Consider the following 144,179-nt stretch of genomic DNA (forward strand, 5'->3'; position numbering starts at 1 on the left):
ATGTTGGGAGAAGCTCATTGGATTTGGATTTGATTTAAACCTTCATTTCCCTGTTCTGGCCTTGCTGCATTGCTTGGTCGACTAGGTGGTCGATTGGGCCAATCAACCAACCAATTGACCAACAGGGACAGAATCTGCCAAAGATCCCTTTTTAGGTCTGTTGGTGCTTTATATAATAGAAGTACGTGTTTCTTAGCCTCCTTTGTTTCTAAAACCCTCAAAGAACGTGGGAAGCCTCTCTCAAAGCCTCCCCTTGGTGTTTGTGAAGAACTCTTGCAAGATCTCAAGCTCCTCATCTCTTGTTCTTCAATCAAAGGTTAGAAATCTCTCTCGTATGGCATTGATCATCTTTGGCCAAACTCAAACACAATCAACTAGAAGATATAGAACAATCAAATTAATGAAATAAGCATGGTTCATCTACATTCCAAAGAAAATGAACTAGCTACTCATTATCACAAAGTTCATAAGAAAAATAAAGATGAAACATAGGGAGAGAGAGAGAGAGAGAGTTGTTGTCTTCTTCTTCAGCAATGAGAGATGAGAGCCGCGTTTGCCGTCTTCTTTTTCTCGGTGGCTGGCTTTTCTTTTATGTCTCCCTCTCACAATGAATCCCCTCTCTTTACCCATCGATTTGACCTTTATTCGTTCGGATTTTGGAAAAACTCAAAACTAGAGAGTTGTTGATATTTTCCATATCGTTCCATAGCATCTTGAATGACCACAATCTAAGCTAATACGAGAGAGATATGCCCAAAATACTGAAGGTATGTCTGTTTACCCGATTTTCAGATTTATTACCAATTTTGTTCCTTAGACCTCCACCTGTTTCCAATTTGACTAAGATCTTACTTTTCAACAATAAGCCTTGTCCCAACTAAATGGTGTCGGCTACATAGATTCTTGCCCTCCAATTAGTTCTGTTAGAGGTAATGCTAGATATAAGGCCTAAGCTATACATATCATTTCTCACCACTTCTCCTAAGGTTATCCAAAATCACCTTATTCTTGAAAAATACACAAAAATACTCAATTAGCTCTCTTCAATTAAATAAGTATGGGGAATTAAATCAAATAAATAATGGTAAATGCATGCTTATCAGGTGGTCGATTGGGCCAATCGACTAACCAATTGACCAACAGGGACATAATCTGCCAAAGATCCCTTTTTAGGTCTCATTGGTGCTCTATATGATAAAAGTACGTGTTTCTTAGCCTCCTTTGTTTCTAAAACCCTTAGAGAACGTGGGAAGCCTTTCTCAAAGCCTCCCCTTGGTGTTTGTGAAGAACTCTTGCAAGATCTCAAGTTCTTCATCTCTTGTTCTTCAATCAAAGGTTAGAAATCTCTCTCGTATGGTATTGATCTACTCTTACTATGATTTATTCTCTGTATCAAGATTATGAAGAAGATGCTACATCCTTGCAACCATCTCTTCTACAATCTCCATTCATTCTTATGGTACTATGATCTTCATATTGATCTTAACCATGATCCTTGTGATTTCTTCATGAAGCCATGATTATTCTTTCAATTTAATTTCTCAACCATGTTAGATCTGTTTTGCATGTTAGTTTCATGTATGATCTACTTATTATGTTCTACTAGAATGAGATCTTATCATCTCTAGTTTTTCTCTCGAGTTCATAGCTTGTTTTCGATAGCATGTTTTCATCGAAAACTATGAATTTTACTGAATTAGAAAGTCATGTTTCCAAATTAGTAAGTATTGTTTTTTTTTTTTTCATTGATAGTGTCTAATCTATGCTATTTTAGTGTTAGATTACTGTTTTAGAGGTTTCTTCCAAGTTTCGGATAAAAAATTAGATTTCTGCTGCGTCTTGGTTCGGTGGTCGATTGCTTGGTCGACTGGGCCAAGCTACCACCCAATCGACCAAGGCTAATAGTAGCTGTGTTCTTCGTTCGATTTGATCTCCGATCTTCTAGGCCTCTTTCCTAATGTTGTATCTATGCTTGTTTAGGTTTTATTTGCTAAGTTTGAAACCATTCTCTTTGATCTTTGGATATTTATCGAAGCTATTTAAGGTAAGAATAGTTATTTCCATATTAACATAGATTGCGTGAATCTTAATTTCTTTTTTGGGAATTTTATAGATTCACTGCCGTTCTTATACTTTTATAGTATGATGTTACTGTTGTAACTACTTCAAGTACAGTAGTACCTTACTCATGTATCTCAAGACCAGCAGCCATCCCGTGAGAGGACATAAATCATATTGTGGGGCTCATTTGTTGGTAGAGTTGCAAATAGTAGACTTGGGCTCATGGACGCTCAAGACCGGTAACCAACCCGTGAGAGGACATGAGAGTTTCATGTCTATTATTTGTGGATGACCAATAGGGTTGATGAGTCCGTAGTCTGAGACCATGCTGACTCTAGTGAAAAGGATACCGGAAAGGATCGTCCGGGGGGAGGAATGGATGCATTTGGACCTGAGTTGATATAACTAAGTAGATGACTTGCATTTGGCTAGGTTTAACCTTGACATGCGCCAGTACTTAGACCAATGGTGATGTGAGAGAGCAGTGACTTAAACCCAAACCATGGAATGTCTCGAGGGATGCTAGACCCAACTACCACCAGCAGAGCGCAAGATGCCTAGATGGCTGAGGGAGAGTTACTTGACCTACACCCAAAGAAGTATGGTGCTATGACTTAAAGCATGTCCGCTTATAGAGACCAAAGACACATAGAGTTAGATTCATACACGCATTGTCTGTTTCATATCATATTGCATCATACTATGTTTTGCTATCATGTTATTTATGTTGTTATGGAATAACTTGACTTGCTGAGTCCTTTTGAACTCACTCAGTTTTGTGCAAATATCTTTTGTTAGATTATTCTATAAGTGTTCATTACTATGACGGCCAAAGACGAGGAAGCGCAAGTCGAAGAAGCATACTTCACGCAAGGTGTTGGCAGTTACGAATGCTATTATGCAGTGAGCGTGAATCGAACACGCGACCTTCAAATCTTCGAACCCGAAGGATATGATGAAGAAAAAGAATAAATGCTATTATGCGGTGAGCCGAACGAGAAGGATATGATGAAGAAAAAAATAAATGCTATTATGCGATGAGCCGAACAGAAGGATATGATGAGAAAAAAAATAAATGCTATTATGCGGTGAGCGTGGATCGAACACGCGACCTTCAGATCTTCAGTCTGACGCTCTCCCAACTGAGCTATCCCCGCACATTCATATTGCACCAGCCGGGAATCGAACCCGGGTCTGTACCGTGGCAGGGTACTATTCTACCACTAGACCACTGGTGCCTGTTTGTTTCATTTGTATAAAAAATAGAAGTTTTTAAAACTTCTGATGGTGCTTTTCTTTATGGTTTTCATTTTATTGGAGAATTTTTACTCCATTTGAATTTGCATTTGCATTTGCAAATGGATGAAATAGAAAGAAAGCAGCGGAAAAAGCTTTAATAGGAAATCTTTCAGACTCTCTCCCCAACAGCAAGTCTTAGCCATCGTTTCTAATACTACGTTTTGGGATAGAGTATTGCTTACAGATAGAGGCCATTGGCCACTCCATTTAGTCCCGATTTTATTACTATTTTGACTAGCCTTTACTCTTTGTTGGGTAACTTAGTGTCTAGGGACTAGGGTACACGCAGAGTATACAGGTTTCCTATTAAGACTTTTACTTTTGAATCACTGTTATATAAAATGCTTTATCTTTCTCATAAATAAAAATTCGAAATCACTTTCAGAGTCAAATAGTTTTATGTATCTTTCTAATTTTGGATTAATTCATTATCAATACTTGTAGTGTAATAAAAACTGAAAATATTTGTGTCTCTAATTGCATGTTACATATATACTTCTATTCTATATATGGTTGTGGTGGTGGCAACAACAATGTTTCTTTCTAGCGGGTTTGCAGTGACACAAAATCTGCAAAAAGTAAAGGTCAGGGCATATGAAACTTGGACCCATGTCCTAGGATATAGAAGCTTTATAGGAGAGCAATTTTCTTTGCTAAGGAATCTGAACCAGGTTTAACCTCAAGATTGGTTCAGTTGGTGAAATATCAGCGCCTCATATTTTGAGGTCAAGAATGGAGAATCCAACAATAAGAATGTTGAAGAATAAAGAGTCAGCACCATGGGCCTTGTTAAGCATCTCACAGAGAAGATCCATAGCATCAAAATTCTACTAGCGTCAACTAAACCCTTCGTGAGATGATGGTAAGTCATAGGAGAAGGGCTGAAGGGTACATTAGCAAGATGTGATGATATTTCAATACCAGTATCAACGCGACCACATCACAATGGGTGTTGATAAGGACGTTGTAAGAGACAATACTGGGGACAATGTTCGACTACCTAAAGAAGAAGGTAAAATATAGATGGTGTCCTCATATCTACCATCTCGATACGTAGTAGCCATTATGGCATTGCAGGTGAAGAAGGTAGGGCGCGTGTTGGAAAACACTGCCTAGCGTGCGGTGGTAGAGGCACTCTTTAGGTCATCAGCTTGGATGAGGTATTGGACTCTATTGTGAACGTTTAGACAGGGCGAACGAATGCGGAGGTGGAATCAAGGAGACAAGAGTGTTGGGGTCAAGGTGAGGGCAAGGGATGGTCGGGTCGTGACGGAGGGCGTGGAGTGGGGGTTTGATGTAGAGGTGGTGCTTGTGGCAGCACTTGCGTGTGGCCTGGTGGAGCTCTGTTCACTTCAAGAACCAATAACATTGCCATTGTCGACAAAGAAGCAGGGAACAAGATAAATTTTTCGCTTAACTACTTCTTCTTCTTCTGTAACGTTCTAATTTTCTTTAATTTGCTAGGGTTTGATGGATCATAATATGAGATAGTTATTGATTTTATTCCTCTTTCATATAATTCAATTATCCCTCTTGTTTTCTACAAATGTGTTCTTAATGTCTGAATGTCTGACCAATATTCATGAATCTCATGTTGTGTTTTTGTTCATGTAACAATGAGGAATGCATACTAGATATAGGGTTGAAGAATGACGAATTACATCTAATGCGTAATAGGTTAGGTGGTTTGTTCAACATTTTTTATAAGTTTCTTGTATTTGATGCAATATATTAAATTGATCCTGTCACACTCCACTTGACAGTATCAGATCAGCCCTGACAACCCGTGGGTGTGATCCACAGCCACAAAATCGCAATTACACTATTAATAATAAATAAGACACACAAACCCATAATCAAAAGCAAATGAACAGTTCTATAATTAACTAAGGAAATTAAGGTTCCAAAATATAAAGAATGAATACTAAATGGATCAAATAGGAAAGTATCAACAAAAGCAAAATAGAAATGTCTCACTATGGTTTCCAATTGTCTTTCAGCTTCTTAGGGTATTCTTCTCAAATTTCTCAATGAAAGGAGTCGTAAGACCCTCCTTCATCCCCTTATCCAAATGGCAGACTACTAATGTAACAACCCCCGTATTTCTAACCCGAGATCCGTATTTTAGGTCCGAGAACCCGAAGGTCTAGTCGGGTAAAGTTGTGGAGTGTTCGGATAGAAGCCCATGATCCATACCCTGAACCCATGGATCTGGATCCTTTTTCTGAAGAGCCTGCCTTGCTTGGTGGTTGGTCTTCTGGAAGACAAGTGTTGTTCGGAGATGTCCAGAATGAAGGTAAGATCTCCCCCATCTCTTCTTTAGGGCTAGGTTGTACTTGGATATCAACCCCCTAGCAAAAGCATCTTTGTATGGCAAAATACATGGGGGCGGTTGCTAGTGGCGGTCGATCAAATCAAGCGACCGCCTGGAGCGACCACCCGGTTTGTTTTCGGAGTTTTTGCCCTATTTTTCCCCTTAACTTCTATAAAAGGTAACCCCCGTCCAAGTAACGAATACTTTATTCGTGGTTGCTAATTTTTTAGGTTAGACGGCGGCGGGGAAGTTCTGAAAGTGGATCTGAAGTGCTGGCAGTGATCTGGAGATCAGTCCTTCCCTTTTTCTGGTGTTCTGAAGTGAGGTAATGAATTCACCCTTCATTCTTTATCTTCTTTGTCTTTTAAATTAGTGTTAACCCATCCCCTCATCATGGTGGTTACCCTTTTTGATCATTGTGACTCTCTTTCCAATCTACTTGAGGTGATTCATCCAAAAACGAAACCCTGCTTTCGTGAAAAGGATAATCCAATCAAGGGGAGAGTTCTGGGTAACCCAATGATGGTAATTGTTAGGATTTCCTTTACCCTTTGGCTTTGGGAGTATTAGATTTGAGACTTAGACCATGATCACTCAAAATCCGGATTGAAAGCGGGTGATCAGAAGCCTCAGTTTCGGATTGAAACTCTCTGATTTTGGGGCGGTCACTAGTGGCGGTCGCTCAACTTAAGCGACCGGCTGGTAAACAGTGACCAAATGACTTTTGGTTCTGATTCACTTTGATTCAATTAACTCATATAATATTGTAACACTGTGTTTAGGTATACTCTGTTAACGGATCTCTTTTTACGGACAGTTTACTTATATGCAGGTAAGGACATTCAATCCTATCTTATGAATAGACTTGAACATGCTAGTCCAGTGTCTGTTAGCATTAGCCTTTCTTTATATATGTTGTTGTAGTCATGTCTTATATATTAATCTTGTTATATTACTACTGTTGTCTTGTTTACATATATACTTTGTCGGTTATGATTGTAATATACTGATGATACATAGTGTGAGGTTCTGATGGATGAGGTATTCCTTTGGGATATCTTAGCTTGGGATATCAGAAGGCTGTGGAATGGGACACATGCCTGCTGATGTCTCCAGCACTGTCATGACTGTTTGATGACATTCTTAGGTAGAGTCTAGAAGTGCATGGCTAGGTACCCCACATGCTACTACCCTTTCGGTAGGGGGATTGAAACCGAGTGACCCGTGATGACAGTGATGTGACGTTGGTCCACTATTAGTCATGTAAATGGTAGGGTTGCATATGTTAGGGTTGGGCTCATGGACGTCCAAGGAACGGACCGGGTGTCATGAGGAGTCATGAGAGCTTCCGCCCCAATAATATGTGGATGACCATAAGGTTAAGGAGTGGAGTCCAATAGTGGTAGCCAGTTCGTGAGGATTCTCATTCCTAGGTTGCGAAGGATACTGAACCGAGTTGGTTGGTGCCATAGGGGATGTATCTGGACTTCATGTAGACATGTTACCAGTATGACCTTGCATTGGATTAGAAACCCCGACATGCACTAGTACTCATTACCAATGGTCGTGGTGAGAGAGTGTTGACTTAACCCCAGCCATGGTTTGAGAGCCAGGTGTGGACTTTCCCTTTTTGCCCAGGATCCCTACAGAGGTAACCAGTCCTTGCTGGATCAGTGTGACTAGACTTCCCCAGAGGAGAGCTGGTGTATATCTTAAAGCATGTCAGCTGTTAGAGACTTGCATAGTTAGAAATCATAGTATCATTCATACCTTGCACTCATTCATATCATTTATGTATTTATGCTTTGTTGGATAATTGATGGGATTTGTGATTGTTTCTTACTGAGTTCTTTGGAACTCACTCCTTTATTTTGTACATGTTTATTAGCCTGCACAGAAGAAGGAATTGTACAGGAAGATGGACTGGTTTCCTATGAAGGAACCATCCCGTATGAAGAGAATGTGGCACCGTCAGTGGGAAATGGAGATAGCCTTTGCGGGAGCTCCTGTGGGTGCATGGAGTGCGCTTATCGCACCTATTGATGGTCAGAGATGGAAGGTGGTTAGAAAGTTCAATCAGCGAATGGAGAAGAACTGGAGGACTCCTCACCTTGATAAACTTGAGTTTAAGTTTATAGCCTTAGAAAAAGAAACCGGAAAGAAGATAATATAACTCTTTTGTTTACTTCCGCTGAACTAGTATTCATTTTTTATTCATTATTATTTCCTTTATTATTGTTATTGGAGTATTTGGACTCCTGTAATTCCTTTAATTCATTTATTGAACATTTATTGCTCTTGATTGTCTATATTTATATTTATTATTGTTGATAGACTAAAATCGTGGATCCTGTGATGGATCACTTCCAAGGGTTGTCGGGCGGGTAACCGAGACCGGCGGGTGGGGTGTGATAGAGTGGTATCAGAGCCGTGGTTTTACGAAGTGAATAATATTTGATACAAGTGTTAGATGAGCAATTTGAGTCATAGATCCAGAAGTGACTCAAAAAACTAGAGTGAATAATAGAACATCTTTCGTTAGAAACAAACTAAGAAAGTAAATGAATTCTCTTTTGCATAACTTACTATAAGTCAAATGAAATACATTTCACATTTTAATTATCAAGAAAGTGCATAAGAGACAATAATATAAATGCAACAAACATAATTGTACTTCATTAATGAGATAAAGCTTTACATAATATTGAGAGTACTCTACGCTTTACAAAATGATAGGAAATGAACATGTGTTGAATAAAAACTACAATAAACATATCTAAACCCTAAGTCAGTACTGAATCAAAATGGATCAAAGTCTAAGTCTATCTATTGCTGTGGTGGAGGTGGTGGTGCTAGTCTCATCTGGCGGAGCATATCAAGGCACTCTGCTATCTGGCCCCTCATCTCTACATGCCCCTGGTCGAACTGGTCCATCCGAGTGAACAGACCTCTAGCCCAAGGTGGTGCGACCTCCGAAGTATCCTGAGTCCCGGATGTGCCTTCTGTCTCGGACTGAGAAGGTGGTGGCAAGTCTACATGATCCTCATCATCAGCTTCTACATCCATGTCCTCAGGCTCAGCTAGCATCTCTGGTGAGTTTGGTCCGCCCAGTAAGTGCATCTGAGAGACCAATCTGTGAGCTATCGTGCAGCCATGCCCGACCGGAATAGCCTCCTCTCCCTCTAGGTCGACCCCGAAGTGCTCGAAGATCCGTGTCAGAAGTCGCCCTTATCCAAGGTTCGCTCCCCTTGGATATGCCACTTGATAGATCATGGCATTCTGGATTATGTAAGCCAAGTCTATCTGGTAGCGGGTGTACACATAGAAGGTCATCATAGCCTGCATGAGTGAAATCTCACTCTGATGAGCTGCCTTAGGCAGTAGGTTCCGTGCTATGATCCGTGAGATGATCCTGCATGAAGGAAGCAGCTCGGTCACTAACTCTACCCCGCTACACTCCCGCGGGCAAATGCTCTAGTAGACGAGAGCTCTCTCCTCCTAGTGGATGACATCGTCTGACTCATCCCCCGGCTCAAACCATCTCCTGTCGTTGTGGATGTATGGCACGTCTAGGATGTGAGCCAGCTCCTCTGTGGTGAAGCGAATGTCTGTAGTCTTAACCCGGCTCTCTATCACCAGCCTAGTGTCATGCTCTCCCACCCTCTCTCTGTGGAAGGTCAAGCGCTGTAGAATAAGCTGACTAGCTTTGGATAGGCATCCTCGTTCAAAAACAAGGTACCTCTCCAGCCCATTGCCACAAATCTACTCTCAATCTGGAACTGCCCGACCTCTGAAGTCACTACCGGTCGACCATACTATATCTAGCGCTGACTGAAGTGGCCAAAGTACAGCTCCTGTGCCTCTGGTGACCTGAAGTAGTCTGGATGGACTGGGTCATGTGCGTCACCTATACCTGGACCACGACCTCGGCCGCGAATCGGTACTCTCCTACCTCCGCGTGCAGCCATCTAGTGAGAAAATCTATTTTTAGGATGAAAAAGATGCAAAATGAGAAGCCATGAGATGTCCAGTAATTACCTGTTAGCGTAAAAATGCATAGTGAACAGTAGATCTATGCCTAGACATGTTATGGGAAGTAAAAAAAACATTTTGCACCAAAGAAAACCTAGAAATAGTTACACATTGTAGTTTCTTACATGCAAACCATGGAAATGAAGGGTTTTGTGAGAAGATTACATGTGTAGTGTGTAAGCGTCGCGTGGTACGGAGTCTCCAAAATGCTTTCCTAACCCTTAGCATGAAATCCTCAGAGCCCTAGTACTGTTTTGAGAAGTGTAGAAGTGCAAATGAGGCCCAAAACCGTATTTTAAGCGTCGTTGTAGCGCGTATTTTGGGGCGGTCGCTACTGGCGGTCGATTGATTTAAGCAACCGGCCCAGTTACTGTTGCATAGATTTTTGGATCTTGGCTCTGTTGTGATTCTTTTTGGACTTTGTGCTTGTTGTTGCTTCTGTTTGTGAATGTTGACCATGTTGTGGAGTTACTTTGACTTGAGGAATCTTTTTCCGAACTTGATCATTTAGTGTTGCTAATTTATGGAATTCTTTTCGCAGAATGGTTCAATTAAAGAATCGTGCTGTTAATGGTGAAGAAGGTGGAGAAGATTAGAACCATGTTAAGATACCTGTCGTAAACACTGGAACTGAGCCTCCCCGAGTTGAAATTCCTTCCACTGGCGAAAATCCTCCGCGTGCACCGCAAGTAGTCTCTATACAGGATGTGATGAACATTCTAGGAAACATGATGCATCAGCAGCAGAATCAATTTACTACTATGATGCAAGGTTTCACGACTACTCAGCAGAATGCCCAGGCATCTCTTAACCCTAATGGAGTTAGTACTTCTGCAGCTGGTACTTTTGTGGACGGTTTTGCCCCTGGTCCACGTGCAAGGTTGATGGAGCATTTCTTGAAGCTTCAGATCCCTGCTTTACTTGGTATTTCATCGAATACATTGTTTCCTAACAAGTGGATACGAGAGATGGAAAAAGCTTTTCGCAACCTCCGTTGCAGTGAAGCTCAGAAGATTCTATGTGCAGAACAGAGACTGCAGCATGAAGCTAATGCGTGGTGGAATGCTACCAGACCTATTTTGGAAGCTTCGCATCCGGTTCTTACTTGGGAAATCTTCAAGGATGCATTTTGTAAGAATTATTTTCTTGAGTCTGTGAGAGATGCTAAAGAATCTGAGTTTATGGCACTCACGCAAGGACCTAGTACTGGTCTGTTCTGTAGTACCAGAAGAAGTTTGAAGAATTGTTTTACTTTGCCCCTACTGCTTTCAAAGGTGATCGTGAGAAGGCAAAGAAGTTCTTCAAAGGTTTGAGGCCGTCACTGAAGACTTACCTGGCAATTCATCCGATTGTGGATTATACTGAGATGGTAAAGAATGCGAAGAAGGTAGAAGATGATGAGAGAGAGAATTATCTGCTCCAGAGTTCTGTTGCGAACAGGAATCATTTTGGCCTGCTCCTTATTTTGCCCCTTCGTTTCAGCCTAGAGGAGCTAGTTCCAATTTTAGCTCTGCCTCGAGCTATGGTTCTAGTAGTGCACCGGTGCATCTTGTTGCTGGTAGTCAGGGGAATGGACCGATCTATGCTAACTCTCGTCCAGTGGTTAATAACCAGAGACCTGCATATCCTTCTTCAGCAACTCCTGTGAGTGGTAGGATTTGAACTCCTTTAACTATGGGAAGTCGGGTCATTATTCTCGTAACTGCACTCAGAAGCCGAATTGTCACATCCCCCCAGCCGGTACCCTAACTGGCATACCCGGGAGTGTGATCCACAGCCCCGAAGATCAAGTGTTGAGGAAATCATCCTCCCACATATACAATAACATAATCATAAACAGGGAATAATCAAGGTTTAAATATTACAAACAAAAGATTAAAGTCAAGAAATGAATAATCAATATAATCAGAGTGCGGAAAACGATACCAGATGTAATCACATCAAAAGAAGTAGAGTGAGGTGGAAACTCACCCCACAAAATACAGCGAAACGTAGTATAAGTCTAAAAGGAATAACAACTGAAACAAAAGAAAATAAGAAAGATAATTAAACTAAGAGTCTTCTATCCTATAGATGACATCTTCAAAATAGTGGGCTTCGTCAATCCAACTGAGATGTTCCAATTCCACGTTGCCTCTAATCGTAGTACGAAATATGATCGCCTAAGGGATCATCAGAGTAATCTTGATTGTCGCCAACACCTTGCGTGTAGTACGCTTCATCGGCTTGTGCTTCAGTGTATTGTTCTTCATAGTAGTCAATACCTCTAGAATAATCTAACAAAAACAATGTACAAAAAGGAATGAGTTTCGAAGAAACTCAGTAAGGTAGTTAATCCATTAACAACATAAATAACATGTGGCAAAACATAACAAGATGCAATGCCGTATGAAACAGATAATGTATGTATGCACTTAACTCTATATATGCTGGTCTCTATTGGCAGACATGCTTTAAGTCATAGCACCATACTTCTTTGGGTAGGTCACGCGTACGGCTCCTGTTGGTAGTGGGTCCAGCATCCCTCTCGGACATTCCATGGCTGGGGATTAAGTCATCTCTCTCTCACATCACCATTTGGTCTAAGTACTGGCGCATGTCAAGGTAAAAGCCTAGCCCAATGCAAGTTACATCAACTCAGATCCAGATACTTCCACTCCTCCCCTCTTGGGATCCTTTCCAGTATCCTTCACACTAGAGTCAGCGTATCCGACTCTCTCAAATACGGACTCATCAACCCTATTGGTTATCCACATATGGTAAACGGGAAGCTGTCATGTCCTCTCACGGATATAACTCACCAGTCTCGAGTGCCCATGAGCCCAAGTCTAACCATATGCAACCCTCCAATAAATGGCCCCCGCAATATGATTCCCGTCCTCTCACGGGTTGGTTACCGGTCTTAAGCGCCCGTGAATCACATTGCTACCACGGGTCGTTCTGTCTCAATACCCTTCCGATTCGGGTCTGATATAACAGGGACATCCTAGCCAAACACTACTAGACAGCCCTAGGTATGATAACCAATGATTCGGGAAAGTGTCGATGGGCAACCCTGGAAACATCCATACTATTTCCGATAATGTCCAAGGACAGAAGTGTCAAAAGGGCACTTCCCAATCCCAAACCATACCTAGTCAAACACATTCTCAAATCAGTCATGACATACATAACCATCAATTCATTATATAAAAGAGAATGTAAAAGCATAAACTAATCGTTAACCAATATAGAATCAGCAATTCATATAAGCTTAAATAATAAAAGGAAAACATAAGTGAAGTGCTACTGTAGTTACAGTAGTACATCAGAGATATAAACTATAAGAACAGTAAACAATTCATAGTTTCATAAGGTAGAAACCAGAGGGTATGTGATCTATGTCGTTAAGGAAATAACTGTCCTTACCTTATAACTTGCAGAGGAAACTTAGGGAATTAAGTAAGACCTTGACTAAACTTGAGAAGAAAGTCTTAAACAAGTGTATACAATATGTTAGGAAAGATACCTAGAAGGAAAGATATCAAAATAATCAAAACAGACCAAGAATGAGGTTGATGTACTCATTGGTCGATTGGATTGGTCTACTGCCCCAGTCGAACAATGAGTCGACCAACCGAGACAGTAGCTTACAAGAATCCGAATTTTGGGAATATAGAACCGAATTTGGTGGTTCAAAAGGGTACAAAATAAGGGGGGAACTATAATGGCAGTATACTAGTGTACAAAGGACATCAAGACACTAATTGAATCAAGTTTTCAAGTTACAGATTAGGAACCAAAAAGTTACCCTAATTAGGTAAATCATGGATCATGGAGAAAACATTGGTATGATCAAGGATAAAGAATTAGAGGATGATAGGTTACAAATCCTGTACAAAAAACACATTGATTGGATATTAACATGATCAAAATATGGGTTCTTGATTTGACTCAAGAAACTAGGGTTTCAACCTTTATGGCTCCCATGAAAAGGTTGAGATCACAGGATGAAAGGGAATTAATGATTGGCCAATAACAACAAGAAAAACCATAAAAAGATCAAATTTAGATTAGCATAAATATTGCCCATGAGGTTTCCCTTGCATGGGAGGTTACAAAAGGTTTCCAGAAAGATCATACAAGGGTTAGGGTTTCAAGGGTTAATTCGGCTAGGTTTGAGATCATTACGATGATCATAAATCTCAAGGAATAGAATGAGATCATGGAATAGATGGTTGCAAGAATGCAGCATCTTCTTCCTGATCTCAATCAAGAACAATATTAAAGAAAAGAAATTCAGAGATAGAGAAGAGAAAGAGAGTATAGAAATACCTTTGATGCAGGAGGATGAAGATTACTTCAATTCTTGCGAGATATCAACCAAGGATGCAAGGGAATTGATTAGAATGTAGTTCTAACTCGTTCCAGAGGCTTAGGAGGCAGATGAGGCGGAGTAATCCCGAGATTAGATTTAAATAGAGCAGCCACGACCTAATTAGCAAAAACAGAACCAATTGGTCGATTGGATTGGTCGACTGGTCCAGTCGACCAATGAGTCGACCAATCAAGATAGAAAGACCAAAACAGGGAATTGAAGGCTCAGATCAAGTCCAAACATAACGGGGTTTTGCACACACCTAAAGTGACTTACCTAGTAGATAGAAATGCCTTCGAACCAATACAGAGAGCACTCCAAGTCCATCAACTAATCCGATCTTCAACAGGGTGCAGTTTCCATAAATGGAACACTAACATCAACACTCATGGAATTCAATCCAGCCACCAAGTCTTCTACAGAAATGGCCCAAAGCTGACTTCTTGCCTTACTACGGGTTGTCGGACCTACAGAAAACAGGGTTTCCGGGTCAAGGTTAGGGTTGGGTTTCACACGAATCCTCAGGTGTCAGATTTGAAGCCTGCTTCGAATGTTCCCACTGGAAAAGTGTTCAGTGTTGTTGGTTTAGAATCTGAGACAGATCATGATGTTGTGATAGGTATTATTTCAGTATCATCTACCTCTGCTTTCGTATTATTTGATACTGGTGCATCTCATTCATTCATAGCATCTTCTTTTGTGAGTCGTATTCTTGTTACACTTGTGAAGTTTGATAGAGGACTAGTCATTAGTACTCCTACCAGATCTATTGTTAGATTAGATAAAGTGGTTGAATCTTGTTCCATTGTTATTGCTGGTAGAACCCTAGAAGCCCGTTTGATCAAGTTGGATATGTCTGATTTTGATGTGATACTTGGAATGGATTGGTTATCTAAGTATGGAGCAGTTATCCTTTCCTCAGAAAGGAAGGTACTGTTTCATCCTAAGGATGATAGTCTGTTTGAGTATCAAGGTAGTCAAGGGAAGTTGAGCAAGCAGATAGTGGCTGCGACTGTGAAAGTCAGGCAGTGAACTAAGGATGTTGGACTTCTTTCCTCTTCTGTGGATGTCTCGAAAGGTGTGAAACAGTTGTCTGATATTGAAGTTGTCAGGGATTTTCCTGATGTTTTCCCTGATGATTTGTCGGGTTTGCCTCCAAAGAGGGAGTTAGAGTTTTCAATTGATCTAATTCCTGGAGCAGCTCCCGTGTCGAAAGCTCCGTATCGGATGGCTCCGACTAAGTTGAAAGAACTCCAGACTCAGTTAAATGATTTGTCAAGCAAAGGTATCCAACCCAGTGTTTCGCCTTTGGGAGCCCCGGTGTTGTTCGTGAAGAAGAAGGACGGTAGTATGCGAATGTGCATAGACTATCAGGAATTGAACAAGTTGACGATTAAAAATAAATATCCTCTTCCTAGGATCGACGACTTGTTTGATCAGTTGAAAGGTGCCTCTGTGTTCTCGAAGATCGATCTGGGATCTGGGTATCATCAGTTAAGAGTGAAGTCCAGTGATGTCTGCAGGACTGCATTTAGGACTAGATATGGGCATTATGAATTTTGAGTTATGCCTTTTGGTTTTACTAATGCTCCGGCAGCATTCATGGATCTGATGAACCGAGTATTTCAGGATGTCTTGGATAAGTTTATCATTGTATTTATTGATGACATTCTGATTTATTCAAAGAGCGAAGAAGAACATGTTGTGCATTTGAGTTTTGCTCTGCAACGTTTGAGAGAGAAGAAGTTGTTTGCCAAGTTCAGTAAATGTGACTTTTGGTTATCTAAAGTTATGTTCTTAGGTCACATTGTTTCTGATGATTGTATTAAGGTTGACCCTGCAAAGGTTCAAGCTGTTGCTGATTGGGACCGACCTAAGTCAGTCACTGAGATTCGAAGTTTTCTTGGTATGGCAGGATATTATAGGCGCTTCATTAAGAATTTCTCTAGACTCTCAGCACCTATGACTAAGCTTACTAGAAAAGGAATCAAGTTTGAGTGGAATGAAGCCTGTGAAAAGAGTTCCAAGAACTCAAGAAAAGGTTGACTAACGCTCCTGTGTTGACAATACCAGATGACTCTGGAGGTTTGACAGTGTATACTGATGCCTCTAAAGTTGGTTTGGGTTGCGTTTTGATGCGGCATGGGAACGTTATAGCTTATGCTTCTAGGCAATTGAAGAACTACGAGCATAACTATCCTACTCATGACTTGGAATTGGCAGCTGTGGTTTTTGCTATGAAGATCTGGCGTCACTATCTTTATGGTGAAAAGATATCGATTTTCACTGACCACAAGAGTCTCAACTATTTCTTTACTCAAAAGGAGTTGAATATGAGACAGAGAAGATGGCTAAAACTAGTGAAGGATTATGATTGTGATATTCAGTATCATCCAAGAAAAGCTAATGTTGTTGCTGATGCTTTGAGTAGAAAGAGTAATCGAGGAAGTGTGGTTCTGACATCTCTCAGTAAGCCCTTATTGTTCTCCATTGTTAGATTTGGACTTGAGATTTTGTCAGAAGATTCCGGTGCTATTTTGGCAACTGTGTCAGTTCGACCAAGTTTGAGAGACCGAATTGTTGCTCTGCAGTCGACAGATCCGGAATTGAAGAAGAAGATTGACCTGATCGCTTCGAAGACTAAGGACGTGGAAGATTTCTCCCTAGCCTTTGATGGTGCTCTTGTTTTTAGAGAAAGAGTTTGTGTTCCTGCTGTTGAAGACCTCAGAAATGAAATCTTGACTGATGCTCATCAGTCCATCTTTACTATTCATCCCGAAAGTGTGAAGATGTACCATGATATGAAAGGGTATTTTTGGTGGTCTAGCATGAAGAATGATGTGGAAGACTTCATTGCTAAGTGTGGAACTTGTCAACGTGTGAAAGCTGTCCGGCAGCCTTCGTCCGGCCTTCTGCAACCTCTTCCAATACCTAATTGGAAGTGGGAAGACATTGCTATGGACTTTTTTACAGGTCTACCCCGAACTAGCAAGGGGAATGACTCAATGTGGGTGGTAGTGGACCGATTAACCAAATCGGCACACTTCATTTCGATGAAGATCACCTATTCTATGGATAAGTTGGCCCGACTTTATGTTGATAATGTGGTGAGACTGCATGGTATTCCTGTTAGCATTGTGTCAGATAGAGACCTGAGGTTTACTTCGCGTTTCTGGAATAGTCTGCAGAAAGCTCTTGGTACTCAGCTGAATTTGAGTACTGCTCATCATCCTCAGACCGATGGCCAATCGGAAAGGACCATACAGATTTTGGAAGATATGCTTAGAGCGTGTGACATAGATATGAGTAGTAACTGGGATGACCACCTAGCCTTGGTGGAGTTTGCTTATAATAACAGTTATCAGTCTACTATTCGAATGGCCCCGTTTAAATCTCTGTATGGAAAGACTTGTAGAACTCCTCTGTATTGGGATGAAGTTGGGGAAAGGCGTGTTCTTGGCCCTGATCTAATCAAAACTACCTATACCATGGTGGATATGATTAGAGAAAGGATCAAAACTACTCAGTCTCGACAGAAGTCTTATGCGGATAAAAGAAGGTCTGACCTTGAGTTTCAAGTTGGAGAGCGTGCGTTTTTGAAAGTTTCGCCAATGAAGGGAGTCATGCGTTTTAATATCAAAGGAAAGCTCAGCCCTAGGTATATTGGTCCCTTTGACATTATTGAAAAAGTTGGACCAGTAGCTTATCGGTTGGCTCTGCCTCCGTCTCTTGCTGGTGTGCATGATGTTTTCCATGTGTCCATGCTAAGGCAATGCTTGGCAAGCGCAAAGCAATTGCTCCAGCATGAACCGGAAGGTTTGAGTGCGGATTTGACGTATGATGAAGAACCGGCTGTTGGATCGGAAGGACAAGCAATTGAGAAACCGGACTATACCTTTGGTGAAGATCAGATGAAAGAATCATTCATTTGAGGAAGCATCTTGGGAGAAAGAAGATGAGATGTGGTCCAAGTATCCTCACCTTTTTGGACCTTCAGGTACATTGTAATTTTGGGGACAAAATTTCTTTTAAGGAGGGAGGGATGTAACAACCCCTGTATTTCTAACCCGAGATTCGTATTTCAAGTCTGAGAACCCGAAGGTCTAGCCGGATAAAGTTGTGGAGTGTTCAAATAGAAGCCCATGATCCATACCCTGAACCCATGGATCTGGATCATTTGTCTGAAGAGCCTACCTTGGTTGGTGGTTGGTCTTCTGGAAGACAAGTGTTGTTCAGAGATGTCCAGAATGAAGGTAAGATCTCCCCCATCTCTTCTTTAGGGCTAGATTGTACTTGGATATCAACCCCCTAGCAAAAGCACCCATGTATGGAAAAATACATGGGGGCGGTTGCTAGTGGCGGTCGATCAAACCAAGCGACCGCCCGGTCTATTTTCATAGTTTTTGCCCTATTTTGCCCCCTGACTTCTATAAAAGGTAACCCTCATCCAAATAACGAATATTTTATTCGTGGTTGCTAATTTTGGAGGTTAGACGGCTGCGGGGAAGTTCCGAAAGTGGATCTGAAGTGCTGGCAGTGATCTGGAGATCAGTCCTTCCCTTTTTCTGGTGTTCCGAAGTGAGGTAATGAATTCACCCTTCATTCTTTATCTTCTTTGTCTTTTAAATTAGTGTTAACCCATCCCCTTATCATGGTGGTTACCCTTTTTGATTATTGTGACTCTCTTTCCAATCTACTTGAGGTGATTCATCCAAAAACGAAACCCTGCTTTCGTGAAAAGGATAATCCAATCAAGGGGAGAGTTCTGGGTAACCCAATGATGGTAATTGTTAGGATTTCCTTCACCCTTTGGCTTTGGGAGTATTAGATTTGAGACTTAGACCATGATCACTCGAAATCCGGATTGAAAACGGGTGATCAGAAGCCTGAGTTTCGGATTGAAACTCTCTAATTTTGGGGCGGTCACTAGTGGTGGTCACTCAACTTAAGCCTTAGAAAAAGAAACCAGAAAGAAGATAATATAACTCTTTTGTTTACTTCCGCTGAACTCGTATTCATTTTTTATTCATTATTCTTTCCTTTATTATTGTTATTGGAGTATTTGGACTCCTGTAATTCCTTTAATTCATTTATTGAACATTTATTGCTCTTGATTGTCTATATTTGTATTTATTATTGTTGATAGACTAAAACCGTGGATCCTGTGACGGATCACTCCCATGGGTTGTCGGGCGAATAACCGAGACCGGCGGGTGGGGTGTGACAACTAAGGCTCGTTCCCCATCAATAGGTTTCGTAAGAGCACTACATGCACCTGCAGGAAGTTTCGTGCTCAACATAAGTAGGTCCCACTAGCATATTCAGTATCTCTTCAGTGGAGTTTTCCTATGAATAGGGAATTTCTCTTGTTTCTGCAAAGGCATCTAAATAAAACAAAGAAAATCCATAAGGATAAGTTCTATTGAACTCAGTAAGGCAACAACCACATATATATACCAAGATCACATAACATCATGATAATGTATAAGGAAATGACATGATATGCAAATTGCATCTAACAGGTATAATCATGTCAGTCTTTATCTAGGCAAACGTGCTTTAAGATAAAACACCAGCCCTCCTCTGATCCCTCACAGACTGGCTACCTTTTTTGGGATCCCGAGTAAAGGGTACAATCCACATCATCAACCATGGCTGAAGTACAAGTCCACACTCTCTCACCGCAACCATTGGTCTAAACTGGCACATGTCAAGGATTATAAACCTAATGCAAAGTCATATGGTAACACACTACATGTGGTCCAGATACATTTCCCCATGCCTGGTACCTTTCTGGTCCAATGTCCTTCTCCACCTAGGAATGTAAATCCTCATGAACTGATTACCTCTTTTAGACCACATTCCTTAACCCTATTGTCATTGAAATATTGTTGGGGCAGATGCTTGTCATGTCTCCTCATGACACCTAAGTCGCCTTTTGGATGCTCATGAGCCCAACCCTAACATATGCAAACCTACCATTGTATGATAAATAGTGGGCCATTGTGTCTCCTTGTTTGTGAAATTAAAAGTATCCGCAAGCGCACAGTATCGTCTAGCTAACGGGTCAATCTCAAGGAGATATGTCACTTTAGAATAAACTTCTTAATGATAATGCAAGAGTGCAATGATAAGCATGCATTTACCATTATTTATTTGATTTAATTCCCCATACTTATTTAATTAAAGAGAGCTAATTGAGTATTTTTGTGTATTTTTCAGGAATAAGGTGATTTTGGATATTAGAGATAATATGGAGTAAAGTTGGCAAACATATTAGATATTGGTGGATTTTAAATCATGGCATTCAATCTTGCTGCCCAAGAAATCATGAAAAGTGAGATCTTAGTCAAATTGAAAACAGGTGGAGGTCTAAGGAACAAAATTGGTAATAAATCTGAAAATCGGGTAAACAAACCTACCTTTAGTATTTTGGGCATATCTCTCTCGTATGAGCTTGGATTTCGGTGATTCAAGATGCTATGGAACGATAATGAAAATATCTACAACTTTCCAGTTTTGATTTTTTCCAAAATCAGAAAGAATAAAGGTCAAATCGACGGGTAAAGAGGAGGAATTCATAGTGTGCAGGAGACATAAAAGAGAAGCCAACCACATAAAAGAAGAGGGCGAACGGCTCTCATCTCTCTCATTGCTGAAGAAGAAGACCACATCTCTCTCTCTCTCTCCCCCCCTATGTTTCATCTTTATTTTTCTTATGAACTTTGTGATAATGAGTAGCTAGTTCCTTTTCTTTGGGATGTAGATGAACCATGCTTATTTCATTAAGTTGATTGTTCTATATCTTATAGTTGATTGTGTTTGAGTTTGGCCAAAGATGTTCTATAACTCAGCGAACTAAGCGTGCCAAGTTTCCGCGAAGGCCGGTAGTCTTGCGAAGATAGGGCATACCTAGGAAGACCATCCCTAATTTGCTTTGAAGTGTAGAGTTATATCGGTTAGGGAAAAACATTGGGGATTCGAAATCCCAAAGATCTTCACATATTCATAGTTTAAGTTTTTGCATTAATTAATAGATTTAGTTTAAATTTAGTTTTGTTAAATTCAATCTTAGTAACTTAGCCTTTCAGTTCCCCATAGTTCGACCCCGTACTTTCTGCTTGCTAGATTAGTATAGGATTTTATTTTTGATTGGTTAGCGACACGATCAAATTTTGGCGCCGTTGCCGGGGAACCAAAGCACGGTTGCTAGGATTGATTTTTGTCAATTAGGCATAATTTTTAGAGTAATTTTAGTGTTTTTAATTTTTAATTTTTCTTTTCTTATTTAACTAATCTCTTTTTCTTTTGTTTTGTAGGTAACTGCAAGAGTAGCGATTCGATAATTAGTTTGGATTGTTATCTTTTCTTTCTTAGATATAATTGTATTTAGGACTTTTCAATTGTAATATTACATTAGATTGAGTTGTTTAGGTTAATTTTTAAAAAAATCCCCATCCCTCAGATCCCACATGTGTAACTTTTGTTCGAAAGATCACGTGGATTGCGCTTCAGGTACGTCCTAAACTTTCCCTTTTGCTATAGTTATTTTCTTTGAATTTTACTTATTTAGCTTCTTCTTCTTTTTTCTTCTTCTGTGTGTACGCATGGTCGTCCGTCCCTAAACCCTAAGTTGACTCCACTTGACTTAAAGTTAGAAGAGACTTTAGCCAACCTTAGCAGGCAAAGAACCATGGCAAACTATGAGCCTTCAATGAGGCCCTTGAGTGAGCATTTCATTCCTACAATATATACTCCGGTTTCTTGTATTAAGTTGCCTAACATAGAGGCGGCTCAATATGAGATCAAATTTAGTGTGATTCAAATGCTACCATCTTTTTATGGACTTGCCAATGAAGAGCCTTATAAGCACTTAGATGAGTTTTTAGAGGTGTCCTCCATGGTTAAAATTCAAAACCTCTCAATTGATGCTTTAAGGTTACTTCTTTTCCCATTCTCCCTTAAAGATAAAGCTCAGTGTTGGCTTCATTTTTTGGACAATGTTAAAATTTCCACTTGGGTAGAAATGCAACAGGAGTTCCTTAAAAAGTTCTTCCCCATTGGCCGTACCAATAGCATTAGGAGAGCGATAATGAGTTTCTCCCAACAAAAAGGAGAACAATTTCATGAGGCTTGGGAAAGACTAAAAGAATTACTTAGAAAGTGCCCCCACCATGCTATTCCTAAATGGCAATTGGTTCAATGCTTTTATGATGGCCTTAGAGACCGACATAGGCAAATGGTTGATTCTTCTTGTGGTGGGACTTTCATGCACAAGAATGAGAATGAGGCATGGGAACTTTTTGAGACCCTTAGTGAAAACTCCCAACACCATGCTTCAACAGCTAGGACTGAGATTCCATCCATTGGGCAACCAAAGAGGAGCGATCTCTATGAGATCAATCCTACCATTGAGATGAGCACTAAGGTTGACTTACTATCAAAGGAATTGGACCATCTCTTGTCATTAGGACAACAAACCCCATCTCCACTTCCTACAAGTTTCTCTCCACCTAATCAGATTGAAGCATGTGCTTTATGTTCTAGCCTATCCCATCATGTCACTGATTGCTATTTGGCTACACAATACCCTGAGTTTGTTAAGGAGCATACACATTTGGCCCAAGGAGTCTCTAAATTTGGCAATGATCCATATTCCAATACTTATAACCCAGGATGGCGAAACCACCCCATTTTTTCATGGCGAAACTCAATGCCCAATCCCTCTAATCAAATACCTTATAGGCCACCTCCATTTAATATGCACCAAAATGCCTATAGGAATGAGCAACCATCATCTTCACAACCCTCACATAATTCATCATTTGAGGATAAGGTACTAAAAGCACTTAGTGGATTAGAGCAAAACACTCAATTGTTGCATTCCCATTCTCAATCCATTAATAAATTGGAAATCCAACTTGGTCAACTAGCTGATGCCATCAATAGGAGGGAGGTTGGTTAGTTACCTAGTCAACCAATAGGTAACCCTAATCATTAAATTGGGTCTAGGAAAGAACAAGTCCAAGCAGTCTCTATTGTGACATGTAGTGGGAAGGAATATTATGCACCTTTGCCTACTCCCAAGCCATTGCCCATTGATCTTGAGAGTTGAGAGGAGGTTGATTTGACCCATGAGACTGGCGATGATGCACACAAGCCTAGTAAAGAAACACCACCTGTGAGTATTTCCCATCAATTTCCTTGTAAGGGGTTGCACATTCCGATTGTAGAAGGTCCTACTCCTGAATCTTACACTCCCAAAGCCCCCTTCCCTGAAGCTCTTGAGTCCTCAAATCCAGATTCTATAAAGAATGTATCTTTAAGCCCAAATAGAGATGAAGAGTGCTTTGCGATTAACTTTATTGATGAGGTAGTGGTTGATTATATTCTAAACATTTTTATTGATGATCCCCTACAACATTACTTGCCATTTGGGGAATCTAACCTAAATATTGAGGAAGTCGACACATTGTTGGACTCTTCCACTTCTTTGGAGCTGTGACCATTCACATTTAGATTTGAGCATCCACCTCCATTGGCTGCTTCTTACTGAGTCTGGCTGAAGACTCTAAACTTAGCGCTTTATGGGAGGCAACCCGTATGTTTAGATATTATTTCTTGTTTTTTTTCCTTTATTTTCTTTGTTTGTTGTTAGGTTTTACTGTTGCGTGTTCTATCATGAGTTCAAACATCAGGTACACTCTTTCCTCTATTTGCTTCTATTATTTTTTTGCATGCACTGAGGTCATTGCATAATTTAAGTGTGGGGGGGGTGTCAACTCGAGTAAGACTTGTTGATAGTTGGTAGAGCATTGTCACAAAAATAAAAAGTGCCCAATTTTTTCCAGCTTTGGTAAGATAAATGTTTTAATTCCTTGCTTAGATACAAAATGAGAGTTTAAGTGTTTTAGAAATCCCATCTGATGTAATGAACACCCTCTTGAGAGAATAGTAATGGGTTTTACATTTTGAGACCGAGGTTGAATCGGAAAATAGGAATTCCAGGTAGTCCAGAAATTTTGACCATCTAGTTATCTTGTATTGCCTTGTGCTTATGGTGACAAGTTGAGACCGATTTTAGACTATTTAAATGTGAAGTGAATTGAAGTAAAAGAAAAAGAATATATATATATATATATATATATATATATATATATATATATGCTAAAGTTTAAAGGTTAGACCTCCTTCTTAGTAACCGGGTCTCGGTGTCACCAACATCGTGCTTCACGTCAAACAGTTGGGGTGTCTTTGGTCCAGTCTTGGCCTGTAGCCTAGTTGGCTTGAGTAAGTAAGTTCAAGGGGTATTCTACACCTAGTCCCTTAAGGCCATCTGGCTTGAGAGCGACTGACCCAACACTCGTTACATAGGCCATCTAGAAAGCTTAAGAGGCAAGACATTGCACGGACTAGAACTGTGACCATTAAAGAAAGAAGTGAATTAATGTGCTTATAAAGGTGAAATGTCTAAGAAGGTCAATATTGCTTAGATCTTGAGTTCTTGGTATTATTTGGTATCTAGTTTAGTTTTATTTGAGGGTGAACTGGTAGACTGAAGATAAGAGGAGACTTCTCGATTGAATTGTTTGCCTAGAGCTAGACTCAAGAGAGGGTGTAAGAGCTTAAGTGTGGGGGTGCCTATATTCCCTTTAATCTTTAGTGCAGTGTCTTTGTCTTGGAATCTATCTTTCTACTCTTACTACTGCTAGAATAATTAGAAGAGCACTTAAGAATTTTGTGTGTATATTCTCTGCAAACACTCACGAGACACAACTCGTCCACTAGGGTAACCTAGGGATTTAAAGGCTTGTTGCACATGCTAAGTGCAACCGTGATTCCTACGAAAGTGAGTTACGTTTTTCTTTCTTTATTTTCTGTATTACTTTTATTGTTTTGTTTTGCTCGAGGACTAGCAAACACTCAAGTGTGGGGGTATTTGATAAGCATGCATTTACCATTATTTATTTGATTTAATTCCCCATACTTATTTAATTAAAGAGAGCTAATTGAGTATTTTTGTGTATTTTTCAGGAATAAGGTGATTTTGGATATTAGAGATAATATGGACTAAAGTTGGCAAATATGTTAGATATTGGTGGATTTTAAATCATGGCATTCAATCTTGCTGCCCAAGAAATCATGAAAAGTGAGATCTTAGTCAAATTGGAAACAGGTGGAGGTCTAAGGAACAAAATTGGAAATAAATCTGAAAATCGGGTAAACAGACCTACCTTCAGTATTTTGGGCATATCTCTCTCATATGAGCTTGGATTTCAGTGATTCAAGATGATATGGAACGATAATGAAAATATCTACAACTTTCCAGTTTTGAGTTTTTCCAAAATTCGAAAGAATAAAGGTCAAATGACGGGTAGAGAGGAGGGATTCATTGTGTGCGGGAGACATAAAAGAGAAGCCAATCACAAAAAAGAAGAGGGCGAACGGCTCTCATCTCTCTCATTGCTGAAGAAGAAGACCACATCTCTCTCTCTCTCCCCCCCCCCCCCTATGTTTCATCTTTATTTTTCTTATGAACTTTGTGATAATGAGTAACTAGTTCCTTTTCTTTGGGATGTAGATGAACCATGCTTATTTCATTAAGTTGATTGTTCTATATCTTATAGTTGATTGTGCTTGAGTTTGGCCAAAGATGTTCTATAACTCAGCGAACTAAGCGTGCCAAGTTTCCGCGAAGGACGGTAGTCTTGCGAAGATAGGGCATACCTAGGAAGACCATCCCTAATTTGCTTTGAAGTGTAGAGTTATATCGATTAGGGAAAAACATTGGGGATTCAAAATCCCAAAGATCTTCACATATTCATAGTTTAAGTTTTTGCATTAATTAATAGATTTAGTTTAAATTTAGTTTCGTTAAATTCAATCTTAGTAACTTAGCCTTTTAGTTCCCCATAGTTCGACCCGTACTTTCTGCTTGCTAGATTAGTATAGGATTTTATTTTTGGTTGGTTAGCGACACGATCAGTGCAATGATTAAAATTTGTTAATTACTTAATTAACTAAATGAATGGTCCTAATCCATACATTTCATGCTATAGAATTGAAACGAAAATTAAAGCAAACATAATCAACGCATAATTAATATAAGGCAAAAAAAAATGTGAATAATAAATAAATAAAAATAAAAGGGAAGTGATCCGAGTGTTAACTCTGGATCTAGGGAAGGGGAGTATAATTATAATGACTTTGACCGTGGACCCTTTGCTGTAACTTACAGTCCACTGATGGGGGAGGAGAGGATATTAGAGAAAAATAAATTACAGAAAAGAAATAATTAAATCAATAAAAGGAAAGGGAACCTTAACCAAAGAGATGCACTACTGTAGGCATCTCTGATTAAAGACCCAGGGGAAGGGAGAACAATAAATAAATGCTGTAAGTAAATGACAGATTAATAAAAGGAAAAGGAAACCTTAATCAAAGAGAGGCACGACTATAGGTATCTCTGATCAAGGACCTAGGGGAAGGGAGAGCAATAAATAAATGTTGAAAGTAAATCCTAAATTAAGAATATGGAGGGGTGGACAGAAGCGGGAATGGAGGGAGGAGAGAAAATTAATAAAGAAGGTTACCTACTTGCGAATTGAACAAACGATTCGAATCTCAACCAACCCTTCCAACCAAATCTAAATCTAGATCTAGAATGATCTAAATCTGCAATTGCTAGACCCAAAAAAAATGAATCTAAAAACTCGAAACTTGAACTTGAATTGCATTACAAATATATATATATATATATATATATATATATAAAATAAATAAATAAAAAAAATTTAACCTAAACATTCAATCTAGAAATTAAAATCTCAAAAATGCAAGCAAAGAAAATTAAAGAAAGCCTAAATAAACCAAAGAGAAAAGAAAATGTGCTTCTCCTAAGCTCTAGAATACGTTCCCCTTTGATGGAGTATCCTCTCCTTTTATAGAGTTTACTTGAGATATGAATCTTGACAGAATTTGAATCAAACTCAAAATTCCACCGTTGGATTTGAGGTTTAAGAAGTCGTGAAGCTCTCCTCCAAAAATCATCATGATCGAACACTGGATGACAATTCGATGAAGGGCTTGATCGAAACTGGACAGAGACATTCAAAAACGGGATTTTTGCCTCTTCATTCTCTAAATATAATTATTTTTCCTCTTTTTCTTTCTTTAATCAAATCCCAAATATGAAATACAATATTGAAGTATGCAATGACTCTTTTCTCCATTTGGACTCTCTCAATAATATCTCTATAGATTTGATTGATAATTTATAATCTCAGTAGATCAAATTTGCCTTCTTTATCTCTTTAATATTTCAGAGTTGGCCCATAAGAACATCTCTAGCCCATCATGCTCCAAATCAGGCCCATTTTCGCATTTGAGAATTTGAATGGACCTCTTGACATGTAAAATTGCATGATTCATGCCCAAAACTCCAAATATTTGCTTAAATATTGAAAAGTCCTAAAATCTGCAAAAACAACATAAAACCCAAGGTAGCTCCACTGTAAGTGTGTAAAATGCATGCTTTATGCCCTAAGATTTCACACATAAATGTGCTCATCACTTCTCACGGACTGGTTACCTCTTTTGGAGCCCACAATACCACATCATTGTTATCAATGGTCACTCGGCTTCAATACCCCTGTTGAAAGGATAGTAGCAACTATGGGTAACTTAGCCATGCATCTAGACATCTTAGTCAGGAAGGACAACAGCCATGAAAGGTGTTGGGGGCATCATATGAGAGTGTCCCATATCATAGCTCCTAATATCCCAAGCCAGGTATTCCCCAAGTCACAGTCACACAAAACAACAACATTCCACAAAGAAGTAAAGTGTAATAAACATTATTCACAAAACATAATGAGTAAAAAAGCAAGACAGTAATTATAGCAAGTTATAAAGTCACTAATGTGATTAGATCAATTAATGAATCATGATATTAAAAAATTCAGTTACATATGCAATTGTGTCCTTACCTAACTTAAGAGGAAAAAATATGGTTAAATGTGCTAAGTCCTCTCAAGCAAATACTCTAGTAAATCCCATGAAACCCCTAGATTATAATCACAAACTTACGTTAGATTCAAACTGAGTAGAAACGACCTCCAAGCAGTTTTTGGAACCCAACCGGACGGTTAAGGCAGTCAGTCAAATCAATCGATCGGCCTAAGCAATCGCTCCAGTCTTAGGCAGAATTCTAAGTCCAAAATTCAGACTTTTGATCATCTATCCTTGATCTGTATTTGGGTCAATCAAAGTCTAAACCATGTCCTTAGAACAGCAGAGAAGCCACTCAAAACTATGGATCTCAGAAGGAAAATTATGGATCTACATCATCTTCTTTGATAGGATCTACCATTAAATCGGATATAAAATCCATTCCTCTTGGCAAGATCTAATCAAGATCATCAATGGCAAAGAGATATATATTAAACCAAAGTAAAAAAAAAATTAAAAAATTAAAAAATAAATAAATAAATAAAATAAAATAAAATTTCTTCACGGAAAAAGGTTCTCTTCCACCAACCACGTGTTCTCTGACTCTTCTTAGTCCACGGCTGCCTTCAGGAATAAAATCATACAAAATTAGGTCATGGAAGGCTTTAAATAGAGTGTCAAAGGGCAAATCAGGCCCTTTTTTGCCAAATTTTCCAATCAACCACCAAGGGTCGTGGTTGCTTGGCCAATCGAATGTCTTAAGCAACCGCCCCTAGTAATTTTTAATACTTGGGCGGTTTACACTCCCGGTTGGTCCCTAGATCTATTACAACCTTAATCAACATGTGGAGGGCTCTTACCTGGCTCATGGACGTCTTCCAACTCAACCTTTCTTGCACTAGATATCCACCAACCCAATCCATCCGTGTTCTAATTGGATCTTCTTCCGGTTCCCAATAAGGGAGATTCTTCACCAACACTATCTAAATCCATCGCTTTGGGGCCGAAACATTGGCTTCAATTCAAATGGCCCACAACTTCTTCCGACTAGAGCTTTAGGTACTCGAACTTGCAATTCGGGTTTCAGATTAGAAATATTGGGGGTTATTATAGATCCTCTAAGCATAACTGTTAGGGGAGTTTAATATGTTAGGGATCCTCAGGCATAAGAAATTAGGAAATCTCGTCGACAAGTGGGAGATTAAATTGGTTATATGAGAAAGGGAGGGGGGAATTAATCAATAATCTATATCATGTTTGGTGAAATCAAATCCCTAGTAATTTCATCCATTGAGTTTGATTTGTGTTAGCAATTTAGTTATTTCATTCATGTTTTGTTAAATTTAATCAATATTTTATTTAATCCTTCATAATTCATTTAGCTAGATAATTAGAGGTGTTTTAAAGCTAGTACATAATTTTTAATCTTTTCGATCCTCGTGGGAACTATGTCCCTCTTACTTCTTTATTGCTTGGGTGACCTCTTGCACTTGAGAGTACGGACGCAACAAGTTTTCGTGCCTATGAATTGATGGATGAGATAGCAACTAATTCCTACCAATGATCATCAAATAGGCAACCAAGGAGTGAAGTTGCAGGGTATATGAAGTTGATGTCATGGTTGCAATGGAAGTTAAGCTTGATACAAAATTGAAAACTCTCAGAAGAAAAATTCAAAATTTAATTGTTTCTAAGATTCAAGGGATTTCTTGTGACATGAGAAGTAGTAGCCATGATTTTGATACATATTCTAATAAATCAGACAAATCTAATTTTGTTTCCAATAATTTTGGTAGGAACCCTTAAGGCAACCCCTATAGCAATACATCCAACCTAAGGTGGAGAAACCATTCAAATTTTACATGGAAAGAGCAAGGATAGCAAAGAGAAGAACTCGAAGCCCCACCTCCCACTAATCATTTCAAAGAGATGATGCTACAAATGTCAAAGACTTCGTCTACTAACTTTATGAAGAGCGTGGATGTGCGTTTCCAAAATCAGGAGGTGTCAATACATAATTTGGAGAAGCAAATAGGCCAACATTGCAAACAAAATTCTGAATGGCCATATGGAAGTTTGCTGAGCAACACTAAACCAATTCCAGTGGAGAGAGTACAATCCATTACATTTAGAAGTGGCAGAGAAATAAACACTCTTAATGTAACAGTGGAGGAGAAAAGAAGCAGCCAAAGAAACAAGACAACTCTAAACCTATTCATTTAGATACTTCCACCCCCAACCCTCCATATAATATTTTTTCTATTCATTTTCTTGATAGGCTAGTTAAATAGAAAGATGATCAATAGTTCCTCAAATTTTTGGATGTCTTCAAGAAACTAAAAATTAACATTACTTTTGCAAATGCAATCTTCCAAATGCCGAATTATGCAAAATTCTTGAAGAAAATCATTGCAAAGAAAAGGAGACTTGATGATTATGAAACTATCAAGTTGAACGAGTGCTTAGCGATCCTTCAACATAAGCTTCCACATAAATTGAAAAATCCAAAGAATTTTACTATATCTTGCCAAATTGGTGATATTTCATTTAATAAGGCATTATGTGATTTAGGAGCTTCAATTAATTTAATGCCATATTATGTATATGAAAAGCTGGGAATTGGGGAGGTTAAACCAACTGCAATATCCATCCACACTATAGTAATAAAAGTTTAGAACATCATAAGAGAAGAAGAAGAAGAAAAAGATAAGGGAAGCATCACTCTCGAGGAAGAAGAAGAAGAGACTCCAGCAGCAACTCCAAAATTCATCCCAAAGCAGCAGCTCCTCTCCAAATTTGAGTATGCTTCTCTTTTATAGAGTGATTTCCTAAATTACATGTGATATGATTCTTGACACAGTTTAAAACAAACTTTGAGTTCCTAATCTCACTAAACCAAGAAATTTGTTAATCTAGGTGGTGTATAAATCTCATTGATTTCGAGAACTCAAATGCACAATCCCACCATTGGATTTAAAGATTAAGAAGTTGTGAAGCTCCTATACAAAAATCAGCTCGGTTGAACATCGGATGACAGTTCGATGAAGGACTTGATCGAAACTGGATGGAGCATACTCAAAAATGGGATTCTTCCTTTTTCCTTCTTTGAACAGGATTTTTTTTCCTATTTTTTTCCTTCGTTAATCAACCTTCAAACTCCACTAATTACTCCAGAAGAATCCTTGTTGTTGAAGGAGTCCAAACACTAAGGTGATTCATTACAAGCATAAATAATAAATTTGAATAAGGATTTACCATGATAAATATTAATTACCAAAATTACTTAAGTTCAAGGAATGTGCATCTAATACTCATTTGCATGTGATGTTAAGGTAAAATGATACAAAACGATTGTAAACACATGAAAATGTATCCAGTTAATTAATCAAAATAGTATGCACAAATTGAACTTATCAATAAAACAGAATCCGATGCTGTCGGAGAGCAGAGTAACAAGAGTTGAGAGAGGAGAGAGAATTAATAGACTGAGGGACGAGGGTAAAATTGAAAGTTTAAAAAGTACTTGAATAAAGAAGCATAAAATCGTTACTTCATGTATATTATCTGGTGATGACATCATCATTAACTTAATTTTTTAACCGTAGGAGGGCATTTTTGTAATTGATTTCTTTTCTAGGGTTAGTAATTATAATTGATTAATATAGGGGGTCTATATGTAATTTGTTCTTTGAATTATATAAAAACTACCTTGAGGATATAGTCAAGGTGGACATAAGTTGGCCTATATGAAGCCCAAATGAAAAAAATGATCTACGTTAAAAAACTACCCATGGTATAACCAAAGCAATTCCTCAGTACCAGCTATAGAGTGACCTTGATTTACCTAGGCCATCATTTAAGGTCTAGCCTTAGCTTTTTAGTTTCTTTTATCTGAATCAAATTACTCTATATTAGGGAACCCAAAAGCCTAACAAGGTCATCCTACCTTAAACAACTTTCTCACAGCTAATCATATACCAAATGCACGTCTTTACTTTGTCCCTTCTATTTTAATTCTTTACAAGCACCATCCTTCATATCAACTATTTTATTCATGTCAGTATACCTAAAATAATCACTTTATATACACAAAATCAAATTTTCACTACTTAAAATATATTTACCATTGCTCTCGTACAGTTAATAAAATCTCTTTACACACCTTGAAATCAATAGTTCTAGACATATTTATTAATTTTCAGCTTTTGGTATATATAAATCAATAAAATAATATTTGATTTTCTTAGATGCCGAGCCTACTAAGTTTTACTTCAAAAGTCCATTGTTTTTATCTTTTTTTCGCTAAAAGGATCATCTTTACTGAAAGAAATAGCGAAAAGGTAAATTACATCATTACTATATCATGTATCAGGAATCACCCCCTCCCACATATAACCTTTTCTTTTTTTTTTTTACAATCCCTCCCCCCACACCAGTTCCAGCCTTCTTAAAATCAATACCTTATCGTTTTGAGGAAGAACCCTAGCGCCCTGAAGCTTCGGTCTGCCGCAATGTTTTGAGGTGGAGAGACTGTCTCTCCACCTCCTCCTTTCATCTCATCTCTCTTCCCCTCCTGGCCTCCTCTCCCTCTCTCCGTTTCTCTATTTTTTTTCTAGGTTTTTTGGTTCACTACTACTCCGTTCCCTCTCTTTGACTCTCTATTTCTCTAGTTTTTGTTCTATCCGACCCCTGATTTTTAGGGTTTAGTTTTTTTCAGGTTGTTTGTTTCACTGCTGCTCCCCTCTCTCTCTCCGACGCTCTATTTTCTCTATTTTTCTGTTCTCTCCGAAGCTCTCTTTTCTCTGTTTTTCTGCTCTCTCCGACTTTCTCTTTCTCTGTTTTCCCTATTTCTGTCTTCTCCATCTCCCTGTTTCAAAGCTTCTCCATCTCCCGTGACCGATTCTCGATTTTCACTCCTCTGATTCAAAGCTTCAGAGTATAAAAAAAATAAAAAGAAAAGAAAGCAGACAGGATGGTTGATGCAAGTCTTGGGCGAGTTTCTGCGATTCTGGAGTTTTTTTTGTTTCGTTTTATGCTGCTGGTGGTATTCTGGGTTACGGTTTCAAGCTGGGAGTTCAGAAACATGATCATGTGTTGTTTGCCTCAACAACTAAGTTGGCGCCTTTGTGGCGTGTTCTGTCTACGTCTTTGTGGCGTGAGCTATTGTGGCCCTTGTGGCGTGTGGTATGTAAGCTCTTGGGGCGTGTGGTTTGTCTGCCCTTGTGGCGTGTTTGGTCTTTGCCTATGAGGCATGTGGAATGTAAGCCATTGGGGCGTGTGGTTTGTCTGCCCTTGTGGCGTACTCAATTTCCGCCCTTGAGGCGTGTGGTATGTAAGCCCTTGAGTGTGGTTATGTCTGCGTTGGTGTCTGCCTTTGTGGTGTGTTTGCTCAGGCAGTGGTGGTGGTGGTTATGTTTATCATATCCATTGTGTTTTTCTGGCTCTGTGGTTGTCACACCCAAGTTTCTGAGGGTTTATTGGGCTCGGCCTATCCCTTAGTTCTTGTTTTTTTCTTTTTGTTTGGTGTTTGTGTCTGTGTTTTATTTCAATTATAAATGAAATGTTTGAACTTTTGACCCAAAAAAAAAGAATCAATACCTTGGACTTGCCTACTTTCTTTAACTTGTTACTACAATAGAATAAAAGTCCCCAAACACATAAGTTTTTCTTTTATTTATTACAGACGCAATGATGCCAAAGCATTTCCTTAGTCCATTAGGCCGGCAAGACTAAAGAAAACGTTTAGAAACAGTAAATGGGCTGTAAAGTCACTAGTTTTTGGTCAACTTTGGACTCAAACTCATGCGAATCTAGAAGGAACTAGCACCTAAGTTTTATATAAATAGAAATCTCTAAAAGTCTATTTTCATATGCAACAAGTGATGAGTCATTTGAGTTTTCCTAGAAGGAGTTATGATCATTTTGGTGGAAGTGGTCCAGTCTACCAATTTATATAGGATTCCTAGCTCTACTCTATTTTCAAGGTGACTTCTCTTCGATCCAACCCCATTTGGACTAAATTACCTTGGAGGGCACACAACCAACTATCTCTTTATGCTTTCAATGTTTTGTAATTGTCATTTTATAGTTTCAAATAATCTTCATTTATTGTGGGGGCAGTCAAACTAGATATCATTTTCAAGGGTTTTGGGGAATTGCCTAACGATGAAGGGATGTTTCAATGTACTTCTCTGTAAGCTCTTTATTATAAATGAATTTGACAACTATTGGATGAATTTGGAGTTTGCCTATTGGTTTTAGGAGTTCTTCTAGTGTTTGCTCTTATCGCTTGGGTGGATTTTCTTTGGATGGCGAGTGTCCTAGTTTGTGTGTTCTCTTGTATTATATCCTACTTCTCTAAACTTTTCATGTCATGTGAGAAATATTACCTTGACCAATTTTTGTACAGATCAAATAATTTCAGATACATTTCAAGATAAACGGCCAAAAGCTCAAATGTTTCCAAAACTACACCAAATTATTTGAATACAACATTTTCACAATAGCACCTTTTATCGATAGAGAACCGTCTACAATGTCCACGATGACACCCTCATCCCCATTGAAATTGCTTCAGTCATGCACATTTAATGCACATGACACTCAAGCAAGATTTTGGTCCATCAGATCCAAAATTTTGGTCGAGATTTCAATCTCGTTGAATTTCAATGGAACGGTCGAGATCGAAATTCGGTCTAAATGACCAAAATGCTTCGCTTGACGGTCCTGCGCATTGAGCGAAGCAAAGTCCCCTCCCCGTAAGTCATATGGTAAATATCTTAATCTCAATCTTGTGCACTTTCGAGATTGTATCTCATCCTGGAGACAAGTGGTGTGGAGTTTCCGGTCAACTAAGCTAACAGAGTTATTTTGAAGATCCGAAGAAGATCAAATCCTGTGAGCAACTTGATACTGTAGCATTCCTTGATATGATCAAATCCAATGGCTGGCCACACGTGAGCAACTTGGTACTGTAGCAGCAAATACATGCTATCAGTCTTTCATGGATAGGATAAAGAGATAAGGTTAGAAACTACATCCATCCAAATATCCAATGAGAAGGCCTAACAGCCACTAGTAGGGCCGTGGAGATAAGATACCCTCTTCCCTCTCCCCGAATCAAAATCTCACATTCTAACACAGCCTTTTATCATTCTTTCTCTACTCTATCAAACACATTCCTACTTGTTCTGAACAAACCCAGTTAGCAAACAATGGCTGCTGCTTCCCCCATGGCCAGCCAGCTCAAGAGCAACTTCACCACTTCTGTTACAAGAGGACTTGTCTCTCCCAAGGGTATCTCTGGTTCTCCTTTGAGGGTCTTGCCTTCCAAGAGAAAGCCAAGCTTCACCATCAAAGCTATTCAGGCAGACAAGGTACATACAGATGAAATTTTGGTTTTTCCCTTGTTAAATCTGATTTCAATTAAAGTTAAAATGCTAGTGATTAAGCATCTTAATCATATGCTTTCTGCAGCCAACTTACCAAGTGGTTCAACCAATCAATGGAGATCCATTCATTGGAAGCTTGGAGACTCCAGTAACATCAAGTCCATTGGTTGCTTGGTACCTCTCCAACCTTCCTGCATACAGGACAGCAGTAAGCCCACTTCTAAGAGGTGTTGAAATAGGCTTGGCGCATGGGTTTCTCTTGGTTGGCCCTTTTGTGAAGGCTGGACCTTTGAGGAACACTGAATATGCAGGAGCAGCAGGTTCTCTTGCAGCAGCAGGGCTTGTAGCTATACTAAGCATGTGCTTGACAATATACGGAGTTGCTTCATTCAATGAAGGAGAACCCTCAATTGCTCCCTCATTAACCTTGACAGGGAGGAAGAAGGAACCTGATCAGCTACAAACCGCAGATGGGTGGGCCAAGTTCACAGGTGGGTTCTTCTTTGGTGGAATTTCTGGTGTCACCTGGGCTTTTTTCCTCCTCTATGTCCTAAACCTGCCTTACTACGTTAAATAGATTTTTAATTCCATTAATATGTTGATTTGGCGATTAGACTCTCTTTGTTGTATGTGTTTCGAAGAGTAAGCAAGGGGAAAATATTGTATATTTTGATGACTGCATAATCAGAAAACAATTAAGCGTTCATAATCCAGTTTTCTTTATCCTATCAAGCGGGGAGAAGGGTTTTTTAAGCCGCCTATATGACTACGTCTTCGTTGTCATCCCATGTACAACACTATTTTGCTACTCGTCGTTGGATTTGGAACCCATTTCGATATATGATATATCTTCTATCCATTTCGACATAAAATATATCTTCTTTCCATTTCGAAATTAAGATTCCAATTTCCAATGAAATACTATATAAACTTTTGGTCTTGGAAAAATGTAATGATTTTTTTGATCAACTGAATCCGAAGATTAACCTATTTATATAAGGTGATATGATTATATTTTCCAATAGACACAATATATATGGTATTACCCTTAACAGCCTCCCCAACCCAAAAAAACCAAAAAAAAAATCTACCAAGATTGAGTCTGGAATGCAGCAAAGTGAACTGCAGAGTAGGCAGAGCCTTGGTAAGAACATCGACCAAATTATGCTTGATTCTAGCATGAAAAATTAGATTGGAGGAGAGATGAGCAGCCCCAACATTGTCCGTGGGAGCTGAAACCAAAGGAAGATGAAGCTCCACAAAAGGCTAAATTTATGGGTGCAAGTTTGGCCCTGACGGCCCTAACCCGCCCTAAGCCCGAATAGGGCTTAGGCTAAAGATTTTTGCCCTAAGGGCGGCGGGTTAGGGCAAAAATATTCTGGCCCTAAACTAGGGCCAAGGGCGGGCTTGGGATTACTCTCTGGCCCACCCAGCCCATCCCTCATTTTGGTCCTAATCTTGGCCTTGATCCTGGCCCTAATTCTAGCCTTGATTCTAACCCTGATTTTGGCGCCCTGATTTTGACCATGATATTGGCCATGATTTGAGTCTGGACCCTTCACCCATATGGAGAGGAATTAATTATAATCCACATGGGTGAATATTTGACACGTGTCAAATTTTAAAAACATGATCATGTTTTGTAAATAATTAATAAAAATAAATTATATCTTCATTACCAATTTAGTAAGCATCTACCTGATTTTGGTCTGATCCTGACCCTAATTTTGGCTCTAATCTTAATGTTAATTTAACCCTAATCATGTATTAGATTTTTACCCTAATCTTCATACTAACATTGATATAACTATAAATCTCGACTTTGACCTTCAGTCATTTTAATCATATTAGACTATGAGTTCGCTTTTTATATTATTTTTAATATCATTTTTATTTTTCGAACTAAGTCATTTTTAGTTCCAGAAAATCATTGATTTTTTTTTGGACTAAGGCAAATAATATATTATAAATAATAAAAGCTATTATATAGAGAATTAATATCTAACAAATCTACACCCTAGCTTCTCATCATGAATATTGACATCTTTCTTTTGCCTAAAATGTGATATTTCAGAAAAAGATAAGAAAGGAAAAAAAAAAACTTATTAAGTACATAGCTATGTTTGTAACTAAAATATAATTTTCTTTAACTACAAAAAAATATAAATATTAAATTATCGTAGATTTACTTGTTAACAAAATTTTGAATTTATTTAATTATTAATTTATTTTTTTATTTTTTTGAATAAGAATATCAATGGGAGGGGTTTTCAATTTCTATCACCAAAGTAATGGGAGAGGTTTTCGATTTCCATCATCAAAACAATGAGAGACTTTCAGAGATCAATATAGAATTATGGAGTATAAATTTATTTATGTTTTAAGCAATGCTATTAACTTATTGACTATTTTATCATTTTGTATTAGCTTGAATCATCTTATATTTCTATAAATTTTATTTTTAATTTACTTGTGATACTTTTATTTATTAATTTTTTTTTTATGAATTTACATTTGATATTTTAGGTTCAAGGATAGGATCAATTATGGGTAGGGCCAAGATAGGATCAATCAGGGCCAGAGATAAGGCTAATTAGGGTCAGGGCCAATTATGGCCAGGGACACGGTCAATCAAGGCTAATTAGGGTCAGGGTCAATCAGGGTTAGGGTCAGGGCCAATTAGGGCCAATCATGGTTAGGGTCAGGGCCAATTAGGACGGGAATAGGCTTGGCTTGGTCCTGTAGGGCTTAGGGCTAAGGACAATAATCATTGGCCCTGAACTAGGGTCAGGGTGGGAATGAGCTCAGATTAGAACATATAAAGCTGAGCTTGGGATTGCAAAAACCCGGCCCAGTTGCAGCCCTAGCTAAATTCATGCATGTAATCTCTGTATTGGCCAAAGCAAGAACCAATACTCACTCTCTTTATTACATCGAGCAACAACATATTGCTTTCGAGATTGTCAAGAGACAAGATTAGAACTCAAGAAAATATGAGAACTTCTAGGGGATTTTCGATAATCAATACAACAAAACCCAATGGCATCAAAAGAGACATTCGATATCATCCAAGAACGATTAAGTTGAAGCCATGGAAACGATGTGATACCCTCTTAATAGCTTCAATGAGTCTCAGTTGTGCAAGAAAGAAATTTGTAGAGTTTGTTCACCGAATGCATGCAATACTAAAACGAGTTAGTGTAGTATATTCTAATGGTCCCACAATATTGCAATACTCTATGCGATCAGCCAAAGGAAGCACCATTCATCACGTGACAATTGAAGAGCAGAAACTGCAAGACAATTAATAGCTTACAATCAGGGATTTTTGTTGGCGCCTGCGCGGATATCGTCCGTGCAGGCGCTGGGTTGCAGACACCTGTTGTTAAAATAATCAAATGGTTTCAAATGCGTTTAGTTTTTAAAACTTTTTTAATTTACAATCAACCACCCTTTGATTAAAATAAATTCATGAAAAGGCCAAAATTTGGGACAAAACAGAAAATAACTTAAAATTAATCGGACACTTCTGCTTTCAGCGGAAACTACACATTTCGATAGCCAAATCTAACTCAAAAAAGTTGCAGCAGATTCTTCAGGTTTTCATTATAAACAAGAAACCCATCCAAGATTTCTAGCTCTACCTAAATTTATTCTATTTCTTCACTTAAGATAGAAATTACTGAGGAAAACCAAGATTGATGCAATGGCTGATGAAAAAGAAAAAGAGGAGGAAGGCTCTGATTTGGGTTAAAAGTTCAAGCTTAGGAATCCAAACACAAATTTGAGAAACGGAGGAAAAGATGAGACAGAATTAAAGGAGAGGCGTCGATCAAGAGTGAAACACAAAGAAGATGGGACTGGTACCGGAGACGGAAGAGAACTTAGGTTAAACTAGATCTTAATCGTTTTATGGTTACGCCCAAATTTTGGTTCGTTGGAGAGGTAGAGACGGAAGATGATGAAGAAGAGGAAGAAGAGGAAGAAGAGGATGAGGTAGCAGTTTCCAGCGATTTCTCAGTGAACTCGGCATCGATTCCTAGCATTCAGATGGATCGTTAGATTTTCCAACCAACTGTTGTTTGTGCAAGTTGAGGTTTTCCTTTGATGTGAGTTAATTTCGTAAATTTAAAATATTTAAAGGATGTATGATTGTAATATTTGAAACTTGTTAATGATCAAGTAAATCTTAGCCATCTATTTTCATATAAACACGTGTCACATTTTAACGCCTGCACGGATATCCATCCGCGTAGGCGCCAACAAATATCTGTCTTAAATCTATTCCAAGCTAGAAAATATCGAGTTGGCCGGGCCCAAATTCTTTATAGCAAATTCATTTGCAAGAGTCTAGAATTGAGTTCTTAACTGTAGCCGCAGATAACCAGCCTGAGTGCCCCATGGTTGGGTTAGCCTGTATCCTTGTCCGAGAACAAATGAAGAACCTCCCTATCGCAAAGAACCTCACCATCTGGGAAGGTACAAAGACCCCCCCCCATTGGGGGAAGCACGAAGAACCTCCCTCTCAAGGCAGGTACAAGGAATCCCTAACAAGGTAAGTATGAAGGATTCCTATTGGAATTAATGTGAAGAACTCCTCCATCGGGAAGGACCCGGGTAGGGGAGCAAGTACTCCTAATCTAGAGAACCACATTCAGAGAAGTCTAAGAAGAAATACTAAGTTAAAGGGGTCAACTATAGAAGTAACCACCCCATACGCCCATAGTGAAGTTTGGGGGAGTGACTCTCAGAATAACGGCTCTATCAGAATCCAGTAAGGGAACCACCAAGGAATTGGGAACGTGCTTCCCAAGGAAAGTCGTGCACTTCTCACTAAGTGGGCAAAATCCATGGAGAAACCGTCTAAAGACAACCTCTATATAAACTAAACTCAAGAGACTCGTGAGATATGAAGAACTATCTATTGCTATTGCTTATGTTCTAAGAACCCCTCTAAGAGCCTTCAACTGTTGTGCCTAGACTAACTTGAGCATTGGAGGTGGTTTTCCGACCTACAATAGGTTTAGCCACTCTAACTTCCATTGTGAGTGCAGGTCATTTCCTGCTCGGGTAATGTTGAAGAAGCCCCTAAGGCAGTCATCCAACTACTCGGGTAGCCACAAAGAAGGTTTGGACACAACAATAACCAATGCTAAAGATGCTTTTTTTTCATTTTTTTAGGTAAGAACCAATGCTGAACGTTCAAGCACAAGAATATCGTCAACTTAAATTAAATTGAAATTTGGGCTTGTAGAATGAAGCCTATAAAAGAGTGATGAATCAATTTGGACTCAAAAAGACGTCACCAAAAATGAGCTGAGTCAATAAAACCAACCCCGAATTCCTATTTCACTCTATACAAAGATTTATGTAGCTTACAACATGGTTGGAAAATTGAGAATCAACATACCCAGCTGGTTGAAATATGTAAATATATTCACTAAGAAAACCATGCAAGAATGCATTCATAATATCTAATTGTTGTATAACCCAATCATGAGACAACCAAGGAGAGCAATAATTGAATAGTTGTCTTCTTTTTTTTTCTTCTTTTTTTGTTTTTTTCCCTTTTTTCTGTTTTTTATAAAAGTTCAATTTTATTGAGAAATAATAAAAGAAAATAAAGAATACAAAGAACTGAAAACACTCAACCCTATAACATTAGTTGTCCTAATCAAGGAACGAAAGTTCGCTCTGGTTCGCTAGTTCGCTATCGGGCGAACCGGAATAATCTCGCCGATTTTGCGAGATTTTGCCCAAATATCGGCAAATTTCGACCCCCCCCTAAATTCGAGGGGTATTTTTTGTCATTTTGGGCTAAAATTGGTGTCCACCCTAATTTGATGCCAATAAACACACTGGAATAGCTGGCTTTCCCTAAAACCTCACCCAAATTGGTTTTATTGATCGTCACATACTATACTGCATACGGATAAAACTGGAATTCTATGACATTATTTTAAACAATTAAACCAACATATATATGCACAAGGACAATAAAGTGATAAACATCATTATAAAATACTATTATACTAGTATACAAATACAACAAAGTATACCTAAGATGGCACTACATGTATCATGTCAATACTCAATACCAAGTATTATGTCTCGGGGATCCATCAGCTCTATGTCTTGTGATACCATGGTACAAGGCCCAAAGGCTACAACAACGAGCTTCTGCTCAATTATTTTTTTGAAGTCACTCCATGTCATCTCATGCTGATGGTTGTTGACATACAGAGAAACCAGAGCTCAATAATTGGCTTCATCTATGGATGCAAAACTACTCCCATCAGGGGTAATGTGAACGGAGATATGGAATAGAGTCAAGAAACCCTAGTGGGTGTTGTGGTGCTAGTGGTGGTTCATATGGTGGTATGGTTATATGATCAAAAGGATATCGGTATGTTGTTTCCAACATAGCAGCTGTCTCCGAGAATGGAGGCAGAATCGGGACACTCTAATGATCATGACCGCAACCATCATAACCCCCCATAAGTAGATGTGCTATCATCCTACGAACCCAAGCTCATGGAAGATCCATCATTATACCCATAGTAGTGCGAACTCCTAGAAGACAGATATGTACCATTGTGTCCATAAGTGGAAGGGACACCATAGCCATAAGCCTCATAGCCAGACGCAGATGTGGAGCCTACAGACTCCTCCAAACTCATGGACCCCATAGCTTCTGACAAGTTGTTCATCGAAATGAAATGGTCGTGTGAGCCATAAGATCAAGTATCGTCACTATAACCATAACCATATGGTCTATACCCATGCATGTGTTGCTGCTCCCCCCTCCATGACCCTCCACCCTCCCTCCCTGGCTGAGTGTAGCTCGTAAGATGACCACGATAAAGCTCACCACCATGATCGTCATCCTAAGTGGCATGCATGTATTGAGTATCTCTAGTGTATCTCTCCAGGGAATGTTGTGTCTTTGGTAATAGAACATGTAATTGCTAATGTATTCCTCCACCACCACCAAGACTGTGAAATCCCCCGGATTTCTAACCATTTAACTCATGGTTTCAGGACCACGAACTTGAAACTCGAGTCAACGACAACTATGGGCCATTCGAGTCAAACCCGAAGGTTTGAAGATGAACCCAATGCTAGTGGATTACCCTAGTGATGATTCGACATCTCTCCTAGAATTTAAGGGGAGAGAGAACGTCAATCACGAAGGTATTAAACGATGATTTCGGCACGTTCAGAAATCAATGATGGAGAATCCAAATGACGAGGTAAATATGCCCAAACATAGATATTCGAAAGACCTTTCTTTCAAGCCGAAAATCACTGGAATGGGACCTTGGTTGAGGGGTCAACCAAAGTGTGAAATCCAGACCTATCCTAACCATGACCTTGACCCGAAAACCCTGTTGTTTGTAGGTCTAAAGACCCGGAGTAAAGGAAGAAGCCAACTATGGGTCATCTCAGTGGAAGACATGGTGTTTGACCCAGAACCCATGGAAGTTGATGATGGTGTTCCATACTTGGAAGTTTGTTCAGATCTAGAAAGGAAACTACACCTTGTTGAAGATGAGTCAAGTTGATGGATGTCTGTGAAATTTTAAAAGTAACCGCAAGCGCACGGTATCGTGTAGCTAACGAGTCGATCTCAAGGAGATATGCCACTTATAATTCAACTTCTTAATAGTAATGCGAGAGTGGAATGATTCAATTTTTGTTAACTAATTAACTAAACTAAACGATCCTAATCTATACGTCTAATGCAATCGAATTGAAACGAACAATAAATTAAACACAATCAATGCATAAATAAAAGACAGGAAAATGCAGATACAACACCACCCGTCACCAGAAGCAGAGGCACGACTGTAGGCTTGCTTCGGTTATGTGGTCCGAGATTATGAATGAATAGGCAGAAAGTAAATAACAAAGCAATAAACAAAGCAATAAAAGGAAAAGGAAATAACTAAAATGCAGATGCAACACCACCCGTCACCAGAAGCAGAGGCACGACTGTAGGCTTGCTCCGATTATGTGGTCCGAGATTATGAATGAATAGGCAAAACAATAAATAATAGAAAGTAAATAACAAAGCAATAAACAAAGCAATAAAATGAAAAGGAAATAACTAAAATGCAGATGCAACACCACCCGTCACCAGAAGCAGAGGCACGACTGTAGGCTTGCTCCGGTTATGTGGTCCGAGATTATGAATGAATAGGCAGAACAATAAATAATGCTGAAAGTAAATCCTAAATTAAGAATATGGAGGGGTAGATAGAAGCGGGAATGGAGGGAGGAGAGAAGATTAATAAAGAAAAATTACTTACTTGCGAATTGAACAAATGATTCGAATATCAACCAACCCTAACAACCAGATCTAGATCTAGAATGATCTAAATCTGCAATTGCTAGACCCAGAGAAAAACGAATCTAAAAACTTGAAACTTGAACTTGAATTGCATTACATAAAAATTAAATCTAAACATTGAATCTAGAAATTTAAATCTCACTAATGCAAGCAAAGAAAACTAAAGAAAACTTAAATAAACTGAAGAGAGAAGAAAGAATGCTTCTACTAAGCTCTAGAACACCTTCTCCTTTGATGGAGTAGACTCTCCTTTTATAGAGTTTACATGAGATATGAAGCACGGCTGAATTTGAATAAAACTCAGGGTTTCTATCTGACTCATCCAATTAGGGTTTTGACGTACTAATCGCGCTGACTTAGAGAAATCAGATGCATAATCCCACCGTTGGATTTGAGGTTTAAGTAGTCGTGAAGCTCTCCTCCAAAAATCAGCACGATCGGACATCGGATGACCGTTCGATGAAGGGTTTGATCGAAACTGGACAGAGGCATTCAAAAACGGGATTTTTGCTTCATCCTTATCTGAAAATAATTCTTTTTCCTCTTTTTCTTTCTTTAATCAAATCCCAAATAGAAAATAAGATATTGAGGTATGCAAGGACTCTTTTCCATCTGGACTCTCTCAATAATATCTCTGTAGATTTGATTTAAAATCTCAGCCGTAGATCAAATTTGCCTTCTTTATCTCTTCAATATTTCGGAGTTGGCCCGTAATCACACATCTCTAGCCCATCATGCTCCAGATCAGGCTCATTTTTGCATTTGAGAATTTGAATGGACTTCTTGACGTGTAAAATAGCATGATTCAAGCCCAAAACTCCAAATATTTGCTTAAGTCTTGAAAAGTCTTAAAATCTGCAAAAACAACATAAAACCCAAGGTAACTCCATTCTAAGTGTATAAAATGCATGCTTTATGCCCTAAGATTTCGCACATAAATGTGTTCATCAATGGACTTGAAGTATAGTTGGACATGATTCGAAGGCATTTCTCTATACTAGGTAAGCCATATGTTGTGTTGGGAGAAGCTCATTAAGTTTGGACTTGAGTTGGGCCTCCAATTTCCTGTCTTGGCCTTGCTGACTGGCTTGGTCGATTGGGCCAATCGACCAATAGAGCCAGAAATCCGAGAAAATCCTCTGTTTAGGGTTTTTAGCTCTTTATTTAAGTGAATTTCGTATTTCTTAGTATCCTCTGCCACCAAAACTCTCAGAGAACGTGGGAAGACTCTCTCAAAGCCTTTCCTTGGTGAACTCGAAGAACTTTTGCAAGATCTCAAGCCTCTCATCTCCGATTCTTCAATCAAAAGTTAGTGACCCCCCCCCCTTTTTTTTTTTTTTTTTTAACTATTTTTAAATTTTTTTTTAAAAAAAAAAAAAATTGCCGCCTTTCTCTGTTATCAACCATCACTTCATTGATATTGTCACACCCCGCCCGCCAGGCCCGGGTTACCCGCCCGACAACCCGTGGGTGCGATCCGTCACAGGATCCATGGTTTTAGTCTATCAATAATAATAAATACAAATACATGAATCAAGAGCAAGAATAGTACAATAATCAATAAAAAGGTTACAGGAGTCCAAATACTCCAATAAATATCCAAGAAATAATCAAAGGAAAGAATCAATAATCAAATGTAATATCGAGTTCAGCGGAAGCAAAATAAATAACTAGATAATCTTCATCTTCAGGAGGCTTCATGCTCTGCAAGTCCATGTACCACTGTCTGTGCCACATCAGCTTCAAACGAGAAGGCTCTTTCATACGAATCATCTCCAACTTCCGACGTTGTGCAACCATCTGTACAGTTTATATAATACATACAATGAAAGGAATGAGTTCCAACGAACTCAGTAAGGAACAAGCAATTCTCATATATATGTCAACACAATCCACGAATGCACATATGAAATGATATGGATGATATGCAGAAATATGAATGCTACTAAGATCTAACTATGCAAGTCTCTAATGGCTGACATGCTTTAAGATATACACCAGCCCTCCTCTGGGTAAGTCTCATCACTCGATCCGGCAAGGACTGGTTACCTCTCGTAGGGATCCTGGGCAAAGGGGTAAGTCCACACCTGCTCTCAAAACCGTGGCTGGGGGTTAAGTCAACACTCTCTCACCACGACCATTGGCAATGAGTACTGGCGCATGTCGGGGTTTCTAATCCAATGCAAGGTCATAATGGTAACATACTATATGAAGTCCAGATACTTCCCCTATGGCACCAACCAACTCGGTTCAAGATCCTTCGCAACCTAGGAGTAAGAATCCTCACGGACTCGGCTACCTCTGTTGGACTCCACTCCTTAACCCTATGGTCATCCACATATTATTGGGGCGGATGCTCTCATGACTCCTCACGACACCCGGTCCGCTCCTTGGACGTCCATGAGCCCAACCCTAACATATGCAACCCTACCATTACATGACCAATAGTGGACCACTGAGTCTCCGCACGGACTGGTTACCGCTGTTGGATGAAACATAGTCACGTCACCATTGTCACGGGTCACCCGGCTTCAATTCCCCTGCCGAAAGGGTAATAGCATGTGGGGTACCTAGCCATGCAATTCTAGACTCCCTAAGTATGTCATCAAGTAATCATGATAGTGCTAGAGACATCAGCAGGCATGTGTCCCATTCCACAGCCTTCTGATATCCCAAGCCAAGATATTCCAATGGAATACCCCTTCCATCACAATCACACTACAACACTCTTTATCATACCATGAACAGTTGTGCAATATCATGAAAGATGAAGTACATCAAGGAATACCACAAACAGCAAGTGTACAATAAGATTCACATACTTTATACAATTACAGCAAGTTACATGATCAAAGAATAGTAAATAGAACAACAGAATCATCATGTATATGTAATTGCATATAAATAAGAATGCATGTCCTTACCTGTAATTATGTAAAACTCCTCTAACTTGAATTCCAGAAACTATTATAAGACTTCTACTTGAAACAGAGAACACCTATATAGAGGGTTACAAGAATATAAAAGAGCCAAGAGTCAAAACAAATCCAAAATCAAACTTACACAGACACTGGAAACCGGCCGGTCGCTTGAGCCGGTCGCTTAGGTTGAGCGACCGCCACTAGTGACCGCCCAAAAAATAGAGAGTTACAGATCCGAAACTTAGGCTTCTGATCATCCGTTTTCAATCCGGATTTCGAGTGATCATGGCCAAAGTCTCGAATCTAACACTCCAAGAGACACTAGGTGAAAAGAAACCTAACAATTATCATAAATGGATTACCCAAAAACTTTCCCCTTGACTAGATCCATCCATTAACAAAAGCAGGGATTCGTTTCTGGACAGGATCTCATCAAGAACATTGAAAAGGGAGTACAACAAATCAAATGGATAACCACCAACAAAAAGGGGATGGGTTCAAATCAATTAGAGGTTAAAAAGAAGAGAATTGCAGATGGAGATTCATTACCTTAATCAGAATCACCAAGAATAGAAGAGAAAAGGTTTCATATCATTAACAACACTTTAGACCTGAATCCCGCACGTTTCCACAGCCGCCTAATCACCCAAAATAGCAATCCCGAACATAATAATGCGTTAATAGGGCGAGGGATGCTATTTATAACGAACATGGGGCAAAATAGGGCAAAACCCCGAAAACAGAACCGAGCGGTCGCTCCAGGCGATCGCTTGGTTCAATCGACCGCCACTAGCAACCGCCCCCATGTATATTGCTATACAAGGGTGCTTTGCTCATGGGGTTGAAGACCAAGTACAACCTAACCCAAATGAAGACATGGGGGAGATCATAGTCCGAAAAATCAATCATAATAGGTTTGTAACAAAGAGGTTAGGGTTTCATCATAACATATGGCTCATGAAAAGGTTATGATCACGGAAAGAGAGGGAATGATTGTTATCAAGAAAATAACAAGAAATCATAGGAAATCTAGTTTATGTTAACAGAAACATTACCCATGAGGTTTCCCGCACATGGAAGGTTACAAGAGGTTTCCAGAAAGATCATTCAAGGGTTAGGGTTAAGGTTTCAAGAATCTATTAGCTAGGGTTAAGATCATGATGATGATCATAGATCTCAAAGAATAGAATGAGATCATGGAATAGATGGTTGCAAGGATGCATCATCTTTTTCCTGATCTCAAACAAGAACAAGAATGAAGAAAGAATAATTAGAAATCCTAATTAGGTTAAACATGGATCATGAAGAAAATATAGTGATCAAGTTTAGGTTAACACAAATATCACCCAAGGGAAAGAGAAACAAAGAATCAAGATTCACCCATGGGAGAGAGAAACAAAGAATGCACAATCTGAAAAAGTGTTGGGAAGTTTCCAACAAATAAAAGAACAATAGGGTTTCATATATGGTTACCTCTCATAAGAGTTGGTTACCTCTCATGAGAGTTACCCATAATTAATTCTCACAAAAACAACCCGAGATAGATAAAGGAAAATCTCATTAGTATTTCAAAATAAAGAATGGAATTAGAAAGGGTCTACTAATGAGAGAAAATAAGGTTCTCAATTAAAGTGAAGGGAAATAAATTCAAATCATACAATTAGGGATTACTAACAAGAATCTGTGTATCCCACGAAAAGACTAGGGAGAATAAAAATTCACCCTTAGGGCAAAGAATTTACAATCAAGAAAGGTTTTAGAGAGAGTCCAATGAATTAATAAAAAATAAAAGGGTTGCCAATTGTTCCAAGGAAAAACAAGGATCAACTCCTCAATCATGAGGACACAAGGGAAGGTCATGGTAATAATATGAGACCTTCCCCCACAATAATAAAGATAGGTAGGAAATTAGGGAAAGTATCATTAAGAGCTTTGGTGGAATCAAATTCAAGGATCATCGCCATATGGCTTCAAGATCATAGAGTGAATTGGGGGATTCACTCTAGGACAAAAGAATTAAAGAAGAGGTCATTACAGTAGTGTAATACCCTTCACATGATCAGAAAATCAGAAGTAGAGAAGAAAGAATGAATTAAAGAAGAAGCAAATTGAATACCAACCTTTTAGAAGACAAACCGCTGAAGAAACCTGAACAGATACTTGAGGATCTTCCTTGGCTTCGAAGGAGAGGTTCTAGGGATCTTCCCACGTTCTCCCAAGGCTTAGAAACAGATTGAGAGTGAAACACATGGAGTTCCCCCCTTTTTAATAGCACAAAGAGTTCAAGAGTTACTAGGGTTTCACCAAACTGACCAAACTGACCCTGTTGGTTGATTGGTTGCCAAAGAGGAAGTTCAAAGGTCGATCCCACACTATCTAAAGGTTTAAAAACATAATGGAAATAGTTTACCACGAAATTAAAAGAAATAAAGCTTTTGAAAACCTTCAAAACAGATATTTACCAAAATGCCACTGCTCGGACAGCTTATTCAAAAATAGGGATTTAATGGGCTAAACTTCAATATTTTTGGATGGGCTTCTTTCAACACATCATACTACTTACCTAGCATGGAGGGATGTCTTCAAACTAGGTCCAACTAAGCTTTAGGTCCATCAACCAAGTTCTTCTTCACAAATAAATAGTTCAACACCAAATCAAGTAAGGTTTCCATAAGGAAACACCATCATCAATATCCATGGGTTTTGGGTCAAACACCATATCTTCTACTGAGACGGCCCACAAAGACATCTTCCTCATTTTGGGACATTGGATTAACTCTAAGGGAAAGGTCTGACATGGCTTCCTAAGATTTTAAAAGATAGTAAAACTGAAATCACGGTCAAACTTCAAAGTCAACATTAAACAAAACCTACAACACCCAAAACAGATCGGGTCTCCGGGCTAGATTTAGGCTGGGTGTCACAGATATCCTTCCATTCTTAAGGTTTTATGATATTTACATTGATCTTCGCCATGATCCTTGTAAAATCCTCATGAAACCCTGATCACTCTCTAGATTCGATTTCTTAACCATCATAGATCTATTTTGCATGATGTTATCATGTATGATCTCTTGCTTGTCATCTACTGGAATGAGATCCGATCTTCCTAGTTTTCCTTTGGATTCATAGTATATTTTTCATCGAAAACTAGGTATTTTTACCAAATTAATACTACTTTAGTGTTAGAATATTGTTCTAGAGGTTTCCTCCAAGTTTCGTAGAGTTTCGAATCTTGTAGATTGAGTTTCGGATCTTAATTCATTTTTTTGCTTCATACTGACTCAGGTGGTCGACTGGTTGATCGACTGGACCAAGCAACCAACCAATCGACCAAGCAAGTCAGTAGCTCTGTTTTTCCCTCGATTTGATTCATTTGATCCCCAATCTTTTAGGCATCTTTCCTAATGTTGTATCTATGATTGTTTAGGATTTATTTGCTAAGTTTGGAACCTCTCTCTTTGATATTTGGATATTCATCAATGCTATTTAAGGTAAGGATAGTTATTTCCATAATTACATAGATTGCATGAATCTTAGTTTCTATTTTTTGATTCTCTTAGATTCACTTCCATAAATGTATTTTCTTATTATTCTATTACCGATGTAAGTATGTTGACTACAGTAGCATCATGTTCATGTATTCTTTTGATTATGAATACTTATTCTTATCAGTTACATATGCAATTGAGCATGTTTATGTAAATCTTTCTATATGATGAGATATTGGTTATGTATGTTGTGACTGATCTGAGAATGTGATTGAATAGGTATGATTTGGGATTGGGAAGTGTCCTTTCGACATTTCTGTCCTTGGACATCAGTGGGAATAACATGGGATGTTTCCAATGATGCCCTTTGACACTTTCCTGAATTAATGGCTGTCATACCTAGGGCTGTCTAACAGTGTTTGGCTAGGAATACCCCCGTTATATCAGACCCGATTCGAAAGGGTATTGAGACCGAACGACCTGTGGTAGCAATGGGGATTCATTGGCGCTCAAGACCGGTAACCAATCCGTGAGAGGACATGAATCACATTATAGATACTCGTGAGAGGCCATTTACTGGTAGGGTTGCAAATAGTAGACTTGGGCTCATGGGCGGTCAAGATTGGTAACAAATCTGTGAGGGGACATAAGAGCTTCCCGTCTTTTATTTGTGGATGACCAATAGGGTTGATGAGTCCGTAGTCAGGGACTATGCTGACTCTAGTGTGAAGGATACTGAAAATGATCGCCAGGGGCGAGGAATGGACGTATCTGGATCTGAGTTTATATGACTAAGTAGATGACTTGCATTGGGCTAGGTTTTACCTTGACATGCACCAGTACTTAGACCAATGGTGATGTGAGACAGCGATGACTTATACCTCAGCCATGGATTGTCCCGAGGGATGCCGGACCCACTACCAAAAGGCGTTGTGTGATGAGACCTTCCTAAAGAAGTATGGTGCTATGACTTAAAGCATGTCTGCTTATAGAGACCAGCATACGTAGAGTTAGATTCATACATTCGTTGTCTGTTTCATATCGCATTGCATCATGTTATGTTCTACAAATCATGTTATTTATGTTGTTGTCGATTAACTTGCCTTGCTGAGTTCTTTTGAACTCACTCCCTTGTGTGCAATCTCTTTTGTTGGACTACTCTATAGGTACTGAATACTATAAAGGGCAATATGAGGAAGCGCAAGCTGAAGAAGCGTACTACATGCAAGGTGTTGGCAACATTGAGGATTACATTGTTGATTCCTCGTGCGATCATGACACGTACCATGATTAGCCCTAATGTGGAGTGGGAACGTCCGAGTTTGATTGATGAAGTCTACATCTATGAAGATGTTCTTTATAAAATAGAAGACTCTTAATTTAGTTTGACTTTCTTTTCTTACTTCCTTTGAAAACAATTGTACTTTCTTTTAGACTTACGAGCTAGATTCCGCTGTAACTGTGGAGTGAGATTTCGCCTCACTCTACTCTTTTTTTATTATGTATACATATGGTATCATTTTCTGGCACTCGATTACATTGTCATTTATTTTCCTTATTTGGACTTGTTTATATTATTATACATTGATTATATATGTTCATGATTATGTTATTACCTATATGGGAGAATGATTTCATCGATACTTGATCTTCGGGGCTGTGAATCACACACTCGGGTATGCCAGATAGGGTACCGGCTGGGTGGATGTGACACAAAAGCCACTTGATCCAATAGGTGGACCGGTCTGGGTCGACCACCCATCCCCAATTTCAAAGCAATTTCGAGAATTTGAATTTAAAACCGTAATTTTTATGAATCTACTTACCTCAATTCACATTTTCTAATGCTAGAGTAGGGCTGAGACTTGGAGAGGACGAGAAAACCGGAAAGATACAAATTCTATCCTCACGAAGACGCATCGACACTCAGATCATCGCGGGATCATTGAGAAAGGTGAGTGTTCTTCAACCTCTCTTCTCTAAACCTAGGTTAGTGGTATTTTCTTCTTGATAAATGTTAGATTTTGGTAGTTGGGGTATATAGAATGCATTGAATGCTTGCAATAAGTTCTCTTTGTATTTCTCTTTAGTTTTGAGAGTTATTTATGCAATTCGTTGTGAACGATTTCGCGTTGAACCTCTCAAAGACCCCGCGAGCACTTGTGAGAGCAGAAATTGGGGCTTTAATTTTGAGATCTAATTGGGACAAATTATTAATACTTTTATGACCCTATTACTATTACATAGAAGTTCCCAAAGTCTTGCTTCGAAGTCGAACGAAGGTGAAATAATGATCTTTGCCGAAACTAGGTTGAGAATGAAGGATTTGAGGCCATTTAGCATATTGGGTTTGGGAAGTATAATTTTGGACCTCTTTTGAACCCAATTGGTTCCCAATTAATATCTACTATTTCTCTTATGCGATTGGGACTATTTTGAATATAATCATCGACTCTAAAATGTGAAATTTGGGACTTTGGAGAGTGAAACCAAATTGAAAGGTGAGGAATAAACTAACTATGCCTTGTATGTTTGATATTGTTATTTCAATTTCATTAATGATATCTTGCTTTATTTTGATGTCTGTTATTTTGTGATTGTGTGTGACTTTGTGCGAATGAAAGGTAAGGATATGTGAATGATTCATTTTCTTTCTTTTTGAATCTTATGTTGATGATATGAAAATGAAATTAGATTAGTTGAGGCTTGATTCTCTTATTTCTATTTACCAACTAGGGTTGTGGGTCCGCCCATTACCCTAGTGACCCTATATGAATGCATCTAGACCTACGTGCATGAATGCTAGATGTCTAAAAGTGTTGGGCTAGATATCCCTATGAGTGCTACTACCTTTCCGATAAGGGTATTGAAACTGGTTAACCCACAATGGTTAGTGGTTGGGTCCTGTGTTGTTAAGTAGGTCCACTTTCATCATTGAGTGGTAGGGTTGCATATAATAGACAATGGCTCCTAGGCGCTCAAGACTGGTAACTAACTCGTGAGAGGACATGGAGAGCAACATGTCTATTATATGTGGGTGATCATTGGGGTTAAGGAATTGGATCCAACAAATGCCTCCCGTTGAGAATATCATTCATAGGTGGGAATGTATCGAACCAAAAGGGCACTAGGCATGAGGGGAGATATCCAGATCATATGTAGTACGAGACCATATGACTTTGCATTGGGCCTAGAGTTGTCCTTGACATGCGCCAAGTCTCATGCCAAACGGTGATGTTAGAGAATTGTGACTTATATCCCAACCATGGCTTGACAGGACTTAACCCAACAACCACGGAGAACCCAATAGACGTCTCTTGTTGAAGGAGAGAGGCTCAGACCGCCCAAAGGAGATTGGTGTTTAACTTAATGTGTGTCTACTCCAGAGACTTCATGATAGAGTTATGAGCATAACATCATAACCATGCATTTATCATATGGTTGTCTTTAATTACATTATCATTTTATATATGTGATGAGGGAATGGTGAACGAATGCATGACATGATTGTTGAGTTGACCTCATTAAGTTCTGTGGAACTCATTCATTTATACATGTATGTTTCTTTAGATTATTCTATAGGTATAAGGACTCTATTCAAATGGAGGATCCATCACCAGGAGATTATCTTGAGGGAGCGATTGGAGAGGAAGTGGATGCGCATGAAGCTTCGTGCTCATGCCAAGACTGCTCCTATGGAGCCAGCTTCTAGTGTCATTTATGGCACTATTTTATATTTACATTTTGATATCTTTTGAGAGAGGCGAGGGTATCTTCTATCAAACTATTCTTTCTTTCAAACTCTGATGTTTATTTATTTGATTAGCATTAGACATTGATGGTTATAAATTTAATATATATTTCAAATTTTATGATTTGATATTTGAACTTGATTTATTCTTCTTCTTGGATTATATTATATCGTATATTTGTATCGATTTGTCACTAAACCTAGGTCGTGTAGTATATCACCCCCACGGGTATTCGGGGTGACCGGATTCAATCAGGTGGGGTGTAACAGAAGGTGGTACCAGTGCCTTAGTTCATACAAATCCTAACTTCTATATGATGTAGTAGGGGCATCTCGAGTCATAGATCGATAAATGACTCTATGAAATAGAAGTGAATAATAGATTAACCATGAGTTAGAAAATTTGTAACGATAGGTACATAATGAATCTAACTTGAACAAGATACAATAAATATATGAAACTCAAAGCCACACAAGTACTATTAATTAAACAAAAACATAAAATTGTTATAAAATGGAGAAATATAGTTAAGACAACAAAAAGAAAATTAAGACAAAATGAATCCAACTCTTCTATTGAGTTATTCATTACAAATTTATAATGGAACTAACATCTTTTCTGATATGAAAATATCAGAGTCTACAAAAAATACAATATACGATTCTCACACACAATAAGATGATCTTGATATGGAATGATGGATTGCTAAGATCTTTGGTTAATATGGGAATGTGAATCTCGCCAAGATTGTACGCTTAGATGGCTAGGATCTTCGTTTAGAAGTTACATCATTTGGTATGGTCTCTTTGGGGGCAATGGGCATCCATAAATAAATATTATTTATAACATTACCCCTTGGATGCCCATCAATAGATAATGTACGTCATTAAAATATTACTATAAAAAAAAACCCTGTGGGACATAACCTTGGTAAAGAAAAAAATAGTATAGCACATATTTTACTCCCCCTGATGATAAAATCATTGAGTATCTTTGAGTACGCATATTCCAATATCATATACCAGCTTCTCAAATTTTGAAGTAAGCAATGCCTCAATATATAAATCTGTCAAAGTATCACTTCAATTCAATGAACATCGATTTCACCATTTTGTTAAAGACCAAAAGTGAAGAAGAATTTCGGTGAAATATGTTTCGCTTTATCTCTTTTGATATTCCTCCCTTCAATTGAGCTATGCACGCAACATTATTTTCATATAATATTGTTGAAACCTTTTTTTTAATAGAAAACCGCATGTTTCCTGAATATGTTGCATCGTCAATCTTAACCAAATATATTGTTTACTTACTTCATAAATCACTATTATCTCTACATGATTTAAAGTAATGACAACTATAGTTTGTTTTATTGAATATCATGAAATATATAACCTTCACTTGTAAATAAATAGCATGTTTGAGATCTAGTTTTATCTATATCAGATAAACATCATGCATCTGCATAATAAATAAGTTGATGTCCACATTCATAAAATAACATCATGTCAATAATTCCTCGAATGTGCTAACTATATGTTTAATAACATTCCAGTGTTTTCATATTGAGAAGAGATAAATTTTTCTAATACACATATAGAAAATTATTATTAGCAAGATAAATTAATGTCCCGATTGCATTGAAATATGATACTTCAGGACTAAGAAATTCTTCATTATTTTTTTGGGGTCAAAATGAATCTTTCTTTATGGCAAACAATCTCACAACCATCGGGGTACTCAATAGATGTGTTTTATTCATGTAAAATCCCTTCAAAACTTTCTCTATAGAAGTTGATTGATGAACGCATATTTTATTCGTCAAATGCTCAATTTACAAGCTTAAACAAGACTTTGTCTTTTCAACATCTTTCATTTCAACTTTTTCAAATAATCTACTACTTTTAAAAACTCTTCAGGAGTTCTAATGATATTTAAGTCATCAACCTATACACTTATTATAACAAAATTAAGTCCATATCCTTTAGTAAAGGCACAATAATAAATTGGATCATTTTTATATTCTTCATTTAGTAAATATCCACTAAGGAGATTATACCATATATGTCCTGATTATCTCTGAAGCCTTAATGAACAAACTTCCTAAGAATTTTTATGTGCTTCAGACATTTTGAATTTCTCAGAGATTTTCATATAAATTTTACACTTGAGTATATAAATAGATTGTAATAATATCCATTAGACGCATATCAAAATTTTCATATACTGGTCGATTAATAAAATATTTGAAGGTGATTGCATCCACTACAAGAGAACATGTTTCCATATAATCAATGACAGACTTTTATGAAAATTCTTGTGTCATGCTTTATATATCACGATTCATTCTTTTTTTCATTTCATTTTGCACAAAAACTCATTCGTACCTCCACTGACTTTATACCTTCCGATGTTTGGACTACAAGTCCAAAAACTTTACTTTTTCAAGCGGATTCAATTCTGCTTTAATTGCATCTTCCGTTTTGGACAATCATTTCTTCATTTACATTCGTCAACAAATTTATATTCAAGATCTTCGTCTTGTTGCATTATTTCAACAATAACATAATATGTAAATATATTGTCAATAACTTTATCTTTTTAGTTCCATCTTTTTCCCAACAATGACATAACTAATCGAGATCTCTTCATTATTTTCAGGTACCTAAACCTCTTCTGAGCTTTATAGAAAGTTATGTCTTCAGGATTTTCATAATCAATTGTCTCCATATTACAACCATCTTGATCATTTATTTCTTCCCTTCTTCTAGGATTTTATCATTGGAACCAATTGGCATTCTATATTTAAACGTTATTTAATTTCAATTGCATTGATAGATTGTCCTGCCGGGATATTAACCTAAATTGGAGCATTTGTAGCTGGAATATGAAATTTAGTAACTATTAGCAAATCAGCAATTCTAGCAGTTGATTCATAATACTTTGTAAATGAATTATCTTTTGAACTTCAAGTTCACATTGCTCAGTGCGAGGATCTAAATGAGATAATAATAATGCATTCAAATTAATCTGTTTTTACAACTGTTTATTCTCTCCCTCTCATTTTGGAAAAAGTAATTAATTAAAATGATAATTAGCAAGTCTTACTTTAGATAAATCTCATATTCTTGGCAAAATATTGAATTATATAAGGAGATTCATATTCAACATATATTCCAACTTTATTTGAGGACTCATCTTTGTGCGTTTTGGTGGAACAATTGGAACATACACCGTACATTCAAAAATTTTAAAATGAGAAATATTTGACTTCTGACAATAAGCCAATTATTATGGGGAGAGTTTATAATAATTTGTTGACCTGATGCGTACAAATGATGCTACATATAAAATAGCATAGCCCATGCCAACACATTAAATTTTGTTCTCATAAACAATGGCGTAGCTATTAATTGGAAATGTTTAATAAATAATTCTACCAAACCATATTTTGTATAAACATATGAGCAACAGTCTATTTAATTGTGATTTGAGTTATTATACATGAATCATAAAGCCTGAGATGTAAATTCACAGCATTATCAAAACAAATTGTCTTTATCTTATAATCTATAAATTGTGATCTTAATTTAATTATTTGAGCAAACGATCTTTCAAATACCAAATTGTGACTTTATAATGAACATACATATGTTCATTTAATAGATGCATCTACTGAAATCATAGATTATTTGAATGATCTACACGATGGGTAAATAAGCCCATATATTTCACCATGTATACATTTAAAAAACGTAGAATGTTCAATCTCAACTTTAGTTGATGAATATTTAACAATAAATTTCCTTAAGAACAAGCAACACAAAAAAAATCACTTAATTGAAGAACCAAAATAAATGACAACTAAATTTTCAATAATTTTTCACATCATACTTAATCCATGATGGTCCAACCAATCATGCCAAATAATAAAACTATTGGAACCAATGTTCTTTTGATTTACCTAAGCATGTGTTTCAACCATGCGAATATTCGTGTAATATAAATTGGAAGAAAAAAATATCTAACATTTTTGTAGTAATGTATAGATATCTACTTTTACCATCATTTGTAATCTCAATCTAATAATTATTTTGGCAAATAGCTTTGAAACTTAATAAGTTTATTTAAGACTTGTTTCAAAATAATGCAATATTTATAACCATTTTGATTTCCTAAGTTATAATAGATTAGCTCTTCTAGAGCTCTCAATCAATGTTATACTATCAATTATTGTATGAACATTGGCTTTAGCGCATCAAATATGATAAATATTTCTTTTTCTCTCTTAGTATAATGTGTTATAACACATTAAAGAATATTCACATTCTTCATCAAATGAAACAAAATACATCAAAAGATATATAGAAAATCAATAAATTAAAAAATTAGAAGGGAAAAAGATTAAGTTTAAGTTAAACTAACATATGAGATGAAATTTGAGGGGGAAAGAATTACAAACTAACATAATATCAATTTTATTTTTATTTGAAATCCACTAATATTACAAAATCTTCAATTATTATCTTCAAAAGAGTTGCAGCATCTAGATGTATAGTATTTGTGATGCCATCAAAATTATCTTCTTTATAGGCAAAATTTGTTCTAGTATCCCTATTTTAAAAAATTCAATGTACTTCCACATTATTTTCATTTTTTTAATTAAGGTTTGACAAAACTTAACGAAATATTGTGGAGTACGACAGATACATGCATAATGGTTTTCATACCACATCGATAACAAATTCTTTACTCCTTAAAGAGTTATATTGAGAATTCTTATTATTTTCTTATTTATTTTCATTATAAGAATAGTAATTATTCTGTATTTTGCTTCATCCACTTCCACAGTCATAATTACGACTATAAATTTGTATGCTTTCAGGCTTAAATGAATTACTGCATTCACTTCAAGGAATTGATAAGCTTCAATTTTTTATAAATAATTTATTATTTTGGTCAGTCACAATGAGACATGAGATTAATTCAAAGAATCTTTTAAAAAAAATTTCATAATATTGTTATTGTAATAGCACATTTGAAGCATGAATGTGAGAAAAATAAAATAAAATAAAATAAAAGTTTTTCTTTTCATTAAGTCCTCATCAATAATATGTTCTCCATATAATTCAATTGATAACTAATTTTAAAAACTACAAAACTATATTAATTTACAGTTTCAAATCTTACAATTTCATGTGTATCTGCAGAATTATATTCATTTACAAATTCAAATCTTGCAACTTCATGTGCATCTCAGAACTTGTATTCATTTACAATTTCAAATCTTGCAACTTCATATGCATTTGCATAACTGTATTCATTTACCAAATATTGCAATTTCAAGCGCATCTAACAATATTTGTGGTGTAAAACTAGCAACCATTATATACAATAAATAAAACCATCATGTTCAGATTTGTTAATGACAAATCATAATTGTTAAGGCAACATAATATCTTATAATTTGTTTGACTCTTAGATTCAATAAATCACATACATTAATCACGATGCACTTACATTACAAGATAGATAAGGCAAACTTCATTGTTTACAGAAACGCTCGGGGAGGTCGATCATCCTTTTCATCTTGGAAGATAAAACATAATGATACATAGTCTGTCATATTTCTTCTCAAAACGCAATATTTTGAGCGGAATCATGCTGATAATGTATTATAAAATGGAGAAATATATTCAAGATAAAAAGAAAAAATTAGGACAAGATGAGTTCAACTCTTCTATTGAGTTATTCATTACATATTTATAATAGAACTATCATCTTCTCTGATATGGAAATATCGAAGTCTACAAAGAAATACAATATATGATTCTCGCACACAATAATGATCTTGATATGGAATGATGGATTGCTAAGATTTTCGATTAATATGGGAATGTGAATTGCCAAGATCGCACGCTATAATGGTTGGGATCTTCATTTGGAAGTTAAATCTTTTTGTATGATCAATTTAGGGATAATGGACATCCATAAATAAATATTATTTATAACAAAAATACAATAATGTATATGAGACATTAAAGTGCATAACTGGTAACGTGCTTAAGTTCTAAAATATTACAACCCAATATCAAGAACCGTGTACAAACACACATAATAAAATACATAACATATGTTCAAAATATAATAAAACCGAGTTAAGTAACTCGGGGAGTCAAACGATAGCCAAGGGTAGAGCCAAAAACACTAGCTCCTGGTGGCTAAGGCATCTACTGGCATAGGAAGTTCTCTGAGTGCTAGACCCGTGAGTTTATGTCTCTCATCCGGTGAATCATCTCCTGTTGCTGAGTGTGGATGTTAGTAATCTAGCGACCCATAAAATTTTGGTTCTGTTCCACCCTACCTAGAGTGGCCAAAAGAGAAGCCCACTAAGCAGTGTCAATAGCAAAGGCAGTAGGCGCCGGTGGAGCCCTCCTAGGACAGGAAGACTCACCCTCCTCCATGTGACACTGAGGTGGCATGTGTTCTCGATATCTAACCCCCTCGCCATCAACTGTCAAGATAGGAGTGTGGGGCCCATCATGGATGCCCATTTGAGAGAGAAGTCTTCTTCCAATATTCTCACCTATATTCTCCTTCAACTCCTCTGTATTAGTAAGATCCACCCTAAAGTGTCTAAAGATGCAGGTCAAAAAACGTGTACCCACGCCCGTACCCAAGTTTAAATATCTCGGGGTGTCCCACCTTATAGATTATGGCACGCTAAATAATATCTGCGAGATCGATAGGGTATCCCACATATAAGGCAAAAGTGATGAACGCTTGCATAATCGATATCTCATCCTGATTACCACCTTTGGGCAAGATGTCGCGACTCATGATGCGAGAGATGAGTCTAAGAGAGGGAAGCATACTCTTGCCCTATTGCAAGTGGTCACACTCATAGTTGCATAACATCGAGAAGATGAGGAACCTCTTAGTGTAATTAATGGAATCGTCCCCGCCACCAGGTGGAATCCATCTCATCTCATTATAAATGTACGGCACATCCAAAATAGTAGCTAATGACTCATTGCTGAAATGAATGAATGTACCTCTGATCCAAGACTGGACGGACAATATGGTGCCTCCCCCGATAGTTGGATCCTCGATGAAAGTCAAGTTACTTTAAAAGTAACGGATCAGCTCGGGGTAAACTGGCTCATATAAGTTCAACATGTAGCTCCACCCTAGTGTTGTGAACCTCTCCTTTATCTGGAAAGGAGCCACCAGGAGCGGCTCGACGAATCGCCCATACTTGATGGGCCGGTTGTGGAAGAAGTTGTTATAGAGAAACTCCGCCTCTACGGTACCGAATAAGTTGTGGTGTTGTACTCCTCGTCCTCACCCTAGCCCCCCACCGAGTCTACCCATACAACCACAACCCCCACCGTGATGAACCATCTATTTATAAGAGAAAATTTCAAAAAAATGAGATGATGTGAATAATGAAGTGAATAGTGAAATGAATAATCAATGCATAGTGATTTTGCAAAAAATTAGCAAGATGGGGCAAATAAGATACAAGTCTGAACCAAAATACATGGGAAAGTAAAGAGAACGCTACGAGTGAGGTAGATCTACAAAAATATTCAAATTTGCACGAAAAAAAAAAAGCAAGAATCACAAAGTCTAAGCGAAAATCTCACAAAAATGGTATATGGAGAGAGCTTACATGTGGTTTCGCAGATAAAGTGTCATCAAATCTCACATGCAAACGTCACACAATGCTAGAATCAACCAAGAGGTGAAGTAGGGCCTCACTCCAAAGAAAAAAAAAGATGAAGAATGAAGCAAAAATGGGCCAAATGAGGGTGGGCGGTCTCACTTAAGCACACTTGCCGCCGCCCTCAGGACCAGTCGAAAGGACCGGGTGGTCTGGGTTCGACCGGCCACTTTTTGGGCCATGCGACCGGACTAGCCCAGCACGCGCCCAAAAAGCGAGTGAGGGTGACCGATCGGTCGTCCAACCGGCCCCCTACAGGTGTCCCCCCTGGTTTCTTTTTTTCTGAGACCAAGGAGACCCCGGTCGAAGGGGTGGTCGATCAGGGGCAACCAATGGTTTCCTAGAGCTCAGTTTTGTGAGTTTTCTGAGACCGGAACTTGGCGGTCAGATGGGCATTTGAACGGGTGCAATCAGCTCATCCAACCAGCCCCATAAAATGGCGTTTTGGGTCAATTTTGGATTTTGAAGTGTTTCCTATGCATTTATATGGTTCAAATGGATTTGAAGACTTTGATGCAATCTTGGGCATGAACTGGCTAACAGCTCACATAGCAGTCATCTCATGCTCCAAAAAGAAAGTCCAATTCCATCCTGTTGGTGGCCCTGTTTTTTAGTTCCAAGGTGATTTGGAAAAGCACTATAAGAAGATTATTGTGGCGGCACTCCAAGGCAGGGAACTAGTTGGGGGGTGCTAAACTATGCTCTTCCATAGAAGATAAGAAAGAAGTGAAGTCCATTGAAGACCTTGAGGTAGTGAGGAACTTCAAGGATGTTTTTCCCGATGAATTACCTGGAATACCCCTAGAAAGAGAGTTGATACCAAGAGTTGCACCTATGTCCAAATCTCCATACAGGACGGCCCCCAAGGAGTTGAAAGAGCTACAAGACCAAATAAATGAGTTGCTAGGAAGAGGTTTCATCCAACCTAGTGTATCTCCTTGGGGAGCTCCGGTGTTGCTTGTGAAGAAGAAGGATGAAAGCATAAGGCTATGTATGTACTATAGAGAGTTGAACAAGCTCACCCATCAAGAATAGATATCCTCTACCAAGAATTGATGATTTGTTTGACTAGTTGAAAGGAGCTTCGGTATTCTCCAAAATTGACTTAAGGTCGGGATATCATCAACTAAGAGTGAAAGCAAGCGACACGTGAAAATGGCTTTTAGGACTTGATATGGTCATTATGAATTCAAGGCAATGCCATTTAGTCTTACTAATGCACCCATTGCTTTCATGGACTTGATGAATAGGATATTCATGATTTCTTAGATAAATTTATAATAGTCTTCATTGATGACATCTTGATTTATTCTAAAGATGAGAATGAGCATGCCGAACACTTTGAGGTTTGCTTTGCAAAGGTTGAGAGAAAAGAAGCTATTTGCGAAGTTTTCCAAGTGTGAGTTTTGGCTTTCATTCCAAGTGTGAGTTTTGGCTTTCACAAGTGGTGTTCTTAGGGCATGTTGTATCTACTGAAGGAATCAAGGTAAACCCAGATAAAGTCAAGGCAATGGCGGATTGGGACCAACCCAAATCTATTACAAAAATTAGAAGTTTCTTGGGACTTGCAGGATACTATAGGAGATTCATTGAGAACTTCTCTAGGTTATCCACTCCAATAACAAGGTTGACAAGGAAAGGTGTGAAGTTCGTGTGGAGCAAATCATGTGAAAATAATTTCCAAGTGTTGAAGAAGAGGTTGACCAATGCACCTATTTTGATTGTGCCCGATAATTTTGGAGGCTTGACGATTTACATTGATGCATTGAAGATCGATCTTGGTTGTGTACTAATGCAACATGTAAAGGTGGTAGCTTAAGCATTAAAGCAACTCAAGGAGTATGAGCACAATTATCCCATTCATGACCTTGAGTTGGCAGCGGTGGTCTTTGCTTCGAAGATATGGCGCCACTACCTTTATGGAGAGAAGATAGACATATTTACTGACCATAAAAGCTTAAAGTACTTATTCACCCAAAAGGAGATGAATATGAGACAACGTCGGTGGTTGGAACTAGTAAAAGACTACGGTTGCGATATTCAGTACCATCCTGGTAAAGCAAATGTAGTGGCCAATGCTTTGAGTAGGAAGAGCACCCGATAAGTGATTGATCTTAATGCACTCAACAAGCCTTTGTTGAACTCCATCATGGAGTTGGAGTTAGAGATTGTGCCGGAAGGTTCCGATATGATCCTTGCCACTTTGACAGCAAGGCCTACCCTAAGAGACAAGATCATTACCTTACAGCCTTTGGATCCATTGTTGCAAGAGAAGATAAAGAAGATTCCTTCGGATTCTCAAGAGGTAATTGATTTTTCTTTATCTTCCGATAATGCTTTAATGTACAGGGGAAGAATGTGTGTACCAAAAAATGAAGATCTTAGAAAAGAGATTTTGGGTAAGGCACATCACTTTGTGTTCACCATGCATCTCGGTAGCACCAAGACGTACAAGGACTTGAAAGAGCACTATTGGTGGTTTGGCCTGAAAAATGATGTTGATAACTTTGTGGCCAAGTGTGGGACTTGCCAAAGGGTAAAGGCTATTCGACAATCATTTGCAGGTCTTTTGCAACCACTCCACGTGCCAAGTTGGAAGTGGGAGGACATTATGATGGACTTTGTCAAGGGATTGCCTCGAACCAACAAGGAAAACGACACAGTGTGGGTAGTAGTTGATAGATTGACAAAGTCGGCGCACTTCTTTTCTATGAAGATTATCTTTACCATGGATAAATTGGCAAAATTATGTGGATAATGTGTTGAAATTACATGGTGTGTCGATGAGTATTGTGTCGGATTGAGATCCAAGGTTCACATCAAGATTTTGGAAGAGTCTACAAAAAGCTTTGGGTACCCAACTAAATTTGAGCACCGCTCATCATCCTCAAACAGACGGACAATCTAAAAGAACCATTCAAATCTTAGAGGATATGCTTCGTGGTTGTGTAGTTAACATGAGCGGAAGTTAGGATGAGCACTTAGCATTAGTGGAGTTCGCTTATAACAACAACTATTAGTCTACCATTGGCATGGCACCGTTAAAGGCTTTGTATAGGTAGACATGTATAACTCCCCTCTATTGGGATGAAGCTAGAGAGCGAAGAATTTTGGGTCTCGAGTTGATAGAAGCCACTAGAGCCATGGTTGACTTGATTAGGGAAAGAATCAAGACAGCTCAGTCTAAGCAAAAGTCTTAGCAGACAAGATAAGAATAGACCTTGAGTTTCACGTAGGAGAAGGAGCATTTCTAAAAGTCTCGCCAATGAGAGGTGTGATGAGGTTCAACATCAACGGGAAGCTCAGTCCAAGGTATATTGGCCCTTTTGAGATTATAGAGAAAGTGGGACCAGTAGCATATCGGTTGGCACTTCCGACATCCTTGTCAAGTGTACATTATGTGTTCCATGTTTCTATGTTTCGTCAATGCATAGAGAACCCAGAACACCAATTGCCATAAGAACCTGAAGGATTGAGTGCAAATCTGTTATATGAAGAAGTGGCGGTTGAGATATTGGACCGAAAGGACAAAGCAACTCCAGAATCAAACCATCCCATTGGTGAAGATTCGGTAGAAGAATCACACAGTTGAGGAAACCTCATGGGAGAAAGAAGATGAAATGCGAGTGAAGTATCCTATCCTCTTTGGTGCCTCAGGTACGTCAATTTCAAGGACAAATTTTCTTTTAAGGGGGGAGGAATGTGAAATCCCTTGGATTTCTAACCTTTTAACCCATGGTTTCAGGACCACGAACCTGGAACTCTAGTCAGTGACAACTGTGGACCATTCGAGTCGAACCCCAAGGTTCAGAGATGGACCAAATGCTAGTGGATAACCCTAGTGATGACTCAATATCTCTCCTAGAATTTAGGAGAGAGAAGGTTGGTCAATCAAGAAGGTATTAAACTACGATTTTGGCACGTCCGAAAATCGATGATGGAGAATCCAAATGACGAGGTAAATATACCCAAACTTAGATATTTGAAAGACTTTCCTTCAAGCTAAAAATCACTCGAATCGAACTTTGGTTGAGGGTCAACCAAAGGCCGATCAATCGGGCCCATCCCCAGTTTTGGGGCAATTTCAGGAATGATTTAAAACCTTATTTTATGACTCTACTCACCTCGATTCACATTTTCTAATGCTAGAGAGGGGTTGAGACTTGGAGAGGAGGAGAAAACAAGAAAGATCTTGGATTCCATCCTCATGAAGACGTGTTGAGACTCAGATCATCGTGGAATCGTTGAGAAATGTGAGTGTTCTTCAACCTCTCTTCTCTAAACCTAGGTTAGTGGTATTTTCTTCATGATAAATGTTAGATTTTGGAAGTTGAGGTATATTGAATGCAATTAGTTCTCTTATGTTTCCCTTAAGTTTTGAGAGTTGTTTATGCGATTTATTGTGAACGATTTCGTGTTGAACCTCTCAAAGACGCCCGCGGGCACTTGCGAGAGCAGAAATTGGGGCTTTTTGTTTGAGACGTAATTGGGACAAATTGTTAATACTTTTAGGACCCTATTACTATTAATTAGAAGTTTCCAAAGTCTCGCTTCGATTCAATTTCGAATTGAAGGTGAAATAATGATCTTTGCCGAAACTAGGTTGAGAATGAAGGATTTGAAGCCATTTAAAAGATTGGGTTCGGGAAGTATAATTTTGAACCCTTTTTGAAACCCAATTGGTTCTCAATTAATATATTATTTCTCTTATGTGATTAAGACTATTTTGAGAATAATCACCGACTCTTGAGTGTGAAACTCAGGACTTTGGAGAGCGAAACCAAATTGAAAGTTGAGGAATAAACTAGCCATGTCTTGTATGTTTGGTATTATTATTTCAATTTCATTAATGATATCTTGCTTTATTTTGATATCTGTTATTATGTGATTGTATGTGACTTTGTGCAAACGAAAGGTAAGGATATGTGAATGATTCTTTTTCTTTCTTTTCGAATTTTATGTTGATGATATGAGAATGAATGAGATTGGTTGAGATTTGATTCTTTTATTTCTATTGACCAACTAGGGTTGTGGGTCCACCCATCACCCTAGTGACCTTATATGAATGCATCTAGACCTAGGTACATGAATGTTATGTGTCTAGAAGTGTTGGGCTATATATCCCTATAAGTGCTACTACCCTTCTAGTAGGGGTATTGAAGCCGGTTACCCATGATGTCAGTAGCTGGGTCTTGTGTTGTTAAGCAGGCTCACTATAATCAAAGAATAGTAGTGTTGCATATAATAGATTAGGGCTTTTGGGCGCTCAAAACTGGTAATCAACCCATGAGAGGACATGGAGTATCATGTCTATTATATGTTCACCATTGGGTTAAGGAATGGGATCCAACAGATGCCTCTCCTTGAGGATACCATTCATAGGTGGGAAGGAATCGAACCAAAAGGACACTAGGCATGAGAGGAGACATCCAGATCATATGTAGTACGAGACCATATGACTTTGCATTGGCCCTAGAGTTGCCCTTGACACAAGCCAAGTGTCATGCCAAACGGTGATGTGAGAGAATGACGACTTATACCCCAACCATGGCTTAACAAGACTTTACCCAACAACCGCGGAGAACCAATAGACGTCTCTTGTTGAAGGAGAGTGACTGAGACCGCCCAAAGGAGATTGGTGTTTAACTTAATGTGTGTCTACTATAGAGACTTCATGATACTTACGAGCATAACATCATAACCATGCATTCATCATATGGTTGTCTTTAATTACATTATCAATTTAGATATGTGATGAGGGAATGGTGAACGAATGCATAATATGATTATTGAGTTGACCTCACTAAGTTCTATGGAACTCATTCTTTATATGTGCATGTTTCTTTAGATTATTATACAGGTTATGAGAACTCCATTCAAATGAAGGATCCGTCACCAGGAGATTATCTTGAGGGAGCAATTGGAGAGGAAGTGAATGCGCATGAAGCTTCGTGCTCATGCCAGGACTGCTCCTACGGAGTCAGCTTCTAGTAGAGACCTCGCCATGCTTAGAGACTCTCTAGTGTCATTTATGATACTATTTTATATTTACACTTTGATATCTTTTGAGAGAAGCGAGGGTATCTTCTAACAAGATTCTTAAATATTTTCCGTTGCAAACAACTATTCTTTCTTTCAAACTCTGATGTTTATTTATTTGATTAGCATTAGACATGGATGGTTGTAAACTTAACATTTCAGATTTCATAATCATTTGAACTTGATTTGTTTTTGTCCTTGGATTATGCTATATCATATATTTGTATGGATTTGTCACTGAACCTAAGTCATGTAGTGTATCACCCCCATAGGTATTTAGGTCTTACTGGATCCAGCTGGATGGGGTGTAACAAAGACCATCGTCGTCATCATCATCATCATCCCTCCGAGTCTAACTGGGACTAGGAACAAGGGTGTCATCTGGATCATCCTCGTGCGTACTAGGCTCCACCATCCAATCCTCATCCGTAGTGGCGACAACCACATGTACATGTGTCTACCTCTCTCGAGATGCCATGTACTAATCTACATCAACTCCCACCACTTGAACAATGACTGAGTCTAGTCTACCTCCAGGTTGGTCTAACACCGGCTCACCTCTATCCAACAATCAATCAGTGAGGTGATGCTGCTCATCTGTAGTGACTTCAAAGATATCGACGAGCTAGATGTCCCTATCCATCTCAAGGTTAGCATGTACTCTAGCATGTTCTAACTTCAGCCTCATGTTGTAGTGACAATACACGAGGTCATTTAGGTGTTGACTTCCCAACCTATTCCTCCTCTTGGAGTGAATCATGCCAAATGTATTCCACTTCCTCTCATACCCAGAGGCAAAGCAAATCTGGGAGATGATCTTCACTGCCACTCTCCGGAGGTTCTCTGCATCGCCCCCATACAAAATCCACCATTCAGTTGCATTATCAAAAATAAATTATGTTAATACTTTAATGCTTAACAAAAAATCCTACTTATATAGTTATATACTTTATGTAAAAGTAAAATGTAACAATAATAGTAATAATCATGCATCTAATCTAGATCATAATTTTGTCGGTTATGTACAACAGCATCTGAATTAAAGGTCCCCAGTGCATCCCTAAATATCTTGATCTACAATCATTTGTATTGATGGTTAGCTAAATTTTTTCACAAATAAAAAGCAAGTACTAAGTTCTAACCTCTATGTGGCAATTTGACTAGACCATTAGGTTCGGCTCAAACTTCGAGATAACATGCATAATGGCATTGAGCAAGTGTGACCTCAACCCCAAATTTTCACTATACTAATATTTGAGATTAAGATAATAGGTTGCACAATTCACAAACTCACAATTACTTAAACTTGCCATTGAATGAATTATTAATATCTACTACAAGTTACAAATTAATAACCCACACTAATTACTTATCCGCCCTATGCATCGGATGCATTAGATGAGCAATCTATTTAGCATGCAGAATATTCAAGTAAGCAATGCAACCTCTAGGGTTAGCTCTTTGGATGGCTATCTTCATTCACTCAAGGACTACATAAATGTGGGGCATAGTGGGCCCCCTCAAGGAGGAATCAACCATACGGAAGACCTTGATTATGGGATCCAAGGTCTCCAACACAATTGTCACATTCCTCCAAAACTCATCAGACGAGATTGTCATCTCTGTGGTGCGCCCACTACTTGTAATGAATTATCACAAACACATTAAGTTAGTAATAAATATTACATACTAGATATTCATAGTATAAATGTATAAGAACTTGTTAAATCAAATAGAATAGAGAAAAAATATTTATTTGGATCCAACCCATGAGAACCACTCCTCTGATGCAAACATAGTCTCAGACCCACCTTCCACTCTTGAATATTGTTGAGGGCAACGAAATTCGTGGTGAATCTCATTGGACAGGGTTGCACTAACTCACCCTCGCATGCTCACCTCATCATATCCAAAGCAGCGATATGATTATAGATGATATTAGTTACCTGCCTGCCCTCTCCACTGTGCTCTGGATAATACTGATCTTACTGATGTCCTTTAACATGAGGTCGATACAGTGAGCTACGCAAGGTGTCCAATAGAGATTATATCCAGGTGTATTCATCAATACCTCACCTGCCTTCTTGAAGTTAGAGCCATTTTTAATGAAAATCTATACCACATTATTCTTCCTAACCTCATCAATAACATCCTGTAGGAGTCCAAGTATATACCTATGGTCTTTTTGTTTGCCCAGTAGCATCCATAGATTTCCAAAAAATGGTCCTCCTGTCACAATTCACCATAAAGTTGATGATAGACTTTCTTATCGGATCAATCCATCCATCACACATAATGGTGCATCCATATGACCCCTACATCAATCTCAAAGCACCGATGTACTCCTGCAGCTCCTCCTTCTCCTCAATCAATAAGGTGGTCATCACCTCTTTAGGGGTGGGACCAACATATCCAGGACTTGCCTCCGCGATAGTGTCAATCATATTCTTGTAGTAAGGACCATGTGTTGTGTTTGTTGGAACCGAACTGTAGTACATCCACTTCGCCACTGCCTTCTTCACCTTCTTAGCCATACCTTTCCATGCACCTGTAATCTTGGGCTGTTTGGCCCCCTTCCTTCTGAAAATATCAGGATCCTACTCTAGAATAGGATTCTTCCTCTGTGAATAGTCACGTGGTCCCCGTAGATCTGTTGTAGAATTAGCCCTCTGACTCTGTGATCGGCTCAACATACCACGTAACCACCCATGTCCTTAGATCCAGATGCTCCAACCCCTGATCTAGATTCTCCATCCCTTACATTCCTAGAGGGACCAGCTCCTGTAAATCTAGTTTTGGCCCTTTCCTGCTCCTGGTACTGCATCTCCCTACTCTCAGCCATTGCCCGTCTGATGTCCCTCTCCTCTTGCTCTCTGATGTCACCGGGATCAGCATCCCAATCTGAATTTGAATCAATTCTATAAGATGATGATGCTCGCACCGCCTCGTCCAATGCAGCATTCACCCTCCTCTTCTCCTATTTCTTCTTCCCCTTTTCTTTCTCCAGCTCTCAAACTGCTTTCACTATATCAACATGCACCTAAGTGCACGTGACCAAATCCTTTGAACTGTCAATGATACTTAAACCTACTAATGCCGCCTAAGTTTAACTCCTTACCACAAAAGTTGGATTTTGTCCTACTCTTGTTGCCATCAATAGCAATACAATATTGCCATGAAAGATCAACCATCCTCCTCACTGTAGCTCCTGTGGCTATCCCTGTCCCTAGCCCTGTTGTCCTCCCATGAACGTGCTCCTTCCCATTGCTAGACATGATAAGTGTTGCATCGAAAATGATTACATAAGCAATTAAACAATACCAAAATAATATTTTCTACAAAATGAATATTTAAAACTTTTTCGACAAAATAAAAGGTTGCCATATCAAAACCGACAATGGAACCACATGAGCAACACTTGAAAATACTTATATAGCTATTCCATAATTTTCTTTAATTTTCCAACTCATTTCCCTTATTTGTTCCCAATTTTTTCTCTTTTTTCCATAATTATTTAAATTTTATATTAATATTTAATAATTTTTTAAAAATAAAATAATTATTTATTGGGTCGAAAAATATTTGTACTCCGTGAATCTATAGATCGGCCCATGGAGATCCACATATATTTTTTTAATCATGACAACACATATTTCATGCAAAAAGTCAGCATAATAGAAAAATACAATTTTTTACACTTGAAAATAAATAAATAAATTACTTAGTGAAAGAAAAAAAATTTGACTCTATGAGTTTGTAAATCAGTCTAGTGTGTTTAACATATATTAATTTCATACCCATCCAAGAACATTATAGCATGCATTTTAAAAGGAAAAAAAATATTTGGAGAACAATAGTTATCTCTCGGATGAAAAACTCCACAAAACACCTAGATCTATATAAAATCTCGCTTGATCGTCACAAACAATGTTATACCCATCAAGAATGAAGCGAGACCTTTAATTTTATATTGACAATTGAACGAAAATATGGGAAGAATGCCAAGAAATAGGAAAGAGAAGGTCTGGGGGAGGTTTGGAGAAGAGAGTGAAAATCCCAAAAATCAAAGGATAATTCGCAGGAAATTTGGCGAACTTCCTACTTATATCGCCAAAATATGGCCATTTTCAGCGATATTTTGGAGATAAATCGCCCATCGGTCGAATTTTTGACCGTTTGGCGTTAAATAGAGAGATATTGGTGATATCTCGCAATCTTGAAATTCACCAGCCTTTTTAGTTCGCCTTTCACCAAAACAGCCGAAATTCTTTGATATTCGGCAAAAAAGTGTACCATGGTCCCAATACACCTAAATCTCATCAGTTCTTAGGATAGAATCATTGGCTCTAAAATACAAATAAGGTATGGAGGATGTCGTCTAATAAAAAGACTAAGGATTTTAGTTAGAGATAATATGTTACCATGGTTTGGAATACCAAAGTAAAAGGTAAACAATACTACTAGGGTTTTATTTATACTTTTGCTTCCACATTATAGAAGTGTTTGTTATGCCGGTTTTTATATATTCAACATTGAAAGTTCATTGAATCTCCAAATGGGTGTAAGAGAGAAATGATTTTGGTGAGCTTTTTAATTGTAATTGTTTTATTTATTTATGAGCAAATTGCATTGACACCCCAAAATGAAGGCTTTAAAACACTGACACCCCACTTTATGTTTTAAAAACACAGACACCCCATTCATTAAACACACTAGTCCATTCTGTTAGTAAAACCATTAACCCACCATTCATTTTTTCTTTAATTCCAAAAATTCCCTTACCCTATCTATTCTCTCTCCTCACTCGGATCTCCTCTGCTTCACCCTGTCCACCTTCACCTCCGGTAGCACCAACAACGCGGCCGCCGCCTCCTTCGTCCTCTTCGTCCTACCCAATACATCGAATTCCTCCTCTTTTCGTTTTCCTACCGCTAAGGCTGCTATCACCTGTAAAACAATCACAACAGCCAATGTGCCTACGGCAACAACCACGTTGTGCTTGGATGATGACGCTTTCATAGGTGTCGTCGCCGTCGCCATCGCCATCGCCGCCGCAGACTTTGGTGACGACGTTTCTGGCGCTAACGCTGTCTCTGTTTGGGTCTTACACGCTTTACCCACTTGTGTCCCACAAAGATCATAGTTCCCTGCAAAAGAGCTCATATCGAATTTCTCCAAAGGATGTGGGGATTTCCCCTTCTAATTTATTGTTGGAGACGTTGAAGGATTTCAGACTTGTTTGTTTGAGAGATGGGATTTTGCCTGAGAATTTATTTTCCTCAAGATGAATCTCAATGGGACGGGGAAGAGAGTCCAGGGATGATGGAATGTCACCCGTGAATGCATTCTTAGAAAGCCAAATCTTCTTTAATGAACCCATGTTGGAGAAGAAATCAGATGGAATCTCACCAGAAAACTTGATGTCAGACAAGTAAATAGCCTTAAGAGCACTGAGGCGATTAAACTCCGGAATAGGGCCAGTGAATTCATTAGCCACGAAACTGAGACTTCAAAGCCCTGGAATGTCGGCGAGAGCATTGACGTCGATCTTACCGGAGAGACCCATTCGGCCAAGGCGAAGACTAGTGACGACGCCGGTCCAAGGAGTAGCAGCTACTCCGCAAGGTGTGGAATCAGAAGACCAAGATTCGAGGGCATCGACACCGATGAAGGATTTCTTGAGGTTGACTAGAGCAGTGGTTTCAGAGACAGAGCAAACCACCATGGATGGGCAATCGGCGGCAAAGATGATGATGATGATGATGAAGAATATGAAGAACGACACAGAATGGTGGTAGTGGTGGTGGAGAAGACAAACAGCGGCAATGGCTCAGCCAGAAATCCGACACCTCCAGGAACGAACGGACCGCTACCTGGCCATGTTATCTGTGATGAACAACGAAATTTTGATGTTGCCGTTGATCTTACTTTATAATTTATATGGGGTTGAACATCCCCATTTAATGAGGGATTCGGAAGCTACGCCTACTTCGTCCTTTTGCGAAGAGGACGAAGGAGGCGTTAGTGGAGGAGGAGGTGAAGGTGGACAGGTTAAAGCAGAGGAGATCCAAGTGAGGAGAAAGAATAGATAGGGTAAGGGCATTTTTGGAATTAAAAAAAATAAACAGTGGATTAATGGTTTTACTAATAGAATGGACTAGTGTGTTTAATGAATGGGGTGTCTGTGCTTTTAAAACATAAAGTGGAGTGCCAGTATTTTAAAGCCTTCATTTTGGGGTGTCAATGCAATTTGCTCTTTATTAATTCATTTTTTATTTCTAGTAAAACAAATGATTCTAGGAATTGAACCAAATGTCCTATTTGGAAATGTAACAAAAGGCCTTTCATTTTTGGTAACTAAATTGTCCGTGCCAACCTATATAGTTAACAGAGAGGTAGCAATCCCAAAGAAATTCCGATTCTTGACCTCTTACTTATGAGGTATTGGTCTTCGTTAATTGAGCCATCCCTTGGAGTTAATGAAAATATCCATTTAGCATCATTGCATTAGGTGTCATGATGTTCATCTCAACTCGATTTTTAATAATCCTGCCGCATTTGGTAACAATCTAAGAGAACAATTCCAGGTCCTTTTTTTTTCGAGAACAAAAGAACAGAGGTAGGTATTGTTAAAAAGATTTATTCTTTTATTCTTAAAGAATGGGCCGGTGGGAAAAGTAGTCTAACGATTTATTAGGTATATGAGTGCACAATCACGAATGAAGAAAAACCACAACCAAAATACACACGAGGAATTTAACATTGTTCAGCAAAACTTTGCTTACGTTCACTAGAGAAAAAAAAAATTAACTATTTCCAGCAAACCTCACACCACTCTCACACCTCACAAAGTCCTACCCTTCACTTGCCCCTTATTTCCGGGATAGGTTCCCAATCCCCAACAGGGATTTATCCATCTAAATTATCCTCCAAAGACTATATATAGGGAAACCTAAAACTCTAATTCCCATATAATTATAATTTTAACTTAGTACTAGTAATTGACCCAAACCCTATTTCAATTACAAATACAACCAAAACTATAATTATGTGAATCCGCATAATACAAGATATCTAAACCCAACAATCTCCACATTGGCTTGAATTTTATAAATCACTTTGAAGAAAACCGTTGATGTTATCTCTCTGCAATCATCCGTTTCTGCGTATTTGCTACATCATGCTGCATGTCCCAAATAGCCTCTAGAGATGCATTTCCTAACTGCCATCACATAAACCAACATAACACACCCTACACCTAGGGTGTTTCATACAACTCATAATCGTCGAACAACGTACATGGCTCCACCTCTCCTATTGCTACAGCAAATTCTGAGAAATCCCCGCCAATCACCAAGTCTGAAGCAAAACCTGCTTCCATCTAGAATCGCCCTTATTCGGTCTCTGAACACCGCAAATTCTTCCTAATTGTACCATTTGCTTGAGTGTCAACTGAAACTCCACTTATTTCCACACCCCCTGCAAACTTGTACAATTCACCTAATTTATGGCTTTTGTATCCATCATTCAACCTAAAGAACCTAACTATTGATCTACATACGAACCCACAAGATCAAAGAACAAAATCAAGGAACTTCACTAAGTCCAAAATCCCTAGAAACACACAACTCCATACAAAACACTTCCACAAAATCCTGTGAAAATAATCTATACAGTACCAAAAAAATTCTTTTTTGTTTTTTCCTCCGCCAAATCCTCTCTCTTTCACTGTGGTATATTACACGTACCACGGGCATCAAACTCTAAGCTACCGTTCGATGGTAGGGATAATTTAAGGGGTTAACAAACATATTAAATTATAGGGATAATTACTGTTGCCCCCCTGTAGTTTGATTTTATTACTAATAAAACCCTATTCTTTACGAAATTACTGTTGCCCCCTTCCTTATAACAGTGTTAAGTTGCCGTTAAGTTTGAATATGTAATGTCTAATTTGCCCTTCATTAAAATTAAGAAATCAAAAGACGATGCTACCACATTTATAAAACCAGATTAAATGTCAATTTTACCCTAAACTTCATTTATTTTGAATTAATGAAATGGGCAAAATCCAAATCCGATTTGGTTTCCCACCTTCACTAAACTTCATTTATTTTGAATTAAATAAATGAACAAAATCCAAATCCAATTTGGTTTCCCACCCTCACTAAACTTCATTTATTTTGAAAATTTTTTAAGTGATATTTAGTTTCCAATTTGAGTTGAATTCGATTTTCCTTCCTTTTCGGTTTCTATTTGAGTTTTATTCAACATTCTTTTTATTTTTTTAAATTATTTATAAGAATAAAACGGATTATAGTTATTTTTTTGTCCACAGTTAATTAAGGGTACTACTGTAACTTGATAAAAGGGTAAATAAATAAAGAGATAAGTATAAGGGTATTTTGGGGTTTTGAAAAATATAAAGATACCACATCATCAGTTAACTAATGGAACTTAACGGTAGGGGGCAATAATAATTATAGACAAAGTTGAAGGTTGAATTAGTAATTTTGAAAAGTACAGGGGATACAGTAGTAATAAAATCAAAATACAAGGGGCCAATAGTAATTATCCCTAAATTATACCTAATTCCAGCCATTGGATTTTAACCTAAACATGTGTCATGCATCCCTAGAGAACTTGACATTATAAAAATCTCATCCATTTTTTTAAAGGGTAGAGATAAAAATCTGACCAAGATCATGAAAAACATAATGCCAATTATATAAACCATGACCTGTGGCTCGAATCCATCAGCAATTCTATTTAAATAGGAATTAGTTGAGAATTAAATCTTATGTTCCTTTAGTTCCATATTTGTCATACTACACAAAGAAAGCTGAAAGTCGTTCGGGGATAGGGGCATTGAGTTTCTCCGTAATAGGAAGTCCTACAAATTTCCCTTCACTAGGTACAGTGGTTTTGAAACATTCTTTAACCGATCTATTCCAAAAAATAAACACAAAACAAACCAGACACTGCATGTACTGCTCCAAAGAAGCCAAAAAATAAACCTACCCTCTTTTCTTTTGTTTTTCCTTTATGTAGGTTGGCATTCAGAACATTGAGAATAATATGTTTGGCATGTATTGCTTTACCTAACATGTACCAGCCATCATGCATCTCAATCTAACCAAATAATAGACATGCATCCAATACGTACAAAGATATGATACATTCACTGGTACAACAGCCATATCAAATATCCGGGAAGGAAAGGAAAGAAGAAAGAGGGGCACAAAAAGCTCAAATCAACAATAAAATGGATACATACAATATTACAATTAAAACACATTCAATACCTGTTTTAACATCTCCAAAATTGCGAGGATGCATAGAACACGGCCTGAATAGGTTGTCAAGGAAGGCTCACTATGTATAGGTTCCCAGGAAAACTAATGCATGAATGCAGTCATGGATTTTTCTCATGTAAAGCCTTCATTAAATATAACCTGTTGAAGCTCTGCCCAGTAACCCTGCAAAGTAGAATCACCCAATTCATATTCCATTTATTAAGAGAGAGCACCGAAAACAATTGAAACACTACTCTCTATTTGTAGATAATTTAACTGAATTAAACGGAAAAAATGAAAAGAAGAAAAATAAAATAAAAGCTTTGCAGCTGCTCTTATGTCCCAATAAATAACCAATCCCAGCAAAATGGAACTGCTTCACAAATCAATCTTTTTCAAGTCATAACCCAGATCATGCATGAATTATTATCTCTTCTCCCAAAGTCATCTTAAGAATGCACTTTTCCTTTTACCACCATTAAAAGTGAAAAAGATTTGAGAAGTAGAGATCTCCAGGTAGGGAAAATGATCCCGAGGATACTCAAACAAGCACACACCAGTGTGACCACAACATAAGTAAACAGAACGTGACCACATCCTCATGAATGCCATGAGCCAAGGTAAAGAAAACAGGCAGAATCAACAGGCATCGCCTACATCAAACCTACATCTTGAAGATCAAGACAATAAATCAATTGAACATGATGCAAGCCCAAAAGGAGGATGTATCACAAATCTGATATGATGTACATGCAGGCTAACTACACAGTTACAACAAGTTACTTTCCCGGCCTTAATCGTATCAAGAACATTAAAGAAGAGAGCATAAAGTCCAACCAATTTGCACCCTTTTCCTCCACCACACAAGAAAAAGCTGCCTAGTTCCAACTTATCTGGCAGGCTTATTTACTTTAAAAGCTTCGGTTGGCTAGAAAAAAGAAACATAGATAACAGGATATCATAATAAATCATACCCATTGATTTGGTTGCAATAATTAGCAACTTGATTTGTTATCAGGAAGCTATCCAATCGTGATGGCTCAGGAACTGGCTTAAAGATGGGGTTTGAAGGATCCTCCTCAGGCAACAGATCCTCACCTGCAGCTTTGCGAGCCATGTTCTCAGCCCTATAGATAGGAAACCAAAAATGCATCACAAAATCAATGTGCAAGGATTTAACCACAATTTATACATGCTTTTAAAAAGGATAACAACGGAAGAAATGCCTAACAATTTTTCATCCATCATAGATCATTGAATGGGATGATAAATGAAAAGAATAACTATGACTTAGTCATGTGAACACAGGTGCATAAAGTATTAATAGACTGGGAACAACAATACAAAAATGCCAGAATAGATAACTAAAAATGCTTTCTTTATCAGAAAATTTACTGTGAAAGCTGAATACTAACACAAAGTCACTACACATCATTCCCCTTGGGTATATATATGAAACAACACTTCAAAATCTCGTAGTATCTATGATGCATGGTTGTCATGGTGCCAAGGCAAACATACCCGCTAACCAGACTCTTTGGAGAGACGAGGATGTGGACCCATCTCCACAAATTGTCATCTCCAAAGACTTCACCATCAATGCACCCCCACCACCACCACAGCATCGCTGCTGACACCTCTCTCACCCTCCTCTTGTAATATCCCATCCCCAGAGAAGTATCTTATATAAAATTCCCTTTGATGATCGAATTTAGACAGATTATTGTGAAGAAACTCCAGCTTGAGTCAGTCCAACAGAGATTATAATAGCCAACAGAAATATATATTTTATTATTTTTAAGCATTAAGTTAAGAGTTAACCTACAAGTTGACCGTTTCCTTAAATTGAGATTAAACTGCTCCTCCTTACTAGGGCATCCCTAGGCCTTTGTAGGACATCACGATAACACCCCAAATGACAATCTCAGAGCTCTTCATTGTTCAGGGCAACTCTCAAGTTATTTCTAAAACATCCCATCTCTACAAGATGTAACTTCCCAATATGGAAACTAATTACTGTCCAACATTCCACTCTATTAAGGACTAAATTGTCTTTATGATATTAAGGACAAAATTGTCTTTATGATTTTCTATAAGGTCTACATTGTCATTTTATTGTATAAAGCAGTTGATATAGTTTACTAAAAATAAAAGTCTTTTGATCTCTTATTGAGATCAACGAATTCTCTCATTACGTTCCACATGGTATCATGAGCAGGTGTGGTCCACACACATTTTTTTTTTCTTTCACTTTCTCTCGTTTTTGGCGTTTTGGGGCTTTCTTAAACTTTCACTCGTTTCTTGAAGTTTCCAAAAAGGTTTGAGACTTCTTTTGAGTTTTCTTGAAGCTCCATCTCTGTTCATTTCACTTTTGGGGTTTGAAGCTCCGTTGCTGTCCAGGTGTGGTCTCTTTTGTGTTTGATGTTTGGGCGATTGCTTCGTCTCTGCTGTAGCGTTGATATTCTGCTGGAGCGTTGATATTCTGTGTGTGAACTCTTCTTGAAGCTTCTGCTCTGTTTCTCATGGCGACTGGTTCTTCTGCTGTTCGAGCTGATTCGATGCCTTCATTATCTTTTTCAAATGTTCATCATTATCTCTCAATGAAGCTGTCCTCATCTAATTACCTGGCGTGGAGATCTCAGTTCTTGCCCTTGCTTCGATCTTCAGGATTGATGGGTTATCTTGATGGCACGATTTTTCAACCAACGCCATTTCTTGACACTAATTCCTCTTCTCCTGTTCTCAATCCTTCTTTCGTTACTTGGCAGCAACAAGATCAGCTCTTAATGAGTTGGATTTTATCTTCCTTGATGAAACAGTACATTCCGAGGTTGTTGGGCTTGAAACCACTGCAGAGTTATGGCAGGCTCTATCTGCGACATATGCTTCATCTTCTCAAGCCAAAGTGATGCAGCTTTGTATGCAATTACATAGTGTTCGAAAGGGTTCAGAATCGATGCAAGATTATTTGTTGCGTGTGAAGCAAATTGCAGATTCCCTGGCTCTTGCTGCATCGCCTGTCTATGATTCTGATTTAGTCTTATTTGTTCTTGGCGGTCTTGGTCAAGATTATCATGCTTTTGTTACATCAGTAACAACTCGTGAAACACCACTTAAGTTTGCTGATTTGAGAGGGCTTCTGTTATGTGAAGAAATTCGACAGTGTTCTGTGTTTCAAGATATTACCAATGCTTCTGTTCAGGTAGCGTCTGCCTCTAATTCTAATTCTCTGGCTACATCTGAATTTTCCTCAAATTCAAGACCCACTAGGGTTAATTCTTCACCTCATCAATCTGCACATTTTGTTAATCGCGGAGGACGATATGGGTCTGGTGGACGTTACTCTGGAGGTCGCTATCATGGCCAATTTAATGCTGGAGGTTGTTACTCTTCTACTGGTGGTCGAGGGTCTGGCGGTCGTAACAGCACTGTATTCTGTTATCTATGTGATCGTTATGGACACCATACCAAGAATTGTTACCAACGCTACATTCCCCCTCTGGTTCACCTCATGCTTATTATGCTGGATCAAATGTTGGTGAAGCTGGAATTCCTCCGCAATGGATCCCTGATTCTGGTGCTTCTCACCATATAACTTCTGATCTAAATGCAATTAGTTCGCCGGCAGAATATCTGGAATCTGAGACAGTTACAATTGGTGATGGTTCGGGATTACCAATTAAGCACTCTGGTAATTCTCTTATGCACACTTCTGATTCTTGTTTTCAGATGGCCAATATTCTTCATGTTCCTTCAGTTTCTTTTAACCTTTTGTCAGTGAGTAAATTCACAAGAGATAATCCAGTGTTCTTTGAATTTCATGCTCAATCTGTTTATGTTAAGGATCGGTTTACGGAAAAGATTCTTCTCACCGGAGCTCTTAAAGACGGAGTTTATCAGTTACCTATGCTATCTACGGTGCCTTTAGCTAAAGTGGTTGCTCTGTCTGCTGTTTGTGCTACTTCAGAAATTTGGCACTCACGAATGGGTCATATTAATTTTGGTACTGTCAATCATTTAATTCATCAATTTCATCTTCCTTCTTCTAGTTCAAGACATGGAACTGTATGTGGACATTGTCAGCATGCAAAAGCACATAAACTCCCTTTTGATAGATGCACCACACACACCACAGCACCTCTTCAATTAATTTTCTCTGATGTTTGGGGTCCTGCATCTGTGGCTTCAAGATTTACCTGGATCTACACTTTGGTGGACATCGCTATTTTGTTCTGTTTGTTGATGATTTCACAAGATTTACCTGGATCTACACTTTCACTGTGCAATCTGAGGTTTTTAATATTTTTCAAGGGTTCAAAGTATTTGTAGAAAATCAATTCTCCACAACAATTAAGGGATTGCAAACTGATTGGGGCGGTGAGTTTCGAGGTCTCACTCAACTCTTTAAAAATTATGGAATTGAACATCGTTTGTCTTGCCCTCACACATCAGAACAGAATGGCAGGGTTGAACGTCGTCATCGGCAAATTGTTGAAATGGGTTTGTCCATGTTGTCCCAAGCTGGTATGACATTGAAGTATTGGGTTGATGCCTTCACTACCACGGTATTTGTTATGAATCGCTTACCTTCTGCAGCCTTACATTTTCAGTCTCCCTATAATAGATTATTTACTCGAGCCCCTGATTACAAATTTTTGAAAATTTTTGGGTGCCGATGTTACCCATGTTTACGGCCGTTTAATAATCACAAGTTAGATTACAGATCCTCTTCATGTGTATTTGTTGGATATAGCCCATGTCATCATGGTTACAAATGCCTTGATGTGGCTTCCGGAAAAATCATAGTGTCACAACATGTTGTCTTTGATGAACTGATTTTTCCGTTCCATGAGATGCAAGCATCTTCTCCGGCACAAGCTACGGTTTGGTCTACTTCTCCATTACCAATTCCAATGGGTTTCTTTAATGGCCAAAGAACATATTCTAATGGGCCTGTAAATGGGTTGGATCATCAGTCTCCTGGGCTTTATACTGAACCACAAGTTGAGTCTACTTCAATCCTTGTTCATGCACCAAACATTGGTGTATATACTCCTCCTGGCACTTCAAATGGGTTGTCTGCTCCCATTTCTTCTGATAAGATATTACCTCCTACATCGTCCACTTTGCCCAACTTTCCTCCCATTGATTCCACTTCTATACCCTTACCGCCTCTTCCCCTTACTGAAGGGCGCACACATCACAAGGTTAACCGATCCATTGATGGCACTCGCATTCCTAAACTTCCTAAAAGCTACTTTGCTACTAAGTATCCGCTTCCAATTGGTCTTCTTACAACTGGAACCACAGATTATGAGCCTACTTGTTACAGTCAAGCTTCAAAACATGCAGTTTGGAGGACTGCCATGGATGCTGAATTTAATGCTTTAAATTCTAACAACACATGGGAACTCACTTCTCCACCGGTGGATGGTCATATTATTGGATGCAATGATTGTTTAGAATAAAACGAAAATCGGATGGCACCATTGAGCGTTATAAAGCTCGGCTAGTGGCAAAGGGGTACAATCAAGAATTTGGACTTGATTATGATGAGACGTTTAGTCCCGTTGTTAAACCCACTACAATTCGTCTTATTCTTTCCTTGGCAGTTTCTTCCAAATGGGTGGTTCGTAAATTAGATGTTAATAATGCTTTCTTGCATGGCACCATCTCTGAAACTGTTTACATGCAGCAACCACCGGGGTACTTGGACTCTCAATATCCTTCCCATGTGTGCAAATTGAAGAAATCTTTGTATAGGCTCAAACAAGCACCTCGGGCCTAGTTTCAGAGGTTGAGTGGTTATTTGCTTGGTCTTGGTTTTGTGGGCTCCAAAACAGACTCTTCCTTATTCATCAAGCATAGCTCATCTGATCCTTTATATGTCTTGATACATGTTGATGATATATTAATAACTAGGCCATCAACTTCTGTTATTACTACCCTTATTACAACACTTTCGTTGGAGTTTTCTCTTAAAGATTTGGGTCCTGCTCGGTTCTTTCTTGGAATTGAATTGATTCCTATGCATTTTGGTATTCTCTTGTCACAACAAAAATACATACAAGGGTTGTTAGATCGTGCTGGATTAATGGATGCTAAACCCATTTCTACACCTATGATTCCATCAGTTCATCTTTCAAAAACGGATGGTTCACCTATGTCTGATCCATCTCTATATAGGAGTCTTGTTGGTGCACTTCAATATGTGACGCTCACTCGCCCAGATTTGTCATATTCTGTCAACAAACTTTATCAATTTTTGGCTGCCCCTACAAATGACCATTGGATTGCTTTAAAACGACTTCTTCTTTATCTCAAGGGCACAATCTTATATGGTTTTCATCTCACACCCTCTAATACTTGTAATATCGAGGCATTCAGTGATGCAGATTGGGCAGGATGTCCAGATGATCGGAAATCTCAAGGTGGCCATCTTGTCTTTATGGGTGATAATTTGATATCTTGGCAATCTCGTAAGCAAACTGTTGTTGCTCGGTCTAGCACAAAGAGTGAATATCGGGCTTTGGCTCAAGCTACAACTGAGGTTATATGGCTACAATCCCTACTTTCTGAATTGGATATTTCTCAAACTTCTCCACCTGTGTTATGGTGTGACAATATTGGGGCAACATATCTCTCTGCAAATCCTCTTTTTCATGCACGTACGAAGCATATTGAGATTGACTTTCATTTCGTACGTGACAAAGTGGCAAACAAGGATCTTATAGTTCGTTTTCTCTCCACTATAGATCAACCTGCTGATATATTGACTAAGAGTCTTCCTGTGTCTCGCTTCCGCTTGCTTCGGTCCAAACTCAAGCTCCTCGAAGGCCCCTTGACTTTGAGGGAGGGTATTAAGGACTAAATTGTCTTTATGATATTAAGGACAAAATTGTCTTTATGATTTTCTATAAGGTCTACATTGTCATTTTATTGTATAAAGCAGTTGATATAGTTTACTATAAATAAGTCTTTTGATCTCTTATTGAAATCAACGAATTCTGTCATTACTTTCCACACACTCCAAGCATCATAGCTAGTGGGATGATAGCCCTACAAATGCTTCTCATTGAGATTCAAAGGAAAATGTCTATCATATAGCACTCAATATGCACCTCTCCACTTCACTGGCGTATCCACCCAACTTTTATATATGGGCACTCACTGGTATTTTTTTTAAAAGTAATTGAAGTTCCAAAAACAGAATCATTTTGCATAACAAACACTTTTTTGCTTCTCCTGCCCAAAACAAGAAATTATTATGGTGTTCCAAACACATTTTCTTGCCAAGAAATCTGGCCCTATTAATATAAATACAAAAAGTTCTTTCTGGAATATAAACATGGGTCAAAAACAGAGGGGTTATCATTCATGGTGATTTAGGGATTCATCACAAAAGCCCGTCTCCTTGGTGACTAGGTCGGTGCCTAGGTTGTGGATAAGCGACTAAGGCAAGCATATACCAAGAGGGCCTTGGATTAAATATCTATTGGGTGAATGTGAAATCCTTTCCTCTAAGATGTAATTATGAGCAGGGTTTACATGCAAGAATGAAATTTTTTTTCTTTAACTCGTAAATACCTGGAAGCAATGTATAAAATTAACATTGTCTTTGAAACTATACTTTTAACAAATAAGACTCATTTGTGCTTTTCCAACTTTGATATTGACAGGCAAAATATTGATGCTTGCAGCATGAACTCTCATACCGCTTGCCAGTTCCCTCTACCGCGGCCTATGATGGCAACATATGGTGCTGGCAGTAGCTGCCACTTATTAAGGGTAGTTCTGTATATTCATATGAATACAGCTGCTATTTGTATTTGCCATCGGGCACCTCTATGTAACTAATAATGGTATAAATAATGGAAGCATGAACCATATTAGTTCACAACAGAATTTCAGTCAAACTAAATCTCTAACATGGTATCAACAAGCAGGTAATGTTTCAAAGTTTTTAATTCAGGTATTTTGTGGTATTTCAGTTTATATTGTCGGGCTTTTATTTCAGTTCTTGAAGTTCTTGGACTCTATTCAGACCTTGGGAAGCCCTGTTCTTGAGGCTTTTCTTGCTTTCATGATGGCATCTTTCCCCTATTCTCTCTGATTTATCTTTTCCACCCTCCTCTGTTCCATTAACTTTCTCAAATGTGCATCATTTCTTGTCGATCAAATTATCTACTACAAATTACCTAGTCTGGCACTCTCAGTTTCTCCCCTTGTAGTGTGATCTGGTTTACTCGGTAACATTGATGGGAGTTTGCCATGTCCACCTCAATGCACTGCTTCACTTTCCTCTCCGTCTCCAGTGATTAATCCTGATTCCTCTCCAAACGGATCAGCTTCTGCTAAGCTGGATCCCCTCCTCTTTGACAGAAGTTCACTCTGTGGTTGGCCTTGGCTCGTCCTCGGAGATTTGGTAAGCTCTTGCTGCAGCTTTTGCATGTACTTCTCAGGCAAGAATCACGCAATTGTGGATATCTCTAATGGTCTCAAGAAGGGTGGCAATTGCATGACTTCCTAACTTTTGAAAATCAAGAAAATTACTGATGAATTTGCCCTTGCTTCAGAACTGATTTCAGATGAAGACATTGTTATCTTCACTCTAGTTGGACTAGATCCTGAAAATTCCTCTTCTAATACTTCAGTTACCACTTGAGAGACTCCAGCTAGACTTCGTGATCTTCACAGACTCATTTGTCATCCAATGAACCTCCAAAGTCTCGGGCGGCCAATTCTCACTTCAGATATCGATCTGCTTCTCATGGTACTAATGTGTCTCAGTTCCCAATTCTGATCAGAGTAGAGGTGTTCGTGATGTTAATTCTTCTGCACCTCGTTCAGTTTGTCAGATTTGCAATTGCATTGATCATTCAGCCAAGTTCAGCTATCAACATTACAATTCTCCTAGCTATATCTCTTCAGTTCAGTCACCAGGATTAGCTCAGGCTTATATTACTGGTTCTCCTCTTCTTCATCCATTCTATATCAGTCTTGGTTCCAAGACACGGGAGCGGGAATCCGTTTGTCAGCTGTCTTCAGGCCAAAACAAAATGGATGCTCAAATGACAGAAAGGGTCTCAGAAAAGGAAAAAGAAGCATCTGGCTCGCTACACGACTGGCTGGCAAGAGAAAGGATTTACTATCAGGACGACTAGTGACATCTGAGTAACAGGATAACCAGCAGCACATTCTTTGCTTTTTTCTGGAGCTTGAAACCTAGACCCTGAGTCTGTCCGCCCCACCCTAACCTCAGGCTTTCAGTCCTACTTCTTCAACTAGTTGATTCTTCCTGCTTAAACTATTTATTTGCCACTATCTCATTGGCTGTTGCTTGGTTGCTTGCTGAGCGCTAACGTGCAGTCATTTTATTGCCTGATTTACAACCACAGTAAAATTAGAAGACTCACCCTGCCCATGCCACATTCCTGCCTTGACAAAAAGCGAAAGGGGACAGTGTGTAAATCAAAAGCAGTCTCAGTTGCAAGCATTACCCACCCCCGTCTTTACCTCTCTTTGCTATGAACTGGATACAAATGAGAGTAATATATTTACCTTTCAGATTCTGTTTTCAAACCCATGTCCCTCCAGATTTGGGTGCTCTCCAGTCTTCTTCACCTTACCGTAGCACTGAAACTGTTCTATTCAGTAATGGATCAGGTATGGTTGTTGCTAATTTAGGGAATGCTTCATTTTCTGCTAAGAATTCCTCTTAGCATTTACATAATGTTCTTCATGTGCCATCTATGAAACACAATCTTTTGTCAGTTAGTCAATTTACAAAAGAAAACGCTGTATATTTTGAGTTCCATCCTCTCTTTTTTTTTGGTCAAGGATCTATAATCAGGGAGTATCCTGCTGCAAGCTTCTCTTAGGGATTGACTCTATCAGATGCTGCAGCCTCCATCTTCTCTGCCGACTTCCTCTTCTGTCGCTGCAGCATTGTCTACTATTCGAGTGTCTCCCTCTGTGGCACGCACGTCTTGGTGACACTTCAAACTCTGTAGTTCAAAAGGTTATTTAGGCTCATCACCTTCCTGTGGTGAAGTCTTATTCTCCATCTACAGTTTGTTCAGCTTGTCAGCTTGGTAAGGCTTACAAATTACCTTTCTCATCAAGAAGTTATGTTACTACAGGTCCTCTTCACCTCGTGTATTTAAACTTATGGGGACCAGCCCTGCTACTATCTGTGGAAGGACATAAGTTTTGTGTGTTGTTTGTGGACAATTATACTTGCATTTCTTGGTTGTATATCTTGCTAAAAGTCAGATAATCTTTCAGTTTTTCAAAATTTTAAGGGATTAGTAGAGAAACAGTTTGGTGTGCCAACTAAAATTTCTCAATCTGACAGTGGGGAGAATATCGCAGCTTTGCTGCATTTTTGAGGTCTTGTGGGATTGCTCATCAGCTTCCCTGTGGTCATACATCAGAACAAAATGGTTCAGTGGAGAGAAAACCATAGTTGTCAAGGCGTCGCCTCGGTGTCTGGGCTCCTTCGGAGCGCCTCAAATTGGCATCGCCTTATTTTTCGGCAATAAGGCGTCTGCTTTTTATTTTTCTTTTTTAAATCACGAGAAAGATGCCTAATCGAAGGCATATATTGAAATACTTATTAGATTCCGATTGTAAAGTATCTATTGTTTGAACCTATATGCATATGTATAATGACACTACATGTGATCAAATGTTAAAATAAAAATAAAAACAAACAAAATTGAAAGAGAATAAGTTCTTGACTCAAGTCTTACACTCTCACTCTCACTCTAATCCCTAATCTCTTTCTCTCTTCCATTTCCGCGACGACACTCCGGCAAGCAGTGGCCAGCGACAAGCAATTTCTTCTCGCAACTTTTTATTTAGGACCTATTATGTGTGGTTTGTAGTATGTTGGATGACTTGAGGTAGTCTGATATTAGTTTTTTTATTATATAAGATATGATAGATTTAAAGTGAATGAGATGTACACTAAAAATTTCACTTAAATCGCCTCAACCGCCTCAAAAGCGCATCGGAGGGCGCCTCGTCGACTCATCGCCTCAATTAGCCTAAACCGCCTTGCATCGCCTCGTCGCCGTGACAACTATGGAGAAAACACAGGCATGTGATTAATATGGGGTTATCCATATTGGCTCATTCTGGTATGCCTTTTCAATTTAGGAGCCTTGCATTTCAGACTGCTATGTTTGTTATTAATCAGCTGCCTACAGGGTAATATTCAATAATAGGTCTCTTTTTGCTACTCCTCATGGTAGAGACCCTGATTATTCATTTCTGAAGGTGTTTGGTTGTGCATGTTTTCCCCTAATGTGGCCTTATAATTGCCAACCCTGATGCATTCTTTTTCATTTCTCATAACTTCCTATCGATATTTTTTTTCCCGTTCGACATTTTCGGACTGCATTAGTTTTTATTTTCTTCAGTCTTGTTTACTTTCTAACTCTTATTCCCTACTATTAAACCCTACCCTTATTTCATTATTATTATTATTATTATTATTATTATTATTATTATTATTATTATTATCCTAACCACTATTTTGCAGCCTCATAACGAACTAGCAGGTGTTGTTATTTCCTTTGTTATCTTTCGTTAGTTATTACCTATCCCAGTTTTCCTTGTCTGCAGTAGGTACACTCGCATTAACTCTAGGGGGTTCTTTAGGTTATTATTTACTCCATTTTATGTTAGAAGTAGGATCTTGACTAGGACCGCACCTTCTTCTCTTTTTTTACTTTTTCTTGGGGATCTCCTCCCTGATTCTTGATAATCATACACTCGAATTAGGGGTACAATGCCAAGATCCCCATCCCCATGTTTCCTATTTTTAATTCTCATTATGTTATGTTATTAGTTTAGGGCTGAAATTGTTTTTCACTTGCTATGATATGATTGTCTAAATTTGCATGTTCATCAGATTATTATATGCTGTTATCCCCTATTATTTATTAGAGCAAATTACACTGACACCCCACTTTATGTTTTAAAAACACAGACACCCCATTCATTAAACACACTAGCCCATTCTGTGAGTAACACCATTAACCCACTGTTCATTTTTCTTTAATTCTAAAAATGCCCTTACCCTATCTATTCTCTCACCTCACTCGGATCTCCTCTGCTTCACCTGTCCATGCACCTTCACCTCCGGTAGCACCAGCAACGCCACCGCCACAGCCTCCTCCACTAACGTTGGGCTCTGGTTCGGAGCCAATTAACGACCTCGCTGAAGACCATGTCGACGCTCTCTTGTGGTTCACCGATGAGCTGATGCAACATCCCAAGGTGGATTCGATAGAGCTCTTCAACGCAAGCCGGGTCACAAAGCACGTCTTGCTCGCCGTGAACGATGAGCATCGGCAGATCCACCTCTTCAAACCTCCCTTGAAGCTCCTTCGAAACCCTGAGCAGCTCCAATAACAGACAAATACTTTAAGCGCTGGAGGTTGTACAACACTACGCGCCTGCTGCAGTCGCCTTCTTCTGCTGGTGGTGGGGTGCGAAAGAGCACATCAGTACATAATAGATGTTTTAATTGTTTCATTTCCCAGAATTTTTCCGATTTGAAGATCTCTGGCTTGAACAACTTATTCTTTGGGCGAAGAAACTGTAGGTTCCATAAATTGCAAATTGACTTCGGGAGTGTTGAAAATGCTTTGTAATTAATTCTCAGGTATCTCAGAAGGATTAATCTCTCAATTTCACTTGGAATGGTGTCTGTTAAATCCACACCTAAATCTAATACTCGAAGTGAGGTGTTTGCAAGAAGAGGACCCCAACATATTCTTTCCGGTGGAAAATCCAATCTCAGAAAAGATCCAGAAACAAAGTGTCTTGTACAATCCTCGTGCTGCGATTCGGTTTGCTTTCAGAGGAATTGTCTCAAATTCTGCCATCTCGAATAAATTCTCTTCAGTCGCCTTAATTTTACAGAAATTCATCAGCTGAAACCGCTTAGAAATGGTAATCTCTTTGGTTTCCCCATCCCAATGCTTACTTACAACTTCAACCAGCTCCCGATTAATGAGTTCATTCACGTATTTTTCTGCAACACTAGTGCAGTGTACCATTCCTTCCACTTGGGTCTTTAGTGGTTCCACAACAAGACGCTCTGCAATTAACAATTCCTTAAATATGGTGAAGCAACACGAATTCAGAACCCCGAGATAGAGAAGGCACAGCTTCAGGTGATCTGGTAAGTTGCTGTATATCAATTCCCAAGAGGACGAAGGAGGCGGCGGCGGCGGCGTTGCTGGTGCTACCGGAGGTGAGGTCGACAGGTGAAGCAAAGGAGATCCGAGTGAGGTGAGAGAATAGATAGGGTAAGGGCATTTTTGGAATTAAAGAAAAATGAACAGTGGGTTAATGGTTTTATTAACAGAATGGACTAGTGTGTTTAATGAACGGGGTGTCTGTGTTTTTAAAACATAAAGTGCGGTGTCAGTGTTTTAAAGCCTTCATTTTGAGGTGTCAGTGCAATTTGCTCTATTTATTAACTTCCATTAATAGTTAAGACTTGTAACCAGCCCTTGGAGGTTCCCTAGTTTCTAGGGTTCCCTCTACACCAAATATAGTAGGCCATCTCAGCCCAGGCCCTCTCGCACACAGCTATCTCACATCTGAAAAATGTCTTTCTCAGACCAAACACCTGCAAACAAGCAATAGCTGTCCATTAATCAAGCCATTTTTCTAGTACAACTGATGGAGCCCGTTTATAGCTAGGCCTGAGCTTCACAAAGCAGGAAGTCTCAAAAATAAAAACCACTAAGTAAAGCTAAGAAACTAAAATAGAAATCTCCTATAATCTAGCCACCAAACATCAAAATAGGAACTCCTAAAAAGAATCTTACCAAACTGAAACTAGGAACTACCTAAGACTATTGCAAAGAAAATAAAGATAAATAAAATATATAAATAAAATTTTGAAACAAAAACTGAATTATAGCAGCATTATCATAGAATCTTTCTCTGTTTGATGAACCCACAGAATCCTCTAGAAGCATCCCACATGGAAAATATAAACTGCGTTACTGTTCAAGTAAACGGTGTTTTGGGACACCCCCCCCCCCCTTCTTTCTCTTTTTAACCTTTAGATCTACGTCACTATGATTTTGTGCAACCAACTTTTGAGTTCCCCTGCACCCTTGTCATTAATGTTCATTGTCTTATAGCTCTATTCTAGAATCAGCTAGTCTCATTTCCTAATAAAGTTTTTTGATCATCTATGAAGTATTAATTACCTAATTTTATTTTACTACAACTTAGAACAGAGAGCTTCAAAATGATGCGAGAGGAAGCTGGAACTTGGAATTCCCAATATCAACTCAAGGCCCTCCAAGCAAAGGAAACTAAAACATCACTGACAGTTCCAAGCTTCCCAGCAAAATGATTCATCCTTGGTTAAATAAGCAAAAGAATTCTTAACCCTCATTAATATTTAGAATTCTAGATGACCATTGCTCGTGCACAACTAAAAGTTGCTACTATCAGCATGGAAGTGCCCCATATTTGCAACCACAAAAGAATTCTTAACCCTTATTGATATTTAGAATTATAGATGACAATTTCTAGTGCACAACTAAAGGTTGTTACTATCAGCATGGAAGCACCTCGTATTTGCAACCACCAACATGCATTTATTCAGAAAGGGCACTAACAAACTCAACCCCTTAGAAATCTTTCAGCTAGATGAAGAATGTAAAGCAGTACCTAATGATTTACAACTTAACCACAATAGAAAAGGCATTATGGATTAACTTTATGAGCCAATTAGTTACCTCCTCTTCTGGAGCCATGCCTGCTGCTGGGCTTGCTGACGTGAGAGGTTACGGTAGTAGAATTGAAACTGCAAGGACAAAAACATTTGTTATTATGCCAGCCACTTGACCAAAAGCTCAACATTAGAAGGACGAAGATAATGAAGCATAACAAGGTTTTTTTAAAAGCAAGCAAGCTGAGTACTAGCCTTCTGCTGCTCCACTGACAAATCTTCCATACACTCAATCAGAAATTCCATATTCCTCTCCATAAATGGAGCAGTAGATAATTGTAGACGATCAAAGTCACACTGCCACGGGTTCAGATGGCATAAAGTTAACATGGAAAATAAGAAAAGGTAACTAAAAAATAAAAAGGATGAATACACATGTAGCTCTAAAAATTTTATTAAATAATTAAAAACCTGAGAGACAGGTGAATCAGGTTCCAGCTCTGTCATGAATGCACTGATAAGAGCAGAATTTGAAACTTTGATCTGTGGACGAGAATTACAAGCATGAAAACCCATACAAAGACTAACAACTAAGGGTGAAAAGGGCTGCTTTATTCAAAAAAAATATCAAAGACCCCCTAGGTCGCCTAGACACAATCATAACTAATGCTTCTGAAAAGTTGCGACTTCCAACAGAATCAGAGAACTGCCAACAAGTAACAGTTTAACTCTATAACATCAAGGTTTGTATCACATCACAATTTAACATACTTCACAATGGTAGGTCGCATACTCATCAAACCTGACTGCCAAAAGGCTCATCACATAGTTTTCAGGCCCTACGGGATGGAAATGGTGGATTCCAATTGTAAGGCATATTGTTCTTTGGAACTTGCATTTCTTTCTCGAATACCAACTAAAATTTAATTTTCTTCTACATGTCAAACTGAGGATAAGCAGAACTGATCACAAAGTGTCAAAAGGGTCATCCATCCAAAAGTCAGTGTACAAACAAGATTCTTCATTTTTATGCACGTCAACAAACACGACACGGGGCCGTGTGCATAATTCAATACCAACATTCCAACCCCAACCCCCCCAGAGAAAGAAAAAAAAAGAAAAGAAGAAGGAAAAAATATAAAAGCAAGTAATATATAACCCAAAGAAGCGAAATGAAGAAGAACCTACAGGAATCTCCTCGAAGATATCCACCCAGGTCAAATTTTTTTCCCTCAGCCTATTTGAGCAAAGGACGATAACATGAGATTCAAAACATACAATTATCTTAAATAGATTAACGTTATAACAGAACCAGCACCACATACTTCTCTCCACTAAAATTGTTATTGCGGTGAAGATCCATGAAAGAATCAGAGAGCTTTAAGGCCTTGAGAGCTAAAACCCCTTGATTGGAGCGTGAAGGATCATATATAATGCACACACACCTCCTGATATTCTCCTACAACAAACCAAGCAGAAGTCAGTAGCGAACAAAAACTGCCTCTGAAAGTAAAGTTTCACAATCAAAACCATACAAGCATTTCAGTAGAAAATGTGTCAATGGTTAAAAAAAATAAAAAATGGAAGTTGCTAATCAAAATAAGGGATGCCTCTCTGCTGCAAGTAAACATGGCAGATGCCAACACAACTGCATGTGATGTTACAATAACCGTAACAGCAGGACTTCATGTATTCAATAACTAATATGGGAACCGCAAATTCTAACCTATGAGACAGAGAAGTCGCAATGCTGTAGTAGCTACTCTTGCTAACATTGCTAGTTGCTACAAGTTTTCACAGCCACATCCACCTAATAAGGATGAAGATGAGCTCTATGATGACAATGAGGGTAAGACGATGTTTTTGTGTTTACATGGGCTATATTGTTCCATAGTTGCTAACAAGCTATATTTTTTGATTGTTGAAACTAAAGGCAATGACTGGTGCTGACACTATAGTTTCTACACAAGTATGTTGAGTGGTCTGAAGGTGGCCCAGGTAATCACAGACATTGGTATTTGTGTCAAGGTAGCTTCACAAGCCTTCATTAACAAAGATAAGCTACAAATGGAAAATCATCAACAATTCCACACGATTTCCATCTAATGGTAACACTCTAGCCAAAGTTGATCCGTTCCACCCAAATTACTGGAATGTGAGAAAGTTTGACGCTGTATGATGCAATCCCAGTGAAGCTTATGGATGTTGTGTTGGTCGGTGACATGAAGAATCAATGGATCTTCACATCCAACGTAAAACAGATTGTCTTTATAACAGGGATAGGTAGGAATGTAGGACGATCCCCAGGTTTAGGCTATACACACCTTTAACAAGATCCCATGTACAACTCAAAACAGAAATAGGTCAACAATAAGGTCTAGTTCAACCTTATCAGATGGGATTCAGGCCAATGCCAGGATGATGTTAGGTTAAAAAAAAATATCAGTCAACAGCCAAATTTAACTCAACTTGGAAATTAATGAACTCTGAAAAATAAAGCAGAATTTACAAAACCACATGATATTAGATTCTCTAGAAGATTGTAAAAGTCCAATAACAGGAAGAAATTCCCAAAAGATAATTGATGATCAAAGGGTCACATTAAGATTGACAAAATAAAAAGAAAATCTGGAAAAACAGAAAGGGCAAATTGCCGTTCGGAAGCATGAGGCTTATGCAGTATCGGCATTTTTTACAGGAGAGAAAAAATGTATCTTGGCGCAAGTGCATTGATAGTATCAACACCACCACAGTGAGACATAGATATCCCATCCCACAGCTAGATAATATGCTCAATGCACTATCCAAAGCTACAGTTCACCTTAAATAGACCTTAAAAGTAAAAAAAAATATTCACATATCTGCAGTTGATGCATGATTGCATGCAAACTATATTTAAGATCAAGGACTGCTTTATGAGTTACAAGCTCGGCCTTTTGGTTACCCAATATACCAGGGACTTCCATGTGCGGCATGAGTCAAAGTTCTGATTATAGTACTCTATTTTGAAGAGATACTATTTTACAAGAAGAGACAGGAAAAATCACTTTCTTCAGTTGAGACATGTTATGAGGGTTCTAGAACTCTTCAAGTTGAAAACTCAAAATGCTCTTTCATGTTAAGACTATATGTATTGGGTTCATTGTTATCTCCACAAGGTGTCGAGGCTGATCTAGAAAAATTAAGATGCCAACTGAACTCCAGAGCTTCCATTGTCTTCCTTTATTTTATCGCAGCTCATCAAAAATTTCAGATCAAATACAGCACAAAAACATAAGCTCACAAACCTGAGCAAGAGGAAGTTCAAGTGGACAACCCCAGCTGCCAAGGTTTTCAAGCTTATTAAACAAAAGATTCTAAGGATAACATTTTATATCTGCCAGACTTTGACAGGGTCTTCAAGAGAGCAACAGACACTGCACAAACATCCTCCATGCTTACAGTCTTTGGTGAAGGTCAAGTATTTACTCGTTAACCCTTACATCCACAATGTTTTCCATTGTATTATTTAATTTTTCAGGGCTCTTGGAATTCTAAACTAAATGGACCTTCAACCAAAAAGAACAAAGAGTGGTTCAGTCACAAAAAGCCCAAAGGGGTTGGGAATGCGTGTGCGTGTGCGTGTGCGTGTGCGTGTGCGTGTGCGTGTGTGTGTGCATGTGCGCGTGTGTGATTTTTTTTAGTGGGGGGAGGGGGGAAGAGGTTGTCAGTACAATTGAAACCAAAGGATGCATCACAGCAGCAAGAAAAGAAAAGTCACCTGGTAATTCATAAAGGTCTCAATCAATTCCACAGTCTGAAAAGATCCTAATAAGGTAGATTGGTACCTGACAAAAATTTAAGAGGAAATATGATCATCCAAGCAAATAAGAGAGAGATGAAGAGGCTGAAGATAATATATTCTCATTAAATCTCAAAACTACATTAAGGATTGCATAAAACTTCCAGCCCACATGCACATAGTGACGTGCTCAGATGAGTTATAACCAAAACTCATCTTGCTATCAATCAAAAATGAAAACAGTTCACCAATCACTTACAAAGAAATCCACGAAAGGATCAATTACATAATTCCAGGGCAACCATCAAATAAGGTAAAAGAAAGCATGTTAAACAACATTGTTTTGATATAAGTATGACTATGTAAGTGCCCCTTCAAACAGATACCACTATGCTCTAAACAATTCAAAATTTACTTTCAAAATTTACCACTATGACTAATGATTTGTTTTGTTTTGTCCCAAGTGAACTGTGAACTTGTGATAAACCTTATTTCAATGGAGTTTCCTCTGGAATTTCCATATGAAGCATAAAAAGTTATTAGGCAAACTCAAATCAATGGTTGTCAATGATCAGCTACACAAACTAGTTTCTGGCCACTGCTGAATAACCTAACTAATTAAATGATCCCCTGCCTTAACACTACAGCCAAATGCTAAAATTCAACTCTCATTGTATATCATAATTTCCTCCTCCATCATTAGTCCACTGGCAATGCTGTTCTATGGTTGCTTCTCATAAATAAGAACTGCTTAGAAAACACCAGCCTAAAATCATAAGAAGAAATTCCCATAAAGATTAATCTATTGTTTAGGCCTTCACCAACACAAGAGATTAGAACATGCTGGTAAAAATTGGAACTCTGAAATAATATATATAATCTGAACATGCAAATATATGTCCTTTAAAGTGAATGTGTTAGGGCCTGGATGAAAACACATGGAGGAGAGAGGAGTTGCCATAACCAACTTCTGGTTGGTCGGTTACAAATAGGAGGGAACTGTGTGAAGTATCAGTTTTTTATGTATGTTTGGGCAGCCTTTGGCTGAGTGACAGCAATGTTGCTGTAGGGGTGACTGGCACCAATGTAACCAAATTGTCTTGCTATTTTACTGGTCTTGTAATAGTTAGGGTGTTCTTTCTTTATTACTCGAGTAATCCAATCTTCATAACTAATCATTTTTCATTGTCGATTAGTGGGTTCCCAGCAGAATGCAACAATTTATAAAACTAAACATACCATCCAACAGTGTTGTTGTCAACATTAACCTCTCTCAGGCATCTCATCATTTCAAGTTGGTAATTAGCACCATCAGCTTCAATTTCCTCCTCTTCCTCTCGCATCTGAAGTGGTCATATGCCAAGTTAACAAGGAAGAAAGATCAAAAAGGAAAAGGAAAGTATGATAACACACTAAGATTGAAACTATTCAAACTTATACTAACATATGAATAAAGGGTAAATTTTTCACCTACCGGAAAGGGAAAACAGTTTGTAACTTCAAGAACACTCCCAACATCTAATCCAAGAAGCTGCCCCGTCACCAAAGCTGGTGAAAATTCCTTGCAGTGCTTAATTATCTTCAGTACAACCTGTTTATTAGCATATTTACAGAATATGTAAGTCAGGACTTCCAAATTTCAGCCATAGCTCATGATTCCATAACATAAGAAACTACTAGGACCTATACTGCAATTATGGCAAGAAAATACAGTCTGTTGCATCTCATCAGGACGCTCCATGTAGTCATTTTTATCTGTCTTCCTGGTCGACGATAACCATATCAATACTAAATCCATTAATAATTTCAAATTCATTAAAAACAGTAATAAAAAATAAAAAATAAATCTGTCAGCCTTGCCTACCCAATGGGTAATTGTGTTACATAAGCGCAGTACAACTAAACAAGATACTCAATTCCTTCACCTATGTCAAGAATATGGTGCAAGACATTCTTTCACGTAGCAACAACAACAACAACCACCATAACTTTATCCCAATTCAATGGGGTCGACTACACGAATCAAAAGGGGTTCAATAGAAGAGATAAGAGAAGTAACAGTACAGAATTTAAGCATAAACAAAGATAAGTAGGAGCCATAGTCAAAGTAGCATTTCAAGAATGTCTTTTTACATGGGATCAGCTGTGCATAGGTCCTCATCCTCCAGACAGCTCTATCAGCACTCATATGGGCATTTAGTCCTAGGGCAAGCATATCCTTACTACTTTCTCCAATAGCCAGTGGAGGCATTAACCCTACCTATTTTAGTTCCATCCAATTGTATATGATCATTTTTTTTACAAGTGCCTCTAACGGCCTTCGTTGGACATGCCCATACCACCTCAACAAGCACTCTCCTAGCTTGCCCCAAAACTGATGCAATACCCAAGCCGGATCTAATATGATCGTTCTTACTCTCTCTTCTAGTCTTGCCACACATCCTCATCTCTACTTACTTGTTTTATTTATGTGGCTCCTCTTGGTTGCCCAACATTCTTCCCTATAGATCATGGCCGGTTTGACAATTGTCTTTATAGAATTGCCTCTTGAGCTTAATGGGCATACATTTATCACATAACACACCTGAAGCACCTCTCCACTTCAACCACCCTAACCTTAATCCTGTGAGAAACATCATCATCTAACGCCACACATCAGCTCCAAAAATTAACAAGTAAACCAAATCTTGATGTGAACACCACTTACACCCCTAGCCGAAACCTTGAGTGGGGCCCACAAGAAGGCTCTAAGAAGCACCCTAGGCTGGCGAGTAAGGGTATTTTGGGCATTTTCTTCCAATATTTAGTTGCTGGAATTTAATTCCAGTTTAATTTCTAGAATCGAAGTTTGTTAAATAGTCTTATTCGAGTTGGTAGTTGAGTTAGTGATTAAGTCCCCAATTGTTTAAACTCTAGCAATGCAGCAATTAGAGTTTTAATTAAAATAGAATTTAAGCATGTGACTATTAGAGTTTAAGTCAATTTAAAGTTTTATTTCTGCATGTGACCATTAGGAAAAAGTCTTATTTCAGCATGTGACCATTAGGGACCTTTAGATGTTTAGATTTTATTTCAAGGGTCAAGATTATGTGGTTTCCTAATCTATATAGGAATCCCACTTAAAATCTAGTTCTTTTAGCAGGCTATAAATAGCTTATTGTTTCTTTGTAACTCTTCAAATTTGATTGAATTAAAGTATTTGTGAGACATTGGGTCCTGGTTTTCTTTGGGAGGGCCACGGCTGATTTTGAAGCATTCTCCCTCTACAATCAGCAAATATTCTCAAGTTCCAGCAGCCATTAGACTATCACAGCAGCTTCTACCAAGTAAGTAAACACCATAGCCCCCTTCTCCCGCTCTTCCCTACCCACGCAAGCATCCCCCAACCATGCCCCTTCATCTCCAGCCCCTCCCCTGCCCCTACCCCTTGCTGCCGCAACACAGCAGCAACACCCAATCCCCCTGCAGCACCCCTTAGCCCCCACCCCTCATCCCTACAACCCCCCAGCCCATCCCCCACCTCCCCTTGCACCCACAGGCCTCCCACTCCTTCCCCACAGAAGCACTAAATCCCCAACCCCTACAACTTCCAATTCCCCAGCCCATTAACCTCCTTTCTTCTCCCTATAGGATCACACCAACCCCTAGGCATCAGTCCTACAGTTATTTTCTAAGATGAACCCTATTTCCCTAGGTCTGAAAAATTCCTGCACTTCATCTTCTTCATCAGAATTTTCTGCACTTCATCTTCAACCTCCAAATCAAAACCCTAGTTCATCCTAGACTCTCCCTATACTCTAAACCCATTAGAACAAGATCTGAAAACACAAAACGGCAAGTCCAGTCTCTTCTCCCATCTAGCCAAAACACCCAAACCCTAGTTTTCAAACTTTTTTTTGTTGAAACTCAGATCTGGAATTAGCCTTACAGCAGGGTTTCAAGTGTTTAAACCCACCCTACACATCTTAGAATAGCCATCCCATTCGCTGGAATATCCTCGGCAGCCCTTAGTTTTAGGGAAATTTCATCAAAACCCAAACCCAAAAACTTGGTAGTTGGTACATCAAATCTGCATCAAGCTAGCCACCCAGCCCCCATTAATGAAACAAAATTCCTCAACGGTTTAGACACTTTTTGCACCCAGCTCATCAGAAACAAGAAGCAAGCTTGCTGGGGTGTGTTAGCCCGTTTATATAGCGGTAAGCCTTTTCTTGCTGGGCGCGCGCCTTACTCAAGTAGGGACTCATGGAGTTGCTTGTTAATAATCCCAGGCAAGGCATTTACAATATTTTGTGGTTATTTTACACACGCTTATAAATATTTTAATGCAGCACAAGCACTTACACAGTAGCAGTAGACAAGGATAAGCACAAGTGCTAATCACTGATTCTAGGAGATGCTTTGAGTCTCCATTCGGGTGATACAAGATATGAGCTAAAGTGGATCACTCAGCTATAGTTTCCGAAGAAATAAATGGGGGGAAAAAGAAAGCAAAAGTACCAGCAGCACACCAAATCAGAAGTTTTTATCACAAGTTGTTACCAAAATTGACTGATTAATATAAGCATTTCGTGATTAAACTCTCAACAGAAAGTTGCCTGGTTCGTTTCTTGAACTACAGCATTTTCCAACATTCGCTTGTGTTTTCAGACAATAACATTATCAGTGTTTTCTATGAAAATAGTAAATGGGATAACAGGTGAACCACAACCTTGTTCCCTGTTCATCAATCGCTGACCTATTTGTGATTCATGGACTGTTACAAGGGAAGCTACCGTACCTATTTAACACATAGGTAAACAACAATAAGGAAAGATTTATTGAGACTGCTGACTTTGCATCTGCCAGAGTCTGCAGAAAACTAAAATCAAACATAACCTAGCAATCAACTAGGAATTGCCCCCATATCTGTCACTAATCAGAAACTGTTGATCATTCATATACTTGAGCTTCAATGTTAGCAAAATTTGATAGCATCAGTCATCACATTGTCTGATCTCAAATCTAGTCAAAACCATGTTGCCATTTTAGAATGCATGTCCTCAGTTGATGTAGTATCAAGCACATGGAGATCCAGGAAGAAACCAAACACAAGTGACATTTATTTGAATATGCATCTTTCTTCCCTAAAATCCCAGTTTCTCAGCATATTGTATAAAATTCGACCATTCTGTTTCTTTTCTGCTTCACCCATGAGTAATATTTCATAACAGCTTCTACAATCTTTATTTCACTAGGGTTTTTCTTTTCATTTTCAGTTGGCAATTTATTTCGCTTAGTACAACCATTTGAGGGGAGATGGACAACGAATTGTGAGTATCTAGGTCTTCTATTTTCTTTTTATTTTCTTTGTTGTAGTTTGCAATTTATTCAGATATAGTGAAGCTACTGAAGGGGAAGATTGCCAGTAATGAGGTATCCTTCTCTCTGTCTCTCTATCCTGGTATATTTTGCAGTACCAAATGACATGCAAATATCATCCAACAGTAATGCACCTAAAGAGTGTAAACAGACGCAGAAAAGCTTCCTAAACTACCTGCCAACTGAAACTTTTGCAAATATAGCTTGATAAAGAAGCTAAAAACACAGCGTAAAACAACATGCTTCCACCTGATACAAAATTACAGCTACAAGAAACAAAGCAGGAGAAGAAATCTACTTCGGCTACTTCTCTGCAATTCGACAATTCATAAATCCTTAATTCGTGAGCAACTGCGCTAAACTAGAACAGGCTCAAAAGATTACCAAGCCCTCCATTTGCACTACTCTTAGCGGCGAAGCGACCTCCTCTGAAGCCGCAACCTGAAGGAAAGACCGAGCCATGGCTGCAGAATGCAATCAAAAGATCTATACAGTAAACAAAAAAATAATAATAATAATTCTACTGGGGATTAACAAACTATTCGCATAGAGAAAAGGGTCAGGTACGAACGATTAGCCATGCCGACGAACAGATGGAATTGGAGGGTTTTAGGGTTCAACGCTTGTAAAGAGAGACTCTGCCAGTAATCTGTAGATTTATCTTTAGGAAGTCCTGTCTCTCCAGCGATGAACAACGGCGACTACTTTTAACCAACGCTGGTATGTTGGACACTTTGACCCAAGTGATTTCTACTTTCTTACCTACCTGTCATAAACAAACAGAAATGACTTTATTTTTTCGTAAAAAACATAATACTGCGGTATGTCATATGTTTTACAGTTATATGTTCAGCCTACATCCTTTTTAGTTTTTACTAAAAGAAAAAAGAACAAGTAAGTTACTGTTGTGGTAGAACCAAATGGACCGAGTGATTCGACCAGACCACTACAAACCGATCAGAGCATCGACAAACCAAGATTGAACCAATTGGACAACATGTTAAGTCTTTAGGTCATGATCAACTCTTGTATAAGAGTAAGAATAAGACTCCACGAAGATAAGACTGAGAGTCTGTATCAACATAGTACGAGTAGATTTCTACTAACACCAAAAGAACAATTGGAGAACCCAATTACAACTCCAACACAGCATATCGCAAGTAACTGCTCCCAAAAAACTATAAATACTACATTGAGAAGACTGAAAGGTACGTATTCTGGAGTTATTCTAATAGCTTCAAGATTTACATAATAGTTGCTTATTCTGTGTTGAGAGAGGACTGACTTGCTCGTCAGAGACGTTACTTGACCTCCACGACCGACCTCGTTTTTTGCAGGTATCTCCATCAGGATTGGAAGAACAAGGAATTTGACCAACAGTTACCAACAAATTAAGAAAAAGAACAACTTGCATCCTTAGGTCCGATATAATGTCTATAATTCTTCTATATAGAGAGTTACATTAATATTCTTATGTATAAACAAGAATCACCAGAAATGGGTTGGGTTGTATTAGAAGTAGGGGTGTAAATGGATAACCGAAATCTGCCTCCAAATTCGCTCCGCATCCATTTAGAGGTATTCAAATCCGTCCAATTACTAATAGGATGCGAATATGGTATACCCCTTTCTTACTGATTATTATTTGTCTGATAAAATTATCCGATCAAGTTACTCACCTGAATTTATTTTCTCATTTTTATAAATTTTTACTTGAGATATGTGACTGTTTTTATAGATTCTCCACAAAAATAACTACCAAAGTTGCTAAATTCTTAAATTTCAAACCTAACTCTAATAAATAAAGTGCTAAAGATGTCAACAAGTAGTCAAAAATTTGTGTTCAGTTTGTATTTATACCAATTTACAAGAATCTACTTGAGAAAATAGCTATCCGACTATCATCCGAATCCATCTGAATCCGTCCGAATATAATAGGATGCGGATATCATATTACCACTATCCGATCCAAATCCAATCTGTTTACACCCCTAATTAGAAGGTTGGCTTGAGGCCAAACCATTATTTAAAACATCCCTCTCTACTTCAATTGAAGAGAGCAAATGATTTTCTTCATGAGCAACAGAAACAAACATAACCGACGCCTGAGAAGACACCTGAATTGAATCACTAGCATCAAAGCAAGGTTTTGAATATTCCAAAATAGATACTTTTCTTTTATCAAAATAATCAAAATCACTTGCAGCCTCTTATACAACACCTATCCATCAAAATCACTAACAACCCATGTTTATCAACAAAGCCAGAATCAATGGCACCTTTGAATGGGAAAAGTTCTTCATCAAAAACAATACTCGGGAAATAAACACACACCCAGAACTTCTATGATAACATTTGTAGCCTTTATGATGATCATTGTATCCCATAAAGACACACTGCAGTGATCGTGGATCAAACTTGTGGGTTGCATATGACCTCAAGCAAGGAAAACATGTTGTTCCAAACACCTGAAAAGCAGAGTAAACTAGTTCTTGATCAAACAATAGCTTCAATGGTGTACTCATATTCAATGTTTGAGAGGGAAAACGATTAATCAAGAAAACAATAGTTAAAAACACTTATACCCAGAAAGATAAAGGAATTGAAGTATTAAAAAGCATAGTCAAACCCAATTCCACCAAGTGGCTTTGTTTGCGCTCAACAACACTATTCTGGGGAGGGGTACCATAACATGAAACATGATGAATAATACCATTGTCAACTAAATGTTGTCTAAAAGCACCCAAAGAAAATTCACCACCTCCATCTGATTGAAACACGTTTATCTTACAACTGAACAACCGCTCAACCATAGCTTGAAACTAAAGAAAACAATTGTAAAACTCAGAGTTATGACAAACAAGATATAACCAGGTATAACAGGAGTAATCATCTACAAACAATGCATAATACCTGAATTTTTGAATACTAGGGACTAGTAATTTTCCCCATAAATCACAAAGAACTCTTTCTAGAGGTGCCAAAGCACAGGTAAACGAACTGACAAAAAGAAGTTGAGAACTCTTGCTCATTTGACAACTACTACAAGTATTCTTAGATTTACAAGTAACTCTGATCAATCCTATATTCTTCAAAAAATTTGTAACACGAGGGTAGGGATGACCTAACCGTCGATGCCACACATCCTCTATTGTAGCACAAAAATGAGAGGGGAAGAAGGCCTTAGGAGCTTAATCATGCTCATCACTGTGACACACATAGAGTCCACCATTTTTAGTCCCCAATGCCAACACCTTCTAAGTTTGAGGGTCCTTTACAAAAAATATAGAGTCAGTAAATTCCACTATACAACCCAAGTCAGATGTGAGCTTGGAAATAGAGAGCAAGTTCATCTTGATATCTAGAACAACTAGAAGACCAGTCAATGGTAACAAAGAATTCCCAACAACAATTTTACCAAAACTTTATGTGTGATGGGTAGAGAGGCACCATTACCAACCATTACTGTAGAAGAACCTTTGAAAGGAATTATAGTAGATAGATTACCTGAATCTGAGGTTATATGATCTGTTGCTCCTTAGTTGGGAAACCAACGATTGTCCTAAGTCAAATGAACTGCTGCAAGTGCTTTAGGAATATCATCTGGTTGCTATGAGTGATCAAACCAACCCTAGCAATGCAAAACATCATGACCAAGTTTTTATAAACTCGACACCGAAGAACAAAGCGCGATTCACCTTGATTTTCTTTTTATTAGAATTTCTAGATGTGGTATACTGAGCAAAACCTCTATTCTGAGAAGAGAAACCTCTATTTCGAGCACCTCCTCAATGACCAAATTGACCACAATTGCAATAACCAAAAGAATGGCCTCCATTAGAACTGCGAAAATCCCTCTTGGTTGTGTGAGTAGTAAATGTGCAGAATTGGGAGCTTCACCAAGAATCCCTCGATTGCAAATATCATGACTCTGAAGAAATGGTGCAAGTTCAGAAAATGTAGGCGCATGAGGTTTTAACATCGTGGTAGCAAAAACATCATCAAAAACATCATACAAAGGTCCAAGATTGTTTAGCAAGAGAAACACTTTTCTTTGATCAGCCACCGGCTTCCCAATCGATGATAACTGATCACAGAGTTGCTTGAATTGGACCAAAAACTTAGCAAGAGAAGTAGAATCCTTTTTGTGCAAAAAATGTAGACGGGATTGGAGTTCAAACTCCTTTGCTTCAGATGCTTAGGAAAATGCATTAGCTAGGGCTTTCCAGAGCGCAAAAAAGTCATGCCAACTGCTAATCCAAGAACATTGTCAGAGAGAGTTCCAGTAATCCAGGCCTTCACGAGCTCATCAGCTGAAATCCAAGCTTGATACAATGGATTCACACATTCGTCACTGGCGACATTTTTCAACAGCCGATCAGGGGTAGAAATCTCGCCATTAATAAACCCTTGAAGATCTTGACCTTTAATTAGCAAAGAAATTTGAGTTTCCCATAACAAATAGTTGTCAAAGTTTAAACGAATAGTCACAAAATTTGCAACATTAAAAGTACTAGGGTAGGGAAACTGAGAAACAGAAGGGAAAGATGAAACAGGAGCAGCCATGAAACAAGAAAGAAGAACAAAAATCGCACAAGAACAAGAAAGCGGAAGAAAGAAAACCACACAAGGGGGAAGTTAGCACTCACAGGGCTGATACCATGTGAAAATTGAGATAGATGTGTAAAAATGTTTTTTCATTGCTTTTCAACTACAACTATTAAAATATTTATAGGAGTGACAAATGTTTATAAACATAACACATATCACTATATCTCAACACTCTATATGCTCAGTTGCATCATTGAAGGAAGAACTCATGGGTGTCTCCCTTGAATAAAATACCCGATAATAGGTGAATCCACAAATTCACCTGCCTTTTATACTAGGATTGGAATCCAACGATTTCGACGTGATTCTATGGAATCACAATACTATAAATGTTTTCTAACCAAATATTTAAAAAAAAAAAAAATTTAGGATTAACCAAATACACTCTTAAGGTTTTTAACAAATACAAATTCAATTAACAGAATTTAATGGTAGTGGCATTAGCAACTCTACCTAAAAAAAAAAAAACAAGGACATCAGTGATTTCAAACAAAGTACAAGGTTGTTGGATTAGTAGTTTGAAAATTACAAGGATAAGGTAGTAATTAAGCAATAGGTGGGTGTCAATAATACCAATTATCCCACTGAAATTCAAAAATCTGTCATCCATTGTAATATTTTCTTAGGAGTAATGTATTTAAATTTTAGGCGTGAATTATTTTAAAAAGGCACTAAAGTAGGAGTTAGGTAAATCGTTTCAAAATTTAAATCTATTTTGGTAAGTAAATTTAAATCTATTCTTTTTTTTTTTTGGTGAAAAATTTAAATCTATTCATGTGAAAGTTTTTCTGAAAATGGTTCTGGAAGTATACCATTTTAAATTCCGCAAAGGAAGGAAAATTTCCGTTGAACCCAGTGTTAATCGAACACTTTGATGTTCTTCGAACTCCATAATAAACTGCAAGTCTGCAACAGGAGAGGTAGAATGGATTCTTTTCCATTATGATGCTTGGAGTTTTTTTTTTCTTTCTTTTTTTCAATCTATTGGATTTTCGTTCTTTTGTTGAAGAAATGAAAATGAAAATTTATTTGATTGATTGAATTTCATGAGAAGGGATGGCGATGCTTCTGATGAAATCTGTTCATGCTTTATGGGTTTTTCTCCTACTGAAACCATAATTCTAGAATATAAGAGTGAGTGGACATTCTTTTAACGGATTGTTGTTGTTGTTGTGTTCATCTGGAGAAAGTGTAGATGGTGAGCGCCATTGTTGATATCAGTCATCCTCCCAAGGAGCAAATACAGGAACTAGAGTATTGTATCGATTCAAACCCTTCTTGGGGTGAGTGAGTTCATCATCTGCCTGTTTCAAGTGCCTTTTTTTAATTTCTTTTTCTTTCTCTTTTTGGATTTCAAAGTATTTTCAAAATGCAAGACTGAGAAGAAACCTAAATGCTACAACTTACCTTGCAGTTCAAACTATTCTCTTGGCATTTCAACATTACATTGTGATGCTCGGAACATCAGTTTTGATTCCAACGCAATTGGTCCAATTGATGGGTGGCACAGATGGTGAAAAAGCTAGGGTCATACAAGCACTTCTGTTTGTATCAGGTATCAAAACCCTTCTTCAAACTCTGTTTGGGACTCGCTTGCCGACGGTTATTGGCGCTTCTTATGCCTATACGATACCCATCCTACTGATCATAGGCGATTCCTCATTACAGAGCATTCCAGACCCTCATGAAGTAAGCATATTTTTTAATCCCTATCTAATTGGTTGCAAAATTTTGATATCTTAACAATATTTCTAGCGTCTTTCCTTCACATGTTGCAGAGGTTTATACACACCATGAGAGCAATTCAAGGAGCAGTAATCATAGGATCGAGCTTGCAGATCATCCTGGGTTTTAGCCAGCTATGGGGTATCTTTTCACGGTAATCGAAACATATCTTCCTTTGCAACTCAAAAACTAAGTGACTTATCAGTGGAAAATGGTAACTGCAAATGTTCCTTCATTCTCAAGCAGGTTTTTCAGTCCACTAAACATGTCCCCTGTAATATGCCTAATTGGTTTGGAACTTCTACAGACTGGCTTTCCTAAGGTGCTTTGTCTTTCTTGTTTTCTTCTTCTTCTTCTCTTTCTTTCTTTTCCTTTCTTTTCCTTTCTTTTTTTTCTTCTTTTTAATACATATTATTTAAGTAACAATTTATATGTATCCACTTCCTACTTACATTTACACCAAAAAAAAAAAAAAAAAAAATCCTACTTACCTCGAATATGTGGCTGATTTTCTTAGGTTGCAGCATGTGCGGAAATAGGTATACCGATGCTTCTCCTGGTCATTGCTCTCTGCCTGGTATGTCCTCTCTAACCAAGTAGGCTTTGCAACCACTGTTTGACAAAGAGTCTATTGAGACTGGTTCATAAAAAACTCAAGGAGTAGCAGACACCATAGTTAACAAGTACACAAGTTGGTTATGTATAGGGTGAATGAATCATAGCATAAATGGAGAATAGACTTAGAATTTGCAATCACTCTGAGGCTCAATGTACCTTAACTAAGTATTTGAATTGGACGGAATTATTATGATCTACATTGGCTAGAAAGAGAATTTGTCATGATGAAATGCTTTTCTTGGAATGCAGTACCTGAAGCACATCAAGCTAGGGATGGATTTTCCAGTCTTTGAGCGGTTTAGTGTTCTTCTAAGCATCATAGTTATATGGACATTTTCTTTTCTCCTGACTGTCATTGGAACCTACAAGCATGCATCAGCTAAAACTAAATCTAGCTGCCGTGCGAACAGTGCTCATCTCTTGTCATCTTCCCCTTGGATCAAATTTCCTTATCCAATAGAATGGGGACCTCCAACCTTTAATGCAGGCCATTGCTTTGCAATGATGGCAGCAGTTTTTGTTTCTCAGATTGAGGTAATGTCAGACAGTTAAGCAGTTCTAAATATTTTCTTAATACTCTTTTCAGTAAATCATTTGAGTTTTGTAATTGTAGTCCACTGCAGCATACGTTGCTGCATCACGCTTTGCTATGGCCACTCCACCTCCTGCCCATGTTCTAAGCAGAGGCATTGGCTGGCAGGTAAATTTATTGTTCACCTTGGTAGAGAAAAAATATTAGTAGAGATCTCCTATTCCTTAAAAGTTTTGATCACTGAAACATCAATATTTCAAGGGTGTCGGGGTGCTGCTCGATGGCCTCTTTGGAACACTGTCAGGATCAACTGTCTCCGTGTAAGAATTTACCCTTCCCATAAATTCACTTTTATTCTTCCATGTTGGATTTATTGGAATGCACAATTTTTTTTAATAGTCTAACTTCAATTTCATTCCTTTGGAAGATCTGTGTTTCGTACCAGAACATGACGTGATTGGATTTATACTCAAATTCTTACTCTTGATTTGATATTAGAGAGAATGTGGCATTGCTTGGGCTAACAAGGGTTGGAAGCCGCCGAGTTATTCAAGTATCAGCTGGTTTCATGATATTTTTCTCCATTTTAGGTTCATCTTCTTAAAGCAAAACAAGACTGTTTCCTTTGTTGTTGATTGTTTGAATCCAGTACTTATAGTATTACTTGCAGGAAAATTTGGAGCTTTGTTTGCGTCCATACCGTACCCAATATTTGCGGCAGTATACTGTGTTCTATTTGGTCTTATAGGTATTTGATGCACCTGTCTCGCATGTAGATTCTTTTAGATAGCCTATAGATGTATGAATACAACCACAAAGAAATGCTTTGTTAACTTATGGCCTTCATTGTCTATAGCATCTCTCGGTTTGTCATTCCTGCAATTCACAAACATGAATTCAATGAGGAACTTGTTCATTATGGGGGTCTCTCTATTCCTTGGGTTATCCATTTCCCAGTACTTCACGCAGACATTTATATCATTTAAACATGGACCCGTGAATACAAGGGCTGGCTGGGTGAGTCATTTAGGATTAATAATCTCTTTTCTGTTTCACTTTCTATGTTAATTCACTAACCCAACCTTCAAGTTTCAGTTCATTTACTCTCTGTTTTCTTGGTTTCAGTTTAATGGCTTCTTAAATCCAGTGTTCTCTTCAGCTCCTACAGTGGCGCTTTTTGTTGCTGTTTTGTTGGATAATACAGTAGATGTTAAGTTGTCAAAGAAAGACAGAGGTATGCCATGGTGGGAGAAGTTCAGAATCTATAAAGGAGACATCAGGAATGAGGAATTCTATGCATTGCCCTTCAATCTTAATAGGTTCTTTCCCCCAAGTTGAGTACAGTGAAGTTAAATTGGTCTACTTTTTCAATTGTTCTGGTTGGAGGGTGGTTTGGTGGGTGAATTGCCTTGAGGGGAAATAGTATCTATTCTGTGTAATTGCTGAACAGGGTTGATCAGATTTATTCAAATGAAAATCTTTTGTTCCCTTGGTTATCTTTCTTATTTGTTCTTTTAAGTCTTCGCAATATAGAAATGCATTATGTTCAAACAAATTGACATTCCATGATTCTATGTATTTTTCCCTGGTCTACACCATAGTAAAAAACCTCCCATATATGCATCAACAAGGGGTGGATCAAGGTTCAAAGAAGCAGAATTGACAACCAGATCGGCCTTTTCCAATTTCGATCGCTAGAATCCACTTGAACTCTAGAAATCACCTAGTATTTTGAATTAGGAATCAGGCAGACCCAGGTAGTGTGACTAGGAATCTAAACAGCTTGGCTTCCTTTGATCCATACATCAATGAGAAGCTTAGCAGCATAAACAAAAATTTGGAAGACATCTTCTATTGCAACAATGGTTCCCCCTTTGCATATCCCCTGTTGCAACCCTTCAATCCCAATGGCTCCAATTGCAATCTCAAGAGTTGTGCTGGGTTTCTTTTTCAATAAATAACTTATGAATGTGCATAAAGGTTGCAATTTGCTCACAATGAATTACCTTGTATTCCAAAGGATTTCTTTTGATGAATTATCTTTTATACTTCGAAATTGCTCACATTAAATGAGTTTGTATCTTGAAGAAAGAAAACTCTCAATCAATAAGGCAATCAATGAGTTTGTCACATCCACCCAGCCGGTATCCATCTACCCGAATACCCGAGGGAGTGATCCACAATCATAAGATCAGGTTTTATGTATTCGCACACACCACACCACATAATAATATAATCATGAGATAATGAATAAGAGAATCTAGTGTTCAAACTATATTAAGAATCAGGAATATTTAAGGATCTTAGATGGATCTCAAAACAATGCGGAAGCGACGTCAAAACTACTCTAGTCATCTATCCAAAATGGAAAGTGAAACTAGGAAAGAATCAAACTCCTAAGGTTTACATCAAGTATGTATCCTCAATCAAATGGTAAATATGAAACTCAAATGTCTTAGTTTCTCAGATAGTGTTCGTGTTCCTAAGCGTAAGACTAATCTCTGTATACACAATCAAGACATGCACACGTCTCATCATCCACATTGTCACTTTAGTAATCTAGTACGTCATACGCATCGGTCACTGGCATCTTGTGATCTTGAAACGTCGAGGCATCCTAATTTGCAAGAATAATAAATAATAAATTTCTAAATCATGAAGAACATATTCTTAATCATGAAGAACAATTTCTAAAAAATAATAAAATATTTCTAAATCATGAAGAACATATTCTTAATCATGAAGAACAGGGAGACTTACCCACCACAGCTAGGTGTGCGACGCGGGTCGAACACCGGTTTCTAAAAAACTGCGGTTTCAAACCAAAAAAAAATAAAAATTCATGAAGAACAATTTCTAAATCAAAATTTCTGAATCATGAAGAAAAAAAAGGAAAAGATTAGAATAGAAGTATGAGAGGGAGAAAATTGTGAAAACGATAGATAGTGCTTTTGGGAAATTTGAGAGGGTAATTTGATCTCACGGTCCAGAGATGTCTAATGGTTGTAATTGATTGTTATATATTCCATTGAAAGTAGCAATGAAAGGCATGAAGAGAAATAACCCTACTTACCTCTCCTTTCTGAGTTCTTTCCTCTATTCTTGGCCTCTACTTCGTTGTCTACAACTGATCTCCCTTCCTTTGATGTATCACTATATCAGTTACCTTGTAGGGTACAGATGTTGGATTTTGTTTTAAAAGAAAATAATAATATAATATAATATAATATACTATTTAGATAAGTTTCAAAATCACTAAAACTCTATCTCCCTAGTTTTGTTTTAGGACTCTTGTTTATTCTTACTCTATAGGTGTCACATCCACCCAGCCGGTACCCTAACTAGCATACTTGAGTGTGTGATCCACAGCCCCAAAGATCAAGTATCGAGGTAATCAACCTCCCACATAGACAATAACATAATCATGAACATAAATAATCAATGTACAAAAGATAAACAAAAGATCCAAATAAGGAAAGACTAAATCATATATAATCAGAGTATGAAAGACAATCAAAATGTCTAAATCAATAAGTAAAGTGAGACGGAATCCCACTCTACAACCAGCGGAAAAGTAGTACTAAAAGAAAAGGAAAAGGAATGAAAACTAATCTCAATAGCAGGTACAATAAGTAACTAAATTGTTCTCAATCTTATAGACGATATCTCTATAAGTATAAATCTCAAAAATGGCGCAAGGGCGCTTCCACTCTATGGTCGGACTAAGCATCGTAAGCAGCATAACCACCCGCGGAATCTTCAGTGTAATTGTTGTAATCGCAATCACCTTCTTGGAGATATGCCTCTTCTCCTTGCGCTTCTTCATACGAGCAGTCATGATACTCAGAACTTGTAGAGAAATCTAACAATACATTGTACAAAAGGGGAATGAGTTTCAAAGAAACTCAATAAGGCAGTTAATCCATAACAACATAAATGGCAGGATTTCAAAGCAAAGTAAAATGCTATATGATATGAAACACATGATGCAATATGATTCTAACTCTATGTATGCTGGTCTCTATTGGCAGACATGCTTTAAGTCATAGCACCGTACTTCTTTAGGAAGGTCTCTTCACACAACGCCTTTTTGGTAATGGGTCCGGCATCGCTCGGGACATTCCATGTCTCGCTCTTTGGACTTCAGTCTTGTAAAACCCAGCCCTAACCTTGACCCGGAAACCTTGTTATTTGTAGGTCCAGTGACCCGAAGTAAAGTAAGAAGTCAGCTTTGGGCCATCCCAGTGGAGGACTTGGTGTCTGGCTTTGAATCCATGAGAGTTGATGATGAAGTTCTATTTATGGAAACTGAATCTTGATGAAGATCGGATTAGTTGATGGACTTGGAGTGCTCTCTATCTTGGTTTGAAGGCATTTCTACCTAGTAGGTAAGTCACTTGATATGTGTGCAAAACCCCTTTAGGATTGGATCTGATCTGGGCCTTCAATTCCCTGTTTTGGAATTGCTGTCTGCATTGGTCGACTGATTGGTCGACTGGACCAGTCGACCAATCCACTCGACCAATGGGTGCTGTCTTTGGCAATTAGGTCTTGCTTGCTCTATTTAAGTCCAATCTCGAGTCTACTTCGTATTTGTTGCCTCCAAACTCTTTGGAACGAACCAAAGACCTCTGCAAGTCATCTCCCTTGCATCCTTGGTGATTTTCTTGACGGATCTTCGTCAAAACTCTTCCTTTTGCATCAAAGGTATGTCTACACTCTCTTCTTCTCCTCCATCTCTGTTTTTCTTTCCTTTTTGAGTTGAGACAGTAGAGGAGATGCTGCATTCTCTGTTGCAAACATCTCTGGACTTGTCTCTCATGATCATCCTAAGGATTAATGGCTAAAACAATGATCTTAACCATGATCATTGCAAGCTTTTGAAGGAATCATGATCAAACCATGATCTAGTCTTTGTTTAACTTCCGATTTGAATTCCGATCTCCTTGGATCTTCTATATTGATCATGTTAGTAGTCAATTGCTGTGTTTTCTTTTCATGATCCATGATCTATCAATCTCTAGTTGTTTCTCTTCTACCATACCATGTTTTCTTCATGAATCATGATAGTTACATATATGGTAGGTTTTGTTTCCTTATTTAGATTTATGCTTTTAAGCCTATTTCCTTGAAGATCTAAGTATGCTTTTCATGATACCTTTACCTGAAGCAATGATCCATTCTCCTATTGTTCTTGTCTTTGATTTCTATCTTGAATTCTTCAAGATCCATGGTTGATCTAATTATGGTAACTTTTTGTTTCCTAATTTGGATCTTGATGGCTTGATTCGATTAGTGTTTTGAGGTCCCTTATATGTTAGGATACTACTGATGTAGTTTACCCCTTGATTAGTACCCTTGTGAACCACCAAATTCGGATTTTATATCTTAAAACTCTGTTTTTTTTAGGCTACTGTCTGCATTGGTCGATCGATTGGTCGATTGGACCAATCGACCAATCCACTCGACCAATGAGTACAAAGCAACTCCAGAATTGGTCCGTGTTGGATGTTTTGGTATCTTTTCCGTTAGGGATCTTTCCTAATATGTTGTATACACTTGTTTAGGACCTTCTTCTCAAGTTTGCCAAGATCTTACTTGATTTCTTAGGATTCCTTTGCGAGTTATAAAAGGTAAGGATGGTTACTTCTTTAACAACATAAATTGCATACCTTAGTTTCTATATTTGAATCTTGTTAATTTATTTCTTTAATTAGATTCTGATAATGTTATACTACTGTGGTACTATCTTGATATCAGTAGCGTTACTTATTCATATTGAATTGACTCATGTATGATTTACTTACCAATTATATACAAAGTGATTGTAATTATTGATTTCTTTCCATATATGAAGTTACCATATATGTGATGATATGAATTGATGCATGTGTATGCTTAAGTATGGTTTGGAAAGGAGAGGTGTCCTTTTGACACTTCTGTCCTTGGACTACTACGGGAATATTATGGGATGTTTCCGGAGATGCCCTTTGGACACCTTCCTAAACTGTTGGATGACATATCTAGGATTGTCTAGTAGTGTTTGGCTAGGATGTCCTGTTATGTCGACCCTAATCGGAGGGGTATTGAGACCGAACGACCCGTGGTAGCAATGGGGATTCATGGGCGCTCAAGACCGGTAACCAACCCGTGAGAGGACAGGAATCACATTGTGGGGGCCATTTATTGGTAGGGTTGCATATGGTTAGACTTGGGCTCACGGGCGCTCAAGACCGGTAACCAACTCGTGAGAGGACGTGAGAGCTTCCCGTTTACCATATGTGGATGATCAATAGGGTTGATGAGTCCGTAGTCAGGGACTATGAGGACTCTAGTGTGAAGGATACCGGAAAGGATCGTCAGGGACGAGGAATGGACGTATCTGGATCCGACTTGATGTAACTAAGTAGAAGACTTGCATTTGGCTAGGCTTTACCCTGACATGCGCCGGTACTTAGACCAATGGTGATGTGAGAGAGTGGTGACCTATACCCCCAGCCATGGAATGTCCCGAGGGATGCCGGACCCATTACCAACTGATGATGAGTGATTGAGACCTTCCTAAAGAAGTATGGTGCTATGACTTAAAGCATGTCTGCCAATAGAGACCAGCATATATAGAGTTAGATTTATTCATTCATTGCTTGTCTCATACCATATTGCATTTATGTTTGTTCGAAATCCTCGCCATTTATGTTATTATGGATTTAATCGCCTTTACCGAGTTTCTTTGAAACTCATTCCTTTATTGTACAATGTTTGTTAGACTATTCTGCAGTGTACGAATATTATGACGGCCCCTATGAAGAAGCGCAAGGAGAAGAGGCATATCTCCAGGAAGGTGATTGCGGTTACAACAATTACACTGAAGATCCCGCGAGTGGTTATGCTCCGTACGATGCTTAGTCCGACCATTGAGTGGAAGTGCCCTTGTGCTGTTTATGGGATTTATACTTATAGGGATGTTATCTATAAAGTGGAGAACAATTTAGTTACCCATTGTACTTGCTACTGGGATTAGATTTTGTCTTGCTTATTCTCTTTTAGAACTACTTTTCCGCTGGTTGTAGAGTGGGATTTTGACTCACTTTACTTATCTGTTTTAGACACTCTGATTATATCTAGTACTCTGATTTATATATGATTCATTCTCTCCTTATTTGGATCTATGGTTTATCTTCCGCACTTTTATTATTATTGTTCATGATTATGTTATTGTTTATGTGGGAGGTTGATTACTCGATACCTGATCTTCGGGCTGTGGATCACACTCTCGGGTATGCCAGATAGGGTACCGGCTGGGAGGATGTGACAAGTCTACCAGACCTTGTTTCACTCATCGCCTTTCTCACTTCTACTTACCAGCCATATCATATAGCTCGAACTTGCCACAAATGCTTTTCGCTCTGCCGAACGAAATCTCCGGTCAAGAAGTCGCTTTCGCACCAGTGATCAAATTCAACCTCTCAATTCCGCTCGACATCCGGCATCGCTCGGGACATTCCATGGCTGGGGGTTAAGTCACCACTCTCTCACATCACCATTGGTCTAAGTACTGGCGCATGTCAGGGTCAAAGCCTAGCCAAATGCAAGTCTCCTACTTAGTTACATCAAGTCAGATCCAGATACGTCCATTCCTCGCCCCTGGCGATCCTTCCGGTATCCTTCACACTAGAGTCCTTATAGTCCCTGACTATGGACTCATCAACCCTATAGGTCATCCACATATGGTAAACGGGAAGCTCTCATGTCCCCTCACGGGTTGGTTACCGGTCTTGAGTGCCCATGAGCCCAAGTCTATCCATATGCAACCCTACCAATAAATGGCCTCTTTCGAGTATCCACAATGTGATTCCTGTCCTCTTACGGGTTGGTTACTGGTCTTGAGCGCCCATGAATCCCCATTGCTACCATGGGTCGTTCGGTCTCAATACCGCTCCGATTAGAGTCTGACATAACGGGACATCCTAGCCAAACACTATTAGACAGTCCTAAATATGTCATCCAACAGTTTAGGAAGGTGTCTAGAGGGCATCTCCGGAAACATCCCATAATATTCCCGTAGTTGTCCAAGGACAGAAGTGTCAAAAGGACACCTCTCCTTTCCAAACCATACTTAATCATTCACAAACATAATTCCATAACATTACATATATGGTAACTTCTTATATGGAAAGAAATCAATAATAACATCTAACTTGCATATATTTGGTAAGTAAATCATACATGAATCAATTTAGTAATAACAAGTAATGCTACTATAATCAAGGTAATTGCATCAGTAGTATATCATTGTAAGCATCTAATTAAGGAAATAAACTAACAAGATTCAAATATAGAAACTAGCTAATGCAATCTATGTAGTTAAGGAAATAACCATCCTTACCTTATATAACTCGCAAAAGATCTTGGGGAATCAAGTAAGACCTTGACTAAACTTGGGAAGAAAGTCCTGAAAAAAATATATATAACATATTTGGAAAGATACCTAGAAGGAAAGATATCAAAACATCCAAAACAGACCAAATATGAGATCGCTGTACTCATTGGTCGATTGACTTGGTCTACTGTCTCAGTCGACCAATGAATCGACCAACAGAGACAGTGGCCTTAAAAAATCAAAGTTTCTAGAATATGAAACTGAATTTAGTGGTTCAAAAGGGTACTAAACAAGGGGTAAACTACAATGGCAGTATAATAGTATCTAGAGGACTCCAAAACACTAATCAAATCAAGTCTTCAAGTTACAAATTAGGAAACAAAAAGTTACCATAATTAGATCAATCATGGTTCTTGAAGAATTCATAGTAAAAATCATGGACAAGAACAATAAGATGGTAGATCACTAATTGTGATAAAGAAATCATGAAAAGCATGCATAGATCTTCAAGAAAAATGGATCTAAAACTGAAGAACATCAATCTAAATGAGGAAAGTGAATGAATACATGTTTTCCTTCAAAAGCGATTGATGATCTTGATGAAGATCATCCACCAAGCTATAGATCCTTAGGAAAAGAGAGGGAATGAGTATAATGATAATTGCAATAGAGATACAACATCACTACTACTGTCCTCAATCAGAAAAGGAAAGAAAAAAATAACGAAGAATCAAAGATGAAACACAGAAGAGGATGATCACATACCTTTTTGTGTAAAAGCATGAGTTTTGACGAAGATCCATCAAGATGATCACCAAGGATGCAAGGGAGATGACTTGCAGAGGGCTTTGGTACGTTCCAAAGAGTTTGGAGGCAGAAAATATGAAGTAGACTCGAGATTGGACTTAAATAGAGCAAGCAAAGACCTAATTAGCAAAATCAGATCCCATTGGTCGATTGGATTGGTCGACTGGTCCAGTCGACCAATGAGTCGACCAACCAGAACAGCAAATCCAAAACAAGGAATTGAAGGCTCAGATCAAATCCAAACATGAAGGGGTTTTGCACACACACCAAGTGAGTTACCTAGTAGGTAGAAATGCCTTCGAACCATGACAGAGAGCACTCCAAGTCATTCCACTAATTCCATCTTCATCAGGATGCAGTTTCCATAAATGGAACACTGACATCAACACTCATGGATTCCAAGCCAGCCACCAAGTCTTCTACTGAAATGGCCCAAAGCTGACTCCTTGCTTTACTTCGGGTTGTCGGACCTACAAACAACAGGGTTTCCGGGTCAAGGTTAGGGCTGGTTTTCACAATAGGACTCTTCTGGATGTATATTAGGTGATTTAGATTACCATATGTGTTTAGTCCCACATCGGATGGAGCTAATGATTATATGATTATATATACATATATAGCTCCTAAGTGGGGTGTATGCTGGTAGAGAGTTACGTGTGGATCACGCGCATGCAACGAGCTGGACCGAGTCAGGCGTGGTTGCGGTAGTGGTCCGTAGACCCTAGTCTAACCAAGCCATGGGGCACTATAATATTATATAAATAATATTAAGTGTCTATGATGGGCCGTGGATCTAGAAAACCCGGGTTTGGGTTTTGCAGTAGGGAGGCGACTGATCATACAGTCACAACTCTCTGCAGGTGACCTTACGTACATATGTAGCTCTTTGAATGTGTCCATACGAGCCTATAAATAGAGGATAAGCTCTGAACAAAGGATCATTCGGTTTTTTGGTGAAAAACAAAAATTCGAAAAATCTAGTGTTAGAAAAATTCCATTTTTGTTTTCTTCGTTCCTGTGCTGTGTATTACCTTCGGATCTCCTTTGCAAGGAGACTCTGTTGGAGTGCTGCCTTTAGATCTAGGAGTTGTTGTATCTTGGAGGTGAGAACGTCAAGGTCAAACCCAGCAGCATAAAAGGGGGCGTTCAAATACCTTAAGGAAAAGTACTGTTCGTACACCTCAACTCACCCTGTTCGAATTCGTGCTGATTTTCCTTTGGTTCTTCTACTACATTCGGGTAAGTGATTCTGACATAAAGAATACTTTATATATATATTTGTTTCTCCTTGATTCTGTTATTGGTCTATCTATACTGTGCCTCTGGTCTTCTGGTTCTAACAATCTTAAGGTATTTGAATCAATATAAGACATGGCCAGTGACAAGGTGACACTCGTTGTTGATTCAATGGCCTCTGGCAAAAATCCTCCTGACAGTGTTGTTCCAAACACACAAGATGTCATCCCAGTCCTGCAAACCAATGATTCTGTTCCTACAAATGTCATCCCACCAGTGCATGTGTTGAGGTCTTCTATGGACCACATGCGGATTATGTCAGAATTTGACAAGATAGACCTATTCGTTGGTCAGAATTTAAAAGGTGGAAACAAATGATGTTGTTCGCTCTGACCCAAATAGGGGTCGCTTTTGCTTTGACTGAGCCAAAGCCGGCACAAACAGAGAATCCAGAACTCGAGGCAAAGAGAATGGCATGGGTTCAAGCTGATTATCAGTGTAAGAACCAGATTCTGAATGCTCTTTCTCTAAACCTGTATAATGTGTATAGTACGTTTGAGTATGCCTATATGATTTGGGATGCTCTCTTGAAGAAATACACATTAGAGGATGCAGGCAGTGGTAAATATGTGGTGTCAAATTTCCTAAATTTCATAATGAACGATGATGAGGAAATTTCTCCATAGATTGACCAATATCAGGTTCTGATTGGCAAGTTAGCCAAGGAAAGAATGATTCTGCCGGATGCTTTTGTTACTCACTCTCTGATTGAGAAGCTTCCTAACTCTTGGAATATTTTTAAGTTGAATATGAAACACAAGAGGAAGGAATGGACAGGTTGTTGTTCGAATAAAAATTGAAGAGCAGAATAGAGCAAGGGACAAGAAAGAAAAGGGCAGTGGAGTTCAGAAATTCAAGGCAAATCTTGTGGAAACTGAAAGCCAGTCAAACCTCAAGAGAGGTCTTCAAGTGAGGAAGGATAAAGACTTCAAGAAGAAGAATAAGAGTTGCTTTACCTGTGGTAAACTGGGTCATTACAAGAAGGACTGTCGCGTTAAGAGGAAGGTTGAAAAAACCAAGATTAATCTCATTGAGGAAGACATCTTTACAGCGATGATCACATAAATTAATTCAGTTGAAAAACCAAGAAACTGGGTCATCGATACTGGGCAATGAGACATATTTGCGATGATCAGAACATGTTCTCAAAGTACACTCCAGTTATTTCTGGAGATAAGGTCTTCATGGGAAATTCGGATTCCTCTTTTGTAGTTGGCAAGGGCCAAGTGACTTTGAAGCTTACATCTGGGAAGACTTTGGTGTTGGAAACGTGCTTCATGTGCCAGAAATTAGGAGGAATTTGGTGTCAGGGCCTCTTCTGAACAAGGCTGGGATGAAATAGTCTTTTGATTATGATAAATTAATTATTACTAAAAATAATGTATTTGTGGGCAAGGGATATTTGAATGAGGGGCTATTTGTACTCAGTATTCATGATTCAATAAATGATAAGCCTGATTCTGTTTATTTTGTTGAGTTGTATGACTTATGGCATGCTACATTAGGTCATTGTAGTACTCCTTACATTAAGAAAATGTGTAAATTTGGCTTAATTGAAGGAAATATAAAACCTTCTTTAAATAAGTGTTAGACATGCATTGAGGCTAAATTTACAAAGAAGCCTCATAAGTCAGTAAATAGACAAAGTGAATTACATGGTTTAATACACAGTGATCTATGTGATTTTAAATCTTCTGAGTCTAGAGGTGGAAAAAAGTATATGGTGACTTTCATTGATGATTTTCATGGATACTATGGTATATTTAATCCACTCTAAGGATGAAGCATCTAATGCTTTTATTTCATACAAAACAGAAGTTGAGAACCAACTAGGTAAGAGGATTAAAAGACTTAGAACTGATAGAGGTTCAGAGTATTTTAATCTGTCTAGTTTTCTTGAGAGTAATGGAATAATACATGAGACAACAGCGCCATATCAACCAGAATCCAATGGAATAGCTGAAAGAAAAAAACAGAACTTTAAAGGAAATGATGAATTCATTACTTATTAGTTCTGGTTTGTCTTTTGATATGTGGGGGGAAGCTATGCTAACAGCTTGTTTCATTCTAAATCGTATACCTCACAAAAGTACTGGTATGATTCCCTATGAACTATGGTTTAATAGAAAACCCAATCTTAAATATTTAAGGATCTGGGGCTGTTTGGCTAAGGTAGCAATACCTGAACCAAAGAAAAGGAAAGTAGGACCAAAGACTTTCGATTGCGTATTTATTGGGTATGCAAAACATAGTTCAACATATAGATTTATGGTCCTTAAGACCTTAGATGGCATATGTGAAGAAGGGGACATAACAGAATCTAGGGATGCAGAATTTTTTGAGAATATCTTACCTTTTAAGTTAACTTCGATACAAGAAAAGGGAGTTAGTAGTGAGTCTGTGTCAGGTCAAAGAAAGGAATTGGCAATAGAAGTTGCTAGTGATCAAATAGAAAATGATGATCACTTATTAAGTGGTGAAGGTTTGAGCAACCTTCGTAGAGGTAAAAGACAAAGGACTTCTAAACACTTTGGAAATGATTGGATAGTCTACTCAATAGATGATAATCCAACATGGCTGGCTTATCTAATAGATAAGGATCCTTTTTCGTATAGGGAAGCAGTGACATCAACAGATGCTGTTTTCTGGAAAGAAGCCATCAAAAGTGAGTTGGACTCAATCATTTCCAGTCACACTTGGGAGTTGGTTGAACTCCCTCGAGGTTCTAAAATCTTAGACACTAAGTGGATATTCGGCAAGAAATTAAAGGCAGATGGATCACTTGATAAGTATAAGGCAAGACTAGTAGTTAAAGGCTTTAAACAGAAGCAAAACATTGATTACTTTGACACTTTTGCTTCAGTAGCAAGAATCACTGCTGTAAGGATAATGATAGCTCTTGTATCCATTTACAAGTTGGTTATCCACCAAATGGATGTAAAGACAGCTTTCCTAAATGGTGACTTAGAGGAAGAAATCTATATCAGACAACCTGAAGGTTGTGTAGTACCTGGCCAAGAGCAGAAGGTATGCAAGCTCAAAAAATCATTATATGGTTTGAAACAAGTGCCCAAACAGTGGCATGAAAAGCTAGATACGGTACTTCTAGCTAGTGGCTTTCTGGTAAATGATGTGGAAAGATGTTTATACAATATGTTCCATCAAGGTAAAGGTGTGTTTATCTTGGTATATGTAGATGACATGCTCATAATGGGAACAAATTTGGACATAGTGCAACAAACTAAGAAACTTTTAATGTCAAAATTTGACACAAAAGACATGGATGAAGCGGATGTTATTCTTGGAATCAAGATTATCCAAAAGAATGAGGAGATAATATTATCTCAAGCACACTATGTTGAGAACTTGCTCAAGAAGTATAATTACTGGGATGAGAAAGTGGTCAAGACACCATTTGAAACAGCTTGTCATCTTAAAAAGAATTTGGGAGATTCGATTAACTAGAAACGTTACTCCCAAATTATCGGTTCAGTTTCGTACTTGATGAACTGTACTAGACCGGATATTGCTTTAGTAGTTGGGAAGTTGAGTCAATATACTCACAATCCCGGATTACAGCATTCGACTGCCATTAATAGATTATTACGATATTTAAAGGGAACAGTGACTTATAGTCTATGTTACAGTGGGAATCCTGCTATATTAGAAGGATATTGCGATGCAAATTGGATCTCCGATACCAATGAGTCATTAGCAACAAGAGGATATGTATTCACACTTGGCGGTGGAGCAATATCTTGGAAATCAGTTAAGCAATCTTGTGGAACAAGCTCCACAATGGAAGCTGAATTCATTGCCTTAGAGAAGGCAGGGACCGAAGTAGAATGGCTTCGGAGTTTTATGGCTGATATTCCGTTATGGCACAAACCAATGCCCTCGATATCACTTCACTGTGATTAGGTATGGTTTGGGATTGAGAGGTGTCCTTTTGACACTTCTGCCCTTGGACATTATCGGAAATAGTATGGGATGTTTCCGGGGTTGCCCATTGACGCTTTCACTAATCATTGATTGTCATACCTAGGACTGTCCACCAGTGTTTGGCTAGGATGTTCCCGTTATATCAGACTCGAATTGGAAGGGTATTGAGACCGAACGACCCGTGGCAGCAATGGGGATTCACGGGCGCTCAAGACTGGTAACCAACCCGTGAGAGGACGGGAATCACATTGTGGGGGCCATTTATTGGAGGGTTGCATATAGATAGACTTGGGCTCATGGGCGCTCAAGACTGGTAACCAACCCGTGAGGGGATATGAGAGCTTCCCGTTTACCATATGTGGATAACCAATAGGGTTGATGAGTCCGTATTTGAGAGAGTCGAATACGCTGACTCTAGTGGAAAGGATACTGGAAAGGATCGCCAGGGGGGAGGAATGGACGTATCTGGACCTGAGTTGATGTAACTGAGTAGATGACTTGCATTGGGCTAGGCTTAACCCTGACATGCGCCAATACTTAGACCAATGGTGATGGGGGGGGGGGGGGGGGCGGCCCCCCCCCCCCCAAACACCCCCCCGGGGGCCGCCCCCCCCCCCACCCCCCGAGGGGTGTTTTGGGCCCCCCCCCAAAGAGTTTGGTGCTATGACTTAAAGCATGTTTGCTGTTTGTGAATTTTAAAAGTAACCGCAAGCGCACGGTATCGTGTAGCTAACGGGTCGATCTCAGGGAGATATGCCACTTAGAATTTGAACTTCTTAATAGTAATGCGAGAGTGGAATGATTCAATTTTTGTTAACTAATTAATTAAACTAAACGATCCTAATCTATACGTCTAATGCAATCGAATTGAAACGAACAATAAATTAAACACAATCAATGCATAAATAAAAGACAGGAAAATGCAGATGCAACACCACCCGTCACCAGAAGCAGAGGCACGACTGTAGGCTTGCTTCGGTTATGTGGTCCGAGATTATGAATGAATAGGCGGAAAGTAAATAACAGAAAAGTAAATAACAAAGCAATAAAAGGAAAAGGAAATAACTAAAATGCAGATGCAACACCACCCGTCACCAGAAGCAGAGGCACGACTGTAGGCTTGCTCCGGTTATGTGGTCCGAGATTATGAATGAATAGGCAGAACAATAAATAATGCTGAAAGTAAATCCTAAATTAAGAATATGGAGGGGTAGATAGAAGCGGGAATGGAGGGAGGAGAGAAGATTAATAAAGAAGGTTACTTACTTGCGAATTGAACAAACGATTCGAATCTCAACCAACCCTAACAACCAGATCTAGATCTAGAATGATCTAAATCTGCAATTGCTAGACCCAGAGAAAAACGAATCTAAAAAAATTGAATCTTGAACTTGAAGCTTGAACTTGAATTGCATTACATAAAAAGATTAAACCTAAACATTGAATCTAGAAATTTAAATCTCACTAATGCAAGCAAAGAAAACTAGAGAAAACATAAATAAACTGAAGAGAGAAGAAAGAATGCTTCTACTAAGCTCTAAGACACGTTCTCCTTTGATGGAGTAGGCTCTCCTTTTATAGAGTTTACATGAGATATGAAGCACGGCTGAATTTGAATAAAACTCGGGGGTTTCTATCCGACTCATCCAATTAGGGTTTTGACGTACTAATCGCGCCGACTTAGAGAGATCAGATGCATAATCCCACCGTTGGATTTGAGGTTTAAGTAGTCGTGAAGCTCTCCTCCAAAAATCAGCACGATCGGACATCGGATGACCGTTCGATGAAGGGTTTGATCAAAACTGGACTGAGGCATTCAAAAACGGGATTTTTGCTTCATCCTTATCTGAATATAATTCTTTTTCCTCTTTTTCTTTCTTTAATCAAATCCTAAATAGAAAATAAGATATTGAGGTATGCAATGACTCTTTTCCATCTGGACTCTCTCAATAATATCTCTGTAGATTTGATTTAAAATCTCAGCCGTAGATCAAATTTGCCTTCTTTATCTCTTCAATATTTCGGAGTTGGCCCGTAATCACACATCTCTAGCCCATCATGCTCCAGATCAGGCCCATTTTCGCATTTGAGAATTTGAATGGACTTCTTGACGAGTAAAATAGCATGATTCAAGCCCAAAACTCCAAATATTTGCTTAAATCTTGAAAAGTCCTAAAATCTGCAAAAACAACATAAAACCCAAGGTAACTCCATTCTAAGTGTATAAAATGCATGCTTTATGCCTTAAGATTTCACACATAAATGTGTTCATCAGATTCCCCCACACTTAGACTAAGCTTGTCCTCAAGCAAAAATTAAAGAAAAATACAAATGCAGGTAAGAAACTAGTGCAACAAAATAAATCTTAACTCACTTTCGTAGGAATCACGGTTACACTTAGCATGTGCAAAAGGCCTTTAAACCACTAGGTTACCCCTAGAGGACGAGTTTTGTCTCGTGGATGTTTGCAGTGAATGTACATCCAAAATTCCAATTTTAGCTCAAAATAAAACATTGCAAATTCCAACTCTAACAATTGGTAAGTACTCATACAAGATCAATAGCTATGACAATTTTTTTCTCACCATTGATTTAAGATCCCCCACACTTGAACTTTATTACCCCATATTGATTCTTGAGACTTAGCATATATCTCAATCAAGGACTCACCTTATATCTTTCAACTACACCTCTCCTTTAAGCAAAACCACTCATAAAGTAAGGGGACCAAGGACTAAGGTTTTGAAATATTTTTGACCAAACAATTTTACCAAGGCATTGATGACACTTGTATTTATTTCTCTTTTTTTTTCTTTTGAGTAGTGAACTCTACATTACTCCACTACGGTTGGCTTGAATGACATGGTGGAGCAGACACCAGAAACCCAAGTTACTTTGTAGCTTTGCTTTGCATATGCCCACATAGACAGTGATGCGAAAGTTCTTTTCAATAATCTCCTTCCTAAGAGTTTCGATCAAGTCACCTCGATTCCTGAGTCGGAGTGCCCTGTCTAGTTCCAAGGAATTCAACTTTTACTTTCTACTTTTTTTTTTTTTTTTTTTTTTTTTTTCTTTCTTCTTTTGTCATGCCATACACAAAATTGATCTCAACTTCTAGCCAAAGAAACAAGGACCCACAAAACTCATAGATGGTTCGACGCCTTAAGTTAAGGGCCTTTTATTTTTCTAAGGAAAGTCTCATCTCAACATATATACAAGTTACCTTCCTCTCAACAGGGTTTTTATGTGTTCATGATGGGTACCAAAATCACTCTCATTTCACACATCATAGCAATTGAAAGAATATGTATAATAATCAAAAGTCAAAGTTAAAATCTACAACGCAGCTATACCCCCCCACACTTAAGTAATGCAATGTCCTCAATGCATGTATGCTAAACAAAGAAGACAAATGAGGGGTATACCTTTCAGTCAATATGTGCTTATCATGGGAAGCTTTAGTCTTATCTTCAATATCAATGTATGATGGGGAAGGCACTCCAAATAAGAAAAACCGTGAATCGAAAAATCATCTCTAAAGATCTCAAGAAAAACATTCACAATGTTAAAAAAAATTCTCATCATACGTTGAGGTTCTCTAGAAGGTTTTGCATCTTTCATAAGATGAATATGATATTGTTCAATGGAAGAGCTTAGACCTTTGATATGAGTGACAAACCAACCCAATGCTTCTCTATTATCATTCAATAGTGTGATCAACTCTTCTGCTTTGTCAGAAGTTAAATCAGAGACAACAATAACCGGGGAAGATGATTATCTTGTCTCGGAAAGCATACTTTAAATTAGAAGGCAACTCTTTCAATTCTATCTTGGGGGGTTCAATTATTGAGGGCTTGGGAATGGAGATGGAGATGGATAGAGGATTAATAGGCTCCAAAGGTGTGTGAAAATTTAAAACTTCGGAAAAGAAAGTTTCACTATCATCATCCAACATATCCATACATTCTTGAAATTTAGAATCAAAATCAATCTCAAAGTTGGTAATCACATCATTAGGAAAATCAAAAGATTCCTCAAGCATATTGATCTCTTCTTCTATTTGTGGTTGTTTCCCTATCCTGAACATATTAAACTCTACAGTTTGATTTCCAAAAGATAATCGTAAGAGGCCATTTCGACAATTGATTAATGCATTACTAGTAGCCAAAAATGGTCTTCCTAAAATTATTGGGATTTCATCCTTGATTGAAAAAGGTTTAGTATCTAGCACAATGAAATCAACTGGAAAAATAAATTCTCCCACTTTCGGTAAGAAACATCTTCAACCATCCCTTTAGGAATCTTAATCGACCTATCTGCCAACTGAAGAGTAGTTCTAGTTGCTTTCAATTCTCCCAATCCTAGTTGCTTATAAACATGGTAAGGCAACAGATTTACACTTGCACCAAGATCAAGTAAAGCATGTTCAATGTGTGTATTGCCTATGACACAAGCTATGGTGGGGCTCCCTGGATCCTTATACTTGGCTGCTATAGGTTGAGTAATTATGGAACTAATGTTACCTGCCAAGAACGCCTTTTTGGGAATGCTAGTGATTCTTTTATGAGTGCATAAATCTTTCAACACTTTTGCATAGGCGGGGATCTGGGATATGACATCCAAAAGAGGGATATTCACTTCTATCGTTTTGAAGACATCAAAAATTTTCTCCATAGTTGCAGTCTTCTTCTTATTTACTAGACGACTAGGATAAGGAGCCTTAGGAACATAAGGACTCTCATTTAAAATTTGCTCTTTTCTCATAGTTTCTGATAGTGGTTCACCAAACTTAGGTACTGCTAAAGCAACTAGCTCATCCTCAACTTCTATGGGTTTTTCAGACAAACCCTCATTAAGAGATACTTGAACATTCTCCTCATCACAGTGGTCACTAATCTCGCTCTTTTCATTAATATGTGACTCACCTGTTAAATACCCTTTCCCACTTCTCAATGCAGACACAGAATTAATTGAAGCTAAAGAAGAATGGGAGGATTCAACTTGGTTGACTTGATTTTGTGGTCTTTGTTGAATCTGAATCCTAGGATTTAACTCAGGTTGGCTAGGCATTTTACCTTTTTCTCGCTCAGACAAAGCACTTGCAAGAGTGGAAATTTGTTTTTCCATATTATGCATAGAAGTCATGAAGGTACTGGAAAGTACTTCCATATTCTTCTCTAAGGAAGAGAGACGAGAAAACTCTGGATTGTTACCTCTGTTGAAACCTGGTGATGATTGATTTTGTGCAATGTGAGGCATATAAGGCACAATAGGTGGATTGGCAGGCCTAGCTAAATTGGCATTCTGAAAATTAGAGGCTTGAGGGAACTGGACATTTGGATTATAAGAAAATTGGGCATTTTGTTTTTGAGGGGCACCAAATTGATTTTGTGTGGAATAATTGCTTAATCCATTTTGGTTATGCCCTTGAGACCATGAAAAGTTAGGATGATTCTTCCACCCAAGATTGTACGTGTTACTGTACGGGTTTGGAAACATTGCACTGACATTCTCATGTTGGTCTCCAGAATAGCTAGGACATTCCTCAATTACATGTGTAGGAGACTGACACCATGCACACATAGCAATAGATTTGTCAATAAAATGTGCTTGACTTGGTGGTGCAGCTTTAACTACCAAAGTCTCTAACTTTTTCAAAATGTTATCTATTTGTACTTCCTTAGGAACTTGACTATCAACAAAATATCCCCTACTAGTCCTTTCAGACTCTTGGGTTGACTCCCATTCTCTAGTTCTATCTGCTAGGTCTAAAAGAAAATTCCAAGCTTCAGAATCATCAGTGAATGATGTAAATCCTGTGGGGCACATTGATTCCAAAAGTTGCTTTGTTTGGTAATCGATACCCTCATAAATTATTTGGCATAAATGCCATAATTCTATACCATGGTGAGGGCATTCTTGGAGAAGGCTTTGAAACCTCTCCATTACCTTAGCAAAGGACTCATTGGGTTTCTGACGAAATTGAAGAATATCATTTTTTATTTTGTTCGTCTTAGAGAAAGGAAAGAATTTCTTCAAGAATAAAACAGTAAATTGTTCCCATGTGATAATGCTATCCCTAGGTAAGCTATAAAGCCACTTTTTAGCTTGATCCTTTAACGCAAATGTCATGAATCTTAGTCTTACAGCATCATCAGTAAGTTGTTGTACCTTCATAAGGACACAAACCTCCTCAAACTCCCTAAGGAACAAATATGCATCTTGATCAGGTAGCCCATGAAATTGGGGTAACATAGATAAATAATGAGATTTGAGCTCAAAATTATTACCCCTCACTTCAGGTAAACGTATACAAGAAGGTTGTGCAGATCGGGTTGGATAAAATCTATCCCTAAGACTCTTAGGTGGAGGTGGTGGAGGTAGACCTTCCATGGTCAAGTTAGACACTCGGACAATTCTATTTGTAGAATCACGAGTCCAGACACACATGTACTAACTCCCTAATGCAATTAATGGCTCCCTAAGAAAGGATTTTTTTTTTTTAATTTTTATAAAAATAAATTAACTAAAGAATAAAAGAAAGAAAATAACAAAAACAAAAAGGAAAATAGTGAATTTCCCACCGCAAAGATTGAAACAATGATTCCAAAGCTGTAAGGTTGCCGTATAGCTGAGCGCTTATAGGTTTGATGACAAGGGAATCCGTATAGTCTTCGGAGCCACCTACAATCGAATCCTGGGGATTCTGCAGTAGAGTGGGGACTACTATACGTTTTTGTTTCTACTCAAGTTAAAAGTAATATCTTTGAATTTTATTTTTTTATTTTTAAATCACTTCGATTTACCTAAGAATTAGAAAAACAAAGTGGACTAATACCTCCCCGGCAACGGCGCCAAAAACTTGTTTGTGAATTTTAAAAGTAACCGCAAGCGCACGGTATCGTGTAGCTAACGGGTCGATCTCAGGGAGATATGCCACTTAGAATTTGAACTTCTTAATAGTAATGCGAGAGTGGAATGATTCAATTTTTGTTAACTAATTAATTAAACTAAACGATCCTAATCTATACGTCTAATGCAATCGAATTGAAACGAACAATAAATTAAACACAATCAATGCATAAATAAAAGACAGGAAAATGCAGATGCAACACCACCCGTCACCAGAAGCAGAGGCACGATCGTAGGCTTGCTCCGGTTATGTGGTCCGAGATTATGAATGAATAGGCAAGAAAGTAATAAATAACAGAAAGTAAATAACAAAGCAATAAAAGGAAAAGGAAATAACTAAAATGCAGATGCAACACCACCCGTCACCGTAAAGCGAGAGGCACGACTGTAGGCTTGCTCCGGTTATGTGGTCCGAGATTATGAATGAATAGGCAGAACAATAAATAATGCTGAAAGTAAATCCTAAATTAAGAATATGGAGGGGTAGATAGAAGCGGGAATGGAGGGAGGAGAGAAGATTAATAAAGAAGGTTACTTACTTGCGAATTGAACAAACGATTCGAATCTCAACCAACCCTAACAACCAGATCTAGATCTAGAATGATCTAAATCTGCAATTGCTAGACCCGAGAGAAAACGAATCTAAAAAAATTGAATCTTGAACTTGAAGCTTGAACTTGAATTGCATTACATAAAAAGATTAAACCTAAACATTGAATCTAGAAATTTAAATCTCACTAATGCAAGCAAAGAAAACTAGAGAAAACATAAATAAACTGAAGAGAGAAGAAAGAATGCTTCTACTAAGCTCTAAGACACGTTCTCCTTTGATGGAGTAGGCTCTCCTTTTATAGAGTTTACATGAGATATGAAGCACGGCTGAATTTGAATAAAACTCAGGGTTTCTATCTGACTCATCCAATTAGGGTTTTGACGTACTAATCGCGCCGACTTAGAGAGATCAGATGCATAATCCCACCGTTGGATTTGAGGTTTAAGTAGTCGTGAAGCTCTCCTCCAAAAATCAGCACGATCGGACATCGGATGACCGTTCGATGAAGGGTTTGATCAAAACTGGACTGAGGCATTCAAAAACGGGATTTTTGCTTCATCCTTATCTGAATATAATTCTTTTTCCTCTTTTTCTTTCTTTAATCAAATCCTAAATAGAAAATAAGATATTGAGGTATGCAATGACTCTTTTCCATCTGGACTCTCTCAATAATATCTCTGTAGATTTGATTTAAAATCTCAGCCGTAGATCAAATTTGCCTTCTTTATCTCTTCAATATTTCGGAGTTGGCCCGTAATCACACATCTCTAGCCCATCATGCTCCAGATCAGGCCCATTTTCGCATTTGAGAATTTGAATGGACTTCTTGACGAGTAAAATAGCATGATTCAAGCCCAAAACTCCAAATATTTGCTTAAATCTTGAAAAGTCCTAAAATCTGCAAAAACAACATAAAACCCAAGGTAACTCCATTCTAAGTGTATAAAATGCATGCTTTATGCCTTAAGATTTCACACATAAATGTGTTCATCATTTGCCAATAGAGACCAGCATACATAGAGTTTAGATGCATACATACATTATCTGATTCATATTGCATTGCATCTTGTTATGTTTTGCCGCATGTTATTTATGTTGTTATGAGTTAACTTGCCTTACTGGGTTTCTTTCGAAACTCACTCCTTTTGTACCATATCTTTTGTTAGACTTCTCTACAGGTTCGGATTACTATGATGGTAAGTATGAGGAAGCGCAAGGTGAAGAAGATGAAGAACAACTGACTGAAGATGTGGATTAGATTTCTTTTGTTTCTTCTAGACTTATCTTTTACTTTACTTGTATTAGCTTAGAGCTTTACTTAGATTTCGATCTGCCTTCCTCATATGTTGTGGAGTATATTTTCGCTATACTCTACAGTTGTCTTTGTTTGGTATCTTTTTATTCCGCACTCTGATATTCTTAGTGATCCTTCAGAGATCCTTTCTTGAATTTCATTATTTACTTATTAGAATACAATGATTTGTTCTTGCTTTTGATTATGTTATTGTGCTAAATGGATATGATCGTTCCTAAACTTGATCTTTTGGGCTGTGGATCACTCCCCTGGGTAACCCAGCTAGGGTATAGGCTGGGTGTATTTGGGCGGGATGTGACACTTGGCAACAAAATCTTCAACATCAGCTTTCAAGCCATTCCACCAAAAATGTTTCCTTAAGTCCTTGTACATCTTGGTACTTTCAGGGTGTACTGTAAAGATGGACTAGTGTGCTTCATTCAATATTTCCTTCTTGATTTCATCAACAGCTGGCACACAAAGTCTACCTCTAAACAATAAAGTACCATCCATAGACGTACTAAAAGCAAGGTCCATTTTTCGAAATTCAAGGCAATCTTCTCTTTCAACTCTTGATCAGAACTCTGCAAAGCAACAATTCTGTCTCTAAGGGTGGATCTTGCCGTCATGGCATAAAGAACACAATCCGAACCTTCAGGGACCACTTCAAACCAAACCTTTCCATCGATGAAAACAAAGGCCAACTCAAAGCATTCAAGTTCAATTCCTTCCTTTGGCTTTTCCTACTAAGGGCATCCGCAACTACATTTGCTTTACCTGGGTGATACTGGATGTCACAATCATAGTCAGAGACCAATTCTAACCATCTTCTTTGTCTCATGTTCAGCTCCTTTTGGGTAAAGAAGTATTTCAAACTCTTATGATCCGTGAAGATAGCGATCTTCTCATCGTACAGGTAATGTCTCCAAATCTTTAAAGCAAAGACAACGGCGGCAAGCTCTAAATCATGAGTGGGGTAGTTTCGCTCATAATCCTTCAATTGCCGAGAGGCATAAGCCACTACCTTACCATGTTGCATCAACATGCAACCCAAACCGATTTTGGAAGCATCAGTGTAGACTGTCAACCCACCAAAACTATCAGGTATAGTCAAAACCGGAGCACTTGTCAATCTAACTTTCAGCTCTTCGAAATTCTTCTCGTAAGCTTCAGTCCACACAAACTTCTCTTCTTTTCTAGTTAGCTTAGTCATAGGAGCAGCCAACCTAGAAAAGTTCTCAATAAATCTTCTATAGTATCCCGCCAATCCAAGGAAACTTCTTATCTCAGTCACGGTCTTCGGTCTTTCCCAATCAGCAACTGTTTGTACCTTCTCAGGATCCACACGAATACCTTCGGCTGAAACAACATGGCCAAGAAATACTACCCTTGAGAGCCAAAAGTCACACTTGCTAAACTTAGCATAGAGTTTCTTTTCTCTCAACCTTTGCAATGTGAAGTTCAGGTGTTTCACATGCTCTTCCTCATTCTTCGATAGATCAAGATGTCATCAATGAAAACGATTACAAACTTATCGAGCACATCATGAAATACTCGGTTCATGAGATCCATGAACACGACAGGAGTATTAGTTAAACCAAAAGGCATAACTCTAAATTCATAATGTCCATACCTTGTTCTAAACGATGTCTTAAATATATCACTTGACTTCACTTTCAACTGATGATATCCTGATCTCAAATAAATCTTCGAGAACACAGCCACGCCTTTCAACTGATCAAAAAGATCATCAATCCTGGGCAGCGGGTATCTATTCTTGATTGTCAGCTTGTTCAACTCTCAGTAATCAATGCATAGACGCATGCTACCATCCTTCTTCTTCACAAACAAGACTGGAGCTCCCCAAGGTGATACACTTGGCTGCACAAAACCTCTCTCTAAGAGCTCATTCAGTTGTGTTTGCAACTCTTCTAGCTCGGTAGGTGCCATTTTATACGGAGCTTTAGATACCGGAGCCGCTCCAGGAGTTAAGTCTATGGAAAACTCAACTTCCATATCAGGGGGCAATCCTAACAGATCATTTGGAAACACATCAGAAAATTCACAAGCAACTCGACTTCTTCAAGTTTTTTCCCCTTCTTTGACCTTGCTTTCAGGTGAAGCACTTTCCACCAAAGCGTGGACTTGCATTAAAGCAGTCAAAGTCTTCTTGCTAACTCTTCCCTTTTCGCCTTGGAACTCGAAAACTGAATTTTCTTCCTTTCGAAACTGGATCTTCTTCGAAGAGCACAAGATTACAGCATTCTAGGATGTCAACCAATCAATTCCCAAGATTACATCAAAATTCTTCATATCAAACAACACTAGGTTTTCCTTCAAGTTATTTCCACAAACTAACACAAGACAATCTTCTAACACTTTATCTAGTTTAACAGCAGACCCAACAAGGGTACTAATCAACAAACAACTAGATAAACATTGGGGTGTCAGGTTTGTCTTCAAAGCAAAAGTAGATGAGATGAACGAATGAGATGCACCCGTATCAAACAAAACAAATGCTGGAAATGAAGCAACTAACAATGTATCTGTGACAACATCATGGCAAGGATCCTGTTCAACACCAGATATGTTGAATACTCTGCCAGAGGGAGGGGCAGGGGCAGGAATAGGAGCACTTTTCATGACTGGAGCATAAGGTTGGGTAGGTTTCTTCGGGCAAAAGCGAGTATAATGGCCTATCTGCTTGCAAAGAAGCAAGTAGAATCTTTCTGTCCAACAGGAACCGCAACAGTGGGAGGTCTCTGAAATGTAGGTCTAGGATTCACCATCCCAGGCCGAGGTGGATGTACAACTCTTAAAGGTCTAACTCCACTGGACTGACCATGCTGGCCCACATGAATAGAATTGGAACTCTGGCCAAAATTCCTCTGCTGAAAGGCAGGAGCAGGGTAAGGAGTAGGTCTAGCAAAGCTCCGATCAGTGTGGTCTACAAAGCCAGGGTGCCTAGGCTGCCAGGGTCTCTGAACTCGAGCATTTTCCTTCTCATTCTCTTCAAGCTTCTTCGAGTTTTGAACAACCTAAGCATAACCTTCCAGAGGTAAGACTGTGAGGTATGCCTTGATAGAAGGCCGCAAACCCTTGAAAAACTTATTCGCCTTTGCATCATCAGACTTGATGGATTCGGGGGCGAAGAAGAAAAGTTCTTCAAACCTCTACTGATACTCAAGCACAGACAAGGTACCTTGCACTAAAGCCATGAACTCGGCCTCTTTGGCATCTTTTACGTCTTCTGGAAAGTAATTCTTGCAAAAAAGCTTCCTTAAACTTCTCCTAGGAGACAACACTGGCATTAAGATTCTCGAGGATGGGCCTGCTGGAGGTCCATCATGCATCAGCTTCGTGCTAAAGCTTCTGCTCGGCAAATAACACTTTCTGTGCATCAGAACATTGCAAATGTCTAAAAGCTTTCTCCAATTCTCGAAGGCACTTGTTTGGAAAGAGGGTGTCCTTTGTTACTCCAGTGAATGTAGGTACTTGTAACTTTAGGAAACTTTCCATCAAACGAGTGTTTTAAATCCGGCCTTATCCTAACCCTGACTCGGCCCGGATTTTATTCTGTTGTAGGTCCGAAGACCCGAAGTGGTGGTAGAAGAGACCTGTGGGCCCTCTTAGTGGATGATTCGATGCTTGATGCTGAGCCTATGGACATTGACAATGATGCCCCTCACTTGTGCACCTTGTCAGTGTTGAGTAAAAATCTGCGCATTGATGAAGATTGAATTAGTTGAATCACTTCCTGGAACCCCATGATCAATCCGAAGGTATTTTCTGAAACTAGACTTGTTGATTGACTTGTAGGAGAAAACCCCGCTCAATTTGACCCTGTATAGCCTTCCGAATCCACTCCTGAAGTTGCTGTCATAGCTTGGTCGAGTGCTTGGTCGACTGACAGTCGACCAGCCAGTCGACCAAGAGTAATGAAATTCAAGTTTCCACTAAATCTCTTCCCATTTTGCCCCTACCTTTTTGGAACTCGTGAATGAGGACCTAAACTAATTATTTGCACTCCAGAGCTCGAGGTTGGACACTCTCTTGGGCTATTCCTTGATGTTTGGGAAGATCTTTGACTCCATTCTTTATTGTATACACTAATCATCAACTCAAGGTATGATTTCTTCTATTCCTCTTCTAATCTATTCATGTTTCTATCAATTAATGATCTTGAAACCATGGCTGAAGTGCTGCAACCTTGCAAACACTTAACCATGAGTTTCACCCCTTTCAATTTCTTAATCCTCCCCCACTCTTGCTATGTTATGATTCAAATGAGATTAATTGCACTCCATCACTTTGATTCTATTCAATCTAACCTATTTTGATTCTAATCTGATATGTAGATGCATGATAAACTTAGGCTGTAATGAAATTAAGATTCTAGCTTGATTCTTAGCACTCATTTGATTGATTCTTATCATCCCTTTCAATTTCTATAAGTTCCAATTTAATTCTTGCTAAGCATCATATAGAACCTAAAATTCGATTTGGGTATTTTTGATTGAACCGTTGGATCATCATGAAAATTAGTGTGTAATAACCTCTTACTGTTATAAACATGCCCTCCAAATTTCATGACGATCGGAGCACCAGAAGGGCAGTTTCGGATCAAGTTTCCATTGCTGTCCTGAAGATAACAAGTCTTGGTCGACTGCTTGGTCGACTGCTTGGTCGACTGACAGTCGACCAAGCCAGTCAACCAAGAGTTGTTAAGGCCCTGTACTCAGCCAATTTGATCCGTTTGAACCCCAATTCAATTGTTTTCTTCTCTGACATTAATTGTATGATTATCTAGGGTATCAACACTGATTTTGGGACCATACTTGGTAATCATTGAATCTATTTACAACTTGAGTAAGGTAAGGACAGTCGTTAACTCAAGTATGTTAATTATACCAACATGCTTACATTATGGGAACTTATTGGTTATGATCATATGAGTAATCCTTTACTATACATGATTGTTATGTATTTTCTTATCAGTAATAGAATGTATATATCATTTAGAATATCATGCTCATTTTTACTTTATGATTCATGTATGATCAATCATGTTATGATATGTAATTGTTTATATGACGAATCATTGATTTAGTATAACATGATGAGATTGAGATTGTGATTGACTACGTATGACTTGGGATTGAGAGGTGTCCTTTCGACACTTCTGTCCTTGGACATTGGAGGGAGTAGTATGGGATATTCCCTGAAGGTGTCCATCGACGCTTTCCCGGGTTATTGGATGACATGTATAGGATTGTCTAGGTGTATGGTTAGGATTTCCCTTGTCGTATCAGACCCGAATCGGAAGGGTATTGAGACCGAAAGACCCGTGGTAGAATATGGTTGAAGGGCGCTCAAGACCGGTACCCACTCCGTGAGAGGACTTGAACTATATTGCGGATACCCGAAAGGGGCCATTTATTGGTAGGGTTGCATATGGATAGACTTGGGCTCACGGGCGCTAAAGACCGGTAACCAACCTGTGAGAGGACGTGAGAGCTTCCCGTTTACTATATGTGGATGACCAATAGGGTTGATGAGTCCGTAATCCAGGATTACGCTGACTTTAGTGTGAAGGATACCAGAAAGGATCGTCGGGGGCGAGGAATGGACGTATCTGGATCTGACATGATATGACTGAGTAGATGACTTGCATTGGGCTAGGCTTTACTGTGACATGCTCCAATACTTATGCCAAACGGTGATGTGAGAGAGTGGTGACTAAATCCCCAACCATTGTGAAATCCAGCCCAAACCTAGCCAGGGCACCCTATCTGTTTTGGGTAAAGAAGGGTTTGTTTAAATGTTGACTTTGAAGTTGGACCGTGATTTCAGTTTTGTTTAAATGTTGATTTGAAGTTTGACCGTGATTTCAGTTTTACTATCTTTGAAAATCTTAGGAAGCCATGTCAGACCTTTCTCTTAGGGTTGATCCAATGTCCCAAAATGAGGGATGATGTCTTCGTGGGCCATCTCAGTAGAAGATATGGTGTTTGACCCAAAACCCATGGATATTGATGATGGTGTTTCCTTATGGAAACCTTAATTGATTTGGTATTGAACTACTCACTAGTGAAGAAGAACTTGGTTGATGGACCTAAAGCTTAGTTGGACCTGGTTTGAAGACATCCCTCCATACTAGGTAAGTAGTATGATGTGTTGAAAGAAGCCCATCCAAAAATATTGAAGTTAGGCCCATTAAATCCCTATTTTTGAACAAGCTGTCCAGGCAATGGCATTTTGGTAATTTTCTGTTTTTAAGGTTTTTAAAAGCTTTATTTCTTTTAATTTCGTGGTAAACTTTCCCACTAGGTTTCTAACTCTCTATGGAACGTGGAAAGGACCTTAGATCTTCCTTTTTGGCAACCAATCAATCAGCAGGGTCAATTTGGTCAGTTTGGTGAAATCCTAGTAATTCTTGGACTCTTTGTGCTATTTAAAAGGGGGGAACTCCATGTTTTTCACTCTCAATCTGTTCTAAGCCTTTGGAGAACGTGGGAAGAGCCCTAGATCCTCTCCTTCGAAGCCAAGGAAGACCCTCAAGCATCTGTTCAGATTTCTTCATCGGTTTCTCTTCTAAAAGGTTAATATCCAATTCGCTTCTTCTTTAATTCATTCTTTCTTCTCTACTTCTGATATTCTGATTATGAGAAGTGTATTACACTGCTGTAATGACCTCTTCTCTAATTCTTTTAGCCCTAGAGTGAATCCCCCAATTCACTCTATGTTCTTGAAGCCATATGGCGATGATTCTTGAATTTGACTCCACCAAAATCTTGATGATACTTTCCCTGAATTTTCTACCTATCTTTATGATTGTGGGGAGGGTCTCATACAATTACCATGACCTTCCCTTGTGTCCTCGTGATTGAGGAGTTGATCCTTGTTTTTCCTTGGACCATTGAAAACCAAAAGGGTAAGATTTTGAGGGGAAATTCTTGGGTAACTCTCATGAGAGGGTAACCAATTGGCAACCCTTCTATTTTTATTAATTCATTGGACCCTCCCCAAAACCTTTCTTGATTGTAAATTCTTTCCCTAGGGTGAATCTTTATTCTCCCTAGTCTTCCCATGGGATATTAGGATTTCTTTCCTTTGAATTTATTTACATTCTTTCCTCTCATTGGTAGACCCTTCCTAATTCCATTCTTGATTTTGAAATATTAATGAGATGTTCCTTTATCTATCTTGGGTTGTTTTTGTAAGAGTTAATTATGGGTAACTCTCATGGGAGGTAACCAACTCTTATGAGAGGTAACCATATTTGAGACCCTAATGTTCTTTTATCTGTTGGAAACTTCCCAACACCTTTTCAGATTGTGCATTCTTTATTTCTCTTTCCCTAGGGTGAATCTTGATTACCCCTAGCCTTTCCATGAGAGCCATCAGTTTTGTTCTGAATCTGCGCACCGAAGAGGGGTGAATTAGTTGAAATACCTAATGAACTCCTGTGCTCAATCCGATTATATTTCCAGACACTAGACTTCTTGATGGACTTGTAGGAGAAAACCTCACTCAATTTGACCCCATATAACCTTTCAAATCCTTGTCCGAAGTTGCTGAACTATGTCTGTCAAATCTTGCTTGGGCATCAAAGAAGATGAGCTTAGTTGGTGGACCTAATGAATTCCCATTCTTGATCTGAAAGTATCTCTAGAAACTAGACTTCTTGATTGACTCGTAGAAGAAAACATCACTCAATTTGACTTTGTATAGCCCTCCGAATCCCTGTTTGAACCTTGCTGTCCTGATTGGTCGATTCATTGGTCGATTGGACCAACAGACCAATCAATCGACCAATGGTGTCTGAATTTACCAATTTGGTCCTGTCTCTTCTATTTAAGTCTAATCCCAGGAATACTCCGTTTCATCTGCCTCCTAAGCCTCTGGAACGAGTTAGAACCCTAATCTAATCAATTCCCTTGCATTCCTTGGTGATCTCTCACAAGACTTGAAGTAATCTTCTTCCTCTCGCATCAAAGGTATGTCTACTCTCTTTTCTTTCTTCTCCATCTCTTATTTTCTTTCTTTAATCTGTTCTTGGCTGAGATCAGGAAGAAGATGATGCACTCTTGCAACCATCCACTCCATGATCTCATCTTGTTCCTTGAGATCTATGATCATCATCATGATCTCAACCCTAGCCAGTTAAATTCTTGAAACCCTAATCTTGAAACCCTAACCTTTGAAACCCTAACCTTGTGTGGTCATCCAGAGAACCTTTGGTAACCTCCCATGTGAGGGTAACCTCTTGGGTAAAAGTTATGTGAACCTAAACTTTATCATTGAATGATTCTTCTTGTTATTTTTAACTAACAATTTACTTCCCTTCATCCGGTGCTCTCAACCTTTTCATGGGAGCCAAAAAAGGGTGAAACCCTAACCTCTTGGATCAAACCAAGAACCCTTTGTTTGATCTTGTTAACATCCAATTAATGTGTTTTCCTTACTAGAATTGTAACCTATCATTCTCTAATTCTTTATCCTTGATCACACTATATTTTCTTCATGATCCATGTTTAACCTAATTAGGATTTCTAATTATTCTTTCTTCGTTCTTGTTCTTGATTGAGATCAGGAAAAAGATGATGCATCTTTGCGACCATCTATTCCATGATCTCATTCTATTCTTTGAGATCTATGATCATCATCATGATCTTAACCCTAGCCAATAGATTCTTGAAACCTTAACCCTAACCCTTGTATGATCTTTCTAGAAACCTTTTGTAACCTCCCATGTGAGGGAAACCTCATGGGCAATGTTTCTATTAACCCAAACTAGATTTCCTATGATTTCTTGTTATTATCTTGATAACAATCATTCCCTCTCCTTCCGTGATCATAACCTTATTATGGGAACCATAAGGTTGAAACCCTAGTTTCTTGGGTCAGATCAAGAACCCATATTTTGACCATGACTTGATGATTTTATCTTCCCATATGATTCTAATACATCCTAGGAAGTTCCCCTTCGAATTTCGGATCAATCCAACTTCAAATGAAGAAGTTATGACCAAAACAGTTTTCACTATCCCGTACTGACTCGATTGGTCGACTAATTGGTCGACTGGGTCAGTAGACCAATCAATCGATCAATGAAGTCAGTAGCTTCAATTTTTGCTCAGTTTGATTCGTTTGCTCTCCGATCTTTTAGGTATCTTTCCTAATGTTGTATCTATGCTTGTTAGGGGTTTATTTGCCATGTTTGGTGTCTCTCTCTTTGATCATTGGATTATCTTTGGCGATAATCAAGGTAAGGATAGTTAATTCCTTAACTACATAGATTGCTTGTTCTCTGGTTTCTACTTTATGAAACTATGAGATTACCTACTGTTGTTGTACTTTAATTCTGATCTCCTACTGTGGGAACAGTAGCACTTGTTTATATCATCTTTTTCATTATTTATGTTATATGAATTACTTATTACAGCTTAATCCGATGTTGCTTTTACATTCTCTTTTATGTGATGAACTATTGGTTGTGTATGTCATGACTGATTTGAGAATGTGTTTGCTTAAGTTTGGTTTGGAATTGGGAAGTGTCCTTTTGACACTTCTGTCCTTGGACATTATCGGAAATAGTATGGGATGTTTCCGGGGTTGCCCATCGACGCTTTCCCGAATCAATGATTGTCATACCTAGGGATGTCTAGTAGTGTTTGGCTAGGATACACCCCTGTTATATTAGACCCGATTCGGAAGGGTATTGAGACTGAACGACCCGTGGTAGCAATGGGGATTCACGGGCGCTCAAGACAGGTGAAATGATCCGTGAGAGGACGGGAATCACATTGTGGGGGCCATTTATTGGAGGGTTGCATATGGCTAGACTTGGGCTCATGGGCTCTCAAGACCGGTGAAATGATCCGTGAGGGGACATGAGAGCTTCCCGTTTACCATATGTGGATAACCAATAGGGTTGATGAGTCCGGTGAGTAATATCCGTGACTCTAGTGGAAAGGATACCGGAAAGGATTGCCCGAGGCGAGGAATGGAAGTATCTGGACCTGAGTTGATGTAACTGTGTAGATGACTTGCATTGGGCTAGGCTTTTCCTTGACATGCGCCAGTACTTATGCCAAATGGTTGTGAGAGAGTGTGTTGACTTAACCCCCTACCATGGTTTGTCCTGAGGGATGAAGGACCCATTACCAACCGGCTGCTCAAGACCAGTGAAATGATCCGTGAGAGAACCCAAGATATCTTATATGGTTGAGGGTGTGAGCGGACTTTCCTTAAGAAGTACGGTGCTATGACTTAAAGCATGTCTGCCATAGAGACCAACATACATAGAGTTAGATGCATTCATACATTATCTGTTTCATATTGCATTGCATCTTGTTATGGTTTGCCACATGTTATCTATGATGTTATGGATTAACTTGCCTTACTGAGTTTCTTTCGAAACTCATTCCTTTTTTTGTACAATCTGTTGTTAGACTTCTCTACAGGTTCAGATTTCTTTAACGGTATGTATGAGGAAGCACAAGGTGAAGAAGATGAAGACTGAAGAGCAAGAAGAGCTGACTAAAGATGTGGATTAGATTTCTTTTGTTTCTTCTAGACTTATCTTTTACTTTACTTGTATTAGCTTAGAGCTTTACTTAGATTTCGATCTACCTTCCGCATGTGTTTGTAGGGTATATTTCCACTATACTCTACAGTTGTCTTTTGATTTGGTATCTTGTTATTCCGAACTTTGATATTCTCTAGTGATCCTTCTGAGATCCTTTCTTGACTTTTATTATAAATTACTTGAACATTATGATTTGTTCTTGCTTTTGATTATGTTATTGTGCGAAATGGATATGATCGTTCCTAAACTTGATCTTTTGGGATGTGGATCACACTCTCGGGTATGCCAGTTAGGGTACCGGCTGGGAGGATGTGACAACCATGGTTTTGAGATGACTTTACCGAACTTCCCCGGGTAGACCCAAGATATCTTATGATTGAGGGGGAGTGACTGACGACCCAGATAAGTATGGTGCCATGACTTAAAGCATGTCTACCTTAGAGACTAGCATACTTAAGGTTAGAATCATCATTCATCATTGTCTCATATCATATTGCATCCTATCTTGATTTGTGTTGAATGAACTGTGGATTATGAAATGACTTGCCTTGCTGAGTTCTTTTGAACTCATTCCTTTTGTGCAATTTGTTAGATTATACTGCAGTACAGAAGACCTTGATGGCACGTCCTATGACCCAAGCTATGATCCCACATACTACCCTTCGGGTGATGGCTACGCGGAGAGTCAGGATTGCTATACTGAGGAGGATTATAGTACGTACCAGAGTTAGCCCCACATTAGTGAGGGAGCGGCCACGTTGGGTTTACTTCATCCATACTTTCGAAGAGGATATCATTAGGATAGAGGAAACCTATGTGTAGGCTCCATTTTCCTGGATGACTGTAATCATTTGGATATTCTCTCTCTAGTTCCTATGGATTTGTTCATAACACTGGTTGTAACTTAACTTGATTTATCACTGTTCCGCTGATGGTGAAGGAGTGACTTCTGATCACTCTCTCTTTGAGACTCCGTTACTTAGAATTTGATACTTAATGTTTCCGCACTCTGATTTACTATCTTCTCTTATTCAATTGATCTATTTATGGCTTGTTTTATACATTGATTATATTGTTCATGATTATGTTATCGTGTATGTGGGAGGCATGGTTGCTCGATCTGGATCTTCGGGCTGTGGATCACATCCCGGGTATGCCAGATAGGATACCGGCTGGGTGGATGTGACAGGTGTGGGGTGTCCCAATGAATCTTTTCACAAGAGGGGCTGCGGCACTAGAAGTCCCAATTCTGGCACTGTTCTCATTGTGAAGGGTCGCAAAACCAGCCATCATTTGGTTAAATTGGGCAGCTTGCTATTGCATCATGTTGGTCATGATGCTGACGATATCCTTAAAACTTCTGATAACGGGGGCACCAGGAATGCCATTCGTGGTGTGGCTATCTTCCTGAGTTTGCTGGTCAGAGCGCCCAGCAGGTGTTTCCTTGTTTCCGGCACTACCGGAACCAACGAAATGGTTTCTAAGAAGGACCATTATGCAAAAATCAAAGATAAGGACACCAAAATTCAAATCTGTCAAAAACAACTTGATTAATGATTAGGATACTTAAATCATGGTTAAAACTATCAATATAGCAAGCAAATAAATCAACATTGGTCAAAATCCAAAGAAATCCAATCACAAATCAAAAATTTCCAAAAACAGCCCAAGGCAGCAAAATGACCTATTTTGGTCGATGCTTCTTGGTCGATGGCATCGACCAAAAAAATTCTGTGCCAAAAATCAGATTAAAGGGCCCACTTCCTCATTTCATTTTCATTTCACACACTTCCATTTCGAGTGTTGCTCTAGGGAAAACGACTCTCTAGGGTTTCTAAGGGTTTCAAGGCTTGATTCAAGGCTCCAACAACACTTGCAAGTCTCCTTTGATCATCTACACAAGTAAGTTCTCTTTCTTCTTCTCTTTTCTTGCAAATCTCATTTACCATTGATATGTTTCTCTTCAAAACTGAATAATGTTTGTTGCTAATGGTTAGAATCATGCTTAGGGATGTTTAGAAACATGTTCCCATTAGTTTCCAAGCAAGACCAAGCTTAAACACAAGATTGCACACACTTTG

The 144,179-nt window shown here is 38.5% G+C and overlaps 3 protein-coding genes and 3 non-coding genes across 7 annotated transcripts; 2 read left to right on the plus strand and 4 right to left on the minus strand.

Moving 5' to 3' along the window:
- Positions 1 to 3,145: 3,145 nt before the first annotated feature.
- On the minus strand, positions 3,146 to 3,218 carry TRNAF-GAA (transfer RNA phenylalanine (anticodon GAA)). Its single transcript has one exon. It is a non-coding gene; the product is annotated as a tRNA-Phe (tRNA).
- Positions 3,219 to 3,228: 10 nt separating this feature from the next.
- On the minus strand, positions 3,229 to 3,299 carry TRNAG-GCC (transfer RNA glycine (anticodon GCC)). The gene has a single exon. It is a non-coding gene; the product is annotated as a tRNA-Gly (tRNA).
- An 18,838-nt stretch (positions 3,300 to 22,137) lies between these two features.
- On the minus strand, positions 22,138 to 22,244 carry LOC149028729 (small nucleolar RNA R71). Its single transcript, XR_016171325.1, has one exon. It is a non-coding gene; the product is annotated as a small nucleolar RNA R71 (small nucleolar RNA).
- A 12,897-nt stretch (positions 22,245 to 35,141) lies between these two features.
- PSAL (photosystem I subunit l) lies at positions 35,142 to 36,117 on the plus strand. The gene is made up of 2 exons (XM_089138792.1): positions 35,142 to 35,389; positions 35,490 to 36,117. The coding sequence occupies exons 1-2, from the start codon at positions 35,228 to 35,230 to the stop codon at positions 35,979 to 35,981; spliced, it is 654 nt and encodes a 217-aa protein (XP_088994918.1). The 5' UTR covers positions 35,142 to 35,227; the 3' UTR covers positions 35,982 to 36,117.
- Positions 36,118 to 59,563: 23,446 nt separating this feature from the next.
- On the minus strand, positions 59,564 to 101,570 carry LOC149028731 (eukaryotic translation initiation factor 3 subunit H-like). 2 transcript variants are annotated; one of them, XR_016170426.1, is made up of 13 exons: positions 101,406 to 101,570; positions 101,219 to 101,298; positions 96,948 to 97,064; positions 96,713 to 96,816; positions 95,453 to 95,519; positions 93,018 to 93,151; positions 92,881 to 92,929; positions 92,164 to 92,235; positions 91,948 to 92,049; positions 91,760 to 91,827; positions 77,954 to 78,106; positions 76,989 to 77,162; positions 59,564 to 59,582 (listed from the first exon to the last, which is right to left on the minus strand). XR_016170426.1 is itself a non-coding variant. In XM_089138799.1 (12 exons), the coding sequence occupies exons 1-12, from the start codon at positions 101,413 to 101,415 to the stop codon at positions 77,099 to 77,101; spliced, it is 1,020 nt and encodes a 339-aa protein (XP_088994925.1). In that variant the 5' UTR covers positions 101,416 to 101,570; the 3' UTR covers positions 72,549 to 77,098. The 2 variants fall into 2 exon arrangements, 1 of the variants encoding a protein (XP_088994925.1); XM_089138799.1 differs by lacking the exon at positions 59,564 to 59,582 and having other exon boundaries at positions 72,549 to 77,162.
- Positions 101,571 to 106,275: 4,705 nt separating this feature from the next.
- Positions 106,276 to 109,658, plus strand: LOC149028732 (nucleobase-ascorbate transporter 1-like). Its single transcript, XM_089149077.1, has 13 exons — positions 106,276 to 106,365; positions 106,641 to 106,728; positions 106,860 to 107,134; positions 107,224 to 107,324; positions 107,417 to 107,492; positions 107,688 to 107,747; positions 108,038 to 108,322; positions 108,402 to 108,488; positions 108,582 to 108,640; positions 108,819 to 108,910; positions 108,991 to 109,068; positions 109,177 to 109,337; positions 109,446 to 109,658. Exons 2-13 carry the CDS (start codon positions 106,641 to 106,643, stop codon positions 109,656 to 109,658), a joined length of 1,575 nt encoding a protein of 524 aa, XP_089005203.1. The 5' UTR covers positions 106,276 to 106,365.
- Positions 109,659 to 144,179: the final 34,521 nt, after the last annotated feature.

Source organism: Hakea prostrata, chromosome 1, assembly GCF_041222555.1.
Source record: "Hakea prostrata isolate BN-2017 chromosome 1, UWA_Hpros_2, whole genome shotgun sequence".
Classification (NCBI taxonomy): Eukaryota; Viridiplantae; Streptophyta; class Magnoliopsida; order Proteales; family Proteaceae; genus Hakea; species Hakea prostrata.

Bases quoted from the DNA above. Each gene is read 5' to 3' on its own strand.
- LOC149028731 (XM_089138799.1), bottom strand. The intron at 92,236-92,880 runs GTAGGTTCTTCT...TCTCGTCCACAG, and splicing joins ATATCTTCGAGGAGATTCCT to ATCAAAGTTTCAAATTCTGC. The intron at 92,050-92,163 runs GTTTTTAATTAT...AACCCGTGGCAG, and splicing joins CTGATTCACCTGTCTCTCAG to TGTGACTTTGATCGTCTACA.
- PSAL (XM_089138792.1), top strand. From the start codon at position 35,228: ATGGCTGCTGCTTCCCCCATGGCCAGCCAGCTCAAGAGCAACTTCACC. The intron at 35,390-35,489 runs GTACATACAGAT...TGCTTTCTGCAG, and splicing joins AAGCTATTCAGGCAGACAAG to CCAACTTACCAAGTGGTTCA.
- LOC149028732 (XM_089149077.1), top strand. From the start codon at position 106,641: ATGGTGAGCGCCATTGTTGATATCAGTCATCCTCCCAAGGAGCAAATA. The intron at 106,729-106,859 runs GTGAGTGAGTTC...CTTACCTTGCAG, and splicing joins CGATTCAAACCCTTCTTGGG to TTCAAACTATTCTCTTGGCA. The intron at 109,069-109,176 runs GTATTTGATGCA...CATTGTCTATAG, and splicing joins TGTTCTATTTGGTCTTATAG to CATCTCTCGGTTTGTCATTC.